This window comes from Erinaceus europaeus, chromosome 12, assembly GCF_950295315.1.
Source record: "Erinaceus europaeus chromosome 12, mEriEur2.1, whole genome shotgun sequence".
Lineage (NCBI taxonomy): Eukaryota > Metazoa > Chordata > Mammalia > Eulipotyphla > Erinaceidae > Erinaceus > Erinaceus europaeus.
This window is the reverse complement of record NC_080173.1, coordinates 46844505-46988683: the sequence shown is the minus strand read 5'-3', so window position 1 is coordinate 46988683 and position 144179 is coordinate 46844505. Positions and strand designations below refer to the sequence as shown.

The window sequence follows — 144179 nt, the reverse complement described above, 5'->3', positions numbered from 1 at the left end:
TATCCGCAGGAGAGGAATTTCAGGATCATAGGGCAGGTCCATTTCTAGCCTTCTGAGAGTTCTCCAGACTTTTCTTGATAGAGGTTGGACCAATTGACATTCCCACCAGCAGTGCAGGAAGGTTCCTTTGACCCCACACCCTCTCCAGCATTTGCTGCTGTTACCTTTTCTGATGTATGACATTCTCACAGGAGTGAAGTGGTATCTCATTGTTGTCTTTATTTGCATTTCTCTGACAATCAGAGACTTGGAGCATTTTTTCATGTGTTTCTTAGCCTTTTGGATCTCTTCTGTGGTGAAAATTCTGTCCATGTCTTCTCCCCATTTTTGGATGGGGTTATTTGTTGTCTTGTTGTTGAGATTTGCAAGTTCTTTATATATTCTAGTTATTAGCCTCTTCCCTCCATTCATTTTTGAAAGAAACAGTTTTTGGAAAGGAGATGAATGGCTCTTAGTGGGCAAAGTGGGCAGACAGACTGGAGTCAGTGAACAAACATCTACTTATTCTTTAAAACAATTCAAATTTAATCTCCTCTGTAAATATTTCAAAGCATAGCTAGTGATACTTTCATCGGTACATCCATAGTAATATCCGTGTATTGCTAATACAATCCTAATTATATTACCGACCCCCAGTTTCCTGAACTTAGGGCCCTTGAAAGCTCAGGAGATAAAGCACCAACCTGCATGCTGGAGGCCCCAGAGATTGCAGGTTCAGTCCCTAGTACCACTATATACTAGAGTTGAGTAGTACTTTAATCCTCTCTTTCACTTCCTCTCTCATTCTCTTGTATAGCAAGTAATTTCTTTTCTATTTATTTATTTTCCTTTTTGTTGCCCTTGTTTTTTATTGTTGTACTTATTATTGTCTGCAGGTATCTATCTTTCTCTCTCCCTCTCTGTCTTCCCCTCCTCTCTCCATTTCTCTCTGTCCTATCCAACAACAATGACATCAATAATAGCTACAACAATAAAACAAGGGCAACAAAAGAGAATAAATAAATATTTTTAAAAATTTAAAAAAAGAAAAGAAAGTTGCATCTTGGCCTCCTCCAAGGTGAAAGATAACGAATATCCTATACATAGGTCAGGTCACACTGAAGAGGCTCAGCAGAGACTTTATCAAGGTGTGTTACTTTGGTGTGTGGGTCATTTCGAGCCAAAAGCAGTTCAGACTCTACAGGCTCAAAATAATTTTTTTAGGATAGCATATATGACTCATTTTATCTTTCTAGCTTTATACTCCTTTCTTATATATGTTCAGTTCTCATACAATGAAGTTAAATTTGTTTTTCTTCCTGTTAGTATGCATTGTGTCAGTTTTTAAAAAGATTTTATTTATTTATTAATGAGAAAGATAGGTAGAGAGAGAGAAAGAACCAGATATCACTCTGGTACATGTGCTGCTGGGGATTGAACTCGGAACCTCATGCTTGAGAATCCAGTGCTTTATCCACTATGCCACCTCCTGGACCACTTTTATGTCAATTTCTTCATTTTATTTATTTACTTATTAATTTATTTTGTTAATACTAGGCTTATCAATGGGGTTCTTTGCTAGCACTATAAATCCAAAGCTCCTGGTGGCTATTTTTTTCTTTCCTTTTCTTATTTTTATTGGATAGGGCAAAGAGAAATCAAAAGAAAGGGAAGATAGAGAGTGGGGGAGGAAATGAGAGATAGACACCTGTAGACCTGCTTCAGCACTTGTGAAGCACGCCCCTCACCCCCTTTGCAGGTGGGCAGCAGGGGCTCGAACCTGGATCCTTGTGCATAGCAATATGTGTGCTTAACTGGGTGCCTGTTTTATGTCAATTTTAATGTTAGCTTAGCTGTAAGAACCTTGAAGGGGTAGAGAAAGAATTTCCCTTCTTTTCAATATCAAGTATAAAACAGTATTAAAAGAAAGAATGGAAAAGAAGCATAAATAAGTCCACCGAAATTCTCCCAAAAGTCACTTATTTCAGATTTTCTATCTGTATTGTGGGTAGCATATGACTGAATTTCTTTTTTAAAAAAATTTGTACGGGGTCGGGTGGTGGCGCAGTGGGTTAAGCGCTTGTGGCTCAAAGCGCAGGGACCAGCATAAGGATCCCGGTTGGAGCCCGGCTCCCCACCTGCAGGGGAGTCGCTTCACAGGCAGTGAAGCAGGTCTGCAGCTGTCTATCTTTCTCTCCCCCTCTCTGTCTTCCCCTCCTCTCTCCATTTCTCTCTGTCCTATCCAACAACGAACAACATCAACAATGGCAATAATAATAACCACAACGAGGCTACAACAACAAGGGCAACAAAAGGGGGAAAAAATGGCCTCCAGGAGCGGTGGATTCATGGTGCAGGCACTGAGCCCAGCAATAACCCTGGAGGAAAAAAAAAAAAAAAAAAAAATATATATATATATATATATATATATATATATTTTAAAAGTTGGATTGCGGGTCAGTCATAATTTCTTTGCAGACAACCCTGAGTTCTATATCTGGCACTAATTAAAAAAAATTCTTATAAAGCATAGCAATCTCTATCCTAAAGAAGTAAGTGATTAGAAAACTACATTACAGTTTTGTCTCCTTTCTTTCAAAAACATTTATTAAGGTGTTTTTATTTATTTATTCACTTTTGTTGTCCTTGTTGTTTTATTGTTGTAGTTATTATTGATGTGATTGTTGTTGGATAGGGCAGAGAGAAATGGAGAGAGGAGGGGAAGACAGAGGGGGAGAGAAAGACAGACACCTGCAGACCTGATTCACAACTTGTGAAGAGATTCCCCTGCAGGTGGGGAGCCAGGGCCAGTCCTTGCGCTTGGCGCCACGAACCCGCTGCACTACCACCCAATCCCCTCTACTGGAATTTCTAATATTTTTCTTAACTGTAGGCTTCACTTACTTTCTCCAGATCACTAGAAACCCAATACAAGAACACTGGCCACTTCTCTACTTTACACATCTCCTTGAGCAACTTTCTCATTTGGGTGGCAAATCTTTTAGCTTTTGAAAGCCTTCAGAGAGACTTCTCTGCCTGTGCCAGTCAGTCCTTTCCCTACTTCACATTTCAAGTTTCCTTAACTTTTTTCTTTTAAGAAGTCATTTTCATGGCATTCTTAACTCCCACAAGTTAAGAAGCTCCTTGCCTCACATGCCAGTCATAAGAGACTTGAGGGTTACATAAAATGTCACATGCCTGAGGTTCATTCTTATCTCCCAATGGGTGTAATCATTAGCAGAGCTAGAGGAAGTTGACATTTCTCTAGCTTCAAAGAAAACCTCAAAGTCTATTATGAAGAGATTTTTAAATTTTTACCAAAAGACTTTTATTTTACACATTCATACAAAAAAAAAAAAAAAGTAAAAGAGCATTGTTTTGAAGAACTCAGAGTGAAATTCCAGAAGGGCTTACTTTTGTGGCAACAAATCGCTAATTAACATTTTAAGAACTATTATCAAAGGTGATCACAGGTCGGCCAAATATTGTGGAAGGAGAGTTCTCTCACCTAACACTCAAAAGAGATCTTTGGTAGAACAGTTTAGGAATCAGAGTTCATTTTAATGTTATTTACTTCTTTATTTAGTGGCACCTACCAAAATAATACCCTTGTAAAAAAAAAAAAGTAAACATTCCCTGAAGAGGTGGCCAGTCCATGAAGGAGCCTGAGTTCACTATGAGACCTGAAGAGTCTATGGGGGTTTTGTTCCCACTGACTCCCTCATTCCTAGAGCTTTAACTTTAATGGAACCTTTAATAAAATGTAGTGCTGTGATTAAAAATATATAGAGAGATATATTTGGCTAGGGACCAAGCAGTGGTGTACCTGGTTGAGTGCACATGTTACTATGCACAAGGACCTAAGTTCCAGCCCCTGCATCAGGAGCAGTGAAGCAGGTCTGCAAGTGTCTATCTTTCTCTCCCTATCTTCCCCCCTCAATTTCTCTGTCCTATCAAAATAAAAAAAAATTAAAAAAAAAGAAAAAAAAGAAAGAAAAAATAGCCACCAGGACCAGTGAATTCGTAGTGCTGTTACAAAGCAACAGTGCTAACCCTGGAGGCAAAAAATATATATATATGGCTAGACACCACCATTTAACTTAGCTGCTATCATTTCAGAGAATGCAGACAATTTTAAGTAATTTTTTTTCTTTTTCATAGATTTATTTCATATAAGATAGTGTCTCCCATAAAAGATATAAGTAAAATTTCAAATCACATGCACATAATCTTATAATATTGTTCATATGTATAAAAGATTAGTTGGTTGTTAACTATTTGGAGGTAAATGGCCAAAGAAATCAACTTTCCTTCCCAAAATTGTTTCTTCCCAAAATTGTTAAGGAAATTATACTAGGTTGAATATTACTCCCCCCAAATACATGTCTGCAAGGAACTTGTAAATTAACTTCTTTTTTTATAATTTATTTATTTATTTATTCATGAGAGAGACAGGAGGAAAGAATCAGATATCACTTGTACGTACATGTGCTGCCGGGGATTGTACTCAGGACCTTATGGTTGAGAATCCAATGATTTATTATTCACTGCACCACCTCTCAGACCACGAATTAACCTTATTTAAAAACTGTATTTGGGGGGTCGGGCGGTGGCGCAGTGGGTTAAGCGCATGTGGCTCAAAGCGCAAGGACTGGCATAAGAATCCTGGTTCCAGCCCCCGGTTCCCCACTTGCAGGGGAGTCGCTTCACAGGCAGTGAAGCAGGTCTGCAGCTGTCTATCTTTCTCTCCCCCTCTCTGTCTTCCCCTCCTCTCTCCATTTCTCTCTGTTCTATCCAACAACGAACAACATCAACAATGGCAATAATAATAACCACAATGAGGCTACAACAACAAGGGCAACAAAAGGGGGAAAAATGGCCTCCAGGAGCGGTGGATTCAGAGGGCAGGCACTGAGCCCAGCAATAACCCTGGAGGAAAAAAAAAAACTGTATTTGGGTGGGGGAGATAGTGTAATGGCTATGCAAAGAGACTCTCATGCCTGAGGCTCCAAAGTCCCGGGTTCAATTCTCAGCACCACCATAAACCAGAGTTGATCAATCAATGCTCTGGAAGAGAGGAAGGGAGGAAGGAAGGAATGAAGTAGAGAGAGAAAGAAAGAAAGAAAGGAAGGAAGAAAGAGAGAAAGAAAGAAAGAAAGAAAGAAAGAAAGAAAGAAAGAAAGGAAGACATTTGCACAAGTAATCAAGTTAAAATGAGGTCATATTGAATTCAGCTGGATGCTGATCCATACTGGTTTCCTTATAAGACAAGGAAAATTTGGGTGTAGATGTAGACACAAAAGGAAGAATATCACTTGAAGATGAAGGTGAGCATCTCCATGCTAAGTAATGCCAAAGATTAAAACCACCAGAGTTAAGAAAGGGGATGAAGGGGAGTCGGGCAGTAGCGCAGCAGGTTAAGCACACATGGTGCAAAGTGCAAGGACCAGTGTAAGGATGCTGGTTCGAGCCACTGGCTCCCCACCTACAGGGAGTTGCTTCACAAGTGGTGAAGCAGGTCTGCAGGTGTCTATCTTTCTCTCCCCTTCTGTCTTCCCCTCCTCTATCCATTTCTCTCTGTCCTATCTAACAATGACGACATCAATAACAACAACAATAATAACTACAACAAGGGCAACGAAAGGGAAAATAAATAAAATTTTTTTGCATTGGGTTTTTTATTGTTTTGTTTTTTGTTTTTTAATAATTTATTTCTTTATTGGGGAATTAATGTTTTACATTAAACAGTAAATATAATAGTTTGTACATGCATAACATTCCCCAGATTCCCATTTAACAATACAACCCCCACTATGTCATTCATCATCTTTCATGGACCTGTATTCTCCCCACCCACCCACCCCAGAGTCTTTTACTTTGGTGCAATATGCCAATTCCATTTCAGGTTCGACTTGTGTTTTCTTTTCTAATCTTGTTTTTCAACTTCGGCATGAGAGTGAGATCATCCCATATTCATCCTTCTGTTTCTGACTTATTTCACTCAACATGATTTTTTCAAGGTCCATCCAAGATCGCCTGAAAACGGTGAAGTCACCATTTTTTACAGCTGAGTAGTATTCCATTATGTATATATACCACAACTTGCTCAGCCACTCATCTGTTGTTGGACACCTGGGTTGTTTCCAGGTTTTGGCTATTACAAATTATGCTGCCAAGAACATATGTGTACACAGATCTTTTTGGATGGATGTGTTGGGTTCCTTAGGATATATCCCCAGGAGGGCAATTGCAGGGTCATAGGGTAGGTCCATTTCTAGCCTTCTGAGAGTTCTCCAGACTGTTCTCCACAGAGGTTGGACCAATTGACATTCCCACCAGCAGTGCAGGAATGTTCCTTTGACCCTACACCCTCTCCAGCATTTGCTGCTGTTACCTTTTCTGATGTATGACATTCTCACAGGAGTGAAGTGATATCTCATTGTTGTCTTTATTTGCATTTCTCTGACAATCAGAGACTTGGAGCATTTTTTCATGTGTTTCTCAGCCTTTTGGATCTCTTCTGTGGTGAATATTCTGTCCAAGTCCTCCCCCCATTTTTGGATGGGGTTATTTGTTGTCTTGTTGTTGAGTCTGGCAAGCTCTTTATATATGTTGGTTATTAAACTCTTATCTGATGTATGGCATGTAAAGATCTTCTCCCATTCTGTGAGGGGTCTCTTGGTTTGGGTAGCGGTTTCTTTTGCTGTGAAGAAGCTTTTTAATTTGATGTAGTCCCATAGGTTTATACTTGCCTTAGTCTTCCTTGTAATTGGATTCGTTTCATTGAAAATGTCTTTAAAATTTATGCGGAAAAAAGTTCTGCCAATATTTTCCTCTAAGTATCTGATAGTTTCTGGTCTAACATCCAAGTCCTTGATCCACTTGGAATTTACTTTTGTATTTGGTGAAATACAGTGATTCAGTTTCATTCTTCTGCATGTTTCAACCCATTGTTTCCAACACCATTTGTTGAAGAGACTCTGCTTTCCCCATGTAATAGTCTGGGCCACTTTGTCAAAGATTAGATGTCCATACGTGTGGGGCCTCATTTCTGGGCTCTCAATTCTATTCCACTGGTCAGTGTGTCTGTTCATGTTCCAGTACCAAGCAGTTTTGATGACAATGGCCCTATAATACAGTTTGAGATCTGGCAGTGTGATGCATCCGGTTCTATTCTTTTATCTCAAGATTGTTTTGGCAATTCTAGGTCTTTTCTGGTTCCAGATAAACATTTGTAGCATTTTTTCTATTCTCGTAAAAAATGTGCTTGGGATCTTGATGGGGATAGCATTAAATTTGTAGATGGCTCTGGGTAATATATTCATTTTGATGATGTTAATTCTTCCAACCCATGAACATGGAATATCTTTCCACTTCTTTGTGTCTTTTTCAATTTCTTTGAGTAGTGACTCATAATTTTCAGTATACAAGTCTTTCACTTCTTTGGTTAGGTTTACTCCTAAATATTTTATTGTTTTTGTTGCTATAGAAAAAGGAACTGATTTCTGGATTTCAATTTCTTCTAACTTAGTGTTTGCATAGAGGAATGCCACTGACTTTTGAATGTTAATTTTATAGCCTGACACATTACTATATTGCCTAATGATTTCCAAAAGCTTCTTGCTGGATTCCTTAGGTTTTTCCATGTATACTATCATGTCATCTGCAAATAGGGAGAGTTTGACTTCTTCTCTTCCAACCTGTATGCCTTGAATTCCTTGCTCCTGCCTGATTGCTATAGCAAGAACTTCCAACACTATGTTGAATAGTAATGGTGATAGTGGGCAGCCCTGTCTAGTACCTGATCTGAGGGGAAATGCTTCCAGTTTTTCACCATTGAGTATGATGTTGGCTATAGGTTTGCTATATATAGACTCCACTATCTTTATGAATTTTTCCATCTATTCCCATTTTTTGTAGTGTTTTGATCATAAAGGGATGTTGTATTTTGTCAAAGGCTTTCTCTGCATCTATTGATATGACCATGTGGTTTTTGGTCTTGCTTTTGTTGATGTGGTGGATCACATTGATTGATTTACGTATATTAAACCAACCTTGCATGCCTGGGATAAACCCCACTTGGTCATGATGAACAATCTTTTTGATATACTGCTGTATCCGGTTGGCTAGAATTTTGTTCAATATTTTCGCATCTATGTTCATCAGAGATATTGGTCTGTAGTTTTCTTTTTTGGTTGTGTCCCTGTCTGCTTTTGGTATCAGGGTGATGTTGACTTCATAGAAGCTGGCAGGGAGTATTCCAGTGTTTTCAATCTTCTGGAAAACTTTTAAAAGTAGAGGTATTAGTTCTTTGAAAGTTTTGTAGAATTCATTTGTAAAACCATCTGGTCCAGGACTTTTATTTTTGGGAAGATTTTTGATAACTGTTTCAATTTCATTGGCTGTGATGGGCCTGTTCATGTTATCTACTTCCTCTTTACTTAGTTTTGGAAGTTGGTAGGTATCTTGGAAATCATTCATTTCTTCCAGGTTCTCTAGCTTGGTGGCATATAGTTGTTCATAGAAGCCTCGCATGATATGTTGAATTTCTGCAGTGTCTGTTGTGATATCTCCTCTTTCATTTACTATCCGATTTATTTGGGTCTTCTCCCTTTTTTGTTTTGTGAGTCTGGCTAAAGGTTTGTCGATTTTGTTTACTCTTTCGAAGAACCAACATTTACTTTCATTGATCTTTTGTATGGTTTTCCTATTCTCAATGTTATTTATTTCTGCCCTAACTTTAGTAATTTCTGTCCTTCTGGTTGCTTTAGGGTTCCTTTGTTGTTCTTCTTCTAGGTCTTTAAGATGTGCCTTTTCTTGTTTCCTAATGTGTGCTTGTATAGCTATGAACTTCCCTCTTAGGACTGCTTTAGCTGTGTCCCAAATATTTTGATAGCTTGTGTCCTCATTTTCATTGAACTCTCGAAACATTTTGATTTCTTCCTTGATTTCCTCTTTGACCCAGAAGTTGTTAAGAAGTGTACTGTTGAGCCTCCACATTTTGGGACTGTTACTAATCTTTTGTTGATTGTTAAGTGTTAGTTTAATTGCACTGTGGTCTGAGAAGATTCTTGGGATGATTTCAGTGCTTTTTTTTTTTTAATTTTTTTTTTTAATTTTATTTATTTATTCCCTTTTGTTGCCCTTGTTGTTTTATTGTTGTAATTATTGTTGTTGTCGTTGTTGGATAGGACAGAGAGAAATGGAGAGAGGAGGGGAAGACAGAGAGGAGGAGAGAAAGATAGACACCTGCAGACCTGCTTCACCACCTGTGAAGCGACTCCCCTGCAGGTGGGGAGCCGGGGTTCCAACCGGGATCCTTATGCCGGTCCTTGTGCTTTGCGCCACCTGCGCTTAACCCGCTGCGCTACAGCCGGACTCCCGATTTCAGTGCTTTTGAATTGGCTGATGCTGTGTTTGTGGCCTAACATATGGTCTATCCTTGAGAATGATCCATGTGGATTTGAGTAAAATGTGTATTCCAGTTTCTTGGGATGAATGACTCTGAAAATGTCCAATAGTTCTAGTTTATCTATCTCTTCATTTAGCTCCCTTATGTCTTTACTGATTTTCTTCCTGGATGATCTGTCAAGTTGAGATAGTGGGGTGTTGAAGTCCCCTATGATTGTGTTACTGTTAATATATTGCTGTAGCTCTTTCAGTAGAAGTTTGATGTATTTAGATGGCTTCTCATTGGGTGCATAGATATTAATAATTGTTAAGTCCTCTTGATTGACTGATCCTCTGAGCATTAAGTAGTGTCCATTCCTATCTTTTTTCATCTTATCTATTTTAAAGTCTATCATGTCAGATATGAGAATAGCTGTTCCTGCCCTTTTTGTGGGCCATTGGCTTGTATGATAGTTTTCCATCCTTTCACTTTAAGTCTGTGTTTGTCTTGTTGCGTTAGGTGAGTTTCCTGTAGACAACATATTGTTGGGTTGTGTTTTCTGATCCATCTTCCTACTCTGTGTCTTTTAATAATTGAATTCAGGCCATTGACATTTATTGATATCAAAGACTGAAGATATTTTAACGCCATTCTTGTAGAGTTTTAGAGTGTTTTGATATATGTCCTATTTGTGTTGGTCTGGTTGTTTATAGGAGACCTTTCAGAACTTCTTTCAGGGCAGGCTTGGTGATGGTTGCTTCCTTCAACTGTTGCTTGTCTGAGAAGGTTTTGATGCTTCCATCTAGTCTGAATGACAATCTAGCAGGATATAGTATTCTTGGCTGAAAGCCTTTCTCATTGAGCACTCGATAGATATCTTGCCATTCTCTTCTGGCCTGTAGTGTTTGTATGGAGAAGTCTGATGCTAATCTTATGGGTTTTCCTTTGTAGGTGACTCTTTGATTTTCTCTTGCAGCCTTGAGGATCTTTTCTTTATCCTTATTCCTTTCCATTCTAAGTATGACATGTCTTGGTGTCTTTAGGTCTGGGTTTCTTGAATCTTTATGTCTTTGGTGTTGTCTAGACTAGAGAAATTTTCAGCTATTATGGCCTGGAGAATGCTTTCTTCCTCTTCTTCTCTTTCTTCCTCTGGTAAGCCAATAATGCGTATATTGTTTCTTTTGAAGTCATCCCATAGGACTCTGTTGTTGTTTTCAGCATCTCTTAATCTCTTTTTGAGATCTCTTACTTCTTTTTTAGTTGTCTCTAATTCATCCTCAATCTTGCTAATTCTGTCTTCAGCCTCATAGATTCTATTATCTCTGCCCTCTACTGCTTTCTGGAGTTCATCTGTTTTGTTGCCCTGCTCTGATACTGTTTTAGCTTGTTCAGCTAGTTGCCTTCTTAGCTCAGAGATTTCAGCTTTCAGCTCTCTAATAACCATGAGATTATTAGAATTTTCTTCCATATTCTCATTTGTTGTTCCTGCATTTCTGATTACAATTTTTTCAAATTCTTTACTCACTGCTGTTATTATTTCCTTAGCTAATGTTTGGATGTTGAACTCGTTGTTTTGTGCTTCACCCTCTGGAGGACTTTTAGCTGGACTCTTGTCCTGGTTCGGGTCTCCAATATTTTTTCTTGTTGTTTTAACCATTTTATATATTATGTTATGAGTTCCCTTTATCAGTACTTTTCAAATTATTGATTACTATTGCCTGGATTGACTTGTGTCTAAGTAATTTAATTAAAGGGTTTACCATGGTGGAAGTTAACAGTTATTTCAATCCCTGAGTTGGAGCTCAGTGGTGTAAAAGCCTCTTTTTTTTTTCTTCCCTGTAGGCTATGGGAGCCTGAGGGCTTTTAAACTATCAATAGGCTTCTTAGCTTAATCACTGACTCCTGACCAAGAGATAAAGCAGGGTGTGGCAGAGATAATCCAGTGGTTATGCAAAGAGACTTTCACAGCCCCTCAGCTATGCCAAGGTGGTATAGGTCTTCTCCTGAGTTTCCTGGTTAGATCTCTGTCCCCTGGTGTCCCTCCCTGTTGCTGCTCCAGATTCTGAGGGTAGTAGCAATGGAGACTCAGATTTGCACTTGGTGAGTCTCTGGGGAGTCCTTTCCTCCCTTCAGCTGTCCCCTTGTTGTGGAGCAAACTGGAGGTGGTGTCTCCACTGATAAACTGTTGAACTGTTAGCAGTCACTTAATCTCTCCTTAGGCCCCTCTCTCCTCTCTGTCACCAGCCACACGTGTTTGTACTCACAGGTGATTTACTGGGTTCCTGTGGTCATTCTAGTCCTGTCTTGTTTCGGTCCGGGTGGTCTCCATTGGTATTCCTAGTTGATCCGGGAGGGGAGTGGAGAGCAGAGGAGAGGAGAGGAGAGGAGAGGAGAGGAGAGGAGAGGAGAGGAGAGGAGAGGAGAGGAGAGGAGAGGAGAGGAGAAAAAGCGATCTGCTGCTTGTAGCTCCACCTCCGGAAGTCCAAATATTTTTTTAAATAAAAAAAAAGGAGGGTGAAGGATTCTTCCAAGAACCTTTAGAAATATCACATCTGCAGCCTGGGAGTTGGAATAGTAAGTGAAGCATTCGAGTGGTGAAGCAGGGCTACAGTTGTCTCTTCGTTCCTCCCCCTCAATATCTCTCCCCTCTCAATTTTTCTCTATCTCTATCAAAAATAAATAAATAAGTAAGTAAATAAATGTTTGTAAATGAAAAAGCATTGAACTCTCAAGCATAAGGTTCCAGGTTCAATCCTTGACATCGCATGTGCCAGAATGATGCTCTATTTCCTTTCTCATTAGTAAATAAATGAGTGAGTCTTTAAGAAAGAGAGAGAGAGAGAGATCATATCTCCATGTGATCTATTAGACTACTGTCTCCATTCTCTATTTTTTCTTACCAGTAAATAATTTTTGGGACATGGAGACAGTATAGTGGCTGTGCAAAAGATTTTCATACCTTAGGCTTTAAGTCTCCAGGTGCAATCCTTGGCAACATTATAAATCAGAGCTGAGATGGCCTGGGAGATGGCGCACTGAATAAAGCATTAAACTCTCAAGCATGTGGTTCTGAGTTCAATCCCCAGCAGCACATGTACCAGAGTGATGTCTGTTTCTTTCTCTCTTCTCCTATCTTTCTCATTAATGAATAAACAAATATTAAGAAAATAAATAAATAAATCAGAGCTGAATGACACTCTGGTTAAAAGAAATGGGGGAAGATTCTTCGTATAGTCATTTTCAAAGATGTTAAGAAATAGTTCCATGAGGCAGTATCCTGTGAGGAGGCACAATAGATAAAACGTTGAACTTTTTCTTTCTTTTTTTTTTTTTCTCCATAGTTATTGCTGGGGCTCAGTGCCTGCACTATGAATCCACTGCTCCTGGAGGCTATTTTTTTCCCTTTTTGTTGCCCTTGTTGTTTATTGTTGTTGTTATTGTTGCTATCGTTGTTGTTGGATAGAACAGAGAGAAACTGAGAGAGGAGGGAAAGACAGAGAAGGAGAGAGAAAGATATACACCTACTGACCTGCTTCATCGCTTGTGAAGCAACCCCCTGCAGGTGGGGATCCATGGCTGGAACCAGGATCCCTACTCAGGTCCTTGAGCTTTGCACCGTGTGCACTTAACCCAGCCCCCAAACGTTGAACTTTCAAGCATGAAATCTCAAGTTCAAACTCAGGTGTTGAATGTGAATGGGTATTGTGCTGGTTCTTTCTCTGTTTCTCATAACTAAATCTTCTTTTAAAAATATTTTATTGAGAGTCGGGCGGTAGTGCTGCAGGTTAAACGCAGGTGGTGCAAAGAGCAAGGACCAGCGTAAGGATCCAGGTTTGAGCCCCAGCTCCCCACCTGCAGGGGAATCGCTTCACAAGCAGTGAAGCAGGTCTGCAGGTGTCTGTCTCTCCCCCTCTCTGTCTTCCCCTCCTCTCTCTATTTCTCTCTGTCCTATCTAACAACAATAATAACTACAACAACAATGAAAAACAACAAAAGGGAAAATAAATACATATAAAAAATTTAAATATATTTTTAAAATTTATTTTATTGGATAGAGACAGAGAGAAATCTAGAAGGAAGGAGACAGAGATGGAGAGAGGAAAGAGAGGCACCTGTAATATTGCTTCATGCCTCCTGAAGCTTCCTTACTGCAGTATCACTTCACTCAAGAAATGCAACTTATTGGGGAGATAGCATAATGGTTATGCAAAAGACTGTCATGCCTGTCATGCCTGAAGCTCCAAGCTACCAAGTTCAGTCCCCAGTACCACAATAAGCCAGAGATGAGCAGTGCTCTGGTGTTTCTGTATATTTTTTATTTTATTGATTTTTTTAAGTATTTATTTATTATTCCCTTTTGTTGCCCTTATTGTTTTTTATTGTTGTTGTAGTTATTGTTCTTATTGATGTTGTCATTGTTGGATAGAACAGAGAGAAATGGAGAGAGGAGGCAAAGACAGAGAGGGGGAGAGAAAGATAGACACCTGCAGGCCAGCTTCACCGCCTGTGAAGCAACTCCCCTGCAGGTGGGGAGTCAGGGGCTCAAACCAGGATCCTTACTCCAGTCCTTGTGCTTCGCGCCATGTGCACTTAACCGGCTGCGCTACAGCCTGACCCCCTCTGTATGTTTTTTAATATTTTATTTATTTTAATTTGTTAATATTTATGTTATTTATTCCCTTTTGTTGCCCTTGTTGTTTTATTGTTGTAGTTGTTGTTATTGATGTCGTTGTTGCTGGATAGGACAGAGAGAAATGGAGTGAGGAGGGGAAGACAGAGTAGGAGGAAAATATAGACAATTGCAGACCTGCTTCGCCACTTGTGAAGCAACTCCCTGTAGGTAGGGAGCCAGGGCTCTAACCAGGATCCTTACACTGGTCCTTACGCTTTGCACCACCTGCGCTCCCAACTCCCGATATTTTAAATTTATTTTATTTATTATTAGAGACAGAGGAATTGAGTGAGGAGAGGGAAATAGAGAGGGAAACAGGGAGACATCTTCAGCCCTGCTTCACCACTCGTAAAACTTTCCCCCCACAGGTGGGGGCCAGGGGCTTGATCTCTCTATGTCTTTCTCTCTCTATCTCCCTGATTAAAATAAAATAAAGAGGGAGTCAGGCGGTAGCGCAGTGGGTTAAGCACAGGTGGCACAAGCTTAAGGACCTGATTAAGGATCCCAGTTTGAGCCCCCAGCTCCCCACCTGTAGGGGAGTCACTTCACAAGAGGTGAAGCAGATCTGCAGGTGTCTTTCTCTCCCCCTCTGTCTTCTCCTCCTCTTTCCATTTCTCTCTGTCCTAGCTAACAACGACGACATCAATAACAACAACAGCAATAACTGCAAAAACAAGGGCAACAAAAGGGAAAATAAATAAATAAATATGAAAAAATTTTAAAAAGGGAGTTGGGCAACAAAAGGGAAAATAAATAATTTAAAAAAAATTTTTAATTCAGAGGACCTAGTGGGGATTGTATTGTTATATGGGAAACTGGGGAATGTTATGCATGTACAAACTATTGTACTGACTGTTGAATGTAAAACATTAATTCCCCAATTTAAAAAAATTAAACTAAAAAAAAAGAAATGTAAAAAAAATCAAAGAAAATTAATAAAGAAGAAAATAAATGCAATTTATTGAAAGTAGGCCCAATGCTGGGGAAGAAAAGGAGTTTATAGTTCTGTAATAGAAAAACTAGAGGACAATGGGGAGATAGCACAATGATTATGCAAACACTTTCCTGCCCAAGGATCCAAGATCTCCTCCTACACCACCATAAGCCAGAGCTGAGCAGTGCTCTGATAAAAATAAAAATAATAGTGACCCGCTGGGGCCCTAATCAGGGAGTCCTGAGATTCCCAAACAGACTTTATGGGCCTAAAACTCGAATAAATCCCTCTCTCCATTGTTACTGGTCATTTCTCTCAGGAACAACAAAATAGACCCCTTTGTGGGCCCCCATAGGACCTTGCCCTCAACTTGGATCAACAATGGTAGAGAATATTCCATCTTCTGAAGGGAGGATGGACAACATACTCTATGCTACACCTGAGGAAGGTGGGTCGATACTGGGGTAGCATGGAATGTTCCTACTCATGAGCACAGAATGTGAGCTCAGATCTAGATGGATGTAGAGGTCACACAGGCTCCTAAGCTAGTTATGGGCCCCAGATATCATCAAATCCATGGGGTTTACAGTCAACAATATTTATACCCCTTTCCCATATTGGGGAGCTACTCTCTTCCTTGATCCAGCTTTCTGGTCCTTTTTCCAGCCATGACATCATCTCCCCAGACAGTAACTTGGATCCACCTGCATATCACACTTCAGACTCAGGAAAAAAAAAAAAAAAAAAAAACACTAGTATAGCTACAGGCCCTTTGAAATATAACTAAAATATGCCTAATAGCTATCTACAAAATGGAGGACCCCCCTCAACATTTCATCTGCACTATTCCAGCCTTTAGGTCCAGGATTGATCAACAATTTGTTTGACTTTGTATGTTAACTCTCTTTTCAGCCACCAGGTTCCAGATGCTAGCAGGATGCGACCAGGCTTCCCTAGACAGACAACCCCACCAATGTGTCCTGGAGCTCTGCTTCCTCACAGCCCTTCCCCACTAGGGAAAGAGAGAGACAGGCTGGGAGTATGGATCAACCTGTCAGTGCCCATGTTCAGCAGGGAAGCAATTACAGAAGCCAGACCTTCAACCTTCTGCATCCCACAATGATCTTGGGTCCATACTCCCAGAGGGTTAAAGAATAGGAAAGCTATCAGGGGAGGGGATGGGATACGGAGTTCTGGTGGTGGGAATTGTGTGAAGCTGTACCCCTCTTATCCTATGGTTTTGTCAATGTTTCCTTTTTATAAATAAAAAATTTTTTAAAAAATAGTGGAGGGTAGATAGCATAATGGTTATGCAAATAGACTCATGCCTGAAGCTCCAAAGTCCCGGGTTCAATCCCCTCACCACCATAAGCCAGAGCTGAACAGTGCTCTGGTAAAAATAAATAAATACTTAAAATAAGTAAGTAAATAAATAAATACATCTAAAATTAATAATAATAATAAATTAAATTTAAAGGAAAACTGGAGGCTATTATTGCAGCAAAGTAAAGGACTCTGAGATGGGTGGGGAATGTTCAGGTCTGGAACATGATGGCAGAAGAGGACTTATGTGGGAGATTAGAGTGTGATGTGGAAAACTGAGCTCAATGGTGAAAAACTGGAAGCATTTCCCCTCAGATCAGGTACTAGATAGGCCTGCCCACTATCGCCATTACTAATCAACATAGTGTTGGAAGTTCTTGCTATAGCAATCAGGCAGGAGCAAGCAGTCAAAGGGATACAGATTGGAAGGGAAGAAGTCAAACTCTCCCTATTTGCACATGACATGATAGTATACATAGAAAAACCTAAGGAATCCAGCAAGAAGCTTTTGGAAATCATCAGGCAATACAAAATTAACATTCAAAAGTCAGTGGCATTCCTCTATGCAAACACTAAGGTAGAAGAAATTGAAATCCAGAAATCAATTCCTTTTACTATAGTAACAAAACAATAAAATATCTAGGAATAAACCTAACCAAAGAAGTGAAATACTTGTATACTGAAAATTATGAGTCACTATTCAAGGAAATTGAAAAAGACACAAAGAAGTGGAAAGATATTCCATGTTCATGGGTTGGAAGAATTAATATCATCAAAATGAATATACTACCCAGAGCCATCTACAAATTTAATGCTATCCCCATCAAGATCCCAAGCACATTTTTTACGAGAATAGAAAAAATGCTACAAATGTTTATCTGGAACCAGAATACACCTAGAATTGCCAAAGCAATCTTGAGAAGAAAGGACAGAACCAGAGGCATCACACTCCCAGATCTCAAATTGTATTATACGGCCATTGTCATCAAAACTGCTTGTTACTGGAACATGAACAGACACACTGACCAGTGGAATAGAATTGAGAGCCCAGAAGTAAGCCCCCACACCTATGAACATCTAATCTTTGACAAAGGGGCTCAGACTATAAAATGGGGAAAGCAGAGTCTCTTCAACAAATGGTGTTGGAAACAATGGGTTGAAACATGCAGAAGAATGAAACTGAACCACTGTATTTCACCATACACAAAAGTAAATTCCAGGTGGATCAAGGACTTGGATGTTAGACCAGAAACTATCAGATACTTAGAGGAAAATATTGACAGAACTCTTTTCTGCATAAATTTTAAAGACATCTTCAATGAAAGGAATCCAATTACAAAGAAGACTAATGCAAGTATAAACCTATGGAACTACATCAAATTAAAAAGCTTCTACACAGCTAAAGAAACTACTACCCAAACCAAGAGACCCCTCACAGAATGGGAGAAGATCTTTACATGCCATACATCAGACTAGAGGCTAATAACCAAAATATATAAAGAGCTTGCCAGACTCAACAACAAGAAAACAAATAACCCCATCCAAAAATGGGGAGAAGACATGGACAGAATATTCACCACAGAAGAGATCCAAAAGGCTGAGAAACACATAAAAAAATGCTCCAAGTCTTTGTCAGAATAATGCAAACAAAGACAACAATGAGATACTACTTCGCTCCTGTGAGAATGTCATACATCAGAAAAGGTAACAGCAGCAAATGTTGGAGAGGTTGTGGGGTCAAAGGAACCTTCCTGCACTGCTGGTGGGAATGTAAATTGGTCCAAGCTCTGTGGAGAACAGTCTGGAGAACTCTCAGAAGGCTAGAAATGGACTTACCCTATGATTCCTCTCCTGGGGATATATCCTAAGGAACCCAACACACCCATCCAAAAAGATCTGTGTACAAATATGTTCTTAGCAGCATAATTTGTAATAGCCAAAACCTGGAAGTAACACAGGTGTCCAACAACAGATGAATGGCTGAGCAAGTTGTGATATATATATATACATACACACACACACACACACACACGCAACAGAATACTACTCTGCTGGTGACTTCACCATTTTCAGCCGATCTTGGATGGACTTTGAAAAATTCATGTTAAGTGAAATAAGTCAGAAACAGAAGGATGAATATGGGATGATCTCACTCTCAGGCAGAAGTTGAAAAATAAGATCAGAAAAGAAAACACAAGTAGAACCTGAACTGTAGTTGGTGTATTGCACCAAAGTAAAAGACGCTACAGTGAGTGGATAGGGAGAATACAGGTCCAAGAAGGATGACAGAGGACCTAGTGGGGGTTGTATTGTTATATGGAAAACTGGGAAATGTTATGCATGTACAAACTATTGTATTTATTGTTGAATGTACAACATTAATTCCCCAATAAAGAAATTAAAAAAAAGTAAATATATGTGGTCCGGAGGTGGCGCAGTGGATAAAGCACTTGACTCTCAAGAGTGAGGTCCTGAGTTCAAGCCCCAGCAGCAAATGTACCAGAGTGATGTCTGGTTCTTTCTCTCTCTCTCTCCTCCTATCTTTCTCATCAATCAATAAAGTCTTTTTAAAAAAGTAAATATATAAATAAGAAAGAAAGGTACTCTTCATCATTGAATTCAGAGTATCTTCCTTACGGGTAAATGAACACCTTTACTTATATTGTGCTGAACTTTATTCTGCAAAGTTTTTACTGATTCCACAAAGATCTCAGATTCTAGCTTTTGCACTAAACCTTTCTCAGCTGTAACTCTGCTACAAGAATATAAGCAACTGTCTTGGACTCTCCTTCCCATAGACAATGAAGTCCACAAAATGGAGATGTTACAGAAAAAAAAGAAGTGAGCATATTCCTTTTTTATTATTTTTTTTTACTATTTATTTATTCCCTTTTGTTGCCCTTGTTGTTTTATTGTTGTAGTTATTATTGTTGTTATTGGTGTTTTATTTATTTATTTATTCCCTTTTGTTGTCCTTGTTGTTTTATTGTTGTAGTTATTATTAATGTCGTTGTTGTTAGATAGGACAGAGAGAAATGGGGAGAGGAGGGGGAGACAGAGAGGGGGAGAGAAAGATAGACACCTGCAGACCTGCTTCACCGCCTGTGAAGCGACTCCCCTGCTGGTGGGGAGCTGGGGGCTGGAACCAGGATCCTTTTGCCAGTCCTTGCGCTTTGTGTCACATGCACTTAACCCACTGTACTACTGCCCGACTCCCATTCCTTTTTATCTGATACTTGTGTGTTCTTTTGTTGATCACTACTTTATTTTATTGTATCTTATTTTATTTTATTTTTTAACCAGAGCACTGCTCATCTCTGGCTTATGGTGATTCAGGGGATTGAACCTGGGACTTTGGAGCCTTGGACATGAAAGTCTCTTTGCATAACTATTATGCTATCAACCCCTGCCCAATCACATTTTTTTTCTTATCATTGTGGTTATTATTGTTGTTATTGATGCCGTTGTTGTTGGATAGGACAAAGAGAAATGGAGAGAGGAAGGAAAAACAGAAATGGGGAGAGAAAGATAGATACCTGCAGACCTGCTTCACCGCCTGTGAAGCGACTCCCTTGCAGGTGGGGAGCTAAGGGCTCGAACCTAGGTCCTTAGGCCAGTCCGGTGCGCTTTGAGCCATGTGCGCTTAACCCACTACGCTACCTCCCGACCCCCTCAATCACAAATTTTTGTTTAAAAGCCCCCATTTCTTTTGGAGTCATCTATCCATTCACTTAAGAATGCAATTTACTGAATGTAAGCCCAATACCAGGGAAGAAAAGGAGTCTAGATTTTTGTAATAGAAAAAAAAATCAAGGGGCCAGGTGGCGGTGCGCCTTGTTAAGCACACACATTACAACGCAAAAGGACCCAGGTTCAAGCCGCTGGTCCCACCTGCAGGGAAGTAGGACTATAGGTGTCTGTCTCTTTCCCTCTCTATCTCCCTCTCCCCTCTTAATTTCTCTCTGTCTCTATCCAATAATTAATTAATTAGTTAATTAATTAATTAAAAAAGAAACATTTCTGAAAAAAAAGGCAGGTAGAAAGTATTTGATTTTAGTGGTCTGCGAGGTGGCGCAGTGGATAAGGCTTTGGACTGTCAAGCATGAGTTCAGTCCCCAGCAGAACATCTACCAGAGTGATGTCTGGTTCTTTCTTTCCCATCATTTCTCATGAATAAATAAATAATTTTTTTTAAACGAAAGTATTTAATTGGGGGTCAGGCGGGTTAAGTGCACATGGCGCAAAGTGCAAGGACTGGTGTAAGGATCCTGGTTCGAGCCCCCAGCTCCCCACTTGCAGGGGCGTCACTTCACAGGTGGTGAAGCAGGTCTGCAGGTGTCTATCTTTCTCTTCCCCTCTCTGTCTTCCCCTCCTCTCTCGATTTCTTTCTGTCCTATCCAAGAACGAATGACATCAACAACAACAATAATAACTACAACAAGGCTACAACAACAAGGGCAACCAAAGGGGAAAAAATGGCCTCCAGGAGCAGTGGATTCATGGTGCAGGCACTGAGTCCAAGCAATAACCCTGGAGGCAAAAAAAAAAAGTATTTTATTCTATAAAAGAAATATAGGCACTAGAAGATAACCCACCGGAGGGTATGTGCTTTGCCATGCATGAAGTCACATGTTGTTGGCTTGGCATAACATGGGCATGGCAAGGCATTGGGGGGAAGATCCACAGGTGGCAGAACACTGTCTTGGTTTCTCTTCCTCTCTCAGTTTCTCTCTTGCTCTCTCCTGCTTGGTCTATCTGAAGTAGAAAGAAATAAAAATAAAAATAAGCCAGCTCAGGAGCTGTGGAACTGTACAAACTTGAAGCCTAGTGCTGCAAAAATGTTAATTGATTAATGACTTAATTAAAATAAGAGATAGAAAAGTCCCATGCATCTGATGAAGAACATGAAATTCATGTAAGTGAATGAACTTTCTTAAGTTCACATATCATTTAACTGGTAGAGTTGAGACTTATTACTCTTATATCTGATATCCATGCCACCTTTCATAGGCTACTGGCTTAATTGTCCAGGAAAAACAAATTGGACTGTATTTAGTTAGTGGCAATGAAAAGTAAAAAAGGGTTGAGGGAAGAAATAAATGCAAGACAGGGATGAGTGGTGGCACCGCTGGTTAAGCTCTCATCTTACAGAGTGCACAGAACTAAGTTTAAGCCCCCAGTCCCCACCTGCAGGGGGAAAGCTTCACAAGTGGTGAAGCAGTGCTGCAGGTGTCTGTCTCTCTCTTTCTCTATCTCCCCCTTCCCTTACAACTTCTGGCTGTCTCTATCCTATAAATAAATAAAGATAACAAGAAATAAATGCAGGGGAGTCGGGCGGTAGTGCAGCGGGTTAAGTGCACGTGGCGCAAAGCGCAGGGACTGGCATAAGGATCCCAGTTGAAGCCCCCCGCTCCCCACCTGCAGGGGAGTCGCTTCACAAGCAGTGAAGCAGGTCTGCAGTTGTCTATCTTTCTCATCCCCTCTCTGTCTTCCCCTCCTCTCTCCATTTCTCTCTGTCCTATACAACGATGACATCAACAGCAATAAAACAAGGGCAACAAAAGGGAAAATAAATAAATATAAAAAAATTAAAAAAGAAAGAAAGCTAGGGCTTACAGAGTCCAACTTTTACAAGTATTACATAGGAGATCAGGATTAGAATTCAGGTTGGACTCAGCAATAGGACTCCTAAGAGAGGTAGAACAATGCAGTACTTGAGAGCATATGAAATAGGTTCAAAGTGACTGGTCCAAAGTGGCTGCCATTTAACTGAGTGACCTTGAACAAAGTTTCATTACTATTAGCTGTGAAATAAAGGTAACAGCATAGGTCTATTCCATAAATCCATGTGTATAATGTAAAATATTTTCCAGGCCAAGTGGTGGCGCACTTGGTTAAACACACACACACACACACACACACACACACACACACACTGCGCAAGGTTCCAGGATCAAGCCCCCCCGTCTCTACTTGCAGGTAGGAAGGAAGCTTTACCAGTGGTGAAGCAGGGCTGTAGGTGTCTCTTTGTGTCTCTCCCCTTCCCTCTCGATTTCTGGCTGTCTCTATCTAATAAATAAATAAAATTAAAATTTTTTTTAAAAAGTGAAAGATTTCCATAACTTTAATGACTTTGAGAAAATATAAACAATTTGCTTTTGAACAATATTAAAAGAAAAATTTTATAAATACTAAAATGAACACCAGAGACAGGCATTTTACTTTATTTTATTTATTTATTGTTAAAGACAGTGAGAAATTTAGAGGGAAGGGAGAGTAGGGAGGTGGGAAAGACCCCAAGACCTGCAGGACTGCTTTACTGCTTAGGAAGCTTCCTACCTTGCAGATGGGCACTGAGGGCTTGAACCAGGGTCCTTGTGCACGGTAACAGGTGTGCCACTGCCCAGCCCTACTAGAGAAAGATTTATGACAGAAGATTAAGAGTCAGAAAAGGAACACTGAGAGGATAAACTTTCAAGGAAGACACACACAAAAAATAAAGTTCAAGGGAATTGAGATGTATCTAGATGAAAGACTGTTAAGTTGCTAATAAAAAATTTTTTTAAAAAAAAGGTGGCAGTTGAAACACATGTGGTTAGAAAGTAGCTGACTCTGAGGTTCAAAAACTTTAAGTCTGAGAGGAAGGAAATGACAGCCATTGTGCAATAGTTTGCTAACACCTGACAAACTTTAAAAGATGGGCCTCTATTTTGTCCAGAAGAGGAATCTTTTGCTATGCCCAGAAAGTTGACAGAGTTGAGCAGCATTTAAAAACTCAGTGGAGTTATATGGAAAACTGGGAAATGTTATGCATGTACAAACTATTGTATTTACTGTTGAATGTAAAACATTAATTCCCCAATAAAGAAATTGAAGAAAAAAACAAAAACCAGTGGAGAAGGAGGGTCTGAGCCTTTCTAGGTCTTGGTAACTAAATCCAAAGTGAAGTTGAATTGTAGTTTCACTAACAATGTAAGATGGAAATTCAAATGAAACATCAATTTTGGCTTTACATTATTTCATTAGAGTTTTTGATTTGTTAGGCAGAATCAATTTTTCCCCCAAGTAGACAAAATTATAAGCATCACATTTTTATCTGAAGTAACTCCTTCATTAGACTTGAATGTCAGTAGGGTTCCACCACCCACAGAGACTCAGGAACCGGTTTTCCAAGTTTTTCCTGATATAATTCTGGTTATTAAAAAGGATTTGGAACTCCAACACTTATCCTTAAAAGGTTAAAGGAATTGATAATATTTTTTTCTATACTTTTTTATTGGGGAATTAAAGGTTTCCACTAAATGCAGTTTGTTGATACATGTGTAAATATTCTCAGTCTTCTGCAGAACATTCTCATCCTAGGTCCTTCTCCACCATCATGCACCAGGAACTGGTAATAATATTTGAGAATGGAATTTTATATGTAGTCATCACTTCGGCATTTAATAAAAATTAGATTATTCTTTTAAATAATTTGCCTATAGAAAAACTTAGTGGAGGGTAGGGGAGACAGCATAATGATTATGCAAACAGACTCTCATGCCTCAGGCTCCTAAGTCCCAGGTTCAATTCCCCACACCACCATATAAACCAGAGCTGAGCAGTGCTCTGCTCTGGTGTTTCTCTTTCTGTGTGTGTGTGTCTCTCTCTGCATCTCTTTCAAAAATAAAATTAATAATCAAAAAAAAAAAAAGAAGAAAAACCTAGTGGTCAAATGAGCTGTCAAGAATACACTAAACAAGATTTTTTAAAAAACAACTTGTATGGGAGTCGGGCGGTAGCGCAGCGGTTAAGCGCAGGTGGCGCAAAGCACAAGGACCGGCATAAGGGTTTCGGTTCAAGCCCCCGGCTCCCCACCTGCAGGGGAGTCGCTTCACAAGCGGTGAAGCAGGTCTGCAGGTGTCTATCTTTCTCTCTCCTTGTCTCCCCCTCCTCTCTCCATTTCTCTCTGTCCTATCCAACAACGAAGGCATCAATAACAACAACAATACTGACTACAACAAAAAAACAACAAGGGCAAAAACAAAGGGAAAATAAATAAATAAATAAATAAATAAATATTTAAAAAAAAAACCAACTTGTACACGTATAATCTTGAAGGCTATTATTTCCACCAGAATACTTACTGTTCAGCTCAGCTTTATGGTGGTGCTGGGACTTAAACCTGGGACTTTGTAACCTCAGGAATGAAAATATTTTTGCAGGGTCACTATGCTGTCTCCCAGCCCCCAGATACGTTGATTTTGAAGAGAACCTGGGCATCACTCAGGTATCTGTGGTGTAACCCTGTGCCTCATTCATAAGCTTCACCTCAAGATTCACTCAACATTCATAAGTTGCCTTTTGGCTGCTCTAGCAGGTTTTAAAACATTTATGACTGAGAGACAGAGAAAGAAACAGAGCACCCATCACTGTGGCATATTGAATGCAAGGAATTGAATTCAGAACCTCATGCTTCAGAGTCCAGTTTCTATACTACCTCCCAGACCACTGAGATATAACTCCTGCTGTAAACACGGGAATCTGAGCAAAAGGCAAGACACCTGGGAATATGGAAAATAAGAGTTTTATCCTGGCACCAGAATCAGCTCATACTAAAAATTTCTGGGCCCTGATGTTCCATACAATTTTCCTTTTGGGAGTCGAGCAGTAGCGCAGTGCATTAAGCACACGTGGCGCAAAGCTCAAGGACCAGCATAAGGATCCGGGTTCGAGCCCCGGCTCCCCACCTGCAGGGGAGTTGCTTCACAGGCGGTGAAGCAGGTCTGCAGGTGTCTGTCTTTCTTTTCCCCTCTCTGTCTTCCCCTCCTCTCTCCATTTCTCTTTGTCCTATCCAACAATGATGACATCAATAACAACAACAATAACTACAACAATAAAACAAGGGCAGCAAAAGTGAATAAATAAAAAGATTTTCCATTTTTTTTTATTCTTTCATTGTTGTTTTATTGTTGAAGTTATTGATGTCATTGTTATTGGATAGGGCAAAGAGAAACAGAGAGAGAAGGGAAGACAGGGAGGAGGAGAGAAAGACACCTGCAGATCTGCTTCACCGCCTATGAAGCGACTCCCCTACAAGTGGGGAGCGGAGAGCTCAAACCCGGATCCTTATGCCGCTCCTTGCGCTTTGCGCCACGTGAGTTTAACCCGCTGAGCTACCACCCGACTCCCAGATTTTCCTTTTATACAAAAAGAAAGTTTGGGGGAAAAAAAGATTCACATTATGCATACAAGGACTAAAGGTTGGGCAGAGGTCATAAAGGTCAAAGGCTATCAGAACTTTTACAAATACCAGAAACTGGCTTTAAAACTGCAGGGCTACCTGGTTGAGTGCACATGTTGCAATGTTCAAGGACCCAGGTTCGAGCCCCCAATCCCCAGCTGCAGGGGGAAAGCTGTGCGAATGGTGAAGCAGGGTTGCAGGTGTCTTTCTGTCTCTCTCCCTCTCTGTCTCCCCCTTTCTCTTGATTTCTGACTGTCCTATCCAGTAAATAAATAAATAATTAAAAAAAAATCTGCAGGGCTTTCACAAACACCAGGAGGAAGAGTGTTTCAGGATTTCCCTGGTAGCTTAAAGGAACTCGGTACAAGCAGTTGCTATTAATCACTATATACTACTTCACTACCTCCCCGCCCCTCAACACTACTTCTCTGGCTTAATGGTGGTGCTAGGGAGGGACTGAACCTGAGACCTTGGAGCCCTGATCATTCAAAAATCTTTGTGTGAGTGTGTATTTATGAGAGACTGGAGGAAGGAAGGAACCAGACATCACTCTGGTACATGAGCTGTAGGGGATTGAACCAGAAACCTCAAGCTTGAGATTCCCACACTTTATCCACTGTGCCACCTTCCAGACAGCAGATATATCTGTCTACAAAACCATTATGCTATGTCTTGGACCCTCTAGATTCTTGTTTTCTTCTTTTTTCCTTCAGAGCCTGTTTGGTTCAAAAGTTTGTTTGCAGAACCATTATGTTGGGTCCCACCCTCTGTCAGCTTATTAAATCTTAACATCTTTATCAAATCGATGCCAGAATTGGAATGAAAGGGGGAATGAAAGGTGCGTGGGTGTGTTTTCATGATAGCCCCGAAGGCAGGGGTGCAGGGGTGCGTGTGACTGATCTAATCATCGCTCCCTTTCCTTCAAGCTACTTTCTCCAGAGTTGTGAATGAATTATTTGTAGATGAAAAACCAAAAAAGGGGAGCCAGGCGGTGGCACACCTGGTTAAGTGCACACATTACAGTGCACAGGAACCGGGTTCAAGTCCCAGGTCCCCACTTGCAGGGGGGAAACCTCGCGAGCGACGAAGTAGCGCTGCAGGTGTCTGTCTCTCTCCCTCTCTATAGCTCCCTCCCCTCTTAAGTTTCTGTCTATAACCCAGAATAGACAGAATAAAACGAAAGTCCATTGCTTAAAAAAAAAAAAAAAAGCAGACGGCTTTGCCTAGATGTTGGGCGTGAGGGTAAAAGAGATTCTGAGGCGCTCAGCTACCTAAGGCTTGGAGCGCGCCGCTGAAGCACACGCGGTGTAAGAGCCGCAGCCACACCAGCGGGAACAAAATGGCGTCAGCGCTCAGGCCGCGGCCGCACCACCGCGGACTCCGCACTGCGGCAGCCGGGCGAGGCCACACCCCACTGGCCGACTGCGATGAGGTCATCGCAGAGGCGGGGGCCGGCGGCGGCGGCGCGGGGGCGGGGCTGTGCGGACGCACGCACGTCGTAGCGCTGCTGCCTGGAGCCGCGGAGGCTGCGGCTGGGTCTTCCCCGGCAGCTGTGGTGGCGGCTCTCCGGGCCGCTGGAGGTGAGCGGGGGCTGTGGGGACAGCGGAGCCCTAGGGACCGCGCGGCAGGGAGCGGCCGCCAAGGGGCACGGAAATCCTCTGAACAGCCCAGACTCTTGTCAAACGAATTAGCAGGGATCTTACGTCAGGTAAGAAATGGAGGCTCGCCCCTCTGGGCACCCTTGGGGGGCTGAGGAACCGAGAGTCAGCCCCCCCATAGTCCTCGACCCACCCCATTGAAGGAGTCGGCGGGGGTGGGGGGCTGAAGGTTTTGAGTAGGCAGAAGACTGGGGGGCGGGGGGCTTCTTAAAAAGGCCCCCAGTTTGAAGGTAACCTTTTCTTATTCCTCACTCCGGGAGATCGATGTGCTCGGGCTCGGAGAATTCCGGCTTTCTTACTGGACAGACAGAAAATGATGGATTTTAATGCCTCCCTGGGTCATGATTGGATGATAGTAGTGAATTAGGGCGTGGGGGCTTGTATTTGGTCTGACCTGTGCAGATGTTTTTCTTATTTTGTATTTGAGATCATTAGCCTCGCCACCACCCTCCCACCGCCAACCTGATAGCTTTGGCCTGTTTAGATTCAATAGGACAGAGACCTGTAATCATTAAGGAACAGACTGGAGAGCCAACGCATTGGAGGCTATCATTACTGACAGCCTCTGGACTTTGCAGATCAGGTATAATCTTTGTGTTTAGAGGTTGTGGGATCTATCCTTGTTGAAGGGGCATGTGCAAAATATCCTTTTGGGGGGATGTTTCTCAGGGTGTAGACATTAAGGTGTAGTCAAGTTGCATAATCTCTTGAGAAATCTTTGTCTATAGGTGAGTGTGTTGTTTTGCTGTGCATAAAGGCTTTGTCATTCTGATTTCTCAAAATATCTCCCAGCCTTCCAGAAGAACAATTCTTCCTTTGATGACAGTTTTACTTACCAATACAAATGTTCCTGTGTAATTAAAAATTACGTTTTAATGGGCTTAGGTACTGTATGATCTGTGCCTTGCACAGCATATTGAGAATAAATAATTGCAGTTTCAGGACCACTGATAGCGCCAATTGTCTTTCCTTCCCAGCAGCGTTTAGACAACCCTAAAAGGAAACCTTTATTGACTTATGCTTGAGAAGCTTTGACAGGTGGGAGAATGTACATAAGCTTGAAGGTGGGGGTGAGAAACAAAGCAGTGGAGGTGGAATGCTTATTCTCTGTGGCTTGATAAAACTGCTGTGTCACTATCATGCATTCCTGCCATGCTTGATATAAAACTGGACTTAATACAGGTTTTTTTTTTTTTAAGATAATGCTTATATATTTAGATATATAAATATATATTTAGATGCTTATATATTTAGATGCTTATATGCTTATATATTTAGATATATAAGGGGAAAATGATGGTGCTTTCTGAGGGAGTTGGGGAGGTTAAACCCTTTAAGGAAGCTGTAGCTCTAAGGTAATGCTGGGACTTTGGCCACTAGAAATGGAAGCAGATGATAGGAAACTAGTCACAATGGAGATACCCTTCATGAAAGGGCAACTGAGGTCTCTCTTGATTGTTTCTTGACACAAGGCCACACACACACACACACACACACACACACACACACACACGCAGTAGTATGAATGTCACTGCCTTGTAACATTATACCAAGGGTATTTAAAAGGCTGTTTGGGATGCCCATTTCCTGTACTGAGTCTGAATGCATTCTCATGTATTGACATGTCTCAAAATATTGTCATTTGATCCTGGGATGTTGACTGCAGAGGAAGTAGCTTTTCAGCAGGAACTCTGCAGGAGAAGATTCAGTGACAGCTTTTGGATTTTTCCTTTTCTTCTAAGTAGGATGTCAAAAATTGCTATTAAAGAACTGTCAGCATGGGTGGAAGATATGGAAAAAAGCACTTATTAGTGTGTTGTTTGCTCTTGACCTTCTCAGTGATTTCCAAGGCCATGCAATTTTCTCTTATTTCCCTTAGGTTGAAGAGAAATCCACATACGTGGTTGGTTGGTACTCTCTACCACCATGGGGGAGCTTTTCCGGAGTGAGGAGATGACACTGGCTCAGCTTTTTCTACAGTCAGAAGCTGCTTACTGCTGCGTCAGTGAATTAGGAGAACTGGGAAAGGTTCAGTTTCGTGATGTAAGTTGTTGTGGGACTGATTCTTGATTACTGCTGAACTCTTTCTTGTTATGGTAATTGCCTTATAATAAACATTTTGCTTTTCATTTGCAAAAAATAACATAACACTTTACTACTGGTAGAGTATTTAAGTTATTTATTTATTTTCCTAGAGCACTGCTTAGCTCTGGTTTACAGTAATGATAGGGAGTGAATTTGGGACTTCAGAGCCCCAGGCAGGAAACTCTTTCGCATAACCATTATGCTATATCTCTATCTCACCTCTTGAATTATCTTTCTAGAGATGAAATGTTTTGCATCAGTAATGTCATGCTTTTGTTAGCACCCTTCTTTTTTTTTTTTTTTTTTTGCCTCCAGAGTTATTGCTGGGGCTCAGTGCCTGTACCATGAATCCACTGCTCCTGGAGGCCATTTTTCCCCCTTTTTGTTGTAGCCTTGTTGTGGTTATTATTGTTATTGTTGATGTCATTTGTTGTTGGATAGAACAGAGAGAAATGGAGAGAGGAGGGGAAGACAGAGAGGGGGAGAGAAAGACAGACACCTGCAGACCTGCTTCACCACCTGTGAAGCGACTCCCCTGCAGGTGGGGAGCCGAGGTCTTGAACCGGCATCCTTATGCCGGTCCTTGCACTTTGCGCCACGTGCGCGTGACCTGCTGCGCTACCACTCGACCCTCATTAGCTTCCTTCTTAAGAATAATCATAAACAAACATTTTCAGATAACTGCTTAGGATACAGATGGAGGACATCAGACTAAACCATTTAAGGCTTGCTTTTGAACTCAGCACCCATATTAGGGTGTTTAAAAGTTTTTTGTCGTGGTCTGGGAGATGGTGCAGAGGATAAAGCATTGGATTCTCAATCATAAGGTCCGGAGTTCAATCCTCGGCAGCACACATACTAGAGTGATTATTGGTTCTTACTCTCTCTCCTCCTATCTTTCTCATGAATAAATAAATAAATCCTTAAAAAAAAGTGTTTGTTGTTAAGGGGCTAGCATTTTAGCTCACATGTTACTATGCATGAGAATCTGGATTGAAGCTCCTGTTGCCACTTGCGACTGTGTGTGTGTGTGTGGGGGGGGAGCTTCATGTGCAGGTGTCTCTTCTCTCTTTCCTTTTCTCTCTCCCTTGCTCTTTGTTTTTCATCTCTATCAAAAAGAAAGAAAATGGTTTGAGGGAGATAGCATAATAGTTATGCAAACAGATTCTCATGTATGAAGCTCTGAGGTCCCAGGTTCAATCCCCAGCACTGTCAGTCAGCCAGAGCTTGCTGGGCTAGCATGGGGGTGCCTCTTCCCGGGCGCATACTCTCTGGGTTCGAGAGAACTCAACCAGAGCCAGCCTGGGTTGCTACTCACTCAGCACATGAGGGAGGTGACTCATAAACAGAGCTCATGGCAGTGAGGCAATTCGATTCTTTATTGATCAGGGAGCCCAGGCTTTTAAAGGTTGACCCAGAAGTGGCAATTCGGAAACGGAAATGGCTTGACATGGTTTGGAAAGGGGCGGAGAAAGGCAAAAGGGCGCTGGGAAAGGGAACTTCCTTAGCAACTGTTGCGAGGGTTTTAACTGGTAGGATAAATAATACCCTGCAGGCAGGGAGGGTCTTGAGGGTAGAAAGAAGATAGATCAAAGGAATGGAATGGGTGGGAATCTTTCAGGCAAAAACAATGATTATGTAGATAATAAGGGAGCAGGCCATAGTATCAAGAATGCAGGGTGTTTTGTGAGGCATGGAGTCTGATAAGACGAGGAAAACCTTTGGGGTTACTCCTGTCCCTCCTTGCTCAACCTCAAAGTAGAGAGAGAGACTGACAGGATAGACGCACTCCTCAGGTCAAGCCCTGCCAGGCTCTACCACATCCTCACAATTTCCTGACAAGAGCTGAGCAGCACTCTATTAAAATAATAAAAAGTGTGTGTGTGGGGGGGAACAGAGAGGTAAAAAAACTGCAGGTACCAGTGGAGCTTTGTAAACACCAAGCCACAGAAATAACTCTAGTGGCAAATAAATAGGTAAAACCTTATAATCTTCCCGTATAATGAAACACATCTGTTATAAAATCTGAAGCATTTAGTTATACTAAGTATATAAATTAGCATATACTAAATGTTAGTTATTTTGAAGAATTAAACTAGGCACTTGGAACAGATATCAAAAGAAAATGGACCATCTAATTTAAAAAGTGTGTCCTATGATATGTATAGTCTGATCAGAAAGATACAATATGCGCTGTTGAAAAATCTGGGAGAGGCCCATGCTCCCAGAGGGATAGAGAATGGGAAAGCTATCAGGGGAGGGGGTGGGATATATGGAGATTGGGTGGTGGGAATTGTGTGGAGTTGTACCCTTCCTACCCTATGGTTTTGTTAATTTATCCTTTCTTAAATAAAAAAATTTAAAAAATGCAAAAAAAAATAAATAAAAAAAAAGAAAAATCTGGGAGAGTGGGGGGGGGGTAGCAGTTACCTATAAAGTTCCATGATCTGTCATTGAAAACACTCATTATAGTTATGACTTTATTAAAAAACATTTATTATAGTTGTGACTTTACATGCATCAGTATTTTTGCTTTATTTGTATCTCCTCTCCTACCCTCTGAGAACACTAGAGAGAGATTCATTACTGTCTCCTAAGTGACCACATACAAGATAATCAATATTTGTGAGTGGGCAAAATAGCTCAATAGTCCTGCCCTTGCCAAATTGGAAGAAATTGTGTTGTCTTCCCCTTTCTTTGTGTCTGTTGCTTTTTTTTTAATTGTTGCTAGTTTTATTGCTGGAGCTGAGCGCCTACACAATCTCTTTTTTTTTTAATTATTTGATAGGACAGAGAAATTGAGAGGGGAAAGGGAAGGTAGAGAAAAAGAGACAGAGAAACACCTGCGATACTTCGCTTATCAAGAAGTTTCATCCTGGGTGGGGGTAGATAGCATAATGGTTATGCAAAAAGACTCATGCCTGAGGCTTTGAAGTTCCAAATTCAATCCCCCACACCACCTTAAACCAGAGCTGAGCAGTACTCTGGTAAAATAATAAAAATAAAATAAAATAAAAAGATTGAGAAAAAAAAAGACGCTCCCTTCTTGCAGGTGGGGAATAGGAGCTTGAACCCAGGTCTTTGTGTATGGTGACATGTGAGCTTAACCAGATGCTTTACTGTGCAGGGTCATTTCTTTCTTTCTGAAAACGTCTAGAATGGGGAAGCCTGGTGACAACAACAACAATAAAAATCAGTATTCATTAGAATAAATGAAAGAGGAGTAGCTAGAGAGAGGTAGAATTAATAAAGGCTTCCTGGAATTGGAAAACTTTCTGGAAGTCCTCAGCCTGAGCTGAAATTAAACAAATTCAGGGAGTCGGGCGGTAGTGCAGTGGGTTAAGCTCACTTGGCGCAAAGCCCAAGGACCAGCCTAAGGATCCCAGTTCAAGCTCCCAGCTCCCCACCTGCAGGGGAGTCGCTTCACAGGTGGTGAAGCAGGTTTGTAGGTGTCTTTCTCTCCCTCTCACTGTCTTTTTCTCTCTCCATTTCTCTCTGTCCTGTCTAACAACGACAATATCAATAACTACAACAATTAAAAAAAAAGGGCAAACAAAAGGGAAAATAAATAATATATATAAAAAGAAATTGAACAAATTTAACCTAATAATATGTTCTTATTCCTCACTCCCCTCTAACCTTTCTTCTTTTTTTTAAAATGTTTTTTATATTTATTTATTTATTTTCCCTTTAGTTGCCCTTTTTTTTCTCTTTAAATTTTTCTCTTTAATTTTTTTTTTTTTTTCTGACTCTGGTTTCTTCTCTTACCTTACAATGACTCATTACCTTCCACTAGCCTCTCACCATTCTAGGTGTCATTGTTCATCTGGCCTTTTCTCTGCTCTTGGGATAAGTTTCTCCATACCCATATCTTTCTCTAGGTGATTTCGTTTGTTCTCATTATATTTATTCATTGAGTCCTACATCTGCATAGCTGAGCTGACCTCCCAGACACCATCCATGAACTTACAACTCTTTGTTTTATTATTTATTTATTTGATTGGAAAGAGAGAGATTGAGAGATGAAGGGGAGACAGATAAAGAGAGAAAAACCTGGGGCCGGGCAGGTTGAGCACACATTTACAATGTGCAAGGGACCCAGATTTGAGCCCCTAGGTCCCCAACTGCAGTGGGAAAGCTTTGTAAGTGGTGAATCAGGCCTACAGGTGTCTCTCTCCCTCTCTATCTTCCCTTCTCCTCTCAATTTCTCTCTGTCTCTATCCAATAATTTTAAGTAGAAAAAAAAAAAAAGCCTAGCTAGGTTAAAAAAAATTAAAAGAGAGAGAAAGAGAGAGAGAAACACCTGCAGCACTGCTTCACCACTTATGAAGCTTCCTCTCTGCAGGTGAGGACTGGGGCCTTAAACCTAGATCCTTGCACACTATAATGTATACTCTCAATCAGGTTCCCTGAATTTACAACTTTTTAAAAAGATTTTTTTACTTATGCATTTTTTTAAAAGATTTATTTATGTAGTAGAAAGATAGGAGGAGAGAAAGAACCAGACGTCACTCTGATACATGTGCTGCTGGGGATTGAACTGGAGACCTCATGCTTAACAGTCCAAAGCCTTATCCACTGTACCACCTCCCTGACTACTAAAATCAAATACTTTCTACCTGACTTTTTTTTTCAAAAATGTTTCTTTTTTAATTAATTAATTAATTAGTGGATAGAGACAGAGAAATTAAGAGGGGAGAGGGAGATAGGGAGGGAAAGAGACAAAGAGACACCTATACTCCTTTACTCCTTTCTTTCTCTCCTATCTTTTTTTTTGGCCAGAGTGGTGGTTCCCCGCTGGGGGCCAAACTCAGGACCTCATGCTTGAGAGTCTAATGCCTTAGCCACTGCGCCACCTCCCAGACCACTGAATTTACAACTCATTAAGATTGATGTTTATTTGCTTTTCATGTTCAGTCAGTATGTTTACATTTCAACCCTAAACCTACCTTTTAATAAACTATTTCTTCATGCTGAGGATCTTTTCTTTCTTTTGCCACCAGTGTTACTGCTGGGGCTCAGTACCAGCACTGACAAATCCACTGCTCCTAGCAGCCATTTTTCTACTTTTTTATTTTATTTGACAGAATAGAGAGAATTTGAGAGGGGCAGAGAAGAGAAAGAGAGAAGTCTGCAGACCTGCTTCACTGCAGATGTGAAGGGAGCTTGAACCCTGGTCCTTGAACATAGTATTGTGTGCACTCAACTGGGTGCACCACCACTCCGCCCTCCATGCTGACGTGCTAAGCAAAAGCTAATACACTGTTACTCTTTCCAGTTTTGTGGACTTGAAATCTAAATCAAACCTAAGTCACCATTAATTTGTGATCCTTTGTAACACCTATTGTGTCTATTCAGTTTTATTTATTTGTCTGTTTTATTTACTTATTTATTTTTACCAGAGCTCAGCTCTTGCTTATGATGGTGCTAGCAACTGACCTTGGGACTTTGGATCCTCAGACATGAAAATATTTTTTATTTTTATTTTTTTATTCTTTATTTATTGGAAAGAGACAGCCAGAAATTGAGAGGGAAGGGGGAGATAGGGAAGCAGAGAGACACCTGCAGCACTGCTTCACCACTCACAAAGCTTTCCTCCCGCAGGTGGTGACTGGGGGCTTAAACCCTGCTCATTTCTGCTTGACCAGGTGCGCCACCACCTGGATTTAATAGTGATTGTCACCAGGGCTCAGCCAGCACTACGAATTGAGTGCTTCTAGCGGCCATTTTCCCCTTTTTTTCCCCTCCTATTTTATTCAATAGGACAAAGAGAAATTGAGAGGGAAGAGGAGGGGAAGATAAAGAGGGAGAGAGAAAGATAGACACCTGCAGATCTGCTTCACCACTTATGAAGCAACCCCCCTGAAGGTGGGGTTCGGGGGCTCGAACCCAGATCTTTGCGCAGGTCCTTCCACATAGTACTATGTGCGCTTAACCAGGTGCACTGCTGCCCAGCCCTAGCATGAAAGTCTTATTTTATTTTAATTTTCCCTTTTGTTGCTCTTGTTTATCGTTGTTATTATTATTGTTGTTATTGCTGTCGTTGTTGTTGGATAGGACGGAGAGAAATGGAGAGAGGAGGGGAAGACAGAGAGGGGAGAGAAAGACAGACACCTGCAGACCTGCTTCACCACCTGTGAAGAGACCCCCTGCAGGTGGGGATTCTGATGCGTTTTGCGCCATGTGCGCTTAACCTACTGTGCCACCTCCCAGCTCCCAAAAGTTCTTTTGCATGATCATTAAGCTATCTCCTCTGCCCTTAACTTTTTTTATATTACAATCATGCAAGAAATTATAGGGAATGTTATAATGGATACCTGTGTTTTTTTTTTTTTTTTTTTTTATTTCTTTACTGGGGAATTAGAGGATACCTGTGTTTAAGAGATAAACACATTCCATGTATAATTGACACCTTCTATATGTTTACCCTTTGTGCCATTTCTCTCCTCTCTCCTCATGTACATTCACAATGATGTTTTGCTTTTATAATTACTATGCGTTTTTTTAAAACTTTATTTTTATTTATTTATTTTTTTAATTTTAATTTTTTTTTATTTAAGAAAGGATTAATTAACAAAACCATAGGGTAGGAGGGGTACAACTCCACACAATTCCCACCGCCCAATCTCCATATCCCACCCCCTCCCCAGTAGCTTTCCCATTCTCTATCCCTCTGGGAGCATGGACCCAGGGTCATTGAGGGTTGCAGAAGGTAGAAGGTCTGGCTTCTGTAATTGCTTCCCCGCTGAACATGGGCGTTGACTGGTCGGTCCATACTCCCAGTCTGCCTCTCTCTTTCCCTAGTAGGGTGGGTCTCTGGGGAAGCTGAGCTCCAGGACACATTGGTGGGGTCTTCAATCCAGGGAAGCCTGGCTAGCATCCTGATGGCATCTGGAACCTGGTGACTGAAAAGAGAGTTAACATACAAAGCCAGACAAATTGTTGAGCAATCATGGACCCAAAGCTTGGAATAGTGGAGAGGAAGTGTTAGGGAGGGTACTCACTGCAAACTCTAGTGTACTTCTGCTTTCTTACTTTGGTGCCATACTCCAAACTCAATCAATTTCTGCTTTCCGTTTCTACTTCTTTTTTTTTTTTTACATGCATAACATTCCCCAGATTCCCATTTAACAATACAACCCCCACTATTTCATTCATCATTTTTCATGAACCTGTATTCTACCCACCCACCCACTCACCCCAGAGTCTTTTACTTTGGTGTAATACTCCAATTCCATTTCAGGTTCGACTTGTGTTTTCTTTTCTAATCTTGTTTTTCAACTTTGGCCTGAGAGTGAGATCATCCCGTATTCATCCTTCTGTTTCTGACTTATTTCACTCAACATGATTTTTTCAAGGTCCATCCAAGATCGGCTGAAAACGGTGAAGTCATCATTTTTTACAGCTGAGTAGTATTCCATTTTGTATATATACCACAACTTGCTCAGCCACTCATCTGTTGTTGGACACCTGGGTTGCTTCCAGGTTTTGGCTATTACAAATTGTGCTGCCAAGAACATATGTGTACACCGATCTTTTTGGATGGATGTGTTGGGTTCCTTAGGATATATCCCCAGGAGAGGAATTGCAGGGTCATAGGGTAGGTCCATTTCTAGCCTTCTGAGAGTTCTCCAGACTGTTCTCCAAAGAGGTTGGACCAATTGACATTCCCACCAGCAGTGCAGGAGTGTTCCTTTGACCCCACACCCTCTCCAACATTTGCTGCTGTTACCTTTTCTGATGTGTGACATTCTCACAGGAGTGAAGTGGTATCTCATTGTTGTCTTGATTTGCATTTCTCTGACAATCAGAGACTTGGAGCATTTTTTCATGTGTTTCTCAGCCTTTTGGATCTCTTCTGTGGTGAATATTCTGTCCAAGTCTTCCCCCCATTTTTGGATGGGGTTATTTGTTGTCTTGTTGAGTCTGGCAAGCTCTTTATATATGTTGGTTATTAAACTCTTATCTGATGTATGGCATGTAAAGATCTTCTCCCTTTCTGTGAAGGGTCTCTTGATTTGGGTAGTGGTTTCTTTTGCTGTGAAGAAGCTTTTTAATTTGATGTAGTCCCATAGGTTTATACTTGCCTTAGTCTTCCTTGTAATTGGATTCGTTTCATTGAAAATGTCTTTAAAATTTATGCGGAAAAAAGTTCTGCCAATATTTTCCTCTAAGTATCTGATAGTTTCTGGTCTAACATCCAAGTCCTTGATCCACTTGGAATTTACTTTTGTATTTGGTGAAATACAGTGGTTCAGTTTCATTCTTCTGCATGTTTCAACCCATTGTTTCCAACACCATTTGTTGAAGAGACTCTGCTTTCCCCATGTAATAGTCTGGGCCCCTTTGTCAAAGATTAGATGTCCATACGTGTGGGGCCTCATTTCTGGGCTCTCAATTCTATTCCACTGGTCAGTGTGTCTGTTCATGTTCCAGTACCAAGCAGTTTTGATGACAATGGCTCTATAATACAGTTTGAGATCTGGCAGTGTGATGCCTCCGGTTCTGTTCTTTTATCTCAAGATTGTTTTGGCAATTCTAGGTCTTTTCTGGTTCCAGATAAACATTTGTAGCATTTTTTCTATTCTCGTAAAAAATGTGCTTGGGATCTTGATGGGGATAGCATTAAATTTGTAGATGGCTCTGGGTAATATATTCATTTTGATGATGTTAATTCTTCCAACCCATGAACATGGAATATCTTTCCACTTCTTTGTGTCTTTTTTAATTTCTTTGAGTAGTGACTCATAATTTTCAGTATACAAGTCTTTCACTTCTTTGGTTAGGTTTACTCCTAGATATTTTATTGTTTTTGTTGCTATAGAAAAAGGAACTGATTTCTGGATTTCAATTTCTTCTAACTTAGTGTTTGCATAGAGGAATGCCACTGACTTTTGAATGTTAATTTTATAGCCTGACACATTACTGTATTGCCTGATGATTTCCAAAAGCTTCTTGCTGGATTCCTTAGGTTTTTCCATGTATACTATCATGTCATCTGCAAATAAGGAGAGTTTGACTTCTTCTCTTCCAATCAGTATGCCTTGAATTCCTTGCTCCTGCCTGATTGCTATGGCAAGAACTTCCAACACTATGTTGAATAGTAATGGTGATAGTGGGCAGCCCTGTCTAGTACCTGATCTGAGGGGAAATGCTTCCAGTTTTTCACCATTGAGTATGATGTTGGCTGTAGGTTTTCTATATATAGACTCCACTATCTTTATGAATTTTTCCATCTATTCCCATTTTTTGTAGTGTTTTGATCATAAAGGGATGTTGTATTTTGTCAAAGGCTTTCTCTGCAACTATTGATATGACCATGTGGTTTTTGGTCTTGCTTTTGTTGATGTGGTGGATCACATTGATTGATTTACATATATTAAACCAACCTTGCATGCCTGGGATAAACCCCACTTGGTCATGATGAACAATTTTTTTGATATACTGCTGTATCCGGTTGGCTAGAATTTTGTTCAATATTTTCGCATCTATGTTCATCAGAGATATTGGTCTGTAGTTTTCTTTTTTGGTTGTGTCCCTGTCTACTTTTGGTATCAGGGTGATGTTGGCTTCATAGAATCTGGCAGGGAGTATTCCAGTGTCTTCAATCTTCTGGAAGACTTTTAAAAGTAGAGGTATTAGTTCTTCTTTGAAAGTTTTGTAGAATTCATTTGTAAAACCATCTGGTCCAGGACTTTTATTTTTGGGAAGATTTTTGATAACTGTTTCAATTTCATTGGCTGTGATGGGCCTGTTCATGTTATCTACTTCCTCTTTACTTAGTTTTGGAAGTTGGTAGGTATCTAGGAAATCATTCATTTCTTCAGGTTCTCTAGCTTGGTGGCATATAGTTGTTCATAGAAGCCTCGCATGATATGTTGAATTTCTGCAGTGTCTGTTGTGATATCTCCTCTTTCATTTACTATCCGATTTATTTGGGTCTTCCCATGAAGTCATCCCATAGGACTCTGTTGTTGTTTTCAGCATCTCTTAATCTCTTTTTGAGATCTCTTACTTCTTTTTTATTTGTCTCTAATTCATCCTCAATCTTGCTAATTCTGTCTTCAGCCTCATAGATTCTATTCTCTCTGCCCTCTACTGCTTTCTGGAGTTCATCTGTTTTGTTGCCCTGCTCTGATACTGTTTTAGCTTGTTCAGCTAGTTGCCTTCTTAGCTCAGCGATTTCAGCTTTCAGCTCTCTAATAACCATGAGATTATTAGAATTTTCTTCCATATTCTCATTTGTTGTTCCTGCATATCTGATTACAATTTTTTCAAATTCTTTACTCACTGCTGTTATTATTTCCTTAGCTAATGTTTGGATGTTGAACTCGTTGTTTTGTGCTTCACCCTCTGGAGGACTTTTAGCTGGACTCTTGTCCTGGTTTGAGTCTCCAATATTTTTTCTTGTTGTTTTAACCATTTTATATATTATGTTATGAGTTCCCTTTATCAGTACTTTTCAAATTATTGATCACTATTGCCTGGATTGATTTGTGTCTAAGAAATTTAATTAAAGGGTTTACCGTGGTGGAAGTTAACAGTTTTTTTTCAATCCCTGAGTTGGAGCTCAGTGGTGTAAAAGCCTCTTTTTTTTAATTCCCTGTAGGCTATGGGTGCCTGAGGGCTTTTAAACTATCAATAGGCCTCTTCGTTTAATCACTGACTCCTGACCAAGAGATAAAGCAGGGTGTGGCAGAGATAATCCAGTGGTTATGCAAAGAGACTTTCACAGCCCCTCAGCTATGCCAAGGTGGTATAGGTCTTCTCCTGAGTTTCCTGGTTAGATCTCTGTCCCCTGGTGTCCCTCCCTGTTGCTGCTCCAGATTCTGAGGGTAGTAGCAATGGAGACTCAGAGTTGCATTTGGTGAGTCTCTGGGGAATCCTTTCCTCCCTTCAGCTGTCCCCCTGTTGTGGAGCAGACTGGAGGTGGTGTCTCCACTGATAAACTGTTGAACTGTTAGCAAGTCACTTAGTCTTTCCTTAGGCCCCTCTCACCCCTCTGTCACCAGCCACGCGTGTTTGTACTCACGGGTGATTTACTGGGTTCCTGTGGTCATTCTAGTCCCGTCTTGTTTCGGTCCGCGTGGTCTCCTTTGGTATTCCTAGTTGATCCGGGAAAGGATAGGAGAGGAGAGGAGAGGAGAGAAAGCGATCTGCTGCTCGTAGCTCCGCCTATTGAAGTCGAAGCTATTTTTTTGTTTTTGGTGTCTTTTGTTTTTGTTTTTGACCAGAGCAGTGGCTCAGCTCTGGCTTATGGTGGTGTGGGGGATTGAACCCGGGATTTAGGAGCCTCATGCGTGAGAGAGCCTCTGCATAACCATTATGCTATTAACCCCTGCCCTATGTTTTTTTGTTTATTTTTTTTTTAATCAAGGGGAAATTTGTGATTATTTTCATCCATCATTTATTTATTTTTGCCCTCATGATTATTGCTGGGGCTGAGTGCTTGCACAGCTCCACCATTCACAGCAGTTTTATTTTCCCTTGTTCTTTCTACTTGATAGAGGGTAAAAGACAAAGAGGGAGAGAGTGACAGATACTTGTAGCACTGTTTCACTGCTTGTTAAGCTTCCCCTCTGCAGGAAGGGAACAGGAGCTTGAACCTGGGTCCTTGGAAAAGGTAACATGTGGACTCTTTATATTTTAAACCTGTATATTGTATCCTTCAGCAGGTACTATTTAAATTCTATTTGAATTTTGACTATGGTTCACACAGACAGTACTAGCTTATCCTTTAGTAGTTGGTTATTGTAAGAGTTAAATAATTTATAATCTCTCCTTCTGATGGACATCTTGAAATTGATAACATTTCTTTTAAAAATATTTACTGTGTTTTATTTATTTTTTGATACTTTAAAAAATATTTTATTTATTAATTTTCCCTTTTGTGGCCCTTGTTTTTTTTTATTGTTGTAGTTATTATTATTGTTGATGTTGTTGTTGTTAGATAGGACAGAGAGAAATGGAGAGAGGAGGGGAAGACAGACAGGGGAAGAGAAAGATAGATACCTGCAGACCTACTTCACCGCCTGTGAAGCGAACCGCCTGCAGGTGGGAATCCGGGGGTTCGAACCAGGATCCTTAGGGTCCTTACGCTTTGCGCCACGTGCGCTTAACCCGCTGTGCTACCGCCGAGTCCCAGTATTTTATTTCTTAATGAGAGAGAAATACAGAAAGACCAGAGCACTGCTCAACTCAGGCTTATGGTGACACTGGGGGTTAAACCTGGGACCTCAGAGCCTCAGACATGAAAATCTTTTTTTTTTTTTAATTTCTTTATTGGGGAATTAATGTTTTATATTTGACTGTAAATACAGTAATTTGTACATGCATAACATTTCTCAGTTTTCCACATAACAATACAACCCCCACTAAGTCCTCTGTCATCCTTCTTGGACCTGTACTTTTCCCTCCACCCACCCCAGAGTCTTTTACTTCGGTGCAATACGCCAACTACAGTTCAGGTTCTACTTGTGTTTTCTCTTCTGATCTTGTTTTTCAACTTCTGCCTGACAGTGAGATCATCCCATATTCATCCTTCTGTTTCTGACTTATCTCACAACCTGATTTTTATCAAACTCCATCCAAGATGGAGCTGAAAACAGTGAAGTCACCATTTTTAATAGCTGAGTAGTATTCCATTGTGTATATAGACCACAACTTGCTCAGCCACTCATGTGTTGTTGGACACCTGGGTTGCTTCCAGGTTTTGGCTATTACAAAATATGCTGCTAAGAACATATTTGTACACAGATCTTTTTGGATGGGTGTGTTGGGTTCCTTAGGATATATCCATAGGAGAGGAATCATAGGGTAGGTCCATTTCTAGCCTTCTGAGAGTTCTCCATACTGTTCTCCGCAGGGGTTGGACCAATTTACATTCCCACTAGCAGTGCAGGAGGGTTCCTTTGACCCCACAACCTCTCCAACATTTGCTGCTGTTACCTTTTCTGATGTATGACATTCTCACAGGAGTGAAGTGGTATCTTATTGTTGTCTTTGTTTGCATTATTTTGACAATCAAAGACTTGGAGCATTTTTTCATGTGTTTCTCAGCCTTTTGGATCTCTTCTGTGGTGAATATTCTGTCCAAGTCTTCCCCCCATTTTTGGATGGGGTTATTTGTTTTCTTGTTGTTGGGTTTGGTAAACTTCTTTATATATTTTGGTTATTAACCTCTTGTCTGATGTATGGCATGTAAAGATCTTCTCCCATTCTATGAGGGGTCTCTTTGTTTGGGTAGTAGTTTCTTTAGCTGTGTAGAAGCTTTTTAATTTGATGTAGTCCCATAGGTTTATACTTGCCTTAGTCTTCTTTGTAATTGGATTCGTTTCACTGAAGATGTCTTTACAATTTATGTGGAAAAGAGTTCTGCCAATATTTTCCTCTAAGTATCTGATAGTTTCTGGTCTAACATCCAAGTCCTTGATCCACTTGGAATTTACTTTTTGTATGTGGTGAAATACAGTGGTTCAATTTCATTCTTCTGCCTGTTTCAACACATTTTTTTCCAACACCATTTGTTGAAGAGACTCTGCTTTCCCCATTTAATAGTCTGGACACCTTTATCAAATATTAGATGTCCATAGGTGTGGGTGAAAATCTTTTACATAACCATTATGCAGTCTTCCCAACCCTAATAAGTTTTATTTTTAAAGATTTAAAAAATATATTTATTTATTTATTTATTTCCTTTTTGTTGCCCTTGCTGTTTTTATTGTTGTTGTAGTTATTATTGTTGTTGATGTCATCGTTGTTGGATAGGACATAGAGAATTGGAAAGAGGAGGGGAAGACAGAGGGAGGGAAAGACAGACACCTGCAAACCTGCTTCTGTGCCTGTGAAGCGACTCCCCTGCAGGTGGGGTGCCAGGTTCTCGAGCCAGGATCCTCACGCTGGTCTTTGTGCTTTGTGCCACCTGCAATTAACCCACTGTGCTACGCCCGACTCCCCCAATAAGTTTTTTACTATTACATTGTTGCCATGAAAAATTTTGTATATGTCTTCCTATTGCAAGTGTGACAGTTTCTCTAAGACTGGTTCTCAAACATTTTACTCTAAGGGTCTCTAAAAAAATTATTTAGGGGCAGTGTTAGGGACAGTGCAGGAATAGGAGCTCTAAAATCTTGAATAGCCAAGATAGGAAACACCTTGCACATTTAAAAAAAATGTTTATTTATTCTCTTTTGTTTCCTTTGTTATTTTGTTGTTTTACTGTTGTAGTTATTGTTGTTGTTACTGATGTCATTGTTGTTGGATAGGACAGAGAGAACTGGAGAGAGAAGGGGAAGATGGAGAGGGGGAGAGAAAGATAAGACACCTGCAGACCTGCTTCACTGCTTGTGAAGCGACTCCCCTGCAGCTGGGGTGGGGAGTAGGGGGCTTGAACTGGGATCCTAGAGCCTGTCCTTGCACTTTGCACCACCTGTGCTTAACCTGCTGTGCTACTGCCACACTTCCACCTTGCACGGTTTAAGGGACTCTTTGGAAGGTAGTTACACCTGGGAGGCTGTGGACAATAGGGTAAACTCAGTGAATCAATAAGAACTTAGTCGCAGATGGGACAAGGAGCAAGGATTTAAGGGAGCTGGGCCACCCTTTTTCTGGTATAATCCTTGTGGGAGTCTTTCCCCACAAGCTGTATTTGCACGTCTGCACAGACATTCGCATAATAAAAAATAAGAAATTTGCACACTTGGTCACAGAGTTGCTTGTAATTCTTTTCCTTTTTTATTTTATTTATGTGATAGAGAAATTGAGAGAGAAAGGGAGGATAGCGAGGGAGAGAAAAGGTGACACCTGCAGCACTGCTTTACATCTTGCAAAGCTTTCCTCTGAACCTGGTTCCTTGTGCATTGTATAGGTGCACTCAACCAGGTGAGCCACCACTCTGCCCCTGATTGTAATTCTTTTCAAGAAGGTGCTGTGACCAGACTCTTCTGGTATTAGACTGGTAGTCCTGGGGCTCCTCTCGGACCCTGGCCAGTCTCCCGCAATAGAAATATGTGTTATAACAAATAACATTTTTGTGAAAGGTAATTATATTTTCCAAAACAAATAAGTAAGCTTAGTGGCATTGCTTTATTTAAGAAAAAATCTCTTTAACATATGATTTAACAAAAAATTAGTTGGATTCTCATATTTATATTTGTAGTCAGTCTATCCTAATGGGTATCATGAACCTCTAGAAATCTTCACTGAACCTTCAAAGTAGAATGAGAGTGAAAAAGGCAAATGATCCTTTAGTATTTCTGTGAAAGTAGAATTGATATTTTTAATGAATTATTTTTAGATTTTATTAATTTATTAGTGAGAAAGATAGGAGAGAGAGAATGAAGCAGACATCACTCTGGTACATGTGCTGCCTGGGATTGAACTCAGGACCTCATGCTTGAGAGTCTAGTGCCTTATCCACTGCGCCACCTCCCGGACCATGAAAGTAGAATTGATCTTACAGACATGCTGCCCCTCCAGAGATTGTAACTAGGAAGGAATCACTGAGTATTCTGTGCTTCATTAATGTAGATTGTCAAATTGTGCTTCACAGTGAACAGACCTCTTTATACTTCATGACTGGTTGAGAGTTCCTTTCATTCCACAGTTTAAAAAAATAATTCTGTGCTCATACTTAAAGAAATTTGCCAACAGTGGTCTGGGAGGTGGTGCAGTAGATAAAGCACTGGCCTCTTGAGGTCCTGAGTTCAGTCCTCAGCAGCACATGTACCATTGATGCCTAGTTCTTTCTCTTTCTCCTCCTAACTTTCTCATTAATAAAATCTTAAAAAAAAAAAAAAAGGAAAGAAAAGAAAAGAAAGAAAAAAAATTTACCAATAGGATGGGTATTTAAGTATATCGTAATCTATATGTTCTCTTCTGTTGGTGCCAGGGTGTGTATGTGATTCCACCACTCTGGATTGTCATTTTTTTTTTAAGGTAGAGTAACAGAGACAGAGAAAGAAGGAGGCATCACAGTACCACTCTACTATCTGTGGAGCCTCCCCCAGTGAGAGTCTCTTTACATAACCATTATGTTATCTGCCCTGCCCAGAAAATATATATATATTTTTATATATTTTGTTTATTTATGAGAAAGATAGGAGGAGAGAGAAAGAACCAGACATCACTCTGGCACATGTGCTGCCGGGGATCAGACTCAGGACCTCATGCTTGAGAGTCCAAAGCTTTATCACTGTGCGACCTCCTGGAGCATGAAAAAATAGTTTTTATTCATGCTTTTGGATATGATTTTCCTTTTCCATGAATGTCTGTTCATATCATCTACTTATTTCCGTATTGGGTTGCTTTTCTTTGTAGAAGTTCATGTTTTCTAGAAGCTAATCTTCTCTAATATTTAACTGAAAAAAGTTCATCTAGGCTGAGACTTATCTTTTCCCCTTGTTTATGGTATGTTTTGTCATAAGTAAAGCTTACTTTTTTTTTTTGCTTTCTAGTGTTTTCTCTTTTCTAATCCTTCATTTGAAAAGTGTCAAGCCTGCATCCACTTATAGTTATCAACATTTTGTGACATTTGCTGTAATCTTTCTTACTACACCCCTAGAGTAGGCTGTTTCTTTCAAATTCTTGTCCTTTTTCTTCTTTCCTTCCCTTTACCATACATATTAGGGCCTTTATGTTGAAGAAGAGTCAACAGCAAGCTTATACTGGTTAAGAATGTGTTTAGCTGGATGTATCTGAAAACTCAAATGATAGGGGTATACTTTTTCTCATGAAACATGAAACCTAGTTCTCTACTGTCGTCACTGTCATAAAATTACTCTATAAATTGTTTGACTATTCTTGAGCATTTGGCTTTTGTCCTTACAAATGACTGCTACAGCTCTAGGCATTTTATCCATAGTCTAGGCAGAAAGTATGGAGGAAGAGGTATTTATATTAAAGGGGGGGTCTTCCCCAGCAATCTTCTTCAGACTTACTAATTTATCGTTGGCCAGAACTATGCCACTCTTTAGCTGCAAGGAACTGTGGGAAGTATGATTTTAAACTGAACAACTGCTGCTATAAACCAAATTAGGATTTATTATTAGTATGTTGTTGTTACTGTTTTTTACCTGTCACTGCTCACCTCTCATTTTCGGTGATGTGGAGATTGAACCTGGGGCTTTGGAGTCTCATGCATCAGAATCATTTTACATAACCATTATGTTATACTCCCCATCTCAAATTGGGATTTTTACTAGTAAGAAAATATAAGGCCAGGTAGTAGTGCGCATAGTACTATGTTCAAGGACCTGCTCAAAGACCTAGGTTAGAGCCCCTGCTTCCCACCTGCAGGGGGAATGCTTCATGAGTGGTGAAGCAGGTCTGCAAATGTCTCTCTCCCCCACTGTCTTCCCATCTTCTCTTGATTTCTCTCTGTCCTAGCCAACAATAATAACAACAACAAGGGCAACAAAAATGGGGAAAAATTGCCTCCAGGAGCAGTAGATTCATAGTGCAGGCACTAGTCTCAGCGATAACCCTGGAGGCAAAAAAAACAAAAAACAATAACAGAACACAAACTATCATCTAATTCTAGAACATTGTTCACCCCCAAAGGAAACTTCCCATTGGTAGTTACTCCTTTCCCCACCTGCTCCTTTCTCTAGCTTTACAGCAACCACTTAATTGACCTCTGTCAGTGTGGAACTCCCTCTTCTGCAAATTTATATAAATAAGTCATGATATATTTCTTTTGTGTTTTGCTTTTCTTTTTCTTTGTTGTCTCTTCTGATTGGAAAGAAGGCAAAAAGGGGAAAAAAATGCAGAACTTATATCCATTACCCAAATTGTTTGGTGGGGAAGCTCTCAGAGACGATTTATACCACAGTGTTGTGTCTAATATGCTCCTGTTCCAGTTATATATTGCAGCAATAAGGGAAGGGCTTATTTTCTTTATTTGCTATAACAATCCTGAAGGCAGATCATGTGGATCAGTAGGTAGTTTTTATTAGTGTTGCATCATACATTGACATAAAACTTGATTTTCACTTTAGAGTTTGTGTTGATTGTAAATAGAGGAAAATATATACAGTATTCACAGATTTTTACATTGTGTACTTATTTTGCAGTTGAATCCAGATGTGAATGTTTTCCAGAGGAAATTTGTGAATGAAGTTAGAAGATGTGAAGAAATGGATCGAAAGCTTCGTATGTGCTTTTTTGTTTTATATAATAATCCTATAATGAATCATTTGTGTTATGTTAGAGATGCTACTGTTTTTTGGAGGGTTTTTTTTGTTTTCTTTTTTTTAACTTTATTTTCCCTTTTGTTGCCCTTTTTTTTTTTATTGTTGTTGTTATTGATGTTGTCGTTGTTAGATAGGACAGAGAGAAATGGAGAGAGGAGGGGAAGACAGAGAGGGGGAGAGAAAGACAGACAACTGCAGACCTGCTTCACCGCCTGTGAAGCGACCCCCCTGCAGGTGGGGAGCCGGGGGCTCAAACCGGGATCCTTACTCAGATCCTTGCACTTTGCTCCACATGTGCTTAACCCGCTGCACTACCGCCTGACTCCCAGAGATGCTACTGTTTTTAATAAAAGAAGAAAATACTGGAGAAAAAGAAAAGAAGAAAAACCTTGCTACCCTAATATTAAGATGAATTTCCTTGTATTTAAAAAAGAAATTAATAAGGGAGTCGGGCTGTAGAGCAGCAAGTTAAGTGCATGTGATGCAAAGTGCAAGGATCCGGGTAAGGATCCCAGTTCGAGCCCCCAGCGCCCCACCTGCAGGGGAGTCACTTCGCAAGCAGCTAAGCAGGTCTGCAGGTGTCTGTCTTTCTCTCCTCTCTGTCTTCCCCTCCTTGCTCCATTTCTCTCTGCCCTATCTAAATAAATAAATAAAAATAAGTTTAAAAAAGGGAAAAAGAAATTAATAAAACAAAAAGGAATTTTAAAAAAGATGAATTTCTTGTATACAATTTAAATTTTGTCTTGTTTGAGCGAGGTGACACTTAATAAAAACTTTACTTGTCAAGGCCAGGTGGTAGCACAGCAGGTTAAGTGCACATGGCGCAAAATCCAAGGACCAGCATAGGGATCCCCGTTCGAACCCCAGCTTCACAAGCGGTGAAACAGGTCTGCAGGAGTTTCTCAGCACCCCCACCAGCCCTGTCTTCCCCATCTCTCAATTTCTGTCTGTCCTATCCAACAGCAACGACAGCAATAGCAACAGCAACAATAATAACAACAATAGTAAACGAACAAACAAGAAGGGCAACAAAAGGGAAAAAATAGCCTCCAGGAGCAGTGGATTCGTAGTGCAGGCACCGAGCTCCAGCAACAACCCTGGAGGCAAAAAAGAATAAATAAAATAAAATAAAACTTTACTTGCCATGACAAGTCTGTAAGTTGAAAACACTGTAAGGGTATTATAGCAGTACTACATTACAGAATTCTAAAAGAATAGACTACTGCTGGTATTAGATGATACCTTTAAATTTGAATTCATTATGAAGAAATAATCTAAAATTGAGAGAATATTCATGCATTTTATTTCAGTGAAAGAGGAAGCCAAAATCAGAAAGGTTAAGTGATCAAAGTGGCTAAGTGACTTGTCCAAAAATATAAGTGGTCATGTTGGATGCAGTATTTGAATTTTTTATGTTCTGTCTGTTTCTAAAACCCCAAATCTTATTTTTATATTATGCCCACTAGGGTTATTGCTGGAGCTTGATGCCTGCAAGTTGAATTTACCACTCTTGGCAGCCATTTTTTCCCTTTTTACTTATTTTTTATTTATTACATATTTATTTATTATTGGATAAAGACAGAGAGAAATTAAGAGGGGAGGGGGTGATACAGAGGGAGAGAGAAAGCTAGACACCTGCAACTCTGTTTCACCACTCGTGAAGCTTCCCCCTTGCAGGTGGGGTCAGGGGCTTGAACCTCGGTCCTTGTGCACTGTAATGTGAGTGCTTAACCAGGTGTGCCACCGCCTGCCCCTTATTTATTTATTTATTTATTTATTTATTTTAATTGTACTTTTTTTTAAAAAAATTTATTTTCCCTTTTGTTGCCCTTGTTGTTTTTCATTGTTGTTGTAGTTATTGTTGTTGTTATGTTGTTATTGATGTTGTCGTTGGTAGATAGGACAGAGAGAAATGGAGAAAGGAGGGGAAGACGGGGATAGAAAGACAGACACCTGCAGACCTGCTTTACTGCCTGTGAAGTGATTCCCCTGCATATGGGGAGCCGGGGGCTTGAACCAGGATCCTTAAGCCAGCATTCGTGCTTTGCACCATATGCGCTTAACCCACTGCGCTACCGCCCAACTCCCATTTTACTTTTTTTTATTATTATTATTGCATAGGACAGAGAGAAACTGAGAGGGGAGGGAGAGATATGCTGACTTTAAATTAGCTAATAGGTTAATTTAGCCCTCCCACTAAGAAAAGCCTGCAGTTATCACCTGAAATACTTTCTTCTTATCTGGAGAGCCTTAGTCCATGCATGTCTTGTTATTCCATTTCTCACTATTGACTTAAAAAGCCAGGATATAGCTCACCTGGTAGAGACCACACTTCATTATGTACAACTTTGGGCCGCGGGCACCATATGAGAGCACCTTGAACAACATCAGGGGATGCGTCGTGAACAGTGGAGTAATGCTGTGGTGTCTCTTGTTTTCCTTCCTCCACCACCACCAACACTACTGCTACTCATTGCTATTGTTGTCCCTCCTTCTATTCTCTTCTTTGTTAATGAAAGAGAGAACTAGAGTATCAACTTTGACATGTGCATTGCCAAAATTAAACTTGGGACCTCATGCATGAGAGAGAGTCCAGCATTCCATCTACTTTGCCATCTAGGCCACTTTTTTTTTTTTCTTTTGTCACTCTCCTGGCTGACACTTTCAGATAGAAAGACATAGGCAGGGGGGTGGGTGGTAGCACAGTGGGTTAAATGCACGTGGCACGAAGCACAGGGACCAGCATAAGGATCCCAGTTTGAGCCCCTGGCTCCCCACCTGCAGGCATGGGTTGGGGGCTCAGGTCTGGTCGCTTCACAGGCGGTGAAGCAGGTCTGCAGATATCTGTCTTTCTCTCCCCCTCTCTGTCTTCCCCATCTCACTCGATTCCTCTTTGTCTTATCTGACAACAGCAGCAATAGCAACAATAACAACAACAAGGGCAACAAAATGGGAAAAATGGCCTCTACAAAGAAAAGAAAGAAACACGTAGGCAGAGAGAGTTGTCTCTCCTATTTCTCTATGTAAAATTAAAAGAGAGGGAGGAAAAAAATAAGTCTTATGGGAGCAGTGGAATCAAATAGATGCTCATTCCCAGAAGATAAGGAGGAAAATACCTGAACTGATTGTTTTCAAATTTATTGAAATCTTTCTGATTTGGAGTTATCGCTCTGGCGTGATAAGTGTCAAATACCCTGTTCAATTACATATTTCTTAGCTTTGCTCTGCCAGTATTATCTATAACCACTGTGCTTTGGGGAGTACTTGCACAGGAATAGAACCAATACAGATGCAGATTGATTCTTAACATCAAAAGTGGAGGCGGGGGGAGGGAATAGTGATCAGCAGAAGAGAAGACCAGTGGGTAAATTGGGGAGGGGGGGTGAATTGTATGGCAAAAGATGAAATTAGACTTTAGTGGTGAATTTTCTGTACAGATTTTGACTGTATAATTGACTATACCAGGTCCCTGTACCCTATATAATGATATATACTAATATTACTTTCATAAGTATATAATTTGGTCACACACACGAGATCCAAAGTGGGAAATAATGCTGGACAATAACCCTCTGGGTTAACTGTGCTTTAGAGAGGAGGATTAAGAGGAAGAAGAATATGGAGAATAAAAGAATTTATATGTTCTGTTCCTTTTGTATAAATGTATCTTTTTTAGAATGAAGCTCTAGCCAGTTTTCATGTGCAGCTAGACATAAATGTTTTGATTTTGTCATTTTAGGATTCGTTGAAAAAGAGATAAGAAAAGCTAATATTCCAATTATGGACACTGGTGAAAATCCAGAAGTGCCCTTCCCCCGGGACATGATTGACTTAGAGGTAAACAACTTTATGAGAAAGTCAGAGTAGTTTCTTTTTACTTAAATGCAGAAGTTACTTTCATAAATAGTAAGTTCTTGCTTTCCTTGTCAACACTGTCTTTTGTTTCTAAGTTTTTAATAGATAGGATTAAAATGAATTATTTTCTTCATCGTATAGAACAGTATTTCAAGCAGTAACACATGCCACTGCTTAAGTGTTTATTTTGGTTATTGAAACCTTATGGGCGGGGTCAGGTGGTGGCACACCTAATTGAATGCACATGTTACAATGCACAAGGACTCAGGATCAAGTCCCCAGTCCCCACCTTCAGGAGGAAAGCTTCATGAGTGGTGAAGCAGTATTGCAGGTGTCTCTGTCTCTCGCCCTATCTCCCCCTTCCCTTTTGATTTCTGGCTGTCTGTATCCAATAAAGGTAATAAAAAATAAATTTAAAAATATTTAAAAAAAAAAGAAAAGAAACTTTATTGGGTAAATGTGACTTGATCTAGTAGTTTATTAATGCTGTAGACCAAATCAATTGCCAATTGATTTTTTAGTAATTACTTAACCCATATGAAGTTCTTGAAAAGTTTCATCAATTGTATAATATAATATGTAGACAAAGAAAGCCCATTTTAAACAATAATAGCAACAATTTCCACAAAGAAAATAGTATAGTTATAAAGAGCAGTATTTGCTAGATAAGTGTATCTTTTAAAAATTTATTTATTACTATTTTTATTACCATCAGGGTTATTGCTGGCTTGGAGCCTACATGTCAGATTTAGAGGGTGGGATCCTTGAACATAGGTCCTTCCATCTGGTATTATGTGCACTTAACTGGGTATGCCACTGCCTGGCCCCTAAATATATCTTTGAACTACTGGGTTGACAAGAATTTTGTGGAGTGGCTTACTTTGTCTTTCAGAGCATGCATATTGAACTTAAATTTGAGTTAACAGTTTACTTTTTTCTGTAGGCCAATTTTGAGAAGATTGAAAATGAGCTGAAGGAGATCAATACAAACCAGGAAGCTCTGAAGAGAAACTTCCTAGAATTGACCGAATTAAAGTTTATACTTCGCAAAACTCAGCAGTTTTTTGATGAGGTCAGACTATTGTTTCTTTTAGTATTTAAACAGCCGATATCACATTTGCATAGATGGGTCATATTTTTATCCAGTGATTATTTTTAATTTGCTAGTTTGAAAGCAACGCCATTTCATATCCTTTTTTTTAGTTGAAGGAATGTCGGATTATGTTCCACTTTTCATTCAGTACACAGCCAGCCATGTTTTTGTATATTTTTTTGTATTTTCTGCAATTTTTCATCTGAAGATGGGAAAAGGAACCCTAACATAGCAGTACTAACATAGTTAGCTGAAAATTTTATATTCTGTTTTAAGGTAAGTATCTGTTTAAATTTAATATTGAAGCAATAAGAACCATTTGGCTATATACAAAATTATAATAGAAGCTGAATCTCCAAATTTTCTGTCATCAGATTTTCACTTTATGCTCTGTGTTTGCTCATCAACCTTTGGGCACATTTCAAAGTACTTCAGATAGCATATGCCAAATTTTAATTTCTTGAGTTTTTTTTTTTCTTTATATTGATGCAAATAGTGGTTGGATGCCTGTTTGGGATTTCTGGATTCATGTAAATTCAACAACATCACTTTATAGGGGAAAATATTAATAAATTTCTGAGTTAAAAATGTAAGTGATTAAGTTGCCAAATAACTGCTTGATGAGGGTGATTCCATAGAAAGAATTTAGAGCAGAACATTCTGTAATTGTGGAAAAGAGACTTCGTTTTCAGTACATCTTTTTTCTTATGGTCTGAAGTAGGGAAAATAGCTCTGTGGTTCTCTGGACTAGAACAGAGTTCTAACCAGCAGCCAGCAGCCTTACCTGGAAAGTTGCTGGAGTACAAATTATTCTCCATTCCAGACATACCAAATCAGAAACTGAGGGCAGAGCCTAGCAATCTGTTTTCACAAAGTGATCCAATGGTGTTAGTCTGAGAATCGTCCAGCTAGAAAAAGTCAGCTGAAGATGTGATACAGTCTTCACTTAATGAAGATTTGACTTCAAGGAGCCATGCTAATTAAAAAGATTCATTGGGCCTAGGGGTCAGGGGGAGAAGCTCTTAAGAATTTAATTGCTTATTCCTCCCAAGAACCAGAATCTGGCTGTGTATCAAGAGAAGTTTGGTGTGACTATTCAGCTTACTCACTGAGTTGAGAATTTTGAGGCTGATGGTAATTTCTTTCACCACTCTCCAATATCATCATAGTAGAAGGTGTGGGACAGTATAATTAACTCAGTGTTTAAGGACTTTTGCAACAGGCATGGCCACTTAGGCCAATTGTTTTTAATGCACAGAAGATCTGAAATTCCAGTATGCTCCTGCCTACACATTATTGTATTTGTGTTCATTAATTTACCAGTCATGACTACCAATAATGACTACCCATTTTTTAAAAATTTCTTTTTGGGGAATTAATGTTTTACATTCAACAGTAACTACGCACTTTTCGAGACACAAGATAAACAAGACAGGGTCCTTGTGTTCAAGGAATGTAACACTTAGTCATATCAGGAAAAACTGCCAAAAACAGTGCCTCCAGATACTCACAAATGTATGTTTTTTAAAGTGTGTCCAACCTGTGGTCCACAGAATACAGTGTAAGCCTGGCTTCAAGATCAGTGTTCAGCTTTTAGTATCACTTAGGGCTTAATTATTTTTTAATCTAATTTAATTTAATTTAATTTTTTGAATATTTTATTTATTTATTTATTTATTTATTTATTTATTTATTTATTAAGAATGATAACAGGAGGAAAAGAACCAGACATCACTTTGGTACATGTGCTGTCGAGGATTGAACTCAGGGTCTCACGCTTGAAAGTCCATTGCTTTCTCCACTTCTCCATTTCCTGGAACTGAGCTTAGTTGTTTTGCCTTTCCCCCATTTCCCTCTTTGAATTTAGCCTTTAGGCTACTGGAGATGTATGAAAATGTGTTTCATAACTTCTGTGTTTAAGAATTGGATGTGGTCCGGGAGGTGGCGCAGTGGCTAAGGAACTAGACTCAAGCATGAGGTCCTGAGTTCAATCCCTGGTAGCACATGTACCAGAGTGATGTCTGGTTCTTTCTCTCTCGCCTATCTTTCTCATTAATAAATAAATAAAATCTTTTTTTTAAAAAAAAAAGAATTGGAATAGGCTTCCTAGTCTAGTGCATTCTAGTAGAAATTTTGAAAAATATATATTATTCCCTACACCACCATAAGCCAGAGCTAATCAGTGCTTGGTTAAAAAAAAAAAAAGAGAGAAAAAAAGGGGGGGTGGGGGCCAGGCGGTAGCACAACGGGTTAAGCACAGGTGACAGGAGATGCAAGGACCGGCATAAGGATCCCAGTTCAAGCCCCCACTTCCCTACCTGCAGGGAGGTTCACTTTCACAAGAGATGAAGCAGGTCTGCAGGTGTCTATCTTTTTTTCCCCCCTCTCTTGTCTTCCCCTCCTTTTTCAGTTTCTCTCTGTCCTATCCAGCAGCAACAATAGCAGTAACAAATAATAACAAAAACTAGGGCAACAAAACAGGAAAAAAAAATGGTCTCCAGGAACAGTGGATTCGTAGTGCAGGCACTGAGCCCCAACAATAACCCTGGGGGCAAAAAATAAAAATAAATAAATAAAATCTTTAAAAAAGAGATTTTAGCTTTGGAGCTGGGTGGTGTACACCTGTTTGAGTGCACATGCTATAATGCACAAGGACCCAGGTACAAGCCCCCAGTCCCTACCTGCAGGGGGAAGCTCACAAGTGATGAAGCAGTACTGCAGGTATCTATTTCTATATCTCCCACTTCCTCTCAGTTTCTGGCTATCTCTATCCAATAAATAAATAAAGATAAAAAAATTTAATAAAAATTTTAAAAAACTTAAAAAAGATTTGACCTTTATTTTTTATTATGTTTAAAATATTTATTAACTCTAGAGAATGGAAGATAGAAAGCCTGAGCGTCACAGTGGCACATGGGATGCTAGAAATCAAACTTGGGGTGTTAGGCTTCCAAGCCTAGTGTCTTACTGTACTACTTCCTGGGGCCCTTTTTATTTTATTTTATTTTTTTCTTATTTATTTATTTATTTATTTATTTATTTATTTATTTATTTTAATTAAATAATATTTATTTATTTTCCCTTTTGTTGCCCTTGTTGCTTTTTTCATTGTTGTTGTAGTTATTATTGTTGTTGTTACTGATGTCGTTGTTGGATAGGACAGAGAGAAATGGAGAGAGGAGGGGAAGACAGAGGGGGAGAGAAAGATAGACAACTGCAGATCTGCTTTACTGCCTGTGAAGCGACTCCCCTGCAGGTGGGAAGCTGAAGGCTCGAACCAGGATTCTTACTCTGGTCCTTGTGCTTGGCGCCACGTGCACTTAACACGCTGTGCTACCGCCCGACTCTCTATTTATTTATTTATTTATTTAAATTTAAAAAAAATATTTATTTTATTTATTTATTCCCTTTTGTTGCCTTTGTTGTTTTATTGTTGTAGTTATTATTGTTGTTGTCGTTGTTGGATAGGACAGAGAGAAATGGAGAGAGGAGGGGAAGACAGAGAGGAGGAGAGAAAGATAGACACCTGCAGACCTGCTTCACCGCCTGTGAAGCGACTCCCCTACAGGTGGGGAGCCGGGGTTCGAACCGGGATCCTTATGCCGGTCCTTGTGCTTTGCGCCACCTGCGCTTAACCCGCTGCGCTACAGCCCGACTCCCTATTTATTTATTTTTAACCAGAGCACTGTTCAGCTCTGGCTTATAGTGGTACGGGGGCTTGAACCTGGGACTTTGGAACCTCAGGCATGAGCGTCTTTTTGTATAACCATTATGCTCTCTACCCTTCACCCTTATTTTTTTTTCTAGTATTTGTTTTATTTATTACATCTGAGATAATCCCGTGAAACAGAGACTGAAGTCAAAGCATCGTTCTGATGCATGTGGTGCCAGTGATCAAACTGGGAACCTCAGTCATGCTAATAAAATGTTCCCTCAGTCAAACCAGGATAGAAGACTCTAAAATCTCACATTCTGGATTTGGAAATTTTCCTTTATGATTAAGAAATCAAAAGAAGTGCCCATGCTGATGAGGCAGACTCTAAAAGTCTTCCTGATCCTCATGCCTTACACAGGGTTTCCTCCTCCTCATGCAAAGTGCTATGTATTTATTTGTTTGTTTGTTTGTTTACCACCTGAGTTATCACTGGGGCTTGGTGCTATAAACTATAGATCTGATTCTGGCACCCATTTTTTTCCTTTCCTTTTTTTTTTTTTTTTAATAGGACAGAGAGAAATTAGGAAGGGAGCAGGAGACAGACAGACAGAGACACCTGCAGTACTTGCTTGATTGCTTGTGAAGCTTCCTCCTGCAGGTGGGGAGTGCAGGCTTGACCTTGGCTTGGCTCCTCCTGTGAGCTAACCAAGTGTACCACCACCCCTTAGCCTCCCAGGGGTGTTTTTTTTTTTTTTTTGGTCATTGCTGTGGCTTCTCTACTCTGTGCTGATTTTTTCACGTAGAGAAGCAATGATGACATCCATAACAACAATAACTACAACAACAATAAAAAGACAACAAGGGCAACAAAAGGGAAAATAAATAAGTGAATAAAAATTAAAAAAAAAAGAGGAAAACACAGCAGCATGAAAGCTTCATCTCCTGCTGTGATGGGGACATGAACCTGGCAAAGAAGACACCCCCCTAAAGTCAGTTGTCTTGCTCTTCCTTTCTTAACCTCTGGAAATATATATATATATATATATATAATAACTATTTATTAACAAAAGAAAGAGAACCAGAGCATCACTCTGGCACTCAACAGTGCCAGGAATCAAATTTAGGACTCCATGCTTGAGAGTCCAACACTCTGTCTTCTCTGCACAACCTCCTATATCGTACTCTCTCTAAGATTTTATTTATTCATTAATGAGAAAGATAGGAGGAAAGAGAGAAAGAAACATCACTCTGGTACATGTGCTGCTAGGGATTGAACTCAGGACCTCCTGCTTAAGAGTCCAATGCTTTATACACTGCATCATCTCCCAGAGCACTCTTATGCTACTGTCTGGAAGTATTTTAGACCCCAAGACCTTCTGTCACTGCTTTAGTTATCAATCCCTCTCATTCCACACACCCTCATATCAGTGTTGGGAGTATTCTGGCAAGGGTCTCTGTGATTTTTGTTGTTGGTGCCTAGTGCACAGTCAGTGCCCTGCCTGCATTTGCCAGTAGCTCAGCCAAATCCTCTATAGCCATAACCGTCCCACTACCATACAGCAGTGTCAAGTATCACTCCCTATCAGGAGAGTAATTGCATCTGCACACATGAGCATACTTGAAATAGTGAAAAAAGGTAAGGAAACTTTGGACCCTCAAATCTTAGAAACTCTGGTTTTTCTAGAGCTCTTGTTCTGTGCCTGAAATGATGTTTGCAAATGGCCTAAAACACTGCTAGTTTTAAACCCTTATTAGTATAATTTGGTGAATATAATCAGTAGTTAACAATAAAGAGAAGAAAATTGCTAAATCAAAAATGATTCATTGTATCTGTAGACATAGAGGTGTAAGGAGAAAAAAAAAATACATTGAATACTCATGATTGAAGCTGATTAGAAATTTGACTTAGCCATTTCTTATCCAGAGCACTTAGAATGACTTGCTAATGATTATCCTTTTCTCAGTCTTCTTGCTTATGAAGAACTGTAAGAGCTGGAGAGATTTCTCTGCATCTTTTACCATAAGCACCATAGCATCAGAAAATGTAAAGAAGACTGGAAAAGTAATGGTTAATGGCATGCAGATTCCTGCCTTCCTTTCCTTCTTGGTTTTCGTTCATCTGCTTTCTTTACTTTACATTTCCATCTGCCATTTCCTGTGGGGCTTGGGGGAATACCTTCGGTGATGAAATGTCTTTTCTTATAAGTGTAGAAATAGAACTACTGAAGTCCTGCTACTTCCATTTTTCAGGACATGGGTTTGTATTTTGATTGAGGCAAAGGGAACCAGAGTGCATAGGAAGTAATTTAGAGGAACACTTGAAGTGTTGTTACTAGGGAACCCAGACAAGGATTTAGATATTCAAAGACATGGTTTTAGATGTTGCTTTAAAGACCCTGTAATTAGTGTCTGGTCATCTCAGTTGCTCATAAGACCCAGTTATTTTTATTCTTTCTAAAAATTAGGGGACATACACACACATACTCACACTGCTAGGGAAAATATCCAGTGTTTCATGTATGTGAAATATTGTTTAACTTTCTCCCAGCCCAATTTTTGAAATTTTATTTATTTATTTTAGAGGGAAGAGAAGAGGGAGAGGCAACAAACACACTTCTGCCATCCATTGAGTTCCCCACCATCCATGGAGTTCATTTGGTGTTGTCCATGTGGTGTTGGGATAGAGCCCAAAGCCTGAGATCTGGGTGGGAATTCACTGTACCCCATGAGCCACTTCACAGGCCTCTAAGAATTAGGATTCTTAAGCATAACTCATGAAATTAATTATAATATAATTATCAGTTTCTATTTATTTTTAATATTTTTAAAATAGCTATTTATCTATTTGTTAGAATAGTGAGAAATTGAAAGGGGAAAAGGAGAGAGAGGAAGCGAGACACCTGCAGCACTGCTTCAACTGCTAGGCAAGCTTTCCCTCATCAGTTGGGAACTGGGTGCTTGAACTCCAATCCTTGTGTGCACTCAACCAGGTGCACCACCACCCATGATCCAGTTTCTTTTTTTTTTCAATCTGCTGTTTTTTTTTTTTATTATTATTATTCCCAGAGAGTCACAGATATAATCTTTGGAGGAGTCTAGTTACTAAGAACTATTTGTTGTTCCGTCAGTTGTCCCTTAGAAAGTATTTATGTTTGTACTGAGTCCTATTTTAGAGCTTATTAAATAGATCTTATGAAAAATGAGATATACAGAGAAATAGATAGGAGTCTTTGAGTAGTAGTCAGATACACTGAATTTTTGCTAGGGGAAATTCAAAGAGCTTAAGCTAAAATTCTTAAGTCTTTAAAACAAATTGCCTGTGGCTTATAGTCAGCTGATTTGATTTTAAGTAGAAACATAAAAAGCTCCCATAAACTCCCATTAGATAGTAACTGGAAATGTATGCCTTAGTTTAAAGAGAGTTAAAACTCTCGTCTTAGAGTTTTCCAGATCTTGTGACAGCATTTCTGTGCTTTCTGGTGTACCCAGTGCCTGTACTCTTCCCCTTTTTCCTTTTTTTAACCAAAAGTTGGTCCCTCTTCTAGAATTTACTTTCCAAAACAAATACTTTCACTTTTTTACACATTGAGTCTTACGTGGCTTATACAAATCTTCATCAGCTTAACCCACCATCAGTAAACCCACCATAAATTAAAAATATTATAAGTGAAAATGCATTTAATCTATTGAGATGTCAGAAAAGTAATGCATAAAAGTTATGACTTTTCCAACAGCCATATTAGCCTGTGGTAAATGTGCTCAGAATACTTAGCCTACAGTTGGACAAAATTATCTAGTACAAACCCTATTTTGTATTGACACATTGAATATCTTGTAATGTATTGATTGCTGTACTGAAAACAATAGTCTGTTATAGAGTGTCATTCACTGTTTACCCTCATGATCTCAAGACCCAGTTTGTCGTGGCTGAGAGTGGCCTCACTGTCTCTGCTCACCGTCAGAAGAGAGTATTTCACTACATCCCCAGCTGTACAATTTTTACTGATTTGCATTGTTATCACACCGTGATGAACATGAAAAATCAGAAAGTGGGGATAGTCTATCATTATTCCTCCCTCTTTGTTATGTTTATGGCCCTATGACATTATCACATGAGGTCCCCATGGGGCACTTTTTGATAATGGAGTTGACATATTTGGAATAAAAATAATAGAAAAAATAATTTTTGGTTAGTTTTGCTTTTGAAAAGAAAAATCTGGTTTGCTTCCAGTCTTTAGTCAAATAAGTAGTTAGATGGTATTAAAGTTGAGGATATCAGGAATAGAGAAGTGACTTCTTTGTGGTGAGAGCATAGGGTAGGGAGAGAGGTTAGGGAATGCAGCCCTACATCTTAGAAGGTCTCTCTGCTCCTTCATTTCATTGTATAAACTGTCAAGGTGGAAATCATTTATAATATAAACTATTAAGGCGAGGGAGATATGTAGCAATAGTGCATAGGACTTGGATGTGAAAGGTCTGAGTCTCCATCCTTGGCACTACTAATAGCCAGAGTTGAGTAGTGCTCTGGTCAAAATAAAATAGGGACGAGGGAAATAGTATAATGGTTATGCCAAAAGACTTCCATTCCTGACACTGCAAAGTCCCAGGGTCAGTCCCCCTATACCACCATAGCCACAGTTGAGCAGTGCTCTGGTGAAGGAAGGAAGGAAGGAAGGAAGGAAAGAAGGAAGGAAGGAAGGGAGGGAGGGAGACAGCCTAAATTCAAACCAGCTACAAACTCTAATGGCTTATTATCTGTTACCTTTTCTTTACTTCACCTGATTCAGATTGTTGGCTTAAGCTATGTCTTCAAGAACCCTTAACCAGTAAAGCCTACTTGTGCTAGAACATTCAGATATGTTTTCATTTAACTTCCCTTTATAGGGTATTAGAGACCTAGATATCTGGAGATTCCCCTTTTGCCTTTCTTCAGATCACCCTATATTTAAAATAGTGCTGGTGCCTTGCTTTCTTCCATGAAAATTTACAGAGAAAGTTCTAGCTTATATTTGCCTGGAAACTTAATGTTGAGAATATCTGCCTTGTTTTGGCCTCTAAAGGAAGAAACATGTTGACTTCTATACACATGCAAATGTATTTCCTGCAACTTTCATGTGCTGGGATTCAGCATTCAGGGAGACACAGGAGAAAAAAATGACTTCCACCAAATAACAGATTTATACATCTCACCATCACATAATGTTTTTTTCTTTATTCCTTATTTCTAAAACCATTTTCCCAGATACTTTTAACTGGGGGTAATTTGCCTTCTTCGCCTCCTTGTTTCTTTCGTTTGTTTTCTTCCCGTTTTTCTTGTCTTATTTTTGTGGGTGTGTTTTCTCTTTTGGTATTTTTTCCATCTTATTTTTCTGAACTTTTCTCCTGGTTCCACGTTCCCTGCATGCCACTAACTATTTTCATTAGATATTAATTGATTTGTGAATTCAGGCTGAATTGCATCATCAGCAGATGGCGGATCCAGACCTGTTGGAAGAGTCCTCATCCCTCTTGGATCCAAGTGAGATAGGAAGAGGCACACCTTTAAGACTTGGGTGAGTACCACCTCAGCTCTTTTGTACTCAGTGGGGTCATGTTCTTTTTTGCTGTTCAAAAGAGAAGTAAGGCTAGGCATTCACTTACTTCCAGGACAGACTCTTTTCCCTTTCTCGCTCTTTCTGTCTTTCTTCCTATCTTTCCTTTTTTCACCAAAGCACTGCTTAGTTCTGGCTTATGGTGGGATGGGAGGAATGAACTTGGGACTTCAAAGCCTCAGGCATGAGAGTCTTTTTGCATAGCCATTATGCTATCTCCTCCATTCAGGAGATACTGATACTCTTTTTTTTTTTTTCTTGCCATGTAGGCTTTTTTAAAATCTTTATTTATTTATTAGATAGAGAGAGCCAGAAATTGAGAGGAAAGTGGGTAATAGAGAGGGAAAGAGACAGAGAGACACCTGCAGCACTGTTTCACCACTTGTGAAGCTTTCTTCCTGCATGTGGGGACCAGGGGCTCGAACCCAGGCCTTTATGCATTATAATATGTGCGCCCAACCAGGTGCATCGCTAACTGGACCCCCTTTTTTTTCTTTAAATTTTTTTTATATTTATTTATTTATTAAATAGAGACAGCCAGAAATAGAGAGGGGAGGAGAGATAGAGAGGGAGAGAGACAGACACATGTAGCTCTGCTTCATCACTCATGAAGCTTTTCCCCTGTAGGTGGGGGCCAGGGGCTCAAATCCAGGTCCTTGTATATTGTAATGTGTACTTAACCAGGTGTGCTCCCCTGCCCCCCCATACTCTTTTCTAAGCTAGTTGAGAAGTGTTCTAAGTCATCTTAGAATTAGTCTCTGAGTTGTTCTGCCAAACCTCTGCTGGGTCCAGATATAAGACTTTAGCAGAGGTCAGAAGATAGCTTACCTGGCAGGGCATATACCTTGCCATGTGCAGAGCCACAGGTTTGAACCCTGGCATTACATGGGGGTGCTATGGCATCAGGGCAAGCTGCACAGGCAGTGATGCAATGCTGTGCTCTCTTCCTTTTTTTTTTTTTAATAATTTTTAAAATTATTTTTATTTATTGGATATAGACAGCCAGAAATTGAGAGGGAAGGGGGAGATAGGGAGAGAGGCAGAGAGACACCTGCAGCACTGCTTCACGACTTACAAATCTTTCCCCCTGCAGGTGGGGATTGGGGGCTTGAACCCTGGTCCTTGCACATTGTAACCTTTGTGCTCAACCAGGTGTGGCACCGCTCGGCCCCCTGTGCTCTCTTCTCTCTCTCTCTCTCTCTCTCTGTCTCTCTCTCTGTGTGTGTGTGTATGTCTTCCTCCTCCCCAGCCCCCCTCTCTATGTATATATATATCAGAAAAGTAGGCTGTGAATGGTGGAATCACAGTATGTGCAAGGCCCAGTACTGCCAAGAAGACAATTCTGGCAGTTCTTTTGCTTTAGCAGTGGTTGTGCCTATGGTCTCATGTTTGTCATCTTTATCCTTCTGCTTTCACTTTCTTTCTGTGTCTTCAAGTCTCCCACCCCATGGCAGGGAACAGAGTTCCCAACTTGGCTCTTCTCCCCACAGCTTCGTGGCTGGTGTGATTAACCGGGAGCGCATCCCTACTTTTGAGCGCATGCTTTGGCGGGTGTGCCGGGGCAATGTGTTCCTGCGACAGGCTGAAATCGAGAACCCCCTGGAGGATCCTGTGACTGTAAGACAAGGAAATTGCATCCCATGGAGTAGGTCATATAAAGGGAGCCCCGAGCAGTAATAGAGCTTGGTGCCACCTGAATCTGACCCTCCTACAGAGGAGCCCATGTGTCTACCTTTACTTTGATCTGAGCATTTCAAAGGCTACTCTTTTCCTCTTAACTGCCTTCATTGTTTTTCTTTCTGCTATTTTTAATATTTCTTGTATATATTCTTTGCTTTTCTCATACTTATATATAATACATTGAGGTTTTTTAATTTTTTATTTGTGTTCAAGGGCTTTAGTTGCTGTTGTTTTTTTTAATTAGAACATTTTTTATTGTCTATATTTATTAGTAGGATAGAGACAGCCAGAAATTGAGAGGGAAGGGGGTGATAGAGAGAGACAGACACCTGTAACACTGTTTCACCACTCGCAAAGCTTTCCCCCTGCAGGTGGGGACTGGGGGCTCAAACCCAGGTCCTTGAGCACTGTAACGTGAGCTCAACCAGGTGCGCCACCACCTGGCCCCTTAACTTCCTTCATGTGTTTACTTATACATTTTCAAATCTTACTCATCTGGGTATTATTTTTAGTAAAGATTTTTTTTTCTGGCTATTTTAAACTATACCTTTATATGTTTTCTTATTTATTTATTATTGTATAGAGACAGAAATTGAGAGTGGAGAGAGAGAGAGAGAGAGAGACACACACACACACACACACACACACACACACACACACACGAGAGACACTTACAGCACTACTTCACCACTTGTGAAGTTTCCCCTTGCAGGGGGACCAGGGGCTTGAACCTGAGTCCTTGTGCACTGTAATGTGTGTGCTTAACCAGGTGCACCATCGCCTGGCCCCCTTTGTATGTTTTCTATAACTTATTTGGGACCAAAAGAATACCAGTTTTCTATGAAAATGAACTTAAAGCAAGACTTCTGTTTTGAAGTTTGATACTGTTAAAGTATGAAGGAAGAAATTTCCTAAGTTATAATATTCATAAGTTGATAAACTTTAGTTTATAAAGTTTTTTTTTATCTACTTGTTTGTTGGGAGCTCTATAATCTCAGTTTTAAAATATATATGGTTCAAAATAGGGTGATCTGCATTCAGTGATTTAGAATGTAAAAACAGCGTAATATCTTGTCATATCTGTACCATTTATAGAGTTTGTAACATGAAATTACATTTAAGTTTGATGAAATCCGGTTTTAGGGATCAGAAAGATTATATGTCCTACAAAAAAAATTATTTCACTTTTCCATTGATATTATTTAGAAGCCTGGAGTTATTTTTTCTATTCTTTTTTATTTTAAAGATTTTATTTATTAATGAGAAAGATAGAAGGAAAGATACAAAGTACCAAACATCACTCTGGTACATGTGCTGTTGGGGATTGACCTTGGGACCTCATCCTTGAGAGTCCAATGCTTTATCTACCTCGCTATCTTCTACATCCCCCCTTTATTTTCTCTTCTAAATCATATTTTGAGTTTCTTAAATTAGTGTTCTTTCCTTTACTTAAAAAGGGAGATGTGTTGGGAGATATCTCTGAGTGGGTGGGTCATGTAGTTGAAAGTGATTTAATTACATGTCTTGTGTCCTTAGTACTGAGTAGGAGTGAGAACACTTAGGTTGCTCACACAGGCAGTTTTACAGTCTTACTGAGGTCTGCCCTTGGCTTGTGCAAACACTGCACTCTGCAGTCACACCTAATGTGGAGCTGTTATCAGGAATATTCAGCCAAGTTTCTGGGCAACAGAAACATTTATCAACAGATGAAGAACTTTGGGTCTTGATAGAGACCCAAAACAGAACAGCTGCACAGGAGTGTTGCTCCTGTTTATTCTTAGAGAACTTAGGAACTTAAACATCTAACCTCTAAGTCTTTTTGCTTCATTCCTCATTCCTTCTATCCTAAAGGTTTTTGTTTTTATTTATTTATTTGCCTCCAGGGTTATCGCTGGGGGCTCAGTGCCTACACTATGAACCCACTGTTCCTGGAGGCCATTTTTTTCTTTTTCTCTTCTTTCATTTCTTTTCCTTTTTCTTTTTCTTTTTTTGGAATAGGATGGAGAGAATTTGAGAGAGGAGGGGGGAGGTAGAGTGAGAGAAAGATAGATGCCATGGACCCGCTTCACTGTTTGTGAGGAAAGAGAGAAATGGAGAGAGGAAATAAAACAACAAGGATTTAGGGTTAGGGTTTTATTGTTGTAGTTATTGTTGTTGTGAAGCGACTCCCCTGCAGGTGGGGAGCCCTGGGTTTGAATCCAGATCTTTGAGCCGGTCCTTGTGCTTTGTGCCACCTGCGCTTAATCCGCTGCGCTACTGCCCGACTCCCTCTTTTTCTTATTATAAAAATGTAGTGGAGCCCGGTTTGGGCCCCCAGCTCCCCACCTGCAGGGGAACCGCTTCACAGACAGTGAAGCAGGTCTGCAGGTGTCTTTCCCCCTCTCTGTCTTCCCCTCCTCTCTCCCATTTCTCTCTGTCCTAGCTAACAACGACATCAATAACAACAATAATAACTATAACAACAATAAAATCAACAAGAGCAACAAAAAGGAAAATGAATAAATAAATATAAAAAAAAATTGGGGGGAGGAGTCGGGCGGGTTAAGTACATGTGGCACGAAGCGCAAGGACCGGCTTGGACATCTGGGTTTGAGCCCTGTCCCCACTTGCAGGGGAGTCGCTTCACAGGTGGTGAGGCAGGTCTGCAGGTGTCTATCTTTCCCCCCTCTGTCTCCCCTCCTCTCTCGATTTCTCTCTGTTGTATACAACGACGGTAACAACAATAATAACCACAACAATGATAAAACAACAAGGGCAACAAAAGGAGAAAAAATGGTCTCCAGGAGCAGTAGATTTGTGATACAGGCACCGAGCCCTGGCAATAACCCTGGAGGCAAAAAAAAAAAATTAAAAATACTATAAGAGTAGTCCCCGGGGTGACACAATGGATAAAGCACTGGACTCTCAAGCATGAGTTCCTGAGTTCAATCCCTGTCAGCACATATACCAGAGTGATGTCTGGTTCTCTTCTCCTATCTTTCTCATTAATAAAATTTAAAAAAATCATAAAAAAGCCAAAAAGATATTAAAAAAAAAAAAACAGAGCTGAGCAGTGCTTTGGTAAAAACAATAAATAAATATACTATAAGAGTAGTCCAGGAGGTGGCACAGTGTATAAAGCATTGGATTCTCAAGCATGAGGTCCTAAGTTTAATCCCCAGCAGCACATGTACCAGAGTGATGTCTGGTTCTTTCTCTCTCCCTATCTCCCCCCACCCCCCTCCCTTCTTCTCCCCCTCCTTCTCCCTCCTCCTATCCCTCTCATTAATAAATTTTAAAAAATATTTATAAAAACCAAACTATAAGAACATGAGAAAATACAGATAGAGACAATCCCATTTAATGCCCAATGTAGCTATCTTTTCTTATCATTCCTTCCAGTCTTTGCGTCAGACTTTAGTTATAAACATGGCATTTGGAGGCCTGAGGAAATAGTAGTTGTGCAAAAGACTCATGCCTGAGACTCTTCTTCTAGCGTTTGCCCTTCTTTCATAGCCAGTCAACAGCGTCAGGTTGAGCCTGATGTCTGCTTGTTGCTGGCTTTGAAAGTGACTGGGATCCATGTGGATTCAGTCGGCTAGGAAGGATCGTCAGTTTCCCCAATAAATGGGTACTCACGGGATGTACCACGAGAAGGTCGATCCAATGCATGCCTGAGACTCTGAGATCCCATGTTAAATCCCCAGCACCACCATATGCCATAAGTCCACACAAACACACCAACACACACACACACGGAATTTGGAATGGATTGTCTTTCTCCTTGCACTATAAAATCTGAATTAGCATGAAGCCTGAGGTTCTGTGTCAACATTCTCTCTTCACTACTTGTTTCCTCATAGTCATTTATCTCCCTTTACCTAGGAACACACAGGAATGACTTCCTTTTATTTCCTCTCTATATTTATTTCCTTTAGGCAATAAAAATTTTAAAATCAGATTGCTAAATAAATAAGTTTAAATAGTGCCAAGTGGTAAATTAGAGTTTACAGAGCAGGCTTTTTGTTTTGTTTTGTTTTTTTGTTTTGCCAGAGCACAACTCAGCTCTAGTTTATGGAGGTGCTGAGGATTGAATCTGGTAGCTCTCCCCAGCCCAAGCAAATGTTCTTGTAGTAGAATACAAGATGCGGGTTGAGGATAATGGTTCAAGAATAAGGTTGCCATCTCTTTAAAGGATTCTTGTTCTTCATATGTTACAAGAAAGTATGAGATTTAAGACATTTTCTTTTGAATTGGAAGTCTGAACTCTTGGTTTCTGGTTTGGGGCCTAGGGTGACTACGTGCACAAGTCTGTGTTCATCATTTTCTTCCAAGGTGATCAGCTGAAAAACAGAGTCAAGAAAATCTGTGAAGGGTAAGACAAACTTGCCTCCCTAAAGGCACAGCTATATCCCCTTAGAATATAGGATAGTGAAACATAAAACTCTTTTAATATAATTTGACATGGTAACTATGTCTTGTAATGGTGTTAGGACTTTTATTTTATTTTAATTAATTAATTAATATATATGTTTTTAAATTTTTAAAAATATTTATTTATTTATTCCCTTTTGTTGCCCTTGTTGTTTTATTGTTGTAGTTATTATTGCTGCTATTGCTGTCGTTGTTGTTGGATAGGACAGAGAGAAATGGAGAGAGGAGGGGAAGACAGAGAGGAGGAGAGAAAGATAGACACCTGCAGACCTGCTTCACCGCCTGTGAAGCAACTCCCCTGCAGGTGGGGAGCCAGGGTTCAAACCGGGATCCTTATGCTGGTCCTTGTGCTTTGTGCCACCTGCGCTTAACCCGCTGCGCTACAGCCCGACTCCCTATTTTAATTTATTTATAAAAAGGAAACACTGACAAAACCATAGGATAAGAGGGGTACAACTCCACACAATTCCCACCACTAGAATTCTGTATCCCATCCCCTCCCCCAATAGTTTTCCTATTCAGCTCTCTGGGAGTATGGACCTAAAGTCATTGTGGGATGCAGAAGGTGAAAGGTCTGGCTTCTGTAATTGCTTCCCCGCTGAACATGGGCATTGACAGGTCAATTCATACACCCAGCCTGTCTCTCGCTTTCCCTAGTGGGGCAGCGTTCTAGGGAATCAGAGCTCCAGGGCACATTGGTGAGGTTGTCTGTCCAGGGAAGTCTGGTTGGCATCATTGTAGCATCTGGAATCTGGTGGCTGAAAAGAGAGTTAACATATAAAGCCAAACAAGTTGTTGACTAATCATGAACCTAAAGGCAGGAGTAGCAGGTGAAGAGTTGGGGGGCTGTTTTTAAGCAATTAAGATGAGCTGATCTGAGTTTATTTTGACATTCATTTTATTTTAGATAGAAGTTCAGAGGCATGGAGGAAGGAGACACCTGCAGCACTGTTTCACCCCTTGTGAAGCTTCTTCCCTATAGATGGGGACTAGGGACTTGAACCAGGGTCCTTGTGCACTGTAATGTGTGTGTTCAACCAGATGCACCACCGCCCAGCCCCCCCCCTTTTTTTTTAAATCACGACATAGTTAGCTTGCTTCTTTAGGAGGGGAAAGCCATGGCATGGTTTATAAATGCTACATTGTTCTAAGACAGTGGGTCTGTACAATCAGACATGTCATAGTTACTATGTCTTTAGGCTTTTCTGAAATTCTACTTGTAAGGTCTTTTATCCATGCCATTTTTCTCCAGTAGAGTATAATATGATTTTTTAAAGATTTTATTTATTAATGAGAAAGATAGGAGGAGAGAGAGAAAGAACTAGACATTACTCTGGCACATGTGCTGTCAGGGATTGAACTCAGGAACTCATGCTTAAGAGTCCAGTGCTTTATCCACTGTACCATCTCCCAGATCACATGTATAATATAATTTGCATTACTTTTTTTTTAGTCTCAAAGGCATTTAATAACTTTTAACATTTAATAAGAGAATATAGAGGGACATCAAGCTCAAATGTTAACTGCTCTATCAGTTTGCGCATTAGTCTGAATTAATCCTATTTTGTTCCCTGTGGCAAATTAGGTTTCCTTCCTGAGATTATTTAGACTGGATATATTAAGACAATTTTGTGTCTGTACATTTTAGGTTCCGGGCCTCACTCTATCCCTGTCCTGAAACACCACAGGAGAGGAAGGAAATGGCTTCTGGAGTTAACACCAGGATTGATGACCTCCAAATGGTACACAGAGGACCATTGAGGGGAATTTGTTTTTATGAAATACTATAATGTAAGGTCTTTCTCCTTTCTTGAGATACTGACAACTGACAACTGATTCAAAACTGGAAGTACCCTAGGATACTAAAAGAAGTATCCATGAGGAATATACCCTTGTAGGACCTGGGAGAAAGTTTTATTGCATTACTTTACTAAAAATAGCATTAATCTGTCCAACAAAATAGCTCACTTAGATAATGTATTGCTTTGTCATGTGTTCAACCCAGGTTTGGGTCAGGGTCCCAGTGCATAGAAGGAAACTTCAGTGCTGTGGTATCTCTCATTCACTCTCTGCATCTCTTCCCCTCTGTTTTTGTTGGTTTGTTTGTTTGTTTAAACATTAATCATCCTCAAACAAGACAGAAATACGGTGTATAATTGTTGTGTAGAGTCTATGAACCTTTTTCTTTTTCCAAAGATTTATTCATTTATTATTAAGAGAGAGAACATGAGAACACCTGATGGGCCACTGGGTCAAGCACATACATTACAATGTGCAAGGACCTGGGTTCAAGCCCCTGGTCCCGACCTGCAGGGGGAAAGCTTCACAAATGATGAAGCAGGGCTGCAGGTGTCTCTCTATTTCTCCATCCCCTCTCAACTTCTCTTTATCTCCGTCCAATAATAAATAAATAGGGCAGGGGTAGATAGCATAATGATTATGCAAAGAGACTCATGCCTGAGGCTCCAAAGCCCCAGGTTCAGTTTCCTGCACCACTGTAAGCCAGAGCTGAGCAATACTTTTCTTAAAATTTTTTTTCTCTTTTGTTGCCCTTGTTTGTCATTGTTGTTGTTGTTGGGTAGGAAAGAGAGAAATCGAGAGAGGGGGAAGACAGAGATGGGGAGAAAAAGAAAATGAAGGGAACCCCCTGCAGGCGGGGAGCCGGGGGGCTTAAACCGGGATCCTTACACCAGTTCTTGCGCTTTGCGCCATGTGTGCTTAACCCACTGCAGCACCTTCTGGTTCCTGGGAAAATTTTCTTTAAAAAACTATTTAAGGGGAAAGAAAAAAAAAAACTATTTAAGGGAGTCTGGTGTAGTGCAGCGGGGTAAGCGCACGTGGCACGAAGCACAAGGACCGGCATAAGGATCCCGGTTCGAGCCCCCAGCTCCCCACCTGCAGGCGAGTTGCTTCACAGGCAGTGAAGCAGGTCTGCAGGTGTCTGTCTTTCTCTCCCCCTCTCTGTTTTCCCCTCCTCTCTCCATTTCTCTCTGTTCTATCCAACAACAATGACATCAATAACAACAATAACTACAACAACAAAAAAAAGGGCAATAAAAGGGAAAATAAATATTAAAAAATTTGTAAAACTTTAAATTAAAAATTTTTAATTAAAAAGAAAAGCAGAGTGCTTGTGTGTGTGTGTGTGTGTGTGTGTGTGTGTGTGTGTGTATGTGTGTGTGTGTGGCCTGGGATTCAGCTCAGGACCTCATGCTTGCAAGTTTTGTACTTTACCACTGTACAATCTCCTGTTTGGGGTTTTTTGTTTGTTTTTGGTTTCTTTTTTGGCTTAATTCCACTGTTTTGGCTGACTTAATTTTTTCTTTTCAAATTCAGTTAGAAGGGTGGGGCGGGGGTTGGTAGTGCACTGGATTAAGCACACATGGTGCACATGGGCCAATGCAAGGATTCCAGTGTGAGCCCCCAACTCCCTACCTGCGGGGGGGGTTGCTTCATAGGCGGTGAAGCAGGTCTGCAGGTATCTGTCTTTCTCTCCCCCTCTCTGTCTTCCCCTCCTCTCTCCATTTCTCTCTGTCCTATCCAGCAACAACAACAACTTCTTCTAGCGTTTGCCCTTCTTCCGTAGCCAGTCAACAGCGTCAGGTTGAGCCTGATGTAAAGTTTCGAGACCTCCTTTGAATCTGGAGAGGTGGCAGTCGTTGACTATGTGGGTCATAGTCTGTCTGTAGCCGCAGGGGCAGTTCGGGTCGTCTCTGGCTCCCCAGCGATGGAACATAGCGGTGCACCGGCCATGGCCTGTTCGATAGCGATTGAGGAGGGCCCAATCATAACGTGCTAGGTCAAAGCCGGGTTGACGCTTGCCAGGGGTCTGTGATGAGGTGTTTGTTCTTTACCTCAGCTGACTGCCAACTCTGTTTCCAAGAGTCTGGAACAGAGAAGTTCAGTGTAGGCATAGGGGACCAGATTGGGTGACGAGACGTCAAGCGTTGGACAGGGTGGGCGAAGATATCCGCGTATATTGGCAGGTCCGGTCGAGCGTAGACGTGGGAAATGAACTTAGATGATGCCACATCCCAACGAATATCTGGCGGGGCGATGTTGCTAAGAACTGGCAGCCATGGAACCGGGGTGGAACGGATGGTTCCAGAAATTATCCTCGTGGAGGAATATAATTTGGAATCGACCAAGTGGACATGGGGGCTACGGAACCATACTGGGGCACAGTATTCTGCAGTGGAATAGCATAATGCCAGAGATGATGATCGTAGTGTGAAAGCGCTCGCGCCCCATGAGGAGCTGGCCAGTCTTGCAATGATGTTATTCCTCGCGCCCACCTTTGCTGCAGTTTTTATGAGATGTTTGTGAAATGACAGGGTGCGATCGAGAGTAAAGCCAAGATAGACTGGCTGGGCTTCATGCCGGATTCTCGTATCGCCAAGCTGCACATTAAGCTCACGCGAGGCCGAGGCATGGTGTAGATGGAAAACAGATGATACTGTTTTTGCAGTGCTAGGGATTAGTCGCCATTTTTTACAGTAATCAGATATCAGAGACATGTCTTTCGTGAGTGTTTCCTCGAGGATGTCGAACTTTGATGCCTGAGTTGCACAGCAGATGTCATCGGCGTAGATGAACTTTCTTGAAGAAGTTTCTGGGAGGTCATTGATGTAAATATTAAATAGCGTAGGAGCCAGAACAGAGCCCTGGGGGAGGCCACTTGAGACAAGTCTCCATCTGCTAGACTTGTCACCCAGATGCACCCGGAATCTTCTGTTTTGGAGAAGAAACGATACAGTGTTGGCCACCCATGGAGGCAGGCATCTTGAGATCTTGACTAGGAGACCACGGTGCCAGACCGTGTCATAGGCTGCTGTGAGATCAACAAAGACAGCACCCGTCTTTAAATTCTTCTGGAATCCATTTTCAATGTAAGTTGAGAGGGCCAGGGCTCGTTCGCAGGTAGATCTTCCTGGGCGGAAACCAGCTTGGGCGGGTGATAGGAATTTCTCTGTAAGAGGAGAAATACGTGACAGAAGCAGCCTCTCAAGGAGTTTGTAACACACGGAGAGGAGAGAAATTGGTCTATAGCTGGCGGCCAGTGTTGGGTCTTTCTTTGGTTTCAAAACCGCTATAATCTTCGCACGATGCCAAACTTTGGGCATAGACTCAGATTCCAAGATGTGGGACAGGAATGAAGCGAGCCACTTCTTTGCCGCGGGACCCAGGTTAAGAATGAGTTCTGGGGTGATGTTATCATAGCCAGCAGCTGTTCCCGGTTTAACCCTCTTCAAAGCGTCTTCCAGTTCAGACAGTGTAAAGGGAGAGAGTTTTGGAGATGGACAAGATAACCGGAAGTGGGATGACCACTCGTGGGAAATTTCTCTTTTCCAGACTGGGTCGATCTTAGCACATCCAACTTGAGTTAGGTGACTGGCCACTGAGTTTGGAGATACGGGAGGATGGGAGACGGGAGGGGGTTGGCTACCGGCACCCGGTCTGTGAAGAAGCTTCCAGGCCTTCCTACTTGAGTGGGTGAAGTTCAGACTTTCAACAACAATGGAAAAAGATGATTGCCAGGAGCAGTGAATTTGTAGTGCAGGCACCAAGCCCCAGGGATAATCCTGGAGGCAGAGAGAGAGAGAGAAGGAAGAGGAGGAGGAGGAGTAAAAGACAACATAGCCTCACTGTGCATGGATGCTGTACATGATTCTTACATGAAACCATGAGCTCCAGTCTGTGTCCTCATGCATGAGAAACTGTACTCTACTAGTTGACCTGTCTTCTGACTGTGCTTTAGCTTTTTAAAAATTTCAGTGATGGGGGAGTCGGGCGGTAGCGCAGCGGGTTAAGCAAACGTGCAAAGCGCAAGGACCAGCGTAAGAATCCCCGTTTAAGCTCCTGGCTCCCCACCTCCAAGGGAGTCGCTTCACAGGTGGTGAAGCAGGTCTGCAGGTGTCTCTCTTTCTCTCCCCCTCTCTCTTCCCCTCATCTCTCCATTTCTCTCTGTCCTATCCAACAATGACGACATTAATAACAGCAATAACTACAACTATAAAACAACAAGAGCAACAAAAGGAAATAAATAAATTAATATATAAAAAAATGAAAAAAAATTTCAGTGATGGGGTCAGGCAGTGGTGTACCTAATTAAGCACACACATTACAATGTGCAAGAACTTGGTTCAAAGCCCCTGATTCCCCACCTGCAGGGTAAAAGCTTCAGGAGTAGTGAAGCAGGGCTGTAGGTGTCTTTCTGTCTCTTTCTCTCCATCTCCCTCTCCCCTCTCAATTTCTCTCTGTCCCTATCCAATAATAAATAAATAAACATTTAAAAATTTCAGAGATTTATTTATTTAAATATTTATTTATTGGGTAGAGACGAAGGAAGGAGGGATCAAGAGGGAGAGAAAAAAGAGAGAGTTCTGTAGCACTGCTTCACCACTCATGAAGTTTCAGTGATTTATTTATTAGTAAGAGAGAAAGAAGGAGGGAGGGAGGGAGGGAGGACAAACCAGAGAGGAGAACTCTGGTACATGTGTTACCAAGGATTGAACTCAGAACCTCATGTTTGAAGGTCCAACACTTTAGCCACTGCTACACCATCCTGGGTCATGTATCTGATATTTTAATTAACTTATTATCTATTATTTATTAGGTGGTGGTAGATAGCATAATGATTATGCAAAGAGGCTGTCATGCCTGAGGCCCCAAAGTCTCAGGTTCAATTTCTGGTACTACCATAAGCCAGAGCTGAGCAGTGCTCTGGTAAAGAAAAGAGAAAAAAGTAATGTATTATTTTTATTGCTACCAGGGTTATTGCTGGGGCTCAGTGCAAGCACTACAAAGCCACTGCTCCCAGCAGCCTTTTTTTTTTTTTTCCTCTTTTTTTTTTTTTTTTTCTTTTTTGCCTCCAGGTTCATTGCTGGGGCTCAGTGCCAGCACTATGAATCCACTGCTCATGGCAGCCATATTTTCCTTTTTTTATTGGATAGGACAGAGAGAAATTGAGAGGGGAGGGTGAGTAGAGAAGGAGAGTGAGAGACATCTACAGACCTGCTTCACCACCTATGAAGCATCTCCCTGCAGGTGGGAAGCCAAGGGCTTGAACCCAGATCCTTATGTGGGTCCTTGCACCTAGTAAGTACTATGTGCACTTAACTGACTGTGCCCAGCCCCCGCTTTTTTCCCTTTCTTTCTCTCTCTCTCTTTATTTTTTATTTATTTTTTATTTTTTTATTTTGTCTCCAGGGTTATCGCTGGGGCTCAGTGCCTGAAATATAAATCCACTGCTCCTGGAGGCCATGATTTTTTCCCATTTTTTAAAAACATTTTATTTTCTATTTTTTTTTTAAATATTTATTCCCTTTTGTTGCCCTTGTTTTATTGTTATAGTTACTACTGTTGTTATTGATGTCATTGTTGTTGATAGGACAACAATGAAATGGAGAGAGAAGGGGAAGACAGAGAGGGGGAGAGACAGACACCTGCAGACCTGCTTCACCGCTTGTGAAGCAACCCCCCACTGTAGGTGGGGAGCCGGGGGCTTAAACCGGGATCCTTACTCCAGTCCTTGTACTTTTCGCCACCTGCGCTTAACCCGCTGTGCTACCACCCAACCCCCAGATGCCACTCTTAAAGCTTGATATATCCTTCTAGTCACCTTGGATCTTCACTACATATTCTAGCTAACAGCAGTGGGGTGATTCTATTATTAAATACAAACAAACAAAACTTAGATTCTGTGACTAGGGAGATGCCATAGAGGTAGAACTCAGGACTTGCAAGCATGAGCTGCAAAGCTTAATCACCTGCACCATATATGACAGAGTGCTGCCTTGTATCTCACTGCCTAAGTAAATAAATTATATATTGATAAAATGCTTACACTCATTTTATAAAATAAAATGAGAAAGGGGGCCAAGTGGTAGTGCACTGGCTAAACGCACACAATGCAAGGCGCAGGGACTGGCACAAGGATCCCAGTTTGAGCCCCCGGCTCCCCACCTGCAAAGGGTCGCTTCACAAGAAGTGAAACAGGTCTGCAGGTGTCTGTCTTTCTCTCCCTTTCTCTGTCTTCCTCTCTTCTCTCAAATTTCTCTCTGTCCTACCCAGCAATAACAACAACAAAATAGAAAAGATGGCCTCCAGGAGCAGTGGATTCATAGTGTAGGCACTGAGCCCCAGTGATAACCCTAAAGGCAAAAAATAAATAAATAAATAAGAAAAACCAGTTATGATGGAGTCTTGATGCTAAAATAGTTAGTACATAAATTTTTTTCCCTCACACTGCAAAGAAATGTGGCATTTTATCAGTTCTCTTGCAGAAGATTGGTGGTGGGTTACTTGCCCAGTTCCTTCTAGCTGGAAGGAAGGGGCTTAGTCCCTCTGCTATGACTGGAATTTTAAATATTTTGCAGTAAATAGGATGTCAGGTGCCCTTGCCCTTTCCTCCAACTTTAGTCTTGGCAGTGTGATTCCTCTGAGGAAAATCTGTACTGATTTTCAAACTATTAGCATTTTTACTGCTCCCAAGAAGCTTAGCAGAAAGATAAAACTTTATCTGCCCCATGATAACAATGCTATGTGGAAGGTTATGGCTCCTCTTAACTCTACAATGTCATATCCTATCTCCCAGTCCTCAGCATGGAGACTCAGCAAAGGCAAACAGTGATGGTCAGCGTTATTTCCGTCTTGCTATTTCTGATGCTGACTCATGTTTGGGAAATTCTGCAATTTGCTGTTCTTAAGTATGAATTTGTTGATTTTGTCAACTCTAGACCTTGGAGCAGGCTTCTTTGAGTCTGAATTACAAAACTCCACACTGATGGTAAGATTAAACAAAGAGAAACTAAGAAACCCCCCCCCCCCAATTTTCTCTTCAGTTTAAAGTTAGTGAAATAGATGTTAATGAATCCCCCCCCAACAACAGTTTTAGTCAGAAGAAGAAGAAACAGGTTCCTGGCATCCCTTTTCAGAAAATTATGCCTTTTTGTCTTTTACATGTAGCTCAACTGGTAGAGCGTCAGACAATAAGCTTCTCAATCCCCAGGACTACACATACTAGAGTAGTACTATGGTGTCTGTCTCTCTCTTTTTTTTTTTTCTGACACCTGCAGACCTGCTGACTCCCCTGCAGGTGGGGAGCCGGGGCCTCAAACCTGATCCTCACGCCAGTCCTTACGCTTAACTGCTGCACTACTCCCCGACTCCCTGTCTGTCTCTTTCTGTGTGTGTGTGTCTTTCTCCCCCTGCCTCATGTGAAACTCTTTCTCATATGTAATAAGTAAAAATAATATATTATTATTACTATTATTGTTAAGTCCTCTGTTGTTTCTTTCTCTCCCAACAGGTTTTGAATCAAACAGAGGATCACCGCCAGAGGGTTCTACAGGCAGCTGCTAAAAATATCCGAGTCTGGTTTATAAAGGTGCGGAAGATGAAGGCCATCTACCACACTCTGAACCTCTGCAACATAGATGTGACCCAGAAGTGTCTAATTGCAGAGGTCTGGTGTCCGGTCACTGACCTCGATTCTATCCAGTTTGCACTCAGAAGGGGCACGGTGAGTCCCTCACATTGTTTAGTCTTTCTGTGAACACTAACATTAATTAAACGTATAGGTGTATATATTTTAACTTTTATTATTATTTTTTTAACCAGAGCACTGCTTAGCCCTGGCTTAAGGTGGTACTGGAGATTAAACCTGGGGCCTCTGGGGCCTCAGCCATGAAAATTTGTTGTGTTAAGCCACCATGCTGTTTTCCTAGACCAGTCAGTTATATTTTTATGGCATTTGTACTTTTCAGAGTTCTATAATATGCTCATCTTATGTACTTTCCTTGTATCTTTTAAAGTTTATTTATTTATTTATTTATTTATATTTTTGAGAGAAATGCAGAGAGAGAAAGACACAGAGAGAAACTCCAGAGCACTGCTCAGCTCTGGCATACGGTGGTGTGGGGAATTGAACCTGGTACTTCAGAGCCTCAGGCGTGAGAGTCTCTTTGCATAACCATTATGCTACCTATTTCTGCCCACTTTCCTTGTATCTTGTATGTTCCCTCTCTCTGTCTATATCTCTCACCAAAAAAATTATCAAAAAAAGTAAATGAATTTATCATATATCCATGATTCTTCAGGGTAGTTCATGACCAAGACATAAATTTCCTGACCTACTTCCTTCCACTGAATTACTTCTGTAATTTAATCCCGGCAGTTCTGTATAGTAGTTATATAAGTACTACTCTGTCCAAGGCACTGATCTAAGGACCAGGAGGAATATAGATGCATAAAAAAATATGCCTTCAATAATCAGATGGTTTACTTGAAGAGTCTGGCATGCAAACATACAAGACAGAATCAAGTAGTGCTGGAATCAAGTAGTGGTGTACCCAGTTGAGTGCACATGTTACAGTGCACAAGGACACAGGTTTAAGCCACTGGTCCCCTGAAGTGGGAAAACTTCACAAGTGGTGGAGGAGCAGTGCTGCAGGTGTCTCTTGTCTCCTTCACTCTTGTTTTCTCTCTGTCTCTATTCAATAAATAAATAATTAATTTAATTTAATTTAATTTTTTTTGCCTCCAGGGTTATTGCTGGGGCTCAGTGCCTGCACCATGAATCCACTGCTCCTGGAGGCCATTTCCCCCCCTTTTGTTGCCCTTGTTGTTGTAGCCTTGTTGTGGTTATTATTGTTATTGTTGATGTCATTCATTGTTGGATTTGACAGAGAGAAATGGAGAGAGGAGGGGAGAAAAACATACACCTGCAGACCTGCTTCACTGCCTTTGAAGTGACTCCCCTGCAGGTGGGGAGCCAGGGGCTCGAACCGGTATCCTTACACTGGTCCTTGTGCTTTGTGCCACATGCACTGAACCCACATGTGGCACAAAGCTACTGCCCGACCCCCAATTTAATTTAATTTTTAACAAAGACAATCTGCTCCAAGTGATATGTATATGAAGGAAGCATGCTAGTATTTCCAACTAGGATGATTAGGAAAAGTTTCAAGAAAGTGAGGAGACTTTGAAAAATGGATAAAAACAATCAGTCATCAGTGACAAGAAAACAGTGAAGACATAGTAGGAAGTACAGTGTGACCATGCATGGTTGGTTAAGAAAGGAATTATACTGAGTGAGCTAAAGAGTAGGAGGGACTCTTCTAACAGGTAGATTGGAACCTAAGAGTGAAAGGTTTTAAAATAACAAATTAGAGGGTCTAAATGTTATTCCAGAAGGTAAAGGGAGATATTGAAAGGTATTTACCAGTGAAAGGCCATAATTAAAGCAGAATTTTAAGGGTAAGCTGTTGGGGGCTAGGTGGTCCTGCTTAAATCACCATGTGCAGAGACTCAGGTTCAAGTCCCTAGTCCCCACCTGCCAGGCGGAAGCTTCATAAGTAGTAAAGCAGTGCTATAAGTGTCTTTCTTTAACTCTGCTTTTCTGTCTCCCCTTCCCTCTCAATTTCTTTTTTTTTAAAGAAATGTTTTCTTATTTATTATTTTTTAAATTTTTTCCCTTTTGTTGCCCTTGTTTATCGTCGTTGTTGTTATTGTTATTGCTATCGATGTTTTTGCATGGGACAGAGAGAAATTGAGAGAGATGGGGAGGACAGAGAGGGGAGAAAAAGACACCTGCAGACCAGCTTCACCACCTGTGAAGTGAACCCCCTGCTGTTGGGGAGCCGGAGGCTCAAACCAGGATCCTTATGCTAGTCCTCCCTCTCAATTTCTATCCTAACAATAACAATTTAAAAAATAAAAGGAGGGGGCCCTGGGCGGTAGTACAGCGGGTTAAGCGCACATGGCACAAAGCACAAGCACCACTGTAAGGATCCCACCTGCAGGGGGTCACTTCACAGGCGGTGAAGCAGATCTGCAAGTGTCTGGCTTTCTCTCCCCCTCTCTTCCTGTCCTCTCGATTTTTTTGTCTTATCCAACAACAATGACACCAATAACAATAACGACAACAATAATAGCAACAACAATAAACAACAAGGGCAACATAAAGGAAAAAATAGCCTCCAGGAGCAGTGGATTCGTAGTGTAGGCACAGAGCCCCAGCAATAACCCTGGAGGTAGTAAATAAATAAATAAAAATGGCCAGTGGGAGTGGTAGATTTGTATTGCAAAAGCCAAGCCCCAGCATAATACTGCTGGCATACATATATACATACATACATACATACATAGCAGGTGCTCTGATTCTCTCTCTCTCCCTCTCTCTCTCACACACATTAATTAATAAATACACACATACAGCTGGTAGTACCTGGGTTGGGTGAGTAGTAAAGAGACTATATAGGCGATAGATCATTTAAAGATTATAACAACAAAAAGAGAAAATAATGACAGAGCCGGGGTAGATAACATAATTGTTCTGCAAAGAGACTCTTGTGCCTGAGGCTTCAAAGTCCCCGGTTCAACATCCGCCCCCCTCCCCCACACACCACCATAAGCACCACGTGGGACAACCAGAACATCAAGAGAAGCTTTATACACAGTGGAGCAGTACTGTGGTGACTCTCTCTCACTTAAAAGGAAAAGGAAAGAAGGAAGGAAGGATAAATGAGTGAAAGCATTTCACTTCATTGTCTGGAAGCAATGGAGTAGCACATGCACATAGCACAGGTACAGAGAAAGAAAAAAGAAAAAATTGAGCTGGGAAGGTTGCTCCACAGGCTTGTGTGAGACCTTGGTTCACTCCTCTGTACTAAATAAAAAAAATAAAGGGGTGGAGGAGGGTAGATAGCATAACGGTTATGCAAAGAGACTCTCATGCCTGAGGCTCCAAAGTCCCAGGTTCAGTCCCCGGCACCACCATAAACCAGAGCTGAAAAGTACTCTGGTAAAATAAATAAATAAAATGAACAAGAACCTTAAAGTCTCTGCATTATCATAAGATAAGCAAAGAAGAAAGACTGAACATATAGAAAAAGAATGGCTAGGAGGTTCTTCTAGCGTTTGCCCTTCTTCCGTAGCCAGTCAACAGCGTCAGGTTGAGCCTGATGTAAAGTTTCGAGACCTCCTTTGAATCTGGAGAGGTGGCTAGTAGGTAAGAGGGGAATTCAGAAGGAATACTTTAACTGAACAAAAGAGGAAGCTTCCAGAACTTGAATATGGAGAGAAAGACCTCTAGATAAGTCAGGGAGATGACACAGTAAAAGAATGTAGGACTTGGAAGCATGAGGTCCCAAGTTCAAAGTGTGTCTCCCCCCTCTCCCCACCCCACCCACTAAAGTATAGGATGGTGCTCTGGTACTCAGGCTGTCTCTGGCTCAGTCTCTCTCTTTCTCTTTGTAGTTTGTTTTTTTAAAGATTTTATTTATTGATGAGAAAGATTGGAGGGGAGAGAGAGAGAAAAAAAGAACCAGACACTCTGGTATATGTACTGCCGGGGATCGAACTCAAGACCTCATGCTTGAGAGTCCAATGCTTTATCCACTGTGCCATCTCCTAGACCACCTCTCTCTCTTTCTCTCTCTTTCTCTCTCTCTCTCTCTCTCTCTCTCTCTCACACACACACACACACACACACACACACACACACACACACACACATTAATAAATCTGAGGGCTGGGCAGAGGCTGAACACACATGCTACCATGCACAAGGATCTGGTTTTAAGCCTGCTCCCCATCTGCAGAGGGGAAAGCATTATGAGTAGTGAAACAAGTTTGCATGTATCTCTCTCTCCCTATTTCCTCCTCCCCAGGTATTGGGCCCTAGCAATATTCCTGATGGCAATAAATAAATCTTGGGGTGCGGGGGGTTGTTGACACATCACTGGATCTCACACTGGACCAGCCATTGTGAATAAATGTGCTCAGCTAAACTGTAAGGGATTATGGAGTGAAGAATAGATAGCAAGGGCCAGGGAGACAGCATGATATAACTATAACTCAGGCAAAAAGATTTCATGCCTGAGGCTCAGGCCCAAAGTTTAATTCCTGGCACTACCATAAACAAGAGCTGAGTGCTACTCTTTTAGGAAGTTTAAAAAAAAGAAAAGAGTAGATAGTGAGCCAAAGAATACGCTTTCTCCATTAAAATGAGAACAGAGCAATGATACCTGTAGAGAGGTGAGGCTAAAGTTTTGTTTTGAATAGTTTCCTATTTTTCCTTTCTTCCTTCCTTTTTTTTTTTTTGCCTCCAGGGTTATTTCTGGGGCTCAGTGCCTGCACCAAGAATCCACTGCTCCTGGAGGCTTTCTTTCTTTTCCCTTTTGTTGCTCTTGTTGTTTTATCATTGTTGTGGTTATTATTATTATTGTTATAGATGTCATTGTTGTTGGATAGGACAGAGGAGGGGAAGACAGAGGGGGGAGAGAAAGATAGACACCTGCAGACCTGCTTCACTAATTGTGAAGCGACCCCACACACACACAGATGTGAAGACGGGGGCTCGAACCGGGATCCTTAGGCTGGTCCTTGCACTTCACACCTTGTGAGCTTAACCCATTCCTCTACCACCTGGCCCCCCTTTTCTTTCTTTATCAGGGCACTTCTCAGCTCTGGTTTATGGTGGTGTGGAGGATTGAACCTGGGACTTTAGAGCCTTGGTCATGAGAGTCTGTTGTATAACCATTATGCTATCTACCCTCCACCCTATTTTCCTTCTTTTTTTTTTTTCTAACCAGAGCACTGCTCAGCTCAGGCTCATTGTGGTGCTGGGGATTGAACCTGGGACCTTTGGTGCCTCAAACAAGCATTCCTAATTCCTAAAATTTATTTCCTAAGAAACATTACAAGGGGTGGGGAAGATAGCATAATGTTTATGATGCTCTCAGGTTCAGTCCCCTATGCAACCATAAGCCAGAACTGAGCAGTGCACTGGTATTTAAAAAGCAAGACAGGGAGTCGGGCTGTAGCGCAGCAGGTTAAGCGCAGGTGGCGCAAAGCGCAAGGACCGGCATAAGGATCCCGGTTCAAGCCCCCGGCTCCCCACCTGCAGGGGAGTCGCTTCACAGGCAGTGAAGTAGGTCTGCAGGTGTCTATCTTTCTCTCCCCTCTCTGTCTTCCCCTCCTCTCTCCATTTCTGTCTGTCCTATCCAACAGCAATGACATCAATGGTGACTACAACAATAAAACAGCAAGGGCAACAAAAGGGAATAAATAAATAATTAAAAAAATTTAAAAAAAAAAGCAAGACAAGGAAGAAAAAAAAAAAGCAAAACAAAGGGGCCAGGCAGTGGCACAGAGGGTTAAAAGGCACATGGCAGGAAGCTCAGGGACCCAGTTTGAGCTCCTGTCTCCCCACCTGCAGGGGGGTCATTTTACCAGTAATGAAGCAGGTCTGCAGGTGTCTGTCTTTCTCTCCCCCTCTCTATCTTCCCCTCCTCTCTCAGTTTCTCTTTGCCCTATCCAATAACAATGGCAAAAATAACAATAACAAACAATAACAAGGGCAACAAAATGGAGAAAATGGTCTCTAGGAACAGTGGATTCATAGTGCAGGCACCGAGCCCCAACAATAACCCTGGAGGCAAAGAAAAAACAAACAATTTTAAAAATCATAATACTGATTTGAATATTTTATATCTAGTCCCAGTTTCCTCAAAAACTGGAAGAGACAGAGCAACAGTTTACACAAATGTATATACATTTTTAATGTATATAAGCTAGTGAGGTTTTTTTTTTTAATTTCTTTATTGGGGAATTAATGTTTTATATTCAACAATAAATATAATAGTTTGTACATGCATAACATTTCCCAGTTTTCCATATAACAATGCAACCCCCACTAGGTCCTCTGTCATCCTTCTTGGATCTGTATTCTTTTACTTTGGTGCGATACGCCAAGCTAGTGAGTTTTGATAAGCATATGGGCTTGTGTGATCATCACAATCAAGTTAGCCTAATTCTGACATACATGTTTAATGTTTTTCAGGAACACAGTGGGTCCACTGTGCCCTCCATTTTGAACAGGATGCAGACAAACCAAACTCCCCCAACATACAACAAAACAAACAAGTTCACATATGGGTTTCAGAATATCGTAGATGCTTATGGAATTGGGACCTACCGAGAGATAAATCCAGGTAAAAAAAAAAAAAAAAAAGCTTGAATCTTTTCCTTCAAAGAGCTTTGGGGTTTTCTTTTAATGTTTCACTTTAAATGCCATTAAACAACTATCTTAAAAGTATAGGTGTTGTCAAAACATCTCTATTGTAAATTCTGTCCAAAAAGTGCCATTTTGATAGGAGGGAAGTTTTTCTTGTTTTGTTTTAGTTTGGTTTTTTTTTTTCCTTGAATGACACTCTTAAGAGGCAGTTGTATAGAAATGAGCTCAGTGGATTGACTCTCCTTTGTTCCCACATAGCTTAAAATGCCAGTTGAGTTGTTCACTAGCATGCCATTTGCAGGAATTACTTAAGTAAAATGTTTTTTTTCTAGGATATCCTATATTTTAAAATGATTTGCTACTTCCAAGTTAGAGAAAACAGCAGTTGTTGACTATTTTAGGCACGTGGCAGATTACACACACACACACACACACACACACACACACACACACACACACACACACACACTCATGTTAGCTATCAAATTGGGAGTCTGAGAATTTGTTTTCAGTAGTCTTCAGCAAGACCTGCTTTGCTCACATTTCCCCAATAGCTTTACTTAACTGGGAAGTAGTTGTTGCATAAGAGAAGAAAGCTGGCCTGCCCAGCAGCAGTGTCCCAGAGATTAGGAAAGGATCAAAGAAGAAGTCACTGTTGCCAAGGCTGGAGACAAAGCTTTCACTTCCCGTGTTTATTAAAAATGCTAGCAGCGGCTCAAATGCCACTAAACCTGCTTTCTGAGGGTGTGCAGATACTGCCATGGAAGGTTTACTCTGGGAGTCCATCTGTCCAGCAGCTTGGGAGTCAGCCATCTTGCCCTGATTTTAGAGTATGCAGAGGAATGTGACATTTTAGGAGTTGTTGCAGTTTCTTATACTCTGTTTTGTTTGTTTGTTTCTCTCTCTCTTTGGTTCTTCACAGCTCCATATACTATAATCACCTTCCCTTTCCTGTTTGCTGTGATGTTTGGGGACTTTGGCCATGGCATTTTGATGACCCTCTTTGCTATGTGGATGGTGTTAAGAGAGAGCCGCATCCTCTCCCAAAAGAATGAGAATGAGGTAATGTTTAAGCTACATCTGCACTGGACTGGCTTTTTGTTAATCTCCCAGACATTCATTATGAAAATTATGATCTGTAAATATTTTATCATAAGTATGTAGAACCACTATAGGAACTGTAAAGAGACGTTATGTTGACTCGAACTCCAAAGAGAACACATCCTATAAAAATGAATTTCTTGTTAGCATTGTGTTTTATTTTCTTCTTGCTCTGACCAAAATGGGGTAAATAGTGTGAGAAGAGGAAGGGGTTAGTGTATCTGAAATAGTATTTTCATGATATGAACTACATTAATTTATTTCATTGACTTCTGATTTTTCTTTTTTTTTTTTCTCTTCTAATTTCTAGATGTTTAGCACTGTGTTCAGTGGCAGATACATTATTCTACTGATGGGTATTTTCTCCATCTATACTGGCCTCATCTACAATGACTGCTTTTCCAAGTCTCTTAATATCTTTGGGTCATCCTGGAGTGTGCGGCCAATGTTCACTTTATCTAATTGGACGTAAGTTACAAAAGTTAAGAACCAAAGCTCATTCCTTTCATGTTCAGCTCTGATTTCCAGACAAGCAGTAAGCTAATACTTCTTTAGGATGTAACTGACAATATTTATGTTTCAGAAGAATATAATATCCCCCTTATTTATGCCCCAGCCTGAGAAGTACTTTGTGATTTTACCAGAGCACTGCTCAGCTCTGGCTTATGGTGGTGCGGGGGCTTGAACCTGGGACTTTGGAGCCTCAGACATGAGAGTCTGTTTGCTCCACCCAAATTAAATACATTCTTACCTTATTTTCCCTTGGAAAGTTAAAGACAGATTCCCCATGTTCTACACTTGATTATATATATGTATTTGTTTTTTCTTATTATTGACATCTTTCTCATTTCTCAGATGCCAGTTCCTTCTCTTTTACCAAAGAGAAAGGCAGATTGTTGTGGTTTCTTTGGGGATCAGTTTCTAGAGCCAAGTAGTTTTCCTTTACGGATAATAATTAAATTCAGGGGGTCAGGCGGTGGTGCAGTGGGTTAAGCACATGTGGCGCAAAGCGCAGGGACCAGCGTTAAGGATCCCGGTTTGAGCCCCCGGCTCCCCACCTGCAGGAGAGTCGCTTCACAGGCGGTGTAGCAGGTCTGCAGGTGTCAGTCTTTCTCTCCCTCTCTCTCTTCCCCTCCTCTCTCCATTTCTCTCTGTCCTGTCCAACAATGAACAACATCAACAGTGGCAATAATAATAACCACAGCAAGGCTACAACAACAAGGGCAACAAAAGGGGGAAAAATGGCCTCCAGGAGCGGTGGATTCATGGTGCAGGCACCGAGCCCAGCAATAACCCTGGAGGAAAAAAAAAATTAAATTCAGCTTTTCTCCTAACATGGTAGGGAGGAGACGCTTCGGGACCACTCTGTTCTCCAGCTGGACCCAGCCATCTCTGGAGTGTTTGGTGGACCATACCCTTTTGGCATCGATCCAGTAAGAGCACTTCATTCCTGTGTGTCTCATTTTTAAATTTTCAGTCTATATATTTTCGGAGAATCTTGGTATATCTTTCCAGGCCATTTTTCTGTCTTTTTCAAACTTACTTATTTCTGAGAGATAAGAGAATGAGAAAATGAAATTACAACACTCCTCGGATCTGGTATATAGTGATGCTGGGGGTTGAACCTGAGGCCTCTGAAGTCTCAGGCATGCCAGTCCTGTACTCTTAACACTGAGCCAGCTCCCTGACCCCAGACCGTTTCAAAATCATAAGAGACCCGAGTACTAGAAAGCCTAATTTTTCCTGCCTGCTCCTTCCAGAGGTAGCTAAAACTTGATTCTGAAGAAACTGATCTTAGATTTATTAATTTATTTTCTTTAAAAAAATTTTTATATGTATTTATTTTCCCTTTTGTTGTCCTTGTTTTTTATTGCTGTTGTTATTGATGTTGTTGTTTTTAGATAGGACAAAGAGAAATGGAGAGGGATGGGGAAGACAGAGAGGGGAGAGTAAGATAGACACCTGCAGACCTGCTCCACCGCCTGTGAAGCGACTCCCCTGCAGGTGGGGAGCCGGGGCCTCTAACCGGGATCCTTAGCCGGTCCTTGCTCTTCATGCCACATGTGCTTAACCCGCTGCACTATCGCCCGACTCCACATTTATTCATTTTCTATGAGAGAGAGAAAGAGATCGCCAGATCACTGATCAACTCTGGCATAAGGTGGTGCTGGGGATTGAGCCCAGTACCTTTGGGCTCTACCAAGATTAAGCTACTCCCTAACCCAAAATAACAGATTTTTAAAGACTATTTCCCAGTTTAGTTTATTTCTGTTTAACTTAGTTTGGTTTTTAGTTGATTTTTTTTTCTTTATTGGGGAGATTAATGGTTTACAGTTGACAGTAAAATACAGTAGTTTGTGCATGTGTAACATTTCTCAGTTTTCCATATAATAATCTAACCCTCTCTCGGTCCTCCTCTGCCATCAGGTTCCAGGACCTGAACCTCGTAAGAAATAGCTTTTTCCTATGGACTTTATAGTTCCATTCTTATCTTTACATACTTACAAAAAACTGACCCAGAACTTAAAATTGTTTTGTACTGTGTGTTTAAAAGTCCCAGGGACTTGGGGGCTTGGTTGTAGTGCAGTGGATTAAGCACACATGGCTCAAAGAGCAAGGACCTGTGTAAGGATCCTGGTTCGAGCCCCTGGCTCCCCACCTGCAGGGGCTTCACTTCACAAGCTGTGAAGCAGGTCTGCAGGTGTCTTTCTCTTCCCCTCTCTGTCTTCTCCTCTGTCGATTTCTCTCTGTCCTATCCAACAACAATGACAGCAATAATAATAAGCAACAAGGACAACAAAAAGGAAAAAATATCCTCTAGGAGCAGTAGATTCATAGTGCACCAAGCCCCAGCAGTAAACCTGGAGGCAAAAAAAAAAAGTTCCAGGGACTGGAAATCATGACTGTATTAGAGTCATGATTTAGGAATCATAATCTGGAGGCAGAAGAACTGTCAGGAAGATATTATAGGTGTTCAGGCCATAGGTGACAAAACTTAATGCTTTTTTGTTTATTTGTTTTTATTAACCAGAGCACTGCTCAGCTCTAGTTTATGGCAGTGTGCGAGATTGACCCAGGAAGTTGAGAGCCTCAGACATTAAAGTCTCTTTGCATAACCATTATACTATACCACCACCCCTTAATTTATTTTTTTTATTTTTTATTACTTATTTGTTTATTTATTTCCACTTTTGTTGCCCTTGTTTTTTTATTGTTGTTATAGTTATTATTGTTGTTATTTATGCCGTCGTTGTTGGATAGGACAGAGAGAAATAGAGAGAGGAGGGGAAGACAGAGAGGAGGAGAGAAAGATAGACACCTGCAGACCTGCTTCACTGCCTGTGATGGGACGTCCCGGCAGGTGGGGCCAATGGCTCGAACCGGGATCCTTTCTCTGGCCCTTACACGTGGTGCCACATGTACTTAACCTACCGCACTACCACCCAACTCCCCTTAATTTATTTTTTACCAGAACACTGCACAGCTCTGACTTATGGTGGTATGGGGGATTAAAGTAGGAACTTTGGAGCCTCAGGTATGAGTCTCCTTGCGTAAGCATTATGCTGTCCCCCCCCACCATGGCAATTATTTTAAAATATTTTACCCGTTTTTTGGGTTTTGTTTTTTTTATCAGAAATAAAGATACCAGAATATTGGCATTTGATGATACTCAAGATCAAATTTAAGTGTGCAGGTTCTGTACTCAGATGCTGAACTATCTCCCCAACCTTAACGTAATTAATATTTAAAAACAGATGGTGGTCTGGAAGGTGGTGCAGTGGATAAAGCATTGGACTCTGAAGTACGAGATCCCAATCCTCGGCAGCACATGTACCAAAATGATATCTGGTTCTTTCTCCTCTTATCTTTCTCATGAATAAATAAATAAAATCTTTTTAAAAAAGATGGAATGATGACACCACTAGGATACAGTCAGCAAAACAGACTATGGGAACATCTAAAAGACAACCAACCCAACTTTTTCAGCAAATATTTTACAAAGAAAGATGGAATAAAAACCTGTAGCTTCGACATTTAATAACTTTATCAACAATTAAAGTATATAGACCTTATGTGGATTCTATACAATAAGCATAAGCAGGAAAGTTATAATACTTATATTGACATTAAATTTCATAATAGTGACTTGGGAGGTGGTGTAGTAGATCAAGCACTGGACTGTGAAGCATGAGGTCCCAAGTTTGATCCCTGATATCACGTGTGCCAGAGTGATGTTTTAGTTCTCTTCCTCTCTTATCATTAATAAATAAACTTTTTAAGATTAATTTTATAAGATTAAAGAATCATTATTAATGCTTCTTCTTTATTTATTTTATGCTACACTAGGGGATGAACCCAGGGCCTCACACATGTGTGATACCACCACTAGTTGCCTCCCCAGGCCAGTTTTTTTCATTCTTCCTTTTAGAAATGGAGGGACACTCCTGTACTACTTCACTATTCATGCTCCCATAATGGTTGCCAGGGCTAGAATGCAGGTGTACACATAGTGCCGGGTTAGCTCTCTTCTGGTCCCATTAATGTTTTTAGTATAATTACAGTGTTGTGTTCATATTCAAAAAACTATACAGAAACTTTTAGATCCATATAATAAGTAAACTTTGCTTCAAAAGTATATGGAAGTGAGGAATGGGTTGGTGGTATAATGAAACAAGATTGACCATTACGACCAATAAAGTTGACAGTAATGACTGAAGAAGGATCATAGGTGTGTGGGAAGTTTGTTGTAGGATAGTATTATATCTGCTTACTTATATGCTTAAAGTTGTTCATATCGAAAAAGGAATTTTTATTTGTTTATTGGAAATAGAGAGAAATCAAGAAGAGTGGGAGAGATAGACACCTGTAGCACTGCTTCACCACTTGTGAATCCCCTCCCCCACCCTATGCAGGTGGGAATTCGGGCCCTGATCCCAAGTTCTTGCTCATTGAAATGTGTGCTCAACTTGGTGCTCCACCGTTGGCTCTAAAAAGAAAACTTTTAGTACACAGGTAAATAATTGTTTTCCAGTCAAAAGTTAATTTACTGAGTCCAGGAAATAGCTCACCTGGTACATTGTATACCTTTTTAAGCTTGAGTCCCGGGATTGTAGCCTCAGCACCCTATGGCAGCACCATGGATGGTAGAGCAGTGCTATGATGTCTCTCTCCCTTTCTTTATATTATTATGTTTTTCACTAGAACACTGTTCAGCTCTGGCTTATGGTGGGGTAGGGGAATTGAACCTGGGTCTTTGGAGTCTCAGGTACAAAAGTCTTTTTTGCATAATCATTATGGTATCTTCCCTACTCTACTTAAAATTTAAAAAATGAAAACAAAATTGTCCTGTAAACAGTGGTATCACATATGTCCGAGGCTCCAGTGCCACCAGAGGAAAAAAGAAGAGCTATTTTTAATACCTTTATGTTTGCTTGGGTTATGACAGATTTGGAACATTGCCACCAATAAATTGACCTTCCTGAACTCCTTTAAGATGAAGATGTCTGTTATCCTTGGTATCTTCCATATGTTGTTTGGAGTCAGTCTGAGCCTTTTCAACCATATGTGAGTTGCTCTAATTTTGTCATAAGAATGCATATATTGTAGCTTAGCTCATGCTTGTGCCTAAAGAAATAATTTGTGGAGGGATAAATAACTTGGAGTCCTGAGGCTGGGTTAAGTGCACATAGTACAAAGCACAAGGACCTGACCAAGGTTCCTGGTTCTAGCCCCCAGCTCCCTGCTTGTAGGGGCGTCATTTGACAAGTGGTGAAATAGGTCTGCAGGTGTCTATCTTTCTCTCCCCCTCTCTATCTTCCCCTCCTCTTTCAATTTCTTTCTGTCTTATCCAATGTAAAAAAAAAAAAAAAAAAAAAAGGAAAAAAATGGCCTTCAAGAGTAGTGGCTTCAGAATGCCAACACTGAGGAGCCCCAGCGATAACCCTGGAGGCAAAATAAATAAATAACTCAGAGCCCTGTTCTACATTAAAGTACTTTTAAAAATCTCCTGTTCCATGCTCCCAGAGGGATAGAGAATGGGAAAGCTATCGGGGGAGGGGGTGGGATATGGCGATTGGGCGGTGGGAATTGTGTGGAGTTGTACCCCTCCTACCCTATGGTTTTGTTAATTAATCCTTTCTTAAATAAAAAAAAAAAAATTAAAAAAAAAATCTCCTGTTCAGGAGTCGGGCGGTATAGCGCAGCGGGGTAAGCGCAGGTCTTGCAAAGTGCAAGAAACGGTGTAAGGATCCCAGTCCAAGTCCCCGACTTCCCACCTGCAGGGGAAGTCACTTCACAGGCAGTGAAGTGGGTCTGCAGGTGTGTCTATCTTTCTCTCCTCCTCTGTCTTCCCCTCCTCTCTCCATTTCTCTCTGTCCTATCTAACAACGACATCAATAACAACAACAATAAAACAACAAGGGCAACAAAAGGGAATAAGTAAATATTTTTTAAAAAACTTAAAAAAAATAAACTCCTGGGAGTCGGGCTGTAGCGCAGCGGGTTAAGCGCAGGTGGCGCAAAGCACAAGGACCGGCATAAGGATCCTGGTTCGAGCACGGCTCCCCACCTGCAGGGGAGTCGCTTCACAGACTGTGAAACAGGTCTGCAGGTGTCTATCTTTCTCTCCCCCTCTCTGTCTTCCCCTCCTCTCTCCGTTTCTCTCTGTCCTATCCAACAACGACGACAATAATAACTACAACAATAAAACAACAAGGGCAACAAAAGGGAATAAATAAAAAATAAAATATAAAAAAAAATAAAATAAAAAATAAACTCCTGTTCTTAAATGTAAGCTTGCTTACCATTAATCCATTTACAATTGTAGTGAAGATCTTTGAAGAAACTATGTATAATTTTCATCAAAATGAGTTTTTTTTTCTCCCTTGATTTGTAACTCATATTATGTACTGTGGTCACAGAATGTACTAGATTTTTCTGATCTCTTTCTCCTAGAAAACTGGCAGGAGTGGTACTAGAACTGTTTTAAGACTTAAAGGTCTGACAGTCAGAGTTAATTGTGCTTGTTTCTGTTGTTTCCAAGTGCTTTTGGCATTAGCTTCTTAAAGTGATAAAGATAAAACTGAGGGGGCATTAAGTAAAAATCTAGTTCATACTCAACTTAGTGTAAGACCTGTTTACCTTTAACATTGATTTCTCTCTTCCTCTTTAGCTATTTCAAGAAGCCCTTAAATATCTACTTTGGATTTATTCCTGAAGTAATCTTCATGTGCTCTTTATTTGGCTACTTGGTTATCCTTATTTTTTACAAGTGGACAGCCTATGATGTTCATACATCTAAGAAAGCACCAAGTCTTCTGATCCATTTCATAAATATGTTTCTCTTTTTCTACGGTGACTCTGAAGATGCTATGCTGTATTCTGGACAGGTGTGTCAAACTATAGGTGGACTATGTCAGATGGTTAGCTTTGGTCAGGAAGCTAGATATTTATATGGCTTTTGCCCCCTCCCCCCAACCAAAAAAAGAGAATTTTAAAAATCCCTTTTTGTTATATTTCATTTTCAACCAGTACATCCAGATTTAAATGCAACCTATTCTCCATACTTTGGAGGGTCTATTGTAATTTCTGCATCCAGGCAAGGTAGAATTCATAATTCTTCCTATGGGACGATAGTTCCTAGACTTTGCCACAACATCTGGAAATTATTTTAAGAAACTGGGTCATGTTATTCATAGACCAGTGAGAAAAATACTATGGGAGGAAATTTGTGCTGGTGTTGGGAACTGCTTGTTTGCTTAATGTGATGTATCTGTCCTTCCTTTGCAGAAAGGACTTCAGTGTTTCCTTGTAGTGGTTGCCATGCTATGTGTACCTTGGATGCTACTTTTGAAACCACTGATCCTTCGCCACCAATATTTGAGGAGGAAACATTTGGTGGGTGTATTTCTGTTGCAGAAAGTTACTAGAATTTTTTTTTTAAGATCAAAGCAAATATTCATTGGAAATAGTGAGCTGTACATCTTTGTACTCTTAAAATGCATTTGTGTTACACCCAGCATGAGCACTGGGCCTGCTGAAATCAGAGAAATACGAGTTTGCTGCTTGGACTTCTAGATTCAGTTTTGAGTAGAGACCAGGTCATAAGTTTTGACCTTCCCTGGTCATGCTTTGTTCTTTCCTGTATAAATGCAGCATCAGCTACCCCAAGGCTGCCAGAGCAGCAGACAGGTGAGCCGCTCATGTGGTTTCCCCAGGCAACCACAGGGCTGACAATGAGACATTTTTCTTTCAAATGTGACCATGATACTCTTACCCTCTAAAATATAGGTTTGGTTTCAAGCACATCGGGTATCTTCCCCCTTATTAAAAAGCAGCATACATAACATATGCTTACATAATGTATGTCTGCATATGAATTCTAGCCATTCACACAGAGTTAAACTGCCAAATGTGCCATTCGGGCTATGCAGTAATGCTTACTTATTACAGTGCCTGAAAAATGCAAAAGGTCTTGTTGCATGACTCTCATATATGGCTGTTAGATTATTACTCTGGTTGGAGAGCAGCTGAGTTACAAGACCCTCCTTCTCCCTTTTCTGACCATCTCTTCATCCTTCCATATACCCTCCATTCGTCTTCCCCTTCACTTTCTCCCTCTTTTGTTTCTTTTTCCCTTCCTCTTTTCTTCCATTCACTTATCAGGAAGGGCAACCTGTGGAGGCCCCAGTCAGCCCAACCCCGAGCCAACAGGGACTAAAGGCAGCAGCGGCTGCAACAGTGAGTGAATCAAAACCAACAAACCATCACATTTTATTTAAAGAGGTAGCAAACAGTGCAGCAGATTTTTTTTTTTTAACTATATTGAGAGCATAGGACATGTGTACTCTTGGGAAGTATGTCCTTGTTACTCGTCAAGATAATGACAAAAGATTTTGACCTCTTAGGAATAGATTTTGTTATCATCTTTGCCATTGGTCTGCTAAAATTCTGTCCAAATATGTAAGTACAGTCATGTCTATGGAAACAAAATGGCTGTTGTGTCTTCTCTAAATCCCTTCATCTTAATCCAAGATGGCAGGTCCTGGACTCATCCATGTTCATGTTTGTATTTGTGACTATATTGGACCATCTGTCAGCACAGAGAAAGAACATGTCTGTGACTTCTAGAATAATTTATTGTCCTGGACTTTAAAGTTCTGTTTCAGAATGATGCTTGGGCATTTAGCCCTTTTTAGCTGTGACTGACTTTCTTTCCAGTGGAAACTTTATGAGAGCTTATAAGCTCTCAGGTCTGCACCTTTTCCACCTTTTCTGCTGAGACCTCCACTCTGCCTTGTGTCTTGTGTGTACTCTCCATCTGGCATGGTAGCCAAAGTCTTCTTTTGTTTTGATCTTTTCCTCTAATCCCAATCGATAATTCAGTTATGATACTTTTAATGTCGCATATTTCAGTGTTTGTCTTAAAAACCTTTCTTAACCAAAATCTTAAGTTGTACAGTTGTCAGATTAACCCAGTCTACTCCCAGTAATGAAGTTATAAGATTTTTAAAACTCCCACCAGAAGTGATTGCTTATGAACTTACTAGTAACATCATATTCTTTTAAAGAAAATGAAACTTTTGAATAAATAACCATCTCCTACATTAGGTGTTTCTGATCATTTTAAACTTAGAAAACTGCTATACTAGTTTTTAAAAGACTTATTATTCCAGTGTCAGAAGATATTTCAATATTTCTCATTAAAATTATTTTAAGTTGGCTCTTATTCTCTCCTTCCTTATGAGAAATTAAGATAATATAAACCAAAAGCACATATTGCCATCCATCTATTGGCATTCATTCTATGTGCTCCTCTTTCTGCTAGTCTTAGTATATTTAAAGTGTCCTCCTGAGATCATGATGCTTTTAAACCTAGAATCCTCTTCTATGATACTATCCATGCATGTTAAAAAGGCCCAGTCTGGAAACTGTACATTCATAGGGTCTTCTTAGCTCACTGGTTCTCTGGCCAGACATTTGCTTTTGGAAAGCAGTTTGGAGGCATCAGGATGATTCTTCCTATAGTCAGGGCCCCTGGACTCTTGACCACCAGGGGCTAAGGCTGGAAAACTAATTTGGTTCTGTTCTGTGTCCCATGATTACCTGTAAGTGGTGTATAATCACTTACCTTTTTTCTCTTTTTCTGTTGTTGTGTGTGTGAACCCCCTTCTTATAACTCATTCCCTTTGTGCTAAAGGGACACTTGTCTGTATGGGAGTCTTAACTCATCTGCCTCTCCCTTTACCTGCTGTTGGAGAAAGCTTCAGATTTAGGAGTATTGAAACTGGCCTTCCTTTCCTTGTGGCTCATCCCAGGCTACATTCAGTGTCCTTTGTTGCACTTTGAGATCTTTAGAGAGCTGTAACGTGTCTGTGACCTAGAGGTGCTTCATTGGCTCCCAAATCTGATTACACACCAGAATCACCTGCTGACCTCTAACTCCCCCCCCCTTAAGATATTAAAAGAAAATTGGTAAGGAGAAATTAAGATTGTCTATGATTGTGCTGTTGCCAGGCAAACCTCTATTGACAGTAAAAATTAAATCAATAAGTGCATTTTGTGAGAGATGCAAATAGAATTGAAATTAAAAATCTATCTTGTTTTTTCTCTCTTCTTTCTTTTTTTTCTTTCTCTCTCTCTCTTTTTTTTTTAACCAGAGCACTAATCAGCTCTGGCTTGTGGTGGTGCAGAGTGGATTGAACCTGGGACTTCTGAGCCTCAGGCATGAGAGTCTCTTTGCATAAACATTATGCTATCTGCTCCTGCCCTTGCCCTTCAAAGTCTACCTTGTCACACCCTGGTTCTCCCCAAGGGAATTGAGTTGTTAACAGTGGGGAAGGTTGCCTTCAAAATTTGGTTATTCGTAGATCTATATCATCTAGTACTATAAAAATGTATGTGTGTATGTACACATATATACTTAAAACACATTAGGAATTGTGTTTTAAACTGGAGCACTCTTTCTACCCCTTGATTTTCTAGTTTTTTATTTTGTTTAATGTGGTACTAGAGATATAACCCAGGGCCTCATACATGCACATTACCATTGAGCCATCTCCCTGATCCAGCTGTTTTTTGGTTTTTTTTTTGAGGGGTATTTCTATTTTTAGAATGAGAAAGAGAGATAGTGAGATAAAGATGAAGTGGGATGAAATCAAAGCACCTCAAGTTCTCCTTGTTTCTCCCATGTGCTGACAAAGATATAGAACCCAGAGCTTCACAAGAGAGATAGGTACTCTACTACTGAGCCACTTTCCTGGCCCCACTTTTTATGCAGATTTTTAAATTTTGGTGTCTTAGAGGTTGCTTCCTAGTTATACTCTTTTTATTAATGTCTGGCATACCACAGAGCATCAGTTGGATATATTTAAAATTGTGTTAGTTTTACCAATATGCCAAAACTGCCAAATTATAATTAATTAGATAATTAATTAATTATAACTAGAGCACCGCTCAGGTCTGACTTATGGTGGTGCCAAGGACTGAATTTAGAGCCTTGGTGCCTCAGGCACGAAAGTGTTCTGTATAACCATTGTTCTGTTTCTCAGTGCCTGAATGTTTTTATTTTATTATTTTGCCATTTTTTAATTTATAATAAATAGTGGGTTATAAGCTTGTAAGATTATAGTTATACACCATGTTTTTATTTTATTTATTTGGGGCCTCAAGCATGGAATTCTTTTACATAACCACTGTGCTGTCTCCCGAGCCCAAACTATCATTCCTTTGCTATTGCAAATAACAATTCAGGGAATACCCTTGTCTATACATCTTAGTAAAATTTAACAAGCATAAATGTTCCTAGCAGTGGAATTTCTGGCCTTCAGTGGTTACATAGATTTCCAGTTTTGAGAGACGTGACTATACAAAGCGTACTTAGTGAGATATATTTAGTCAGGCTCCCTAGACCCCATCTCACATGTACCAAATTTCTGAGAGTAGCTTTTGAGAATCTCTGTTTAATGAAATGCAACTTTCAATGTGATTCTATTACAACTGGTTCTCCACCCTGGATGTAAAACCTATTGCTGGGTAAGGTGAGGGGAGGAAGAATTTACCTAGACTTGAGGGAGATCTGCTAGTGTGAGATGTACACCAAGAAGTAAAGCTAGAGTGAGAATATCAAGGCAGCTAACCACACCTTGTCTTGTGCTATTGCCTAAAAGGTTCATTTGCAGAACCATCCTCAAACTCTTATCTTGTTTGGCTTCCCAGAAAGAAGCCATATAAAATGGGTGTAGGTCTAGGGGCTGGTTCTTCCGTTTCTTTTCCACTCTGTGGCAGGCTAGCTCTAACTGATATTTGTCAGGCTTAATCTCTGCTCTGCCTGATTTGTTTTGTTTTTATTTTTTCTCTTTTTTCGTGTTTTAATCCAAAGGCCCTTTGTGTCTATAAAAACCATGCTTTTCCAAATCAAGTTGACTTAGAAATTCTGCCTCTGAAGATACTGAAGTGTGCCTGAGAAGCAAATTAACCCTCAAATTAAAGCAAAGATGCTCCCCCTTTACCCCCACTTTTTTTCCCCCTTTCTTTTTTCTTTTTTTTTCCTTTTAATTCACTGTTCTCTGGATATAGACTGATGTACATTAAGCTTTTTTTCCTTCCCTGACCTAGGAATTCCTTTTGGCCCTAGGCACACATTTCTGAGAGAGATTACTGAAACTCTTGGACTCCTGTTGAAAGCTTATCAGACCAGGTTACAATCACGGTGTGGTTTGGCTCCCTCTCCTCTTAGAAAGTTTGTTCTTTAGTTACAGAAGGCCTCACAGACAGAGCCACACTTGTCATGAGCGTCTGTTCATATTAAGGTTTTCATTCAAGCAGGCTTTGTAATTAAGTGTTGACAGAGGTGAGGTTGGTGTCTCTTGGTGCAGCAGGCAGAACTGTGTATTTCCTCTGAAGCAGGATGAGGTGGTAAATGGAGGCTGGGGCTGGGCTGGTACAGTGGTGGTTGGGGTGGGGAACAGTGGTTTGTTTTTATTTAGCTATTCAATCAGTGAGTTTTGTTTTTGCTGTTAGAATATATACTTTTCTGAAGTTTATATGTACTAACCATCACCCTTCCCTACCTCGCAGAATGTCACATTAAAGCCCAGGCAAATTCTACTCTTTCTGTTCATCTGTGTAGGGAACTCTCAACTTTGGTGGGATCAGGGTGGGCAACGGACCGACAGAGGAGGATGCTGAGATTATTCAGCATGACCAGCTCTCCACCCATTCAGAGGACGCGGAAGAGGTAAGATCCAGTGGTGTGGGCTTCCTCTCCTTCCACCTCGGGTCAGTCCCAGTCTAGTATGCCTAAGATTGTTTGTGAACCTCCAGTCTTCTTGAAAAATTAAAATACTAACACTGATGATCAGCTGCCTTCTGAACCTTCTTAGGGTACCACCACCTTTTTCAAAGGGGGGGGAGGGGCTGCTACAGAGCCCATGGCAATTTTGTTCCATCATTTGACTTCTTGAGTTCCATGTTGCCTGCAGTGCTCTGCCTGCATGCACATCTCAGTTGCTCACTGCTCTTCTCAGGAAGAGGCAGAGCAGGCCTCAGCCACTCAGCCTCCCAACTGTCATTACCAGAAACACAGTCCACTTACGGCAGCTTCTTCATCCTTTGTCCCTTCCAAGAATGGTTCTGATTAGAACTGTAGCCACTGGTTCTTTTGCATTCCTCTACCACAGATGGATTATCTTGATAAAGATAGTTGACTTGAGGCTTTTTAAAATTTTCATTGTCTACTTTTTATAGAGTAAGTGAAAAGCTAGACATTTCCTTAAACCACCACCTCTGAGCTCAAGTTTTGCTGCCGTTTTCCCCCTCCCCCACCCCAGTCTCCTTGCCTGATCACTCACTAGCACAAAGCCTCCAAACTTAAGTTTTGGTTCTCATCTATTCATGATAGTCTTTTGAAGGCAAACAGTATAGGAGTTGAGGACCCAGGTGACTGGACTTTTCAGTCTGACTGACCAATTCTACTATGTACTTACGTTTCTAAAAAGAAATTTAAAGGGTCGGGTGTCATTTTAAAACTATGTATCTTAATGCTCTAAACACCAGTAACATTGCTTTTCATGTTTGCTGAGGAAGCTTGCCTACAACATGTTAGATCCTTTTAATATCCACAGTCTTCCCCAAGAAGTGATCAGTAGTCTTGTGCTCATGACTTGTGACCTTGTGTGTGGTGTGGCTTCCCACTAAGTGTAAATTTGTGTTTTCAAGCCTACCGAGGATGAAGTGGTAAGACACAAGCTGGCTTTGCCTTCATGTTTATCTGTGGCTTTTCTTCCCATCCTTGTGTTCACTCTGCTGGCCCTGCTGCATCCTGGGGCCGCACGTGACACCGCACATCCTGCATCTCATTGGCCATCTCTAATCAGTTCGTGAACCTGTGTTCTGAAAAAGCTCATCTCCATTAACTGCATCTGATGTCAGTCACCTCTGTCTTTGTTTCATTAATCTGCTGATCTAATACCTCTGAGAATGGCTTTGAAAGGAGCTCCAAGTAATGTCTGCTTTGGCATTCTTGAAATGACTCCCCTTGAGAGTTAAATCCCATTGGCCTCCGCCTTCCTCTCCTGTGATGTTGTAGTCGCCCTGCTACTGGGAGTAACTGTTTCCTCCCTGCTTCTCTGAGTGTTTTAGAGTAAAGCTTACCCTTTCTCCCTGTCCCTGTCTGAGCTGCATCCAACCTCTTCCAGCTGCCCTCATCAGCTTGATGATGCTTGAAGTGAGAGATGCTGAGCCATCACTTGGGGTCAGCTCTGCCTTCATGTGGCCCAGGTGGGAGGTAGACAGCTTTCAGAAGGAAGCTTTGCCTCTCAGGTACATCCCAGAGAAAGCAATCCATCTGTGTGAAAGAAGTTTGTGTTATACCAGCCATGCAAAATAATATAGAATAGACAGAGCATTTGGCTAAATGTTCAGGCCACATCTGATGTAGAATGCTTTCTATCTCAGCAATTATCCCAATACACAGATTTAAAAGTGGGCTTTTAAAAGACCTTGCTGCACTGTTTGCATCTCCCCTTACCACCACCCCCAAAAAGCCCTTCCCTTTAAGATGATTGCACCCTTTCCCCAACTCTCCTGGTCCTAAGGGAGCAGTGGGATGGGAATGGGAAGATGTTTGCTGTTATACATTAAAATAGACAATGTGTAGTCCACCTGGGCTGGAGAAGCTCCTTTACCAATATCCAGGCACTGTCTGTGCACAGTCACCAGCTAGGCTGCCGGGAGGGGCTGGGGTGCGGTGTGCCACATCAGTGAGGAGCACAGCCCTCTCCCTGTGACACACACATCCTCCAACAGCACTGCTCTTTCTGAAAGCCTTCCTAACTGAACACCCAATGCCATGCTTATTGTCAGTGTGGTTCTCATTTGTAGCCATGTTGCAGGGGACCTGGACATCCAAACGACAGCCTGTAATTCAGCCTCCCCAGCCTCTGGTCCCCACAGCTGCCTGCGGGTGGGGGGTGGGGGTGGGGTGTTGGGTCAGCTTCTCATGACTTCTTAAATAGCCAGAACATTTTATCTTCATCATATGCATAGTCTGGTTCTCTGCAACCAGATTTAGATAACTGTACAGGTTTGTTCCCCTCCCCTCCTAAAAGTGTAGGCTGCTTTTAGAACTCCCCCATTTGGTTTGACTAGGAAACCTGTTTGCCTCACATGGAAGTTCATTACTTTAGCAGGATAGAAGCAGCAGTCCCTTCCCCCAGAGGGTAGGGGAGCTCTCAGTACAGTGGCACAGCAAGACCAGGCCAGTGGGCTGTCTGGGAAGTCTCTGAAGGTCTTAACCATTCAGCCAGGTTGAGCAGCACTTCTCCTTACTATGTCTTCTCACCAGGGGTATTCATCCTACAGCCCCATTCATTCATCCACTCAACCCCCCTTGTGCCAAACACTGTCTTTACTATTGCAGAAACTGAGAGGAGAAAAACATCATTGCTTTCAAGGAGCTCCCAGACAGATTGAGGAGATGGCCTGGGTGACAGATGTGCTAGAGGTGTGCCCAGGGAGGAGTAGGAGCACAGGGAAAAGACAGCTGACAAACACTGGGGTGGAGTGGAGAAGAAAACAGAAGACCAAGAGAGCAATTCTGAAGGAAGTTATTCCTCAGCTTAGTCTGTTCCAGCAGTAGTTTTTTGTGGTAGGAAGGGGACATAGGCCCAGTGTGCATAGTTATCATACAGAATAGAAACTTGAGGGTGGGGGGGTAGATAGATAGCATAATGGGTATGTAAACAGATTCTCATGCCCGAGGCTCCAAAGTCCCAGCCAGGTTCAATCCCCTGTACCACCATAAGCTAGAGCTGAACAGTGCTCTGGTAAAAAAAGAAGAAGAAGAAGAAGAAGAATAGAAGCTTGTAAGTCTACCGCACGTGGGAATAAACAAGTATTCAGCTTGGCTGGAGCACAAAGTCAGGAGTTGGGGAACAGGTGAGAGGAGAGACAAAAGTTGGTTGAAACCATCCGTAGCACAGTGAACAGCAAGGACCTATTAGAAGACTGTGACGCTAGGAGTGACACAGCACCTGTGTGTTGCTGAAATACCCTAGTGGATGTGTTTTAGGGTATATCAAATGAGGGGACGGCCTGGAGATGTGGAGATCAGGTAGTTTAATGAGAATCAAGAGAGCTGGGAGGCCTAGAGTAAAGTAAGGCATTTGCAGGGGGAATCAGAAAGGAAGGAACTAATATGAGATCATGAAAGTTAAAGTTACAAGTCCCTGTACCTTACTGAAAATAGGCAGTAGGAGTAGCACAATGGGTCAAGCGCACGTGGCACAAAGTGCAAGGACCGGCGTAAAGATCCCAGTTTGAGCCCTCAGCTCCCCACCTGCAGGGGAGTCTCTTCACAGGTGGTGAAGCAAGTCTGCAGGTGTCTTTCTCTCCCCCCCCCTCTGTCTTCCCCTCCCCTCTCCATTTCTCTCTATCCTGTCTAACAACAACAGTAATAATAACTACAACAATAAAAACAACAAGGGCAACAAAAGGGGAAATAAATAAAATTAAAAAAAGAAGAAGAAAAGAAAATAGGCAGTGAGGGGCTGGAGCAGATAACATAATGGTTATGCAAAGAGACTCTCAAGCCTGAGGCTCCAAATCCCAGGTTCAGTCCCCCGCACCACCATAAACCAGAGTTCCTAGTGCATAAGTGGTGACACTGTTAGACATGGAGTGCACATATCACAGTGGGGTTTGAGAAGAGTCAGTGACTTCAGTGCAGATCACTGAGTTTGAAGTGACCTGTGATGCAGCAGGAGGAGACTAAGCACAGCTAGTTGAGAGTACGCAATAGAAATGAAGGTGTCTATTCAGCTATCCCTCTGAGCAGTGGCTATTGAAGCCCCGAATGGTAGTGCAGGAAGGATGTAAGGGCTGAGGCTGGGGCTCTGGCATTTAAGGAAGAACCATGTTGGAAACTGAGGAATGTCCAGAAAGGTTGGAGGAAAACCAAGAGGGAGGAGGTGAGTATCTCAGCAGGGAGGAAGAAAAGGAGCAGTGACAGAGCAGGAGCTCCATCAGGACACACGTCTGTTAAGTACTCCTGACTGGGAGGTTCGGCCAAGTGTGCCAAGAAGGGTTGATTGTGGAGAGGGCAGAAGCCAGGGTCCAGCAAGTAAAGAATAGCTGGGCGATGAGGAAGCCAGGTAGAAAAGGTAGACTGGGAGTCAGTGGGGATTCATAGACACTCATAGGTGATTCATATGGGGCAGATCTGAGGGACAGACATCAAGAGCTTGGCTTCTCATGTAATTCTCACTACTAGCTTCCTCCACAGTACATCTGAGGAAGTTGGGAATGTAAGAAAGGAGGAAGTGAGAGTAATATCCAGAATGGAAGGTTCTTCTTTCCTTTTATTATTTTTCCAAAGATTCAGTGTTTTGTTTTGTTTTTTTTCTTTCTCTCTTTTTTTATTCTTCCATTTTTTAGTGGATAGGAAGGACAGAGGGAAGTTGAGAGGAGTGGGGAAAATAGACAGGGGAAGAGAAAGATAGACACCTGAAGACCTGTTTCACCGCTTGTGAAGCATCCTCCCTGCAGGTGGGAGCTGGCAGTTTGAACCAGGATCCTTGCACAGGTACTTGCACTTAGTACTATGTGCGTTTAACCTGGTGCATTACCACCTGATGTCCTCCAAAGATTTATCTATTAAAAATGAGAGAGAGAAAGAGAACTGCAGAGCATCACCAGGACTTAAACTCAGCATGTGCAAATTCTGCACTTTACTCACTGTGTCACCTCCCACTGTGTTTTGTTTTGTTTTGTTTTTGCCTCCAGGGTTATTGCTGGGGCTCAGTGCCTGCACCATGAATCCACTGCTCCTGGAGGCCATTTTTTCCCCTTTTGTTGCCCTTGTTGTTGTAGCCTTGTTGTGGTTATTATTGTTGCTGTTGATGCCGTTCGTTGTTGAATAGGACAGAGAGAAATCAAGAGAGGAGGGGAAGGTAGAGAAGGGGAGAGAAAGACAGACACCTGCAGACCTGCTTCACTGCTTGTGAAGCGACTCCCCTGCAGGTGGGGAGTGGGGGGCTCGAACCGGGATATTTATGCCAGTCCTTGCACTTTGCACCACCTGCGCTTAACCCGCTGCACTACCACCCGACCCCCCTCCCACTGCTTTTGACTAATATTGTATTTATTTACTTATTGGATAGATATAGAAATAGTGAGAGGGGAGTCAGGCGGTGGTGCAGCGGGTTAAGCGCACATGGCGCAAAGGCAAGGACCACCTGCAGGGAAGTCGCTTCACAGGTGGTGGAGCAGGCCTGCAGGTGTCTCTCTTTCTCTCCCCCTCTCTATATTCCCCTCCTCTCTCCATTTCTCTCTGTCCTATCCAACAACGACGACATCAATAACCACAACAATGTTAAACAACAAGGGCAACAAAAGGGAAAATAAATAAATATTAAAAAAAAAAAGAAATTGAGAGGGGAGGAAAATATAGAGGAGAGACAGACCTGCAGCCCTGCTTCACCACTTGTAAAACTTCTCCCTGCAACTGGGAACCAGTATCTTGAACCTGGGTCCTTGTGGAGTATAGCATATATGTTCAACCAGGTGTGCCAGAGGCTGCCTTCTCCCCCCCCCCTTTTTTTTTTTAAATTTATTATTAATTTTCCCAAAGCACTGCTCAGCTCTGGCTTATGATGGTTTGGGGGATTGAACTTGGGACTTTGGAGCCTTAGGCACGAGAATCTCTTTGCATAACCATTATCTTTATTTATTAGATACAACCAGAAATTCAGAAGGAAGGGGAGATTGAGAGGGAAAGAGACACTTGTAGCCCTGTTTCACCACTTATAAAGCTTTCTCCCTACAGACGGGGACCAGGGGCTCGAACCTGGGTCCTTGTGCATTATAAGTGCAATATTAAGTGCAAGAACTTACAGTGGGCTAAAAATGATCAAGGAGACTGTTTCTGAAGGAATACATACAGCAGCCACTGCATTCAAAGAGATTTTGGGAGTAGAGACCTGTACTCCTTGGAACCTTGGACTTAAAGGATGGGAGTGATGTGGAAAAGCTCTTGCAGCATTGCTCAGTGAGCTAACTGGCCTGCGCTCTACTTTTCATAGTAATTAGAAGACTAGAAGATTCAGGAGAAAAATACTCTGGGTGTTGGTAGTCAGAGGTGAGAGGAGTCAAGACAATTATCTATCCACAGAGGGAGGATGTGTTGGGGCTGCCCCCCCCCCCAGGGGGTTCATCTCTCTAAGTAGTTCATCCTCACAAGCTAGCCCTTCCTCTCATCTTGCCTTCAGGTCATTCGTTAGGGCAAGTCTGGTACCTCTGAGGAGTAGAGACTTGAAAGAAGCTGTGTGGAGGATAGATCTGACCTGAGGGCAGGACAGTCTGGGGAAGCCTTGGGCGTTCTGTATGCAGAGGCCCCCAAAGGGAGTGGCCTCCTGCTCCTTAATAGATGGTGATTCTTTTGCCCACCTGTGCCTGGATGGCTCTAAAGTAGCTCCTGAGGACTTGTTCCAGTTGACCCCTTTCTCTGGGAACTAGTTCTTGGTGTTCAGAGGGAATCTGGGAGAGAGGGTGTAGAAGGGAAACAAAAGAACAGAAAACAATAGCTAGTCTGTTTTAAGTCTCTAAGTAGGAATTTTTAACACTTTAGCCCAATTTTCCCTTTGTCATCATCGCAGAAGTCCAAAGTGAAAAAGAGAAGGGGGCTGGGTGGTGGTACCCCTGGTTGAGCGCAAATGTTACAAAGTGCAAGGACTCAGGTTCAAGCCCCGTCCCCACCTGCAGGGGGAAAAGCTTTGCAAGTGGTGAAACAGGGTTTCAGGTGTCTCTCTGTAGGTCCCCCTCTCTATTATCCCCATCCCTTTCTATTTCTGGCTGTCTCTAGCCAATAAATATAATAAAAAGTTAAAAAGAAAAAAGTAAAAGGGAAGTATTTGCTTCCAGAGGGTAAAAATAGCAAGTGTCCGAGAGGACTTGTCTTCTCCAGACTGTTCCTGACCTGTCTCCTGCAGCACAGAGAGAGAGAGAGAGAGAGAGAGAGAGTGTGTGTGTGGTGGGGGTTGGGGAGATCTTCCTGTCCTGGCTGCTTTCTTAGCATGTCAGGTGGAATCATTTGAGCTGATCCAGCAGTAGAGTCCAGGGTCCAGAGAGAGTGAGTATTCTGTTTAATGTACTTATTAAAAGAGAGCCAGAGCATCACTCCAGCACATGGACTTTCAGAGCTGGAATAACAACCCTGTGCCTTCAGATCATGTGCTCTACCACTGTAAAATCCCAGGTCACAAACACAACTCTTTTTTTCAACCAGAGTATTTCTCAGCTCTGGTCTGTGGTGATGCTGGAGACTGAACTGGGGATTTCTGGTGCCTCAGGCATTAAAGTCCGTTGCATGACTGCTATTGCTATCCCCCCAGTGTGAGTGCTCTTAACTCAGTTCACTCTAATCTTGAACTCAAAGTTCAGTGGGGAGGGAAAGGGAAAAAAAAAACTTGCTGATAAGAATGTCATGAAGTCATAGTTCATTAAAATGAGGTGCCTCGGGTGAAGGGTAGATAGTATAATGGTTATGCAAACAGACTCTCATGCCTGAGTCTCCAAAGTCCCAGGTTCAATCCCCTGCACCACCAATAAGCCAGAGCTGAACTGTGCTCTGGTTAAAAAAAAAAAAAAAAAAAACTGAAAAAAAAAAAAGAGAGAGAGATGTCTCGAGGAGGGTAGGGGGTCTAAGCCAGGCAGGATTTCTGGGGATGGCACAGCCGAAATCACCGCCCAAGTTCAATGCTGGGGCCTCCTGGTTTAGATTCAGCGCTTAGGCCCACAGTGCCAGGTGGCCACAGCTCAGACTCGTACACATTGCTTCCCTAGCCTCATAGCTTCTCTCTGGTTTCTTCCCATGACAGTTTGACTTTGGAGATACCATGGTCCATCAGGCCATCCATACCATCGAGTACTGCCTGGGCTGCATCTCCAACACCGCCTCCTACCTGCGGCTCTGGGCCCTCAGCCTTGCTCATGCGCGTGAGTTTATGTCTCTCAGAGTGAAAACTGTGGCTTTCCCCTTCTCTGAACACCCTTTGAGATGAGGGATCTCATCAGAGTAGAAAATACATAAAGGTTCTGGAATTATTCAAGACTCTTGAATCTAGGGAGAATGATGTCCAGATGGGAAGATCAGCGCTTTTTACCAGGTTAGATCTCTACAGTGGTCCCATGAGGACCATGGGAGTCTCCTAACAGTGGAGGAGGACAGTGAAGAATCCAGAACCCAAGATGGTTGGCCTGGTGTAGTGGTTCTGCCCAGAAGCCCTGGTGCCTGAGGCAGTGCAGCTTCAAGTTCAAATCTCGTGCTCACTTGCTCTCTCTCACCCACCAGGAAAAACAGAGGAGGGACTTTTAAATAAAAAAAAAAGGTGGTCCAGGAGGTGGCACAGTGGCTAAGGCACTAGACTCTCAAGCATGAGGTCCTGAGTTCAATTCCAGGCAGCACATGTACCAGAGTGATGTCTGGTTCTTTCTCTCTTTCCTCCTATCTTTCTCATTAATAAATAAATAGAATCTTTAAAAAAGAAAGAAAAAGAAAATATTTAAAAAAATTTTTTTAAGTGGGGTACGGTGGTAGCACAGTGGGTTAAGCGCACGTGGCGCAAATCGCAGGGAGCAGCAGAAGGATCATGGTTCAAGCCGCCGGCTCCCCACCTGTAGGGGGGTCGCTTCACAAGCGGTGAAGCAGGTCTGCAGGTGTCTTTCTCTCCCCCTCTCTGTCCTTCTCTCTTGATTTCTCTCTGTCTTATCCAATAGCAGCTATAACAACAATAACAATAACAACCACAACAAGGGCAACAAAGTGGGAAAAATAGCCTCCAGGAGCAGTGGATTCACAGTGCTGGCACCGAGCCCCAGTGATAACCCTAGAGACAAAAAAAAAAAAAGTGAATGAATGAATGGGGGCCAGGCGGTAGCATACCTGGTTAAGGACTCACATTACAGTGTGCAAGAACTCAGGTTCAAGCCCCTCGACCCCACCTGTAGGAGGAAACTTCATGAGTGGTGAAGCAGGGCTGTAGGTATCTCTGTCTCTTGTACTCTCTGTCTTCCCTCTTCCTCTTAATTTCTCTCTGTCTCTATTCAATAATAAAGTAAATTAAAAAAAAAAGTGAATGTATGGATGAATGAATGAACCAACCATTGTTGTGTTATCTCCCCATTCCACAGAACTATCTGAGGTGCTTTGGACCATGGTGATCCACATTGGCCTGAAGGTGAAGAGCTTGGCAGGAGGTTTGGCGCTGTTCTTCATCTTTGCCGCCTTTGCCACCCTGACCGTGGCCATCCTCTTGATCATGGAGGGCCTCTCAGCCTTCCTGCACGCACTGCGGTTACACTGGTGAGGGGCGTAGATGGGCCAGAAGGTGGGGGCATGGCCTCAGCTGCACCGGGGCAGATTTACTCCCTTACTGACTCCCGGGTCTTCACGGGAAGCTGTCTGCTTCCACATCACCACACATGGGGACCTGTCTCAGCAGTGAGCATCCATCAGGAAACACCCCAGAAAAGTATCACTCTCTTTTCAGTCTCTGGAGAATGTTCTCATAGGTGCAGTCAGGGCTACTCTCCCTACTTTCAGCATTCTTCAGTACTGTTGACTGTGGTCTAAACTTCTTGCTAAGGTTCTGGTTTTTCTGTTTGTTTCTTGCTCTGGCATACAATTTTCTGCTGTTTCCAGAGCAATGAGAGCAGCTCTGGAATAGAGTCTAAGTCTAGAGTCCAGCTTCTAAAGATGATCTGTGGTGTTACCTGTCTCGAGTTGAGAGGAGGGCTTCGGATGTTTCCTTCCAGCAGTTCTCTAAACCTGGAAGAAAGTGCTAGAGCATACTTGAGTTTTGCCCCTGCCCCATTCTGTCACTGTGCCAGTATCTTTGAGTAGGACCCCTGGCAGCTCCATGTGGGTGGGAGGGTTCCCCATTCCAAAGTATGCCACTCAGTACTCTAAAAGTAACCCCTTCAGAAGAAGGTTAGTAGGGCTAGTTGGTTTTCTTTAGTTTGTGGCTCTTAATGATACTGTATGAGATAGCACAGTTGTGGAGAAGGGAAGAAGTGGGATTTGGGTTGGACGATGACTCCTTGACCTCAGAGCAATGTTGCCAGAGTTAGCAAATGAAATGACATGGCACTCAATTAAATCTGAATTTCAGATAAACAGTGAATAATTGATGGGGTAGTGGCTACTGTGGGTTGAACCCAGGACCTCATACATGCAAAGCATAAGTTTGGCCACTGAGCTGCATACCCAGCCCCAACCATGAATAATTTTTTTAATTTAATGTTAAGTATTTCAAATGGACACCCTGTACTTTATCTGGCTCCTCTACCTCTGTGAGTCTCCATTTCCTCCTTTGTGTTGTGACACCACCTACCCACCCCCACCCCACCCCCGCCATGTCTAATCCCTCTGAGTCTGGACACTCAAGACCCTCTTTTTAGAGAACGATACACGCCCACTGGGTGTATATAGAGTTTAACCAGTTTTGGGGACCACAGACTCACTAAGCCTACCATCAGAACCCCGGAAGGAATGATCCTGTGGTGTTCCATATCTCAAAATCAGAAAGGGGGCTTTAAATGTTTCTTTCCAGCACTTCTGCAAACCTGGAAGAAAATCTGAAATCTGGGGTAGGGATGGATAGCATAATGGTTATGCAAAGAGACTTTTATGCCTGAGACCCCAAATCCCAGGTTTGATACCCTACACCACCAAAAACCAGAACTGAGCAGTGCTCTGGTAGAAAGAACAGAGGGGAGCAGGGGGAGATAGCATAACGGTTATGCAAACAGACTCCCATGCCTGAGGCTCCAAAGTCCCAGGTTCAGTCCTATGCACCACCATAAACCAGAGCTGAGCAGTGCTCTGGTAAAAAAAAAAACAAAAAAACAGAGGGCAGGAAGAGCAAGAACGAGGGAGAGGAGGAAGGAAGGAAAGGAAAGATCTGAAATCGGAAGCCAGGAAACCTCAGCCTCCGCTCCCCCACGTCTTTGCTTTTTCTTCTAGCTTGGCCACGGCTGGGCTTGCTCAGTCTCGTCATTCTAAATTGCAGAGGGTGAGAGTGAGACGAGTGGGTGAGGCATGACTGGGACTTAGTCTTCCCTGAAAAGCTTCTATAGGAGGCTCCATCCTGCTGTATCAGTGAGCGTTGCTGTCTCTAGCCTGGCTTTCCTCCCCTCGCCTGCCTCTTCCCCACCCAGCTGTTGTTTACTGTAGAGTGAGGATTAGGAGTGCTGCTAGGAGTGCTGCGTGGTTCAGACTGCTGGCAAGCTACCCTGTTCTCAGCTTATCAGTGCACGCTTTCCTCAGCACACTTCCTCAGCCACTCCGTGTGAGGGAATGTCTGTGTATCCAGCCGTTGGTGACTCACTTTTTCTAGCCCTCTTGGCTTCCTTCCTTTCCTATTTAATTCTATTCCTGACCCTGGACTGAGGGAGCAGTTACCACCCGATCTTGATGTCACTCCAAGCAGGGAGTCTACTACACTTGCTTGGGGTGCGGGTGGGGGTAGGGTAGGGGGGACTAGTCAAGGAACCAGAACCCAAATGTCTTGTCAGCGATGAGCCAGGCACACCACATGAAGAGGGTTGGCCTGGCTTCAGTGCAATCTCCTGGGTGAGCTGAGGCAGTTTGGGATGCCATGTTTTGTTGCTGAAGGATTAATTCTTCCTCAGACTCACCCCTGGCCTTTGAGTGAAAGTGCTTCCCCACATCCTCATGAATGGATTCAAGGAAGTTAACAAATGATAAGACAGCGGACTTAGGACACCCTGGGCTTGAGTTTCAGTGTTGTCAGCACTGGCTGGCTTACTCTGAGGAAAGTAGGTACCTTTCTGAACCACACTTTCTCACGTGAAACAGGTTATGCCCATGGGACAAAAGTACTATGATTAAGTATGAAACAGTACACATGTCAGATGTTTGTCCCTGTGCCCTAGCATGTCATAAGCTAGTATTCAAGTACAAAATAGGGTTGTCCTGCCAGAGAGGTGAAGACCTATGTAGATAGTATCCAGCTGTGGTATCTTTAAAGAAATAGCTGGGGCTGGGTGGTGGTACACCTGGATGAGCGCAAGGACCTGGGTTTGAGCCCCTGGTCCCCATCTGCAGGAGGAAAGCTTCACAAGTGGTGAAGCAAGGCAAAAGAGGGGATCGGGCAGTAGCACAGCGGGTTAAGCGCACATGGGGCAAAACTCAAGGACCGTTGTAAGGATCCGGGTTCAAGCCCCCAGCTCCCCACCTGCAAGGGGGTCACTTCACAGGTGGTGAAGCAGGTCTGTAGGTGTCTGTCTTTCTCTGCCCCCTCTTGATTTTTCTTCCCCTCCTTTTGATTTCTCTCTAACAACAATGACAGCAATAATAACAACAACAGTGACGATAAACAAAGAGGGGAAAAATAGCCTTCAGGAGCATTCATAGTGTAAGCACCCAGCCCCAGTGATAACCCTGGAGGCAAAAAAAAAATTAATAATAATAATAGGAAAAAAAAACTTGAAAAGAAATTGCTTGGGGGCCAGGCAGTTGTGCACCTTGTTGAGCACATACATTACATTGCACAAGGATCCAGGTTCAAGCCCCTGGTCCCCACCTACAGGGAGAAAGCTTCACAAGTGGTGAAGTAGTGCTGCAGGTGTCTCTCTCTGTCTCTCTCCCCCTGTCTTCTCTGCCCCTTACAATTTCTATCTGTCTCTGTCCAATAAGTTAAAAATATATATACAAGTAAAAAAAAAAAGAAATTGCTTGGAATCTGTTTAGGTAAAGGGAAGGAGGGCAGCATGTGCGACCACTGAACACCCTTCAAATGCATTTGTTTTTCTTTTCTTTTTTATCAGAGTACTGTTCAACTGGTAGTATGGGAGATTGAACCTGAAACTTTGGAGCGTCAGGCATGAGAGTCTCTGCATAACCACTATGCTGTCTACCCCCACCCCAGATGCAGATTTTAAGGAATAGGCTCACCAAAAACTGTATTTGTGGAATGGGGGGCGGTGCGTAGAAATACTGAGGAATAGTGAAACTGTGAGCTCCATTATCTGGAGTGGCTTTGCAGCATTTTCCCCCACCACAAGACACTGAAACTGGTGCTTGTGCACCCTCTCCTGGCCATGTGTGGACATGCTGCAAGGCTTCCTGGCCTCCCAGATTCCTGAGCACTTGTAGGAAGTCAATGTGGAGGGCAAGGGGAGAACAACTGGTGCCACTAAAATGGCTTATTATTATTATTATTATTATTATTATTATTGGAGGGAAAGAACAGAGCATTACTCAACTCTGGCTACTGGTGGTGCCAGAGGTCAGAGCTCTCACATGCAAGTCCTGTACCCTCCCATTGCATTAACTCCCCGGCCTCAAAAAAATGTGACTTGATAACAAAGATAAACCATGAGGACAGAAGGTGGGCGACATTTGAAAACAACACTGAACAGACTAACGAACTAAGTTGTTAATTCTCTCCTTCCTTTTTTTTTTTAAATAATTTATTTCTTTATTGGGGAAATTCTCTCCTTCCTTTTTGAACTATGTCTGTCTTCTCTTTTCTTCCTACCTCTACGTAAAGTACATTTGGCTATCTTCCCTGCCATAACTGGATGTCTTTTCTTCTTCAGAAAAGGCAAAGACCATGGGAATGGTTTGTAAATAAAACTGTGGATATCAAATCCCCTAATAAAGAAGTAAAAAAAAAAAAAAAAAAAAAAAAACAACTGTGGACAGCAAACTAGTTTTAGCTGAAAGACTGTTGCCCTGTGACCCACTGTCACAGGAGCCTAACCCCTTTATTGTTTAATAAGAGATCCCAGATGCATATTGACATGTACACTACACACTTACAGACTGGTTGATGGCTACAGAGACAGAATCTGACGTGGTGGTGGGGGATAGCACCTGCTGTGATATGACACACACACTTTCATGTCTGAGGCACCAGGACTCTCACGGTTAATCCAGCCACCACCATAAGCCAGAGTTAAGCAGTGTTCTGGTAAACCAATCAATCAGTAAGTACAGACAAAATTAGAATCCACTAGTATAGATGGACAAACTAGGAAAAGTAAGAAAATCTGCTAAGTAGTTTGAGACTGTCATCATTGCCGTGCCACATGGACCATCGGATACGTATCCCAGGCCTTGAACTGCTCAGAGGATGGTAGAAAGGAGCAGAGAAGCAGTCTAGCCTTAGATTATCTTTCTAAAACTGCCACTCCTCAGCCACAGCACTTCCAGCAAAGGGAAGGGGCCTGGAACTCCACTCACTCAAGGAAACTAGGGTGCCTGTTACATAGCAGGAGTGACCTCTCTGTTGAACTCCCATTTAGCCCACTGGGCCACTATGTGGCCTTGGCTAGGTGCTGGAGCTGTGAGGGGTGACAGAGAACCATGTGGCTTCCTGGGGCTCCCTATGGCTGTCCTGACAGCTTCTGAATTCTGGCTTGGGGCATAGCAGGGCCCTGAAACACACTGGCAGCCAGTCTCTGAAAGAAGGAAGGATGTGAGGCCCCCAGCAGGGCCCCGCTGCAGGCTAGCATAGAGATTGTTGTTTACACTTATAAGCCAGAAGCACACACTTCCCTGTTTGGGAGGGGTAAGAGGGTGGGGAAACCCAGAGGGAATTTGCTTTCCAGTCTTGTGCTGGGAGGTTGGGGTGGTGGGAGTGGGAAGAGGGATGAGATTGGGCTGACCAACCCTAAGATGCCCAAAATGCCCCACATAGTCTCCAGTCTGGTGACAGAATCGTTGGCATTGTGTCAAAGGAGCCACGTATTTGCTCACACAGCAAAATACTCGCCTTTAACCCACAACACACGTGCCCCCCTTTCCTCTCCACTGGGCCCCAAATAGGTAGGTGAGGCACACAGATGATAGCCACATCTGAAAACTTTTTTTTTAATTTAACTTTTTTAATTTTTATTTATTTGATACAGACAGAAATTGAGAGGAAAGGGGAGATAAAGGAGACAGAGAGACACCTACAACACTGCTTCACCACTTGTGAAGCTTTCCCTCTACAGGTGGGGACCAAGGGCTCGAACGCAAGTCCTTGTGTACTATACGTGCACTCAACCAGGTGTACCACCACCCGGCCCCTAATTTTATTTATTATTGCTAGAGACAGAGAGAAATTGAGAGGGATGGGGAGATGGAGAGGGAGAGAGACAGAGAGATATCTGCAGGCCTACTTCACCACTTGTGAAGCTTTTCCCCAGCAGGTGGGGACCAGGGACTTGAACCCAGGTCCTTGTGCACTGTAGTGTGTGCGCTTAACCAGGTGTGCTACTGCCTGGTCCCCATCTGAAAACTTTTGAAGCTTCTCCATTTGCCTCATTTTGACTTGGATTGTTAATGAGAGAAGCAAGCCAACAGGTCAGAATTCTAGAAACCTCACTGAACCCAAAGGTGACTTATCCACCATCTGACCATATATTGTTAAGTGAAAAGGAAATGCCATCTCTTTTCAGTTCAGAAATAACCCTTGAGGGCGGGGGGTAGATAGCATAATGGTTATGCAAAGAGACTCTCATGCCTGAGGCTCTAAAGTTCCAGGTTTAGTCCCCCACCACAAGCCAGAGCTGTTTTTGCTCTGGTAAAAAGAAGAAAGAAATACTCTTGCTTTGTGCAAAACACAGCCCACCCAACATGAATTCAGGCCTAACAGAAGTGGGGGACAGGAACTTACACCCCTACTCCCCACATATGCCCCACCCACCCACTCTGGAGAGCTAAGGACCTGAAATTAGTGGAAGGAATTTCTAGGGTTATTGGGATGTGAGGATGAATCAAGGTCCCAGGGATTTCTCAGCAGGAGTCCTGTAATTTCAGCTTGAAGCACCCCCTCCCAGACCCTGTTCTCCCTGGGGAAGCCTGACGCAGCCACTGCTGGAATCCATTAGGCTCTGGAGGCACCCAGCCCCTGCAGAATGTGTGGGAAAGCAGTCTGTTCTTACACCCACACGGAAAATTCTATTTCTCTTCCTCTCCCCAGAGACAGAGCTGGCAACTCTGCCCCTAGGTCCTCAGCCCAGCTCTACAGGGGCTTCTGAGGATGTACCTCTCAGTGCACAGCAAAGAGTTCTCCCGATTCAAGGCCCACGGGTTACGTGCCACCCCATTTTTGTTAGTTTCTCCCTGCATGGAGTGAGGGAGACCTGGCCACAGGCTGGGCAAGGAAACCAAGGTTTAGACCTGAACCGTCGCCTTGAAGCTTGCCAGCCCATAGCTTGATCTGTTCTTCCTGGGTTTCTGGTGCCCCCAGTAGTGAGTGGAAACTATTCCTCTGTGCAGCTCTCCTCTGAGTCAAGCCTTTTTTTTTTTTTTTTGTTCTGCCCATATTTGGTGGCGATTTGGTGGCTGGGCAGCCATCCAGGGCACAGCTGCAAGAGGAAGCTGCGCCAAGCAGCCTGGCCCTGAGGAGCAAAATCTTTCTGTCCCCTTCAGGTCCCCTGTCCCCTCAGGGGCCCCTTCAGAGATGGATGCTGAACTGCTAGGAAGGGAGTTAGTACTCTGTTTTTCCTTTGGGTCCCCAAGAGAAGAATTCTTTCTCAGATGTTTTTGTAGTTGGAGAATTATTTTTGCCATTGCTTTGAGAAGACTTCCCCTCCCAACTTCCCCCTTTCCTGGGAATTTCCTCCCTTGACTCCAAAGCCTTCAGCAGTGACTGGCAACCCTCAGAAAACAAACAAGAAAACAGAGATGCCTGCCAGAGTCCTGAGCTCACGTTGTGTAGGGGTTTCCCTTAGAACTCACCCATGTGGCCCCTGCCAGGAGCAGGGGGCTGGGGGGCTCCTTGCTGTTAGAGCCAAATGGTGGCTGGTGGCTCTTAACTGTTTCGCCTCCCTCAGCAGGAACTGAGGAGCTGAGGGCGGGCTTCAAACAGGCAGCTCACCTTACACTGAGGTCAGGGGGTGGTGCAGGCAGAGGTCACAAGCTACATCCCCAAATTTGCCCTGGAAAGTGAGGGAGGGGTGCGAGTTGGGGCATTTTGGCCCAATTAAGTTCCAAAGTTTTTTTTTATTATTATGATTTTTTTTTCCTCCGGGGTTACTGCTGGGGCTCGGTGCCTCTATAAGTCCACTGCTCCTGGAGGCCATTTTTTTCCTTTTTGTTGCCCTTGTTGTTTTTTATCGTTGTTGTAGTTATTATTATCATTGTTACTGATGTTGTTGTTAGATAGGAGAGAAAGAAATGGAGAGAGATGGGGAAGACAGAGAGAGGGAGAGAAAGATACCTACAGACCTGCTTCACCACCTGTGAAGCGAACCCCCTGCAGTTGGGGAACCGGGGTCTTGAACCGGGATCTTCACGCCACTTGCGCTTAATCCGCTGCGCTACAGACCGGCCCCCCAAAAAACATTTTTAAGTGACTGTCTTTTTATTTGATTTGATAGAGAGAAATTGAGGGGGCCGGTTGTGGCACACCTGGTTGAATGCACATTATAATGTACAAGGACCTAGGTTCAAGCCGTGGGTCCTCAGCTACAGGGGGAAAGCTTCACAAGTGGTGAAGAAAAATTGCGAGGGAGGGGAGATAGAAAGGGACAGAGAGACACCTTCACTCGTGAAGTTTTTCCCCTGCAGGTGGAGATAGGGGCTTGAACCTGGATCCCTATGCATGCTAATGCACTTAATCGAGTATGCCCCCACCCAACCTCTCCAAAGGTTTTTGTATGATGATGACTCTCCTCTTTCTTTCCCCAGGGTTGAGTTCCAGAATAAATTCTACAGCGGGAATGGTTTCAAGTTCCTGCCCTTCTCCTTCGAGCACATTCGAGACGGGAAGTTTGATGAGTGAGCCCCTTGTGAGGCTGTACCCCCGCTGCCCTCCTCCTCCACGGTGATGCCTATTGGTTGTGATCCCTAAGTGCTAGGGCATTTGTGACATCCCTGCCACCCCTCCTCCAGCCATCTGTGAGTCATTTAGATAGCCCCAGCCCTCAGGGGTCTCCTGCCACCTCTGGTTTTGTGTGTAGTGCAGTGATTTTTCTAGAAAGAAGCTGGCCTCAGGCTGTCTGTTACAGCCACTAAGCACTAGCAGTGCCCTCTAGGCCTCAGCTGGCCCCTTCTCTGTCCTTTGGTGGTGAGCCTGTCTGTGCATGTACATGTGAGCCCCAAGCCCTTGGGACATCTTGCCTAATAGTGGATAGGAGCGCCTTCACCCTCCACACCTAGGTCTTGAGCCTCAGCTCCTGCTATTCTAGTTATGAGTTTGGGCAGGGTGCTTTTTAACACACCCCATCTTGGATTAACAAGGCTTGGTCCAGGAAGATAGTATCACTGGCCTTTGCCACCCACTCCCACCAGTCTTCAGAGCACTTGTTAATCAGGAATTCAGCTAGACCCAACTCTGCCATCATGCATGACTCCTCCCTGTCACACATACCTCCAAGGTCCCCAGATACCACCTTCCTAATCACTACCCAGCCATCTCCTCCACCTCCTCCTCTTCCTCTCTCCCAGAACCTTCCCCACTCCATTTGCACCCAACATGATTTGACAGAGCTGGGAGTAACCCAGAACAGGTCCTCACTGGCCCTTTGGTTGGCTGCCTCTCAGGCCATGTGTGGCCCTGGTGAAGACCCCCAGGCCTCTCCTGACCTTCAATCATGAGTCTTCATGCAGGACTGTAGTCGAACAGGGTGTTTCTGCTGCAGGCAGGCCTGCCTTGCTTTGCCCACCTCTGCCTCTCCTGTCTCCGCATTGATCCAAGGTCAAGGGGGGTCCTGGGCAGGGATGTCTGTGTTTATGGCTTGCTGATAGGAGGTGACTGGCAGGGCTGCCACTGCATGTAGTTGTGAGGTGTGTGTGGCCTTACCCTGTAGGCTGGTGGTGGGTCCTCCAAAGGGCCCACCTTCACTGTCACCCCCATGATGACCATGCTGTGGACTGAGGACCTTTTAATCATGTGTTGGCATAGCAGCTCTGGCTGCTTCAGCTAACTTGATCCCCACTCCTTTCTGTGGTTGAGATAACCCCATAATCAACCATAATCCCTGCCCTCCTCCCACCCTGTCTTTTCAAAGTGAGCTGCTCACTGGACTCCTGGGCTGGGCCTGCCTGGGCCTGGGTTGCCTCAGCTTTACTTAGCACTGGCCAGTGTCACCTGACTCAGACCTTGTACAGAGTCCCCTCCCTGCTGGTCCCTGTGGTTTATGTGATGATCTTTGCTCTGTGTGCAGTAGGGTTGGAAGCAGAGTTCTTTGTCAGAAATCCTGCCCGAAGCCCTTCTGTTTAGACATCCCTGCTGTGCTGAATAAAGTGTTTGACTCAACCTGGGAATCTGCCTGTTTCTATGCTCACAGCCCCTAGCACCCCACACCCTTCACATCCCTCCTGCAGCATTTCTACTTTTCTCTGTGAGGGGGAGGGGGAAGCCATAGCTGGGGGCCAGAAGATAGTTTGCCTGGTAGAATGCACACTTTACCACGTGAGAGGACACAAGTTTGAGCCCCCAAGCATCACCTGAGAGCTCTATGCTTAGCACTGACTGAGTTTTATGAACACTGGAACAGGATAGTGATGTCAAGTTCATTTGGAGCAGTGGGATCTAGCTGGCACAACCCCAGCAGGGGGGAGGGGGAGCCACAGCTGTGCTGGCCTTGAGTAAGTAATTAGTCTGTGAAATTCTCACCTTATCTCAAATTGCTTATCTCAAGGTGCCTCCACTCCTAGAAGCCAAGGCAGCTTTGCCGACCCTATCACTGGGGGTGAGTGGCTCAGAGGCTGGCTTCACCTCCTCTTCCCTCACTGTACACCCAAACAACCAGGGGGAGAAGGGCCAGGGCAACACACACAGGCATGCTCTACTAGGTGCAGTGACACACACACACAGGCATGCTCTACTAGGTGCAGTGACACACACAGGCATGCTCTACTAGGTGCAGTGACACACACACACACACAGGCATGCTCTACTAGGTGCAGTGACACACACACACAGGCATGCTCTACTAGGTGCAGTGACACACACACACACAGGCATGCTCTACTAGGTGCAGTGACACACACAGGCATGCTCTACTAGGTGCAGTGACACACACACACACAGGCATGCTCTACTAGGTGCAGTGACACACACACACACACTGGCACACACACACACACACACAGGCTTGCTCTACTAGGTGCAGTGGCCTGGCTATTTTGAGCCCAGCTGTCCCTGCTTTGGTGTAAGTGGAGGCTTAGTGTGGGCTCCTGGGGCAGCTGGAGAATGTGAAGTGCTGGGCAGGCAGGCGAACAGCCAGCAGACTGTCCAAGCAGGTGGGGTGGGCAGAGAGGACCTTCTCTCTCTCACTGCTACGCACAGCACCCACATTCTTTCTCAGCACACACACAGCCTCTCCAGGCCTGTTTCCTGGGGCCTGCAGTGCAGCGGCTACACAGAAATGTGAGCGGCAAGCTGACAAGATGGGCAGGGACAAGCAGGAAAACCCTGTTAATTTTGTTCTTTATAACTCCAGCCTCAAGGCCTCCCCTCCTTGACAGGGACTGTGGCCCAGAATCTACCAGGCTTCTCAGAAAGTCTATAAAGTCAATGCTGTGGTTTCTTTCCCTCTCTTTGCATATCCACACCTCCCTCCCCTCCCCTTCTCATCAGCCTGCAGTGTTAAAGCACTGGAGATAATAATTTAAAAAAAAGAAAGAAAATGGAATGGAAAACTAGAATGGAAATTCTGGGGTGGTCTGGGAAGTGGCATAGTGGATAAAGGGTTGGACACTGAAGCATAGGGTCCTGACTTCAATCCCCAGCAGCACATGTACCAGAGTGATGTCTGGACCTTTCTCCTCCTATCCCTCTCAATAAATATTTTTAAAAATGAAATTCTGGGTGGTCCAGGAGGTGGCGCAGTGGATAAAGCATTGAACTCTCAAGCATGAGGTCTTGAGTTCAATCCCCAGCAGCACATGTACCAGAGTGATATCTGGTTCTTTCTCTCTCCTCCTTTCTCATCAATCAATAAATAAAATCTTTAAAAAAAAAAAAAAAAAGGAGGGGTCGGGCGGTAGTGCATCGGGTTAAGCGCACATGGCACAAAGCGCAATGACTAGCATAAGGATCTTGGTTCAAGCCCCTGGCTCCCCACCTGCAGGGGAGTCGCTTCATGGGTGGTGAAGCAGGTCTATAGGTGTCTTTCTCTCCCCCTCTCTGTCTTCTCCTCCTCTCTCGGATTCTCTTTGTCCTATCCAACAGCAAACGACATCAACAACAACAATAATGACCACAACAAGGCTACAACAACAAGGGCAACAAAAGGGTGGGGAGGCCTCCAGGAGCAGTGGATTCATGGTACAGGCACTGAGCCCCAGCAATAACCCTGGAGGCAAAAAAAAAAAAAGAAAGAAAGACATTCTGGTAAATGAGTTCTTTTAACCTCAACTCTGTTACCCAGAAAAGGAAGCCTGAAAAGAATCGATATTTAGTGGTCTGGGAGGTGGCGCAGTGGATAAGGCTTTGGACTCTAAAGCATGAGGTCCCGAGTTCAGTTCCCAGCAACACATGTACCAGAGTGATGTCTGGTTCTTTATCTCTCTCCTATCATTTTTCATGAATAAATAAACTCTTTTTAAAAAGAACAGATATTTAGAAGCTATGGAATAGAATTAAATTGTGGTCCAGGAGGCGGCACAGTGGATAAAGCATTAGACTTTCAAGCATGAGAAGATCCTGAGTTCAATCCCGGCAGCACGTGTACGAGAATGATCTCTCTCCTCCCATCTCATTAACAAAATCTTTAAAAAAAAAAAAATTTAAGTCGAGTCTAGAAATAGGGGTGGGGTGGTGGCTCATCTGGTTAAGTGCACGTACTACCATATACAAGGACCCAGGTTCAATCCCCCAGCCCCTACCCTCAGGAGGAGAGCTTCACAAGCAATGAAGCAATGCTGCAGGTGTCTCTATCTCCTGTGCCTTCTCAATTTCTCTCTGTCCTATCAAATAAAATAAAGTTTAAAGGGAGTCAGGTGATAGTGCAGTGGGTTAAGTACACGTGGCACAAAGCGCAAGGACTGGTGTAAGGATCACGGTTCAAGCTCCCGGCTCCCCACCTGCAGGGAGGGAGGTTCGCTTCACAAGCGGTAAAGCAGGTCTGGAGGTGTCTATCTTTCTCTCCCCCTCTATGTCTTCCCCTCCTCCCTTGATTCTCTGTCTTATCCAGTAACAACAACAGCAACAACAATAGAAAAATAATGGCCACCAGGAGCAGTGGATTTGTAGTGTAGGCACTGAGCACCAGCAATAACCCTGGAGGCATAAAAAAAATTTTAAAAAAAAGAAAAGAGGGAGTTGGGCTGTAGCACAGCGGGTTAAGCGCAGGTGGCGCAAAGCACAAAGACTGGCATAAAGATCCCAGTTCGAACCCCGGCTCCCCACCTGCAGGGGAGTCGCTTCACAGGCGGTGAAGCAGGTCTGCAGGTGTCTGTCTTTCCTCCTCTCTGTCTTCCCCTCCTCTCTCCATTTCTCTCTGTCCTATCCAACAACAATGACATCAATAACAACAATAACCACAACAACTATAAAACAAGGGCGACAAAAAGGGGGGATGGAAAATGGCCTCCAGGAGCAGTGGATTTGTGGTGCAGGCACCGAGCCCAAGCAATAACCCTGGAGGCAAAAATAAAATAAGAGCTAAAACTATAACTAATAGCCAGGAGAACTTTGAGGCTTCCTTGAGAACTTAGTGATCTGCCTGTCCTCCCAGCCTATCCAAGGTATGTCGTAGGTGTGAGCTGCTCCCTAGTGGCCAGATGGGGAAGGACTCATTCCTTCTCCCAGGCAAGGATAGTATCCTGTGACAGGCAAGCTACTTGAATTGATAAGGGGAAGGGATAAGGACCCTGGAAGTATTCTGGGGTGCCCAGGCAGAAGAAGCCCACTAGAAACTAAACTGGAAATGAGATGGAGAGCAGAGACTCCAACAAATTTGTCTGATACACACTGAGAAAGTAATAAAACTTTACACTGGAAAAGAATCAAAGGACCTGGGAGTTAGTATGTTAGAACACAGAATTTATACACCTGAGGCTCCAGAGGCTGTAAATTTAATCCCTAGAATTACCAATTCCAGAGCTGGATAGTGCTCTGATTTCTGTCCTCTCTTATAGTAAACAGTAATTTTATTAATTTTTTTAAGTGAAGCCCAGGCTGGGGAGACAGCATAATAATTATGCAAAAGACTTGCATGCTGTGCTTGCTTCAGCAGCACATATACTAAAATTGAAACGATACAGAGTAGATTAGCATATCCCCTGCTCAAAAGACTTGCTTGCCTGAGGCTCCAAGGTCCCAGGTTCAATCTCCAGCACCACCATAAACCAGGGCTGAGCAGTGCTCTGGTCTTGCTGTCTCTTTCCATCTATATCTGTCTTTCTCATCAAAATAAAATAAAATGAACATTTTAAAAGAATATGGGATGGGGGCCGGGTGGTAGTGCAGAGGATTAAGCACACATGGGTAAAACGCACAGAGCATGAACCGGAGTAAGGATCCCGGTTCGAGCCCCCTGACTCCCCACCTGCAGGGGGGTTGTGAAACAGGTCAGCAGGTGTCTGTCTTTCTCTCCCCCTCTATGTCTTCCCTTCCTCTCTCGATTTCTCTCTGTCCTGTCCAGCAGCAACAACAGCAATAGCAGCAATGACAATAGCGCAAAGAGACTCCTTGAGGTTCTAAAGTCTCAAGTTCCAGTGCTATGGTCTCTGTCTCATTCTGAAAAAGTTAGCCTAGAGCAGTGAAGCCCTGGTGCCAAAATATAAATAAACCAGAAGATATGCAGAATTATTCTAGAGAAAAGTATTTTCTATGGGGTCCACCACTCCCTGCCCATAGAAGCAGCCTGAAAGTTCACTTTTAGGTAAGAGCCACTCTGAAAGTTTAGAGGTCTGGTTTCTAACCCTTGGTCTGCTCTCCTACTAGTTACTGAAATTGTCCTAGTAGCTTCCTTTCTCTGGCCCTTGGTTTAGAATATGTATAAGGAAAAGAACTCCTCCAGGCCTGTCCTGCTGCTGCTACCCTTTAAGGTCAAGTGGAGAACCCCTAGTGTAACTACAGGGAGGCACACGGTAGCGCAGCAGGTTAAACGCACATGGTGCAAAGTGCAAGGACCAGCTCAAGGATCTCGGTTCAAGCCCCCAGCTCCCCACCTGCAGGGGGTCGCTTCACAAGCGGTGAAGCAGATCTGCAGGTGTCTATCTTTCTCTCCCCCTTTCTGTCTTCCCCTCCTCTCTCTATTTCTCTCTGTCCTACCCAACAACAACAACAGCTATGATAACAATAACTACAGCAAGCACAACAAGGGCAACAAAATGGGAAAAATGGCCTCCAGGAGCAGTGGATTCTTAGTGCAAGCACCAAGGCCCAGTGATAACCCTGGAGACAAAGAGGAAAAAAAAGTAATTACAGATATCTGTATAGGGTTTGAAACACATCTGTAAATTTCAAGCTTAATTCCCACTCCCCCATCTGTTTGTATGGACTTGAGGGCTTAGAACTGTTAACCTTTCACCACTCCTCCACACAACAGTCAAGTCCTCAGTCTTCAACTGCAAATAATTACCAGCCTTAAAACCAATCGTAGTGGGGGGTCAGGTGGTACCTCAGTGGGTTAAGCACACATGAAGGACTGGCATAAGGATCCCGGTTTGAGGCCCCGATTTCCCACCTGAAGGAGGGTCAGTGCACAGGCGGTGAAGCAGGTCTGCAGGTGTCTTTCTCTCCCCCTCTGTCTTCCCCTCCTCTCTCAATTTCTTTCTGTCCTATCCAACAACAATGACAGTAATGATAACAATAATAATAACAACAACAATGATAAACAACAGAGCAACAAAAGGGAAAAAATAGCTACCAGGAGCAGTGGATTCATGGTACAGGCACCGAGCCCCAGCAATAACCCTGGAGACAAAAAAAAAAAAAAAAAACATCATAGTGGGGCCGGGTGGTGGCGTACCTGGTTGAGTGCACATTTTACAATGTGCAAAGACCCCGGTTTGAGCCCCTGATACCCACCTGTAGGGGGAAAGTTTGTGAGTGGTGAAGCAGAGCTGCAGGTGTCTCTCTCCTCCTTCTCCTTCTCCTTCTTCTTTTTTTTAAGATTATTTATTTATTAGAAAGGTAGGAGGAGGGGGGGAGAGAGAAAGAACCAGACATCACTCTGGTACATGTGCTGCCAGGGATCAGACTCAGGACTTCATACTTGAGAGTCTAATGCTTAACACTGTGCCACCTCCTGGACCACTCTCTCTCCCTCTTTATCACCCCCTTCCTTCTCAATTTCTGGCTATCTCTAGCCAATAAATAAATAAAGACTAAAAAATTATTTAAAAGAATTAAATGCCATTTTAAAAAAATCTGGAGTTGGACGGTAGCACAGCGGGTTAAGCACAGGTGTCGCAAAGCTCAAGGACCATTGTAAGGATCCGGGTTCAAGCCCCCAGCTCCCCACCTGCAGGGGAGTCACTTCACAAGCAGTGAAGCAGGTCTGCAGGTGTCTATCTTTCTCGCCCCCTCTCTGTCTTCCCCTCCTCTCTCCATTTCTCTCTAACCTATCCAACAACGGCGACATCAATAACAACAACAGGGAGTCAGGCAGCGCAGCAGATTTAGCGCAGGTGGCACAAAACACAAGGACCAGCATAAGGATCCCGGTTCGAGCCCCCGGCTCCCCACCTGAAGGGGGGGGGTCCCTTCATAGACGGTGAAGCAGGTCTGCAGGTGTCTTTCTCCCTCTCTGTCTTCCCCTCCTCTCTCCATTTCTCTCTGTCCTATCTAACAATGACATCAATAACAATAATAACTAAAACAACAATGAAAAGCAAGGGCAATAAAAGGGAAAATAAATATAAAAAGTAAACTAAAACAACAACAAAACAAGGGCCACAAAAGTGAATAAATAAACATTTTTTTAAACCATCATAGTGTAGTGCTTAGAAAAATTATCTTTACATGTTCTATCAGGACTTATGTAAGAAACACTTGTGATATGCAAGAAGGACCCTCACTGTGGGATGGGGCTCAGAAATCTGGGGTGCAAACTCCTCTAGGTCTGCTGCACCAATAAATCCCTGTTTTCCTGAACCCTGATTACAAGCCCTGCCCCCTGACCAGTTCAGACTCACATGGTTCTTCCCTCCTCCAATTCCCCAAACTTTCAGTCCCTTATATCTGCCTAGCTATTTATTTCTTTACCTTATGGGATCTTCATCTACATTTCTCTGTCCAGTGATCCGGGAGGTGGCACAGTGGATACGGCACTGAACTCGCAAGCATTTCCCTGTCGAGAATGATTGCTCTCCCTCTCTCCTGGCCAACCCCAACTTAATTCAGATTAAATGTCACTTCCTTTAGAAGACCTTAGGCAACGTAACCCTGTATTTCTTCACAGCATCACAACTAAAGTAAATAGATTTGTTTATATATGTAGTCATTTGTAATCTATTTATTTTTGATTGAGAGGGAAGAGGGAGATTGAAAGGGAAAGAGACACCTGCAGCTCTGCCTCACTACAAGTGGTTACCAGAGGCTTGAACCGAGGTCCCTGCACACTGCAATGTGTACGCTCAGCCAGGTGCGCCACCACCCAGTCCCTAAATAAGTAATAACTATTTAGTGGTCCGGGAGGTGGCGCAGTGGATAAAGCACTGGACTCTCAAGAGTGAGGTCCCGAGTTCAATCCCCGGTAGCACATGTACCAGAAAGATGTCTGGTTCTTTCTCTCTTTCCTATCTTTCTCATTAATTAATAAAAAAGTAATAAATATTTACATAAATATTTGGCTTCGAGGTCTTCTGAAGAGGGGATGTCTGTTCCCGGTACCCCTCCAAATAAATACTGATTGGAGGGGTGGGCTGATTGGAAAGAAAGTGATTTTGCATGTGAAAAGAACATTGTACCTGAAGGCGCTAATGAAGCACCATGAGCCACTTCTAGCCTGAACTTTCCGCGTTAAAGGGGTCACGCGGTGCCGCACCCAGTGCAGTCAGCAGACACCCTCTCGGCGCTATCCGGGACCGGAAGTGCGTCCCCTAGCGGCTGACCGGCGCTGGCACTTCGGCCCCACGTGACCTGGGACCCGCCGCTGATTGGACGCGGGCCGCCCCGCCCCCGGTCCCGAGTTCTGAAGTGGTTCTCTGCAGGCGGCGGGCAGCGGAGCGGAGACCGAGACCGCTGGCCCATGGAGGTGGTGGCGGTGGCCGCCGCCCTGGGGCTCCTGCTCCTGGCCGGGGCGCAGGGCTCGGTCGAGAACGAAGTCCGGGAGACAGAGGCGGTGCGGGAGCTACTTGCCCGGCTTCTGGGACCCGAGCTGGCGGCCTCCTTCTCGGTGTGGGTGAAGCGCGCCCTGGCGGCTGCGTCGGGCCTGGACACCTACCGCCTGAGCGGCGGCGGCGCGGGGGCGCGGGTGCAGGTGCTCGGCTCCACCGGCGTGGCCGCCGCTGCGGGGCTGCACCGCTACCTGCGCGACTTCTGCGGCTGCCACGTGGCCTGGTCGGGCTCGCAGCTACACCTGCCGCAGCCGCTGCCCGCGGTGCCGGGGGAGCTGACGGAGACCACGCCCAACAGGTACGGGGACTGGACCCGGTCCTCACGCCCTTCACTTCTGCCCCCATTCTGCCCCCACTTCTGCCTTCGGCCGCCACCCCCAGAGCCCCCATTCTCTGAGCCCCCGCCTCTCCCTAACGCTAGAGTGGCCTCTGAGGAACCGAACCGAGTAAGACCCAGAGAGGAGTGCTGGCCTCAGTGTTGCGCTGCTCTGCTTTCAAATCCTAGCTCTTCTAAAGTCACTTTGCTTCTCGAGCCTCGGTTGGCTCATCTGAAAAATGGAAACAGGACATCAATCAACGCTGACAGGATGATGGGGCTAGAGTTCGTGATGCATAACTGTTGATCAGTAAATGGCATTCCTTTCCTTCCCCGCCCTCTTTGAAGATGCTAACTGAGGAGTGACAGCGCCCGGCTCACGGGCTTGCCCCGCTGGACTGAGGTGAAGTGTTCGCACATCTGTCTCTCATTTAGACTGTGGGGAAAGGAGCTTCCGCTTTGCAGGACAGGGACAAACTTTGTCATATGGCACTGAAACGCTTTGCATGGCAGGGGCTCTGGAGAAGTTGAAGGAAAGTGGAATCCCTTCTCCCAAGTACCAGTGAAAATACAGGGCCCTGGGGGAGTGGGTGGGCACCTCAGAAACTCAGGCACCCAGAGTGACTCAGCCGCCCCCAAAGGGAGGCAGTGAAGGCTCTCCCCTCTAGTCTAGAGCTGGTGTGGGAGTGGAGGGGTGTTCAAGCTGGTGTTCAAGTGGAGGGGTCTCAGAGCTCTTCAGGATCATGGACACCAGGAGTGAGGGAGGGGGCGATCCTCTTGCCCGCTCCCAGGCCATGCCCCTGCCCACAGGTACCGCTATTACCAGAACGTGTGCACGCAGAGCTACTCCTTCGTGTGGTGGGACTGGGCCCGCTGGGAGCAGGAGATTGACTGGATGGCACTGAATGGCATCAACCTGGCACTGGCCTGGAATGGCCAGGAGGCCATCTGGCAGCGGGTGCGTGCCCAATGCACCAGACAGCCCAGGTGCCCCCACCTCCCCCTCTGGCACGCAGAGAATAAGAGCTCCCGAAATGTTCGTGGTGTGTATGATGGCGCTCCAACCTTGAACGCTAGTGTTGCACTTCCTGATTACAAGCCCTGCGCTCTGACCAGTTCAGCCTCACATGGTCCTTCCCTCCTCCAGCTTCCCAACCTTCCAGTCCCTCATATCTGCCCAGCTATTTATTTCTTTGCCTTCTGGGGTCTTCATCTGCCTTTCCCTGTCCAGTGCTCCAGGAGGCGGCACAGTGGAATGGGCTTCCACTGCTGAGACAAACACAAAGGAGCACTTGTCGTAGGCTGGATGCCAGCACCTCACTTGTAAACTCTAAAAACCTGGAGCTCCTCTCTCTTCCCAAACCCCTACCCCCACCCGCAGCAGCCGCTTCTGCGGGGTCCCTCTTAGTAGCAGCCATTGACCTGCCTCATCCTCTCCATCCTTTTTCAAGACCCCAGTTCAGGCTCACTCCTCATCCTGGACCCCCACAGTAGTCTCTGAACAGGACTTCCTGGCTCTCCATGTCCTGTGCCCATCCCATCCCATAGGGTGGCCTTTCCTTTAACATCTGGCCTTCTCAGCTCAGCCGGGCCCAGAGTGCTCAGGCTGCCCCTGGGCTGTTGAAGTTCCCAGTAGAGTTGTCCCCACCCATCCTTCTCTCCGGTGAAGACTCCCTCCCTGCCCTGGGGAGACCTCCTTCATGCCTAACCTCACTCCTGGGACAAGGGGGCTAAGGGGCAGCAGTTGCATTTTGCTAGTAGCCCTAGGGTGTAGCACAGAGAAGAAATCATAATGCTTGATAAATAAATGCGCGGGCTAGTGGGGATGATTCTATTTACATGTTGGGGGGCTCTACCTCCTCCTCAGGTGTACCTGGAACTGGGCCTGACCCAGTCAGAGATTGACGGGCACTTTACTGGCCCTGCCTTCCTGGCCTGGGCGCGCATGGGCAATCTGCACAGTTGGGGTGGCCCCCTGCCCCGCTCATGGCACCTCAAGGAGATTTACCTGCAGGTAAAAGGCTGGGGTAAGACGGGGAGAGCCGAAGCAGGACACTCTCAGGCTCAAAGGAGGTTGGGCTTTGGGCTGATTCAGGGCTCCTAACTGGGCTGTTGTGGGAAGTCTGTGTCCTGGGGGCCAGGCTGACAGCTCTTCTTGCTGATCTTCCCAGCACCGGATCCTGGACCGGATGCGTTCCTTTGGCATGATCCCTGTGCTGCCTGCATTCGCCGGACATGTCCCCAAGGCTCTCACCAGGTGAGTGCTCACCCTTCCCACTCAGCTCTGTTGTAGATTATATTTTTTCCCTGGAAGGATATGATTTTTAAAAGTTTATTAATGAGAGAGTGAGAGTATGAGAACCAGAGCATCACTCAGACATGTGCAATGCTGGGATTCCAACTTGGGGCCTCATGCTTTCAAGTCCAGTGCAGTAGTACTGCACCACTTCCCTGGCCAATGAAGGGGGCTGTGATTTAGAGTAATTCCTACTGGATATAGACCTGGGCTTGCTCTCTGGCTCTGCTAATGAATTGTTGTGTGACTTTGGACAGATTACATGACTGCTCTGTGCCTCAGATCTTTTTTTAATATTTTTATTTGTTCTTAATATTTTATTTATTTTGGATGGTGATAGGAAGAGAGAGTTAGAGAGAGAAATAGACCTGAAACACTACTTCATAACTTATGGAGCTTTCCCATGGCAGGTGTAAGCCTGAGGCTTGAACTCAGATCCCTGTGCATTATTTTATTATTAATTTTTTAAAGATTTTATGTATTTATTAATGAGAAAGGTAAGAGAAGAGCGAGAGAACCAGACATCATTCTGGTACATGTGCGGCCGGGGATTGAACTCGGGACCTCATGGTTCAGAATCAAGTGCTTTATTCACTGTGCCACTTCCTGGACCACTGTCATTATTTTTTTTTAATATTTATTTATTCCCTTTTGTTGCCCTTGTTGTTTTATTGTTGTAGTTATTATTGTTGTTGTCGTTGTTGGATAGGACAGAGAGAAATGGAGAGAGGAGGGGAAGACAGAGAGGAGGAGAGAAAGACACCTGCAGATCTGCTTCACCGCCTGTGAAGCGACTCCCCTGCAGGTGGGGAGCCAGGGTTCGAACCGGGATCCTTATGCCGGTCCTTGTGCTTTGCGCCACCTGCGCTTAACCTGCTGCGCTACAGCCCGACTCCCTCTACTTCAGTTTTCTGACTAGAAATCTATATAACTTGGGAGCTGGGGAGAGGGCCAGCATAGTGGTTATGTGAACAACTTGCACGCCTGAGGCTCTGAATTCCTAGGTTCAATCCCTACCACCACCAGAAGCCAGAGCTGTGCAGTGCTCTGGTTAAAAAAAAACAAAAAAAAACTATATAGTGGTCCGGGAGGTGGCACAGTGGATAGGGCTTTGGGCTCTTAAGTTCAGTTCCTGTCAGCACATGTACCAGAGTGATGTCTGATTCTTTCTCTCTCTCCTATCATTTCTCATGAATAAATAAATAAAATCTTTAAAAATTAATAAATAAACCTGTATAGCTTGGCACAAAGCATGTAACAGCTCTTATGAATGATAATAGGCTGCCCATATATTTGCTATCCTTCCTGCCTCTCTGTGCTATCCAACTTCTTATGTGATTAGGATAATTCTTTTTTTAATATTTTATTTATTTATTTATTTATTTTGGATAGAGATAGAAATCGAGAAGAAAGGAGAAGATAGGGAGAGACACAGAGAGATACCTGCAGTACTGCTTCACCTCTTGTGAAGCTTCCCTCCTGTAGGTGGGGGGCTTGACCCAGGTCCTTGTGCATTACCTCCTGGCCCCAGGATAATTTAATGTTTAGCTGAAACCTCTCCTTTGGGAAGTCTTGCAGAGCCCCCAGCGTTGGTCTCTACCTCCTTTGTGCTGTAAGCACCTGGTTCCCACCACTCTCACCGTTTAGGGACTGAATCCCTTCCTAATTGGAGAGCAGCTTACTTAGTAAACAGCTGAATGGCTATCTGGCTGTGTGGAGCTGCAGGGGAGAAGCTTTGCAAGTGGAGAAGCAATGCTGCAACTGTCTCTCTCTCTCTCCTTATCTCTCTAGATCTCTCTCTCTTTTTTTTTTAAATCTTTTTTTAATTATTATTATTTTTTAACCAGAGCACCGCTCAGCTCTGGCTTATGGTGGTGCAGGGGATTGAACTTGGGACTTTGGAGCCTCAGGCATGAGAGTCTGTTTGCATAACCATTATGCTATCTACCCCTGCCCTCTCTCTCTTTTTAAAGATTTTATTTATTTATTTATTTATTTATTTATTTAGGAGAGAGAGAGAAGGAGCCAGACATCACTCTGGTTCATGTGCTGCCATGGATCGAACTCAGGACCTCATGCTTAAGAGTCCATGAATCCACTGCACCACCTCCCAGACCACTCACCTTCTGTCTCCTCCTTCCTTCTCAATTTCTTTTTTAAAATTTTTTATTTTAGTTTATTTATTTATTATTGGATAAAGACAGAGAGAAGGGAGTCGGGCTGTAGCGCAGCGGGTTAAGCGCAGGTGGTGCAAAGCACAAGGACCGGCATAAGGATCCCGGTTCGAACCCCGGCTCCCCACCTGCAGGGGAGTCGCTTCACAGGCAGTGAAGCAGGTCTGCAGGTGTCTATCTTTCTCTCCCCCTCTCTGTCTTCCCCTCCTCTCTCCATTTCTCTCTGTCCTATCCAACAACGACAACAACAATAATAACTACAACAATGAAACAACAAGGGCAACAAAAGGGAATAAATAAAATAAATTAAAAAAAAAAAGACAGAGAGAAATTGAGAGGGGAGAGGAAGAGAGGCAGAAAGACACCTGCAGCTCTACTTCACCACTGTCAAGTTTTCCTCCTGTAGGTGGGGACCAGAGGCTTGAACTCAGTTCCTTTAGCACTGTAGTGTGTGCCCTTAACCAGGTGCACCACTGCCTGGCCCCCTCTCTCGATTTCTGGCTGTCTCTATCCAATAAATAAATTAAAATAATTTTTTTTTTAAATATTTATTTATTCCTTTTTGTTGCCCTTGTTGTTTTATTGTTAGCTATTGATGTCGTCGTCATGGTTGGATAGGACAGAGAGAAATGGAGAGAGGAGAGGTAGACAGAGGGGGAGAGAAAGACAGACACCTGCAGACCTGCTTCACCGCCTATGAAGCGACTCCCCTGCAGGTGGGGAGCCGGGGGCTCGAACCGGGATCCTTACGCAGGTCCTGGCGATTTGCGCCACGTTCGCTTAACCCACTGCGCCACCGCCCGACTCCCAAATTAAAATAATTTTTAAGGGAGTCGGGTGTAGCACAGCGGGTTAAGCACACGTGATGGATGCGAAGCACAAGGACGGGCTTAAGGATCCCAGTTTGAGCCCTGGCTCCCCTCCTGCAGGGGAGTCGCTTCACAGGCGGTGACACAGGTCTGCAGGTGTTTATCTCTCCCCCTCTCTGTCTTCCTCTCTTCTCTCCATTTCTCTCTGTCCTATCTAACAGCAACGACGTCAATAATAACAACAATAACTACCACAACAATAAAAAACAACAAGGGCAACAAAAGGGAAAATAAATAAATAAATATAAAAGAATTTTTTTTAAATAATAGTAATAAAAAAAAAAAGAAGAAGTAGTTCGGGAGGTGGGAAAGTGGATAAAGCATCGGACTCTCAAGCATGAGGTCATGAGTTCAATCCCTGGCAGCACGTGTGCCAGAGTGATGTCTGGTTCTTTCTCTCTCCTCCTATCTTTCTCATAAATAAATAAAATCTTTAAAAGAAGAAGAAGAGAGCTCCAGGCACAAGGCACAGTATATGTAAAGGCATTGAGGCATGAGAAACCAGAATGAATCCCAGAAACTGCAGATGAACCGGTGATGAGTATGGCACAAGCTTCCAGCAAATATCTGAACTTTCACCTGCATTCCCCTAGGGTGTTCCCTCGGATCAATGTCACCCAGATGGGCAGTTGGGGAAATTTCAACTGTTCCTACTCTTGCTCGTTCCTCCTGGCTGCAGACGACCCTTTATTCCCAGTGATCGGGAGCCTCTTCCTGCGGGAGCTGACCAAAGAGTTTGGCACAGATCATATCTATGGGGCTGACACTTTCAATGAGATGCAGCCCCCCTCCTCAGAGCCCTCCTACCTGGCTGCTGCCACCGCTGCTGTCTACCAAGCCATGACCATAGGTTCGGTGCTGGGGGAGGTGGAGAAGGGCAGTCCCTGCCCCGGGTCCTTGGGAGATAGGGGCGGTAGGAGGGACACCCTCTCACCGTCACACATAGTATTTTAAGGGTGACCAGGCATATGTCCACATGTGCCATCTGATTTAACCACTGTGGTTTCAACAGTCTCGATCCCTGGCACTGCCCCTCCTGCTCATGTGACCTACAGGTTGTCTCCTGTTGGGTTGTCCGCCCTCAGGACAGAGTGACATCTGAATCCCTAAAATTACTCAGAGAGACATAAGTTGTGTGTTTTACTGAGACCCTCAAGGTATCTCCATCGTCTGTGTACCCCTAAGGGAGGGGAACGAACAGTGGAACACCCCTTTAAGGGCCAGAAGCCTTTTGACAGCAAGTTTTCCAGTACATCAAGAATTCCAGATCACAAAGGAATTGATTCAGGCAGGAGGCAGGACAGACAGTGCCAGAGCAAGCATCTTTAGGGTTTGGGGGGGTAGTAACTAAGTCTTACACATTCTAGATCTCACTTTAGCATCTCTTTGTCTATTGTGCCTCACTGAACTCTTCTCTCACATACCAGAGGTTAAGGGTTAACCCAGGAGCTTTTGCTCTTTAACCCCATCCATGCTTGATTTACCGAATTAGGCATAAAGTAGACAGTAAGTCTGAAATCATCAAATATCTAGTTGGAATGTGCTGCTACAGTCTCCCTCCCAGGACCTCCATTGCTTCAACTGCAAAACAGGACTGCCTTCTAGTAGCGTAATGACTGGCCCGGAGTACAGTGCCACGAAGTGCTGGCCGTTGAAAAGACTATACAGTGGTCCAAGAGGTGGCGCAGTGGATAAAGCATTGGACTCTCAAGCAGGAGGTCCCAAGTTCAATCCCTGGCAGCACGTGTACCAGAGTGATGGCTGGTTCTTTCTCTCTCTCCTCCTACCTTTCTCATTAATAAATAAATAAAAATATTTAAAAGCCAAACGATAAAAAAAAAAATCTTTTTAAAAAAAAAGAGAGAGAGAGAAAGAAAAGACTATATAGTGGTGATACAGAAGACTCTTGAGGTTCCAGGTTCCGCCCCCAGCACTGCCATAAGCACCAGTAGTGCTGTGGCAAACAAGAAGGAGGAGGAGGAGAAGAAAAGTAAAAGGAGGGGGTCAGGCAGTGCAAGGATCACAGTCCAGTCCCTCAGCCCCCGCCTACAGGGGGGTTTCTTCACAAGCAGTGAAGCAGGTCTACAGGTGCCTTTCTCCCTCTTTATATCCCCCTCCTCTCTCGATTTCTCTTTTTCCTATCCAGTAAAAATGGAAAAAACAGCTGCCAGGAGCAGGCACCAAACCCCAGCGATAATCCTGGAGGGGGGGGGAAGCAGAAAAGGAAGAAAGAGGGAAAGGAAGAAAAGAACAAGAGGAAGAAAAAAATAATAATAAGTATTTAGTAGCTCCCTCTGTAGGTTAGGAGACGTACTCAATGGTAGGTGCCATTCCTGGCACACAGATGTGACTCCAGTGCTCTCACCTACTATTTGCAGAGGTGGGTAGTGAAGGGGTCAGGTAGTTTGGTTGAGACAGATTGGCCCAGGCATCCTTGAACAGAGCTGCTCCAAGTGTCACCCAGACAGGCAGCATCATACCACTGATCTCACTACCCCTTTTTTTGCCTCCAGAGTTATAGCTGGTGCCTGCACTACAAATCCACTGCTCCTGGAGGCTATTTTTCTCATTTTGTTGCCCTCCCTTGTTGTTGTTATTGTTGCCATTGCTACTGGTGGTGGTGGTGAATAGGACAGAGAGAAATCACAACCTGTGAAGCAAACCCCCTGCAGGTGGGGAGCTGGGGCTCAAACCAGGATCTTTGCGCCGGTCTTTATGCTTTGCGCCATGTGTGTTTAACTTGCCCTACCACCCGACCCCCATGGTCTGCACATTGCACATTCTTAGGCCCCACACCTGAATCAGAGTCACTGGGGTCAGAGCTCAGAAATCTTTGTGTGGGATTTTTTTCTTCTTCTTTTTTTTTTTTTTTTTTTGCCACCAGGGTTATCACTGTGGCTCAGTGCCTGCACTACAGATCCACTGTCCTTGAGGTCATTTTTCCCATTTTGTTGCCCTTGTAGTTGTTATTGTTGTTATAGCTATTATAGCTGTTGTTGGATAAGACAGAGGGAAATCGAGAGGAGGGGAAGACAGAGAGAAGGAGAGAAAGACACTTGCTAAGCGAGCCTCCTGCAGGTGGGGAACTGGGAGATCTAACTGGGATCCTTGCACTGGTCCTTGTGTTTCACACCATATACACTTAACCTGCTGTGCCCAGCCACTTTGTTTTGTTTTAAGATGTATTTATTAATGATAGAGAGGATCAGAATATCATTCTGGTATATACATGCTGGGGATCAAACTCAAGAACTCATGCTTGAGAGTCCACACTATCTACTGTGCTACCACCTCCCAGACTGCATGAATCTTGTTTTTTGTCTCCCTTCCCCCCCCCGCTTTATCATTATATTGGGGTCTTAATGCTTTACAGTATAGTTGACACATGGGTACAATTTCTCATCCCCCTGATCAGTGTCTGCAAAACACTCTCACTCCCGACTTAGGTCTTTTTCCACCATCATGTACCAGAACCCCAAAGCCTCATGGGCCCTCCTCCCCATTTCCCCAAAGTCCTTTGATTTGGTATAGTAGGAATTTGTGTTCTAACCACTGCTCACTGTAATTTCAATTTTCAGAAAGCTTAGCAGTGCTATCCTGGAGCTCTTTGTTGGGAGAAAGAGAAGGTTAGGTTTGACCCCGTGCCCTGCTGGCTGCGGGGGTTACAGGTGAAGGAGTGCTGTGGCAGTCACTTAGCTTCGCTGGACCTTTGTTGCCTAATCTGTAAAATGGGGTGAATGTTCTGAATGCTCACCCCCTCTTCTTATCACCTCTCTCCTGTCTCTCCCCCTCCACCACAGTGGATCCCGAGGCTGTGTGGCTGTTCCAAGGCTGGCTCTTCCAGCACCAGCCGGAGTTCTGGGGGCCCGCCCAGGTGGGGGCAGTGTTGAAGGCCGTGCCCCGCGGCCGCCTCCTGGTTTTGGACCTATTTGCTGAGACCAAACCCATGTACATCCACACGGCCTCCTTCCAGGGCCAGCCCTTCATCTGGTGCATGCTGCACAACTTCGGGGGCAACCACGGCCTGTTTGGGGCCCTGGAGGCAGTGAACCGTGGTGCCGCAACTGCCCGCCTCTTCCCCAACTCCACCATGGTGGGCACGGGCATGGCTCCTGAGGGCATTGGCCAGAACGAGGTGGTCTACGCCCTCATGGCCGAGCTGGGCTGGCGGAAGGAGCCAGTGGCCGATTTGGGGACCTGGGTGAGCAGCTTTGCTACCAGGAGGTATGGGGTCTCCCATCGGGAAGCAGAAGCGGCTTGGAGACTGCTGCTCCGGAGCGTGTACAACTGCTCAGGGGACACCTGCACGGGGCATAATCGCAGCCCGCTGGTCAAGCGGCCCTCCCTGCAGATGGTTACTGCCGTCTGGTACAACCGATCCGATGTTTTTGAGGCCTGGCGGCTGCTGCTAACAGCTACCCCAACCCTGGCCACCAGCCCAGCCTTCCGCTACGACCTGCTGGATGTCACTCGCCAGGCAGCCCAGGAGCTGGTGAGTTTGTACTACTGGGAGGCGAGAGCTGCCTACCTGAAACAGGAGCTGGTTCCCCTGATGAGAGCAGGAGGCATCCTGGCCTACGAGCTCCTGCCCGCACTGGACAAGGTGCTGGGCAGTGACAGGCGCTTCCTGCTGGGCACCTGGCTGGAGCAGGCCCGCAGGGCAGCAGTCAGTGAGGCTGAGGGCCACTTCTACGAGCAGAACAGCCGCTACCAGCTGACACTGTGGGGCCCAACGGGCAATATCCTAGACTACGCCAACAAGCAGCTGGCAGGCCTGGTGAGTGACTACTATACTCCCCGCTGGCGGCTCTTCATGGAGACCTTGGTGGAGAGCCTGGTGCAAGGCACCCCCTTCCAACAGCGCCAGTTTGACCAGAAAGTCTTCCAGCTGGAGCAGGCCTTTGTCCTTGGCACACAGAGTTATACTAGCCAGCCCCAAGGTGACACTGTAGGCCTGGTCAAGGGATTCTTCCTCAAATATTACCCCCGGTGGGTGGGTGGATCCTTGTGACTAATTAGCCACCCCTAGGCCAGGCCCTCCCACAGCTCCAGTCTAAGGCTGGTCCACTGGGCCTGGAACTAGAAAAGCATTGCAGGCGGGCCCCAGACCTGAGCAGAGGAGCCCAAGGCCTGCTGGTGGATCAGGCACTGGATACTCCCCTCCTCTGCCACCCTGAATTTGCGATCAGAGTGCTGTTTTAATGTAGTTTAATAAACTGATGAATCACTTGGGTCTGTCAGAATGTCACTACTATGGTATCAGAGCTATATCCTGGGCACTGGAAGGCTGGGGAAATAGCATAAGTTTATACAAACAACTTGCAGGTGTGAGGCTTTGAGGTCCCAGGTTCAATCCCCAGGACCACCATAAGCCAGAGCCAAACAGTGCTCTGGTCTTTCTCTGTGTATCTTTCTTATTAAAATAAATTTTAAAAACCTGTATACTGGAATGGGGCCAGTTCTCACCACTCCCTAGTCTTAACCTTATCTTTTTTTTTTTTCTAAATCAAGGATTTTTAAAAAATATTTATTAATAAGAAAGGAGGAGAGAGAGAGAAGGAACCAGACATCACTCTGGAACATGTGCTGCTGGGGATTGAACTCAGGACCTCATGTTTGAGAGTCCAATGCTTTATCCACTTCGCCACCTCCCAGACCACAAGGATTTTTTTTTTCTTTTTTAATTTCTTTATTGGAGGATTAATGTTTTACATTCAACAGTAAATATAATAGTGTGTACATGCATAACATTTCTCAGTTTTCCACATAACAATACAACCCCCACTAGGTCCTCTGTCATCCTTCTTGGACCTGTACTCTTCCCACCCAACCACCCCAGAGTCTTTTACTTCAGTGCAATACGCCAACTACAGTTCAGGTTCTACTTGTGTTTTCTCTTTTGATCTTGTTTTTCAACTTCTGCCTGAGAGTGAGATCATCCCCTATTCATCCTTCTGTTTCTGACTTATTTCACTTAACATGATATCTTCAAGCTCCATCCAAGATGGAGCTGAAAACAGTGAAGTCACCATTTTTTATAGCTGAGTAGTATTCCATTGTGTATATATACCACAACTTGCTCAGCCACTCATCTGTTGTTGGACACTTGGGTTGCTTCCAGGTCTTGGCTATTACCAGTTGTGCTGCTATGAGCATGGGTATAAATCTTTTCAGATGGGTGTGTTGGGTTCCTTAGGATATATCCCCAGGAGAGGAATTGCAGGATCATAGGGTAGGTCCATTTCTAGCCTTCTAAGAGTTCTCCAGATTGCTTTCCACAGGGGTTGGACCAATTTACATTCCCACCAGCAGTGCAGGAGTAACCATATCTTTTATTACATAATTCTGGTTGTTTCAAGTACTGGAACAGATAAATCCAGAGATAGAAAGTAGATTAGTAGTTGCTAGGGACTAGGAAAGGGAGAAAAGGGGTAATTGCTTAGAGTTTTTCTTAGAAATAAAGTGGACTGGGAGATGTCATAGTGGATAAAGTTTCTTTTTTTTTTTTAAATATTTTATTTATTCATGAGAAAGATAGGAAGAGAGAAAGAACCAGACATCACTCTGGTACATGAGCTGCCAGGGATTGAACTCAGGACCTCATGCTTGAGAGTCCAATGCTTTATCCACTGCGCCACCTCCTGGACCACAAAGTTTCATTTTTTAAAAATTCAGTTTATTCACTATTTATTTTTACCAGAGCACTGCTCAGCTCTGTCTTGTGGTGTGGGGGATTGAACCTGGGACCTTAGAGCCTCAAACATGAATCTGTTTGCATACCATTATGCTATCTCCCCCACATAGTTTCATTTTTTTCTCTTTTACTAATTAATTAATTTATTTATTTTTGCCTCCAGGGCTATTGTGGGAGCTCGGTGCTTGCACCACGAATCCACTGCTCCTGGAGGTTATTTTTTTCCCCTTTTGTTGCCCTTGTTGTTTTATCATTGTTTTAATTATTATTGTTGGTGTTGGATAGGACAGAGAGAAATGGGGAGTGGAGAGGAAGACAGAGGGGGGAGAGAAAGATAGACACCTGCAGACCTGCTTCACCGCTTGTGAAGTGACCCCCATGCATGTAGGGAGCTAAGGGCTCAAACCAGGATTCTCACTTGGGTCCTTGCACTTTGCACCATGTGTGCTTAACCCACAGCACTACTGCCCAACCCCCAGTTTCATTTTTTTAATATTTTACTATCTTATTTGATAGAGACAGTAAGAAATCGAGAGGTGGGGCCAGGTGGTGGCGCACCTGGTTAAGTACACGTTACAACGCACAAGGACTTGGGTTTAAGCCCCTAGTCCCCACCTGCAGGGCAAAAGCTTTGCAAGTGGTGAAGCAGTGTTGCAGGTGTCTCTCTGTCTCTATATATATAACCCCTTCCCTCTTGATTTCTGACTGTCTCTATCAAATAAATAAATAACAATAATAAATAAGTCGAGAGGGGAGGTGAGAGACGTGAAGAGAGACATCTGCAGCCCTGCTTCACCACTCAAAAAGCTTTTCCCTCTGCACATGGGGACCGGGGACTTGAACCTGAGTTCGTGTGCATTGTTAACTTGCACTCAACAGGTGCTCTACTCCCTGGTCCCCTATTTATTTATTTGGGTAGAAACAGAAAGAAATTGAGAGGGGAGTTGGGGGATAGAGAGGGAGAGAGACAGCTGTAACACTGCTTCACCACCACTTATGAAGCTTTCTCCCTGCGGGTAGGGGGCACAGGCTTGAATCCAGGTCCTTGTGCATTGTAACGTGCACTCAACTAGGTGCACCACCACCTGGCCCCTTGGATAAAATATTAAAATTGGAGGCATGAGGTCCCTAATTAAATCCCCAGCAGGGCATGTGCCAAAATGATGCTCTAGCTATCTCTCTCCCCACCTCTCTTCTTTCAACAATAAGTAAAATGGGAAAAAATAAGATTCTTTACTTATTAGAGACAGGAGAGAGAATTTCGACCTTAGGCTAGGCGTAGCACAACTGATTGAGCACACATCAGCATATACAAGGATCTGAGTTCTAGTCCCACCACTACCATCTGAGGGGCTTGAAGGTGTGTGGAGCCTCATGAGCACTGAAGCAACGCTACAGGTGCCTCTCTGTCTCTTTTTCTGTCTCCCACCCACCCCATTTTTTTTTTTTTTGCACATCACTGCTCAGCTCTGGTTTATGGTGGTTTGGGGATTGAACCTAGGACCTCAGAGTCTCAGGCATAAAACTCTTTCCATAACTATTATGCTGTCTCCCTACCCGTCTCCCTTTCTATCTTCCTACACCCCTCACCCCCCTTTTTAAAGAAGGCTAATTATCTTTTTTTTTAAATATTTATTTCCTTTTTGTTGCCCTTGTTGTTTTATTGTTGTAGTTATTGTTGTTGTTACTGATGCCGTCGTTGCTGGACAGGACAGAGAGAAATGGAGAGAAGAGGGGAAGACAGAGAGAGGGAGAAAAAGACACCTGCAGACCTGCTTCACCACCTGTAAAGCGACTCCCCTGCAGGTGGGGATCCAGGGGCTCAAACTGGGATGCTTAACCCATTGTGCTACCACCCAACTCCCTAATTATATTTATTTATTTATTTATTTGGATAGAGACAGAAATGGAGAGGGAAGGAAGAGGTAGAGTGAGAGAGACAGAGACACCTGCAGCACTTCTTCACCACTTGTAAAGCTTTCCCTCTACAGGTAGGGAGCAGGGGCTTGAACCCGAGTCCTTGCAAATTGAAACATGCACTCAACCAGGTGCACTACCACCCACTCTCGCCCCTTTCAATTTCACTCTGTCTTATCAAATGGAAGAAAGAAAAGGTGATTCTAGGAGCACCAAGCCCCAGCAATAGCCCTGGTGGCAGTAAAATGATAGTAATAATAAAATAAATATATAAATAAAAAATAGGATTTTATGCTTGAGCGTTCAACACTGCCCACTGTGCCACCTCTTAAAGAGCTTTGTTTGGGGTGGGGTATATAGCACAGTGGTTATGCAAAGATTCATGCCTAAGGCTGAGAAGTCCCAGGTTTAATCACCTGCACCACCATAAACCAGAGCTGATCAGAGCTCTGGTATAAATAAATAAATAAATAAGGGAGTACCAGGCTATGGAGCACCAAGTTAAGCACACATAGTACTAAGCACAAGGACCCAGGCAAGGGTCACAGTTTCAGTCCCTGGCTGCCCACCTGCAGGGGGGCTGCTTCATAAGCAGTGAAGCAGGTCTGCAGGTGTCTGTCTCTCTCTATCTTCTTCTCTCTCAATTTGTCTCTGACCTATCCAAAAAATTGGGGAAAAAAAAAAAAGGCTACAGGAGCAGTAGATTCATAGTGTAGGCACCTAACCCCAACGATAACCCTGGAGGCAAAAAAAAAAGGGGGAGCCAGGTGGCGCATGTGGTTGAGTGCGTATGTTCAGTGCCAGGTTCGAGCCCTTCCTTGTCCCCACCTGCAGGGGGAAAGCTTCAGGAATGGTGAAGCCAGACTGCAGGTGTTTCTCTGTCTCTCTCCCTATCTCTCTGTCTCCCCCTCCCCTCTCGATTTCTGACTATGTCTACCCAGTAAATAAATAATTAAAAAATATCCAACAACAAAAGCAACAATAATAACAGCAACAGTGACGACGACAACAACTAAATGGAAAAAAATGGCCTCCAGGAGCAGTGGATTCATAGTGCAAGCACTGAGCCCCAGCAACAACCCTGGAGGCAAATAATAATAATAAATTAAAATTAAATAATAATAATAATAATTTTTCTTTGTCTTGTTTCTAGCCCCAGGACCTCATGCATATGCAGTTCCACAACTCCTGGGATGATTTTTTTTTTCTTTTTTTTTTTTAGAGACACGCATACACAGAGGGAGAGAGCATGTAGCTCTGTTCTACCCTCTGTGGCACTTACTTCCCCTGATGCCAGAGTACTTTCATGTTGTTCTTGAACTCAGACCCAGGGCTTCATGCATGGTAAGGCACATGCCTGTCCTCTGCAGACAAACCCCTTAATAGGTTTTCTTGTGGAATGATTATAATATTTTGGAGGGACTAGGAGGTGCTACAGGGTAGGACATTTGACTCACAACCAAGAGGTCTCTAGTCCAATCTGTGGCATCACATGTGCCCAAGTGATACTAATAATATATTTTTTAAGAAAATGTTCTGGAGGGAGTCGGGCGGTAGCGCAACGGGTTATAAGCGCACGTGGTGCGAAGCTCAAGGACCGGAGTAAGGATCCCGGTTCGAGCCCCCCGCTCCCCACCTGCAGGGGAGTCGCTTCACAGGTGGTGAAGCAGGTCTGCAGGTGTCTGTCTTTCCCCCTCTGTCTTCCCCTCCTCTCTCCATTTCTGTCTGTCTTATCTTACAACAACAACATCAATAACAACAATAATAACTACAACAACAATGAAAAGCAACAAGGGCAACAAAAGGGAAAATAAATATAAAAAAATTTTTTTTTAAATGTTCTGGAATTAGAAGTGGTTGTTGTACAACATTGCGATGTACTAGATACCACCAGTTGTTCATTTTTGAATGACTTTGTTATGTGAATTCAACCTCACTAGGAAATGTTAAAAACAAACAAAAATCTCCAAGGGCCAGCAAGATAACTCACCTGGCAGCACATCTGTTTGCCTTGCAGGTGACCCAGGTTTGCGCACTGGGGACACTTAGGTGCTGTAGTGTCTTTCTTTTCTCTCTCTCTTTTTATAGTTCAGACGTTTTTTATTTATTCCCTTTTGTTGCCCTTGTAGTTATTATTGTTGTTGATGTCGTCATTGTTAGATAGGACAGAGAGAAATGGAGAGAGGAAGGGAAGACAGAGACGGGGAGAGAAAGACACCTGCAGACCTGCTTCACCACTTGTGAAGCGACTCCCCTGTAGGTGGGTAGCTGGGGGCTCAAACCAGGATCCTTGAGCTGGTCCTTGCGCTTTGAGCTACGTGCACTTAACCCACTGCGCTACCGCCCGACTCCCTATTTATTTTTTTCAGCTTTTATTCAGCTCTCATTTTATTATTTTATTCAGCTCTGTTTTATGGTGGTACGTGAGATTGAACCTCAGGCTTTGGACTTTGAGAGCTTGTTTGGAGATTCTAGCAGGGGAGTTTTCTTCTTCTAGCATTTGCCCTTCTTCTGTAGCCAGTCAACAGCGTCAGGTTGAGCCTGATGTAAAGTTTCGAGACCTCCTTTGAATCTGGAGAGGTGGCAGTCGTTGACTATGTGGGTCATAGTCTGTCTGTAGCCGCAGGGGCAGTTCGGGTCGTCTCTGGCTCCCCAGCGATGGAACTTAGCGGCGCACCGGCCATGGCCTGTTCCATAGCGATTGAGGAGGGCCCAATCATAATGTGCTAGGTCAAAGCCGGGTTGACGCTTGCAGGGGTCTGTGATGAGGTGTTTGTTCTTTACCTCAGCTGACTGCCAATTCTGTTTCCAAGAGTCTGGAACAGAGAAGTTCAGTGTAGGTGCAGGGGAGTGAAGACTGGTCAGTCTTTATTAGGGGAAGGCCGTCCTCTTTGACAGCGTGCAGCTTCGGAAGGGACGCACATGGAGTGGTGAGGGAAGGGGACACCTGCCTAGCCAGCCAGATCAGCCGAATTAACCCTGGCCATCAATGGGGTGACAGATGTCACAGCCAGATCATCCTCACATCAGAACCTGGGGCTTTGGAGCCTCAGGCATGAGAGTCTCTTTGCATAACCATTACGCCGTCTCTACCCCCACCCTTTCTGGTACATTCTTTTGATGCCATAACATATTGAGTTTATTTCACAATATCCACACCCTTAGGCCAGCAGGCAGACACCAGAGTTATAGGTTATTGCATGTGGGAATACAACCCTCCACTTCTTCTTCTAGTGTTTGCCCTTCTTCCGTAGCCAGTCAACAGCGTCAGGTTGAGCCTGATGTAAAGTTTTGAGACCTCCTTTGAATCTGGAGAGGTGGCAGTCGTTGACTATGTGGGTCATAGTCTGTCTGGAGCCACAGGGGCAGTTCGGGTCGTCTCTGGCTCCCCAGTGATGGAACATAGCGGCGCACCAGCCATGGCCTGTTCGATAGCGATTGAGGAGGGCCCAATCATAACGTGCTAGGTCAAAGCCGGGTTGACGCTTGCCAGGGGTCTGTGATGAGTTTGTTCTTTACCTCAGCTGACTGCCAACTCTGTTTCCAAGAGTCTGGAACAGAGAAGTTCAGTGTAAGCGTAGGGGACCAGATTGGGTGACGAGACGTCAAGCGTTGGACAGGGTGGGCGAAGATATCCGCGTATATTGGCAGGTCCGGTCGAGCGTAGACGTGGGAAATGAACTTAGATGATGCCACATCCCAACGAATATCTGGCGGGGCGATGTTGCTAAGAACTGGCAGCCATGGAACCGGGGTGGAACGGATGGTTCCAGAAATTATCCTCGTGGAGGAATATAATTTGGAATCGACCAAGTGGACATGGGGGCTACGGAACCATACTGGGGCACAGTATTCTGCAGTGGAATAGCATAATGCCAGAGATGATGATCGTAGTGTGAAAGCGCTCGCGCCCCATGAGGAGCTGGCCAGTCTTGCAATGATGTTATTCCTCGCGCCCACCTTTGCTGCAGTTTTTATGAGATGTTTGTGAAATGACAGGGTGCGATCGAGAGTAAAGCCAAGATAGACTGGCTGGGCTTCATGCCGGATTCTCGTATCGCCAAGCTGCACATTAAGCTCACGTGAGGCCGAGGCATGGTGTAGATGGAAAACAGATGATACTGTTTTTGCAGTGCTAGGGATTAGTCGCCATTTTTTACAGTAATCAGATATCAGAGACATGTCTTTCGTGAGTGTTTCCTTGAGGATGTCGAACTTTGATGCCTGAGTTGCACAGCAGATGTCATCGGCATAGATGAATTTCCTTGAAGAAGTTTCTGGGAGGTCATTGATGT

General features: G+C 43.0%; 2 protein-coding genes and 1 pseudogene across 8 annotated transcripts; all 3 read left to right on the top strand.

Moving 5' to 3' along the window:
- Positions 1–27053: 27053 nt before the first annotated feature.
- On the top strand, positions 27054–117639 carry ATP6V0A1 (ATPase H+ transporting V0 subunit a1). Of its 7 annotated transcripts, XM_016193388.2 has the most exons (23): positions 27054–27230; positions 29060–29223; positions 47337–47415; positions 51196–51293; positions 52255–52383; positions 61508–61611; positions 63141–63267; positions 67602–67684; positions 69392–69485; positions 77054–77266; positions 83591–83741; positions 84687–84826; positions 85176–85333; positions 86208–86298; positions 90312–90430; positions 92037–92253; positions 92654–92761; positions 93530–93604; positions 97995–98102; positions 99083–99100; positions 106240–106357; positions 107552–107723; positions 116070–117639. In XM_016193388.2, exons 2-23 carry the CDS (start codon positions 29107–29109, stop codon positions 116161–116163), a joined length of 2613 nt encoding a protein of 870 aa, XP_016048874.1. In that variant the 5' UTR covers positions 27054–27230; positions 29060–29106; the 3' UTR covers positions 116164–117639. The 7 variants fall into 7 exon arrangements, with proteins under 7 accessions (XP_016048874.1, XP_007535066.1, XP_060059467.1 ...); XM_007535004.3 differs by lacking the exon at positions 93530–93604 and having other exon boundaries at positions 27055–27230; XM_016193393.2 differs by lacking the exon at positions 93530–93604 and having other exon boundaries at positions 27056–27230; positions 61529–61611.
- Positions 117640–121551: 3912 nt separating this feature from the next.
- On the top strand, positions 121552–121621 carry LOC132542262 (U6 spliceosomal RNA; annotated as a pseudogene).
- Positions 121622–125468: 3847 nt separating this feature from the next.
- Positions 125469–136505, top strand: NAGLU (N-acetyl-alpha-glucosaminidase). Its single transcript, XM_007535024.3, has 6 exons — positions 125469–125916; positions 126745–126892; positions 127802–127948; positions 128106–128191; positions 131867–132123; positions 135074–136505. The coding sequence occupies exons 1-6, from the start codon at positions 125531–125533 to the stop codon at positions 136282–136284; spliced, it is 2235 nt and encodes a 744-aa protein (XP_007535086.1). The 5' UTR covers positions 125469–125530; the 3' UTR covers positions 136285–136505.
- The last annotated feature ends 7674 nt before the right edge of the window (positions 136506–144179 follow it).

Coding starts and splice junctions, on each gene's coding strand:
- ATP6V0A1 (XM_016193388.2), top strand. CDS start 29,107: ATGGGGGAGCTTTTCCGGAGTGAGGAGATGACACTGGCTCAGCTTTTT. Junction 51,294..52,254: donor GGGACATGATTGACTTAGAG/GTAAACAACTTT, acceptor TTTTTTCTGTAG/GCCAATTTTGAGAAGATTGA. Junction 90,431..92,036: donor CTGAGCCTTTTCAACCATAT/GTGAGTTGCTCT, acceptor CTTCCTCTTTAG/CTATTTCAAGAAGCCCTTAA.
- NAGLU (XM_007535024.3), top strand. CDS start 125,531: ATGGAGGTGGTGGCGGTGGCCGCCGCCCTGGGGCTCCTGCTCCTGGCC. Junction 127,949..128,105: donor TCAAGGAGATTTACCTGCAG/GTAAAAGGCTGG, acceptor TGATCTTCCCAG/CACCGGATCCTGGACCGGAT. Junction 132,124..135,073: donor CTACCAAGCCATGACCATAG/GTTCGGTGCTGG, acceptor CCTCCACCACAG/TGGATCCCGAGGCTGTGTGG.